This window comes from Leucoraja erinacea, chromosome 5, assembly GCF_028641065.1.
Source record: "Leucoraja erinacea ecotype New England chromosome 5, Leri_hhj_1, whole genome shotgun sequence".
Classification (NCBI taxonomy): domain Eukaryota; kingdom Metazoa; phylum Chordata; class Chondrichthyes; order Rajiformes; family Rajidae; genus Leucoraja; species Leucoraja erinaceus.
The window spans coordinates 14100542-14244720 of NC_073381.1; the positions used below are offsets into that span (position 1 = coordinate 14100542).

At 43.9% G+C, this 144179-nt stretch overlaps 2 protein-coding genes across 2 annotated transcripts; one reads left to right on the forward strand and one right to left on the reverse strand.

Annotated features, from left to right (window-relative positions):
• Positions 1–17198: 17198 nt before the first annotated feature.
• Positions 17199–22310, reverse strand: ptp4a1 (protein tyrosine phosphatase 4A1). The gene is made up of 5 exons (XM_055635048.1): positions 22170–22310; positions 21077–21169; positions 20428–20558; positions 19871–19945; positions 17199–18733 (listed from the first exon to the last, which is right to left on the reverse strand). Exons 1-5 carry the CDS (start codon positions 22278–22280, stop codon positions 18616–18618), a joined length of 528 nt encoding a protein of 175 aa, XP_055491023.1. The 5' UTR covers positions 22281–22310; the 3' UTR covers positions 17199–18615.
• Positions 22311–37359: 15049 nt separating this feature from the next.
• Positions 37360–101833, forward strand: lgsn (lengsin, lens protein with glutamine synthetase domain). Its single transcript, XM_055635047.1, has 4 exons — positions 37360–37429; positions 94509–95247; positions 97958–98130; positions 99758–101833. The coding sequence occupies exons 2-4, from the start codon at positions 94596–94598 to the stop codon at positions 100901–100903; spliced, it is 1971 nt and encodes a 656-aa protein (XP_055491022.1). The 5' UTR covers positions 37360–37429; positions 94509–94595; the 3' UTR covers positions 100904–101833.
• The last annotated feature ends 42346 nt before the right edge of the window (positions 101834–144179 follow it).

A 144179-nucleotide genomic window follows, 5' to 3' on the forward strand; every position in this document is an offset into this window, starting at 1 on the left:
TCAACCACAGCCGACCTGAAGTGTCACCCATACCTTCTCTCCAGAGATGCTGCCTGTCCTGCAGAGTTAAGCCCCTGTCCCACTTAGGAAACCTGAACGGAAACCTCTGGAGACTTTGCGCCCCACCCAATGTTTCCGTGCGGTTCCCGGAGGTTTTTGTCAGTCTCCCTACCTGCTTCCACTAGCTGCAACCACCTGCAACATCCGGGAACCACACGGAAACCTTGGGTGGGGCGCAAAGTCTCCAGAGGTTTCCGTTCAGGTTTCCTAAGTGGGACAGGGACATTACTCCAACCTTTTGTGTCCACATCATCTAGAAAATGCATTGTTATTATTTCTTCAGGATTAACATCCACCACCTCCCAAAAGTGTGACCTTTATCACCAAGAAGGACGAGGAGGGGGGCAGCAGGTACGCAGGAAGACCACCAGCTACAGGCTGCCTTCCGAGTGAGTCACACACCATCCTGATCCGGAAATTATCAATGGTCCTTCACAGTGGCTGGGATTGAATCTTGTCCAACAGCACTGTGGCAGCATCTTCACCAGAAAGGCTGCAGCAATTCAAGAAGGTAGCAAGGCACCACCTTCCCAAGTGCAGTTCGGGATGAGCAGCATCCTTTCTATCTACTAGGTTCTACTAGATACATTTACAAACAAATAGATACATTTACAAACAAACTTTTGACCGTTTAATTGCTCTTGGTCATGAAACATTTAGCAACACATAGGTCAGGCCCATGACCTTGATGGTTGTCTGCTCACAAGTATGTGCCAGAAGGGCTTTTTGCCTCACTGGAGATAGAGGGGAGAGAGATGCACAGTGGCACAGCCGTATAGTTGCTGCCTTACAGTGCAAGAGACTGGGGTTTGATCCTGACTGTGCTTGTCTGTGCGGAGTTTGTACGTTCTCCCCGTGACTGCGTGGGTTTTCTCCGGGTGCTCCGGTTTCCTCCCACATTCCAAAGTTGAATAGGTTTGTATGTAAATTGGCTTTGAGTTGTAAATTATCCCTAGTGTGTGGGTTAGAACTATTGATGGGTGATTGAGGGGGGATCTCATAGAAACTTACAAAATTCTTAAGGGGTTGGACAGGCTAGATGCTGGAAGATTGTTCCCGATGTTGGGGAAGTCCAGGACAAGGGGTCACAGTTTAAGGATAAAGGGGAAATCCTTTAGGACCGAAATGAGAAAAACATTTTTCACACAGAGAGTGGTGAATCCCTGGAACTCTCTGCCACAGAAGGTAGTCGAGGCCAGTTCATTGGCTATATATAAGAGGGAGTTAGATGTGGCCCTTGTGGCTAAAGGGATCAGGGGGTATGGAGAGAAGGCAGGTACAGGATACTGAGTTGGATGATCAGCCATGATCATATTGAATGGCGGTGCAGGCTCGAAGGGCCTAATGACCTACTCCTGCACCTATTTTCTATGTTTCTATGTGATCGCTGGTCAGCGTGGACTCAGTGGATCGAACGGCCTGTTTTCGTGCTTTTTCTCTAAACTAAACTAAATTAAACTAAACTTATCAGCTCCAGACACAGAGCACACTCCTTTCTGATATGCAGGCTAGCTTGAAACTTGTTCAGGATTCAATGGGGCCCTGTTATTGTGTGCAGCTTTAAAAAACAGAAGTCACACTAAGGGCACAAGGGATCGTTATAATGAGCAGAGCATGCAACAGAACATTAGCTAGATGCTTCATTATTCCGAATGAGCATTGATTAATCACCCATTGCAAACCTGGACTTGTTTTAGTGACATCCCACGTAAACCCATTTTGTGCAAAGTCAGGTCAAGAGTTTTTAATTGTCACATGGACTGAAAGTGGAACAATATTTGTTTAACTTGCAGCAGCATAACAAGCCTGTAAACACAGTCAAGTCAAGTGAGTTTATTGTCATGTGTCCCAGATAGGACAATGAAATTCTTGCATTTGCTGCAGCACAACAGGATATTGTAGTCATAAATACAGAACAGATCAGTGTGTGTCCATACACTAAAAAATATACATATACACACATCAGTAAACAGATAAAGTGCAATAGGTTGTTATAGTTCATAGTTTGTTTGAAGTTGTGTTTAATAGTCTGATGGCTGTGGGGAAGAAGCTGTTCCTGAATCTGGATGTTGCAGATTTCAGGCTCCTGTACCTTCTAGATGGCAGTGGAGAGATGAGGGTGTGGCCAGGATGGTGTGGGTCCTTGATGATGCTGGCAGCCTTTTTGAAGCAGCGACTGCGATAGATCCCCTCGATGGTGGGGAGGTCAGAACCGATGATGGACTGGGGCAGTGGTCACAACTTTTTGCAGCCTTTTCTGCTCCTGGACGCTCAGGTTGCCGAACCAAGCCACGATGCAACCGGTCAGCATGCTCTCTACTGCACTCATAGGTGACATTATAAACAAAAAAAAATCGATAAATTAGAAAAAAACAATATTAGTGCAAAAAAAAAAGTCCTCAATGCAATCAAGACAGCCCACAATTCATAGTTTAGTTAATTTTTGGAGCTTTCAAGAGCCTGATTGTTATCGGGATGAAGCTGTTCCTGAAACTGGAAAAGTCACAGCTTTCAGACTTCTTCACGGTGGTAGGAGTGAAACGAAAGTGTAACCAAGATGGTGTGGGTCCTTGTTGATGCTGGACTCATGAAGCATGCAGATTGAACTTATTTTAAACTGATTACACAGATATAAATCAAGAGATCCTTTGTTAATTAATACATGGGGTCCTAGAGTCGCGGGGTTAATTACCAAACACAAGCAGCACTCAATTCCTGGTGTCTTTCTGTCATGTGGGTAATATCTCTTCAAATTAATAATGCCTTGCTAATGTATTTCCATTCAGGGAAGCACTGAGGAAAAGACTGAAACGGAGTTAATCTGATTATGAAAACCCCTAGAAAAGCAGAACTGTTTGGGGAACAAGTTAACTTGAAGAGAAGCGAGACCGAGACATCATTGATCATTGTCAGCTTGTGTCTCGCTACTTTTGAGAGCTTTCAAGTAAACTTTATAAATCTGTTGCCAAATGAAAAGGAACCAAATTACTTTTCCAAAGTCTGTGTGTGACTGCGAAGCTTGCACAAAGACCCTGATTCAGTTAAAGTCACAAACAAATCTTTGTTCCACATTCACCTCCAATTTTCAAAACATGAGGCATGGGAGCACAGACATTATTTCAATCTTTTATCCATTCCCAGGTATTGAAAACCTGCTTAAAAGCAATGATCATCAACAATATTAACTTTAAAGGCAATTCTGTAGGGCAATCACATGTTACACTTTGCATTGATATCATTATCACATAAGTAGCAGTAAAACTCTTCACTGTTCATTTCCTTTTTCTTTTCCTTCCTGTTTCTTACCCTTGCTGCTCTGTTTTGACCACAGTCAATTGCAACTGCACAAACAGCACATTTACAAACAGCTGTCGTATTTAACATTTGCACCTCAACAACTGAAAGATTTGGGGAGATGTGACGGAAATAGTACATGTTGCTTGGCAGAGAAAGATCCTTTGCATGTGTGGCAGTTCCTCTCAGAGTGCCTATGGGTCTACTCAGAATAAACAGTTCGGATGGCACATGGAGAGTCTGTCTTCCCCATCCTGAGGTCTCCATGGTGGCAGACCAGCCTTGACCCGACATATCCTCCAGGCCCGTGCTCCCAGTTATCAGTGGGATCTTTTGACGCTGTGTTGATCCCTATCACCGTGTCGGAGATGGGACCTTCCTCTGAGCACAGGGCAGTTCGTCAGTGGCAATAAGAGTGTAGGTTTTGGCAAATGTGCTTGGGAAATAAGGTTCTGGGGTCCCAGTCAGTAGAAACCCGCTGATGCCCAGTAACATTTGTGTGAGCTGAAGCAAGGTACCCCAATGGTCTCATTGTTAGTGATCCATTGGATCCATGGTGACTACAAGGATTTTTCCAATATGTTGAAGGTGGAAGCTGTTCAATCTCCTCTCCAGCCTGGAGTAAATATCCCAGCTTGGAGTAAATGTCCCAGCTTTAACCGCAATGGACATTTGATGGACACATACAGTGCCTTCCTTATCAGAGATAGCGGATGCTAAGTGTCCAGCGGGTTGTTGTTTGGTACCCAGGTGAGATGTTTTACGGTGACATATGTTTTTCCGTTTTGCATCAGATTGCATCCATCAAGGCTGAGGGGGCTGGGAGGAGCTGAACCAAGAAAGCAGAAGTGAGTGCACAGTGCAGAGCCATGTCGACAGGGAGCGTGTGGAGGTGGGGCTAGAATTGGTACTCAATTACATGGCAAGTGTTTCCTGATGGCTGTGTGTGGTACCTGCCTGTGAAACTTGTTTATTGTCATCTGCAATTCGTGGCTTTTCTGTAAAAGGCGGATCCCGAATAATGAGTTTGGTGATGTGTCTTTTACTCAGAAATCATCTCATGTGTGTGAACTTCAATCATTAAATCGGTAGTTTGGTCCAGAAATTCAAAAATTCCTATTTAAACAATAATCCCATAACTGAGAACTGGAGTATTGCACAGTTTTCAACAGTGTGAATTTTATTGATCTATAATAATTTTTCTCTAACTTACTGTTAAGGTCTATAACTTCAATTTAATTGAATCCAAATGAAGCATAGAATTGTAGGATGGCTCGGTATGAGTCCATTCAGCCCAATACACTCTGTGCTAGCTTTTTGGAATCCATACATGTAAGTGATCCCACTTTCCTAATTCTGTCCCCATAGCCGTGTAATGTTGCAGCTACACGTCGCTACTGAACTGCTTTGAATTCTGTTTTGGGCTGTCCATTCCAGATCACAACCACATACTGTGTAACAAATTGCTTCCTAACATCACCTCTGATTCTATGGCTAATCACCTTAAATCTGTTTCCACCGAATAATAGTCCTGGACGCATTTTCTCCTTATTGAATCAATCATGATTTTGAACACCACTACAAAATCTCCCATCGACTTTCCGGGCTCCCGGGAAAATAGCCCTACAAAACCTGGCCTGGTAACATGCTTGTAAATCTTTTCAGCACCCTTGCCAAGTCTTTAATGTCTAATTACGCCTGAACTGAGGAGGTGATTGATAGTAGATAGACCTGCCCCATATGTGAGTCTGGAGTCATGTATAAAACACACTTGAGAAGGTCAACAGATGTTATTTACTGGAGGATATTAGTGTTTTTTTTATTATAAAAAACTGTCACTTCAGGGTTACTAATTGCAGATTTTATTTAATTCCTTGAATTTCATTCTCATGTTGCCACAGTGTAATTTATACTTGTGTCTATGGGTCAGGCAGACAGAATGCTGGCCATTGGTGGGTTATTGAAACTTGACTCTTTGATGGACTAGCGAGAATTGTACACTGACCATTTAAAAGTGTCTATGAATGTTTATGTGCCATTGGCTAGGGTGCCATATTAGCCTTCAAACTGAATGGTAACTCAAATTTCACTGTACCTTAATTAGGTAAGTGACAATAAATGCAAACTTGAACTTGAACTTGAATTGCACCTGGTTTAAAGCAGTTAAAACAAGTATGAGGGGTCCTTGTTTTTTTTTTCATAGAATGGACCATAAAAGTAAGGACGCTTTGTTTACTTTATATTGAAGAAAAAAACATTTGTTACATCGCTGGTATACTGCACTCAATTCTGTCACCACGTTTCAGGAAGGACATTAAAGACTTGACAAGATTGTCCTACATAATCTTAAGAGATGTGGAGTCAGAGTTGGAGTGGTGGAACAGGCAGTGAGAGAGGCTGCTGTGTCTGTTCTAAAGGTTGGACTGACAAAAGGAATGGGAGTCTCCCCCTTTACTCTATCTTCTACCGTCTCATGTGGCAACAGTGAACAATGATCAGGCAGCATTGGAATGACAGGAGGCCACTCACCTGGAACTAGAAACATTGAAACATAGAAAATAGGTGCAGGAGTAGGCCATTCGGCCCTTCGAGCCTGCACCGCCATTCAATATGATCATGGCTGATTATCCAACTCAGTATCCTGTACCTGCCTTCTCTCCATACCCCCTGATCCCTTTAGCCACAAGGGCCACATCTAACTCCCTCTTGAATATAGCCAATGAACTGGCCTCAACTACCTTCTGTGGCAGAGAATTCCACAGATTTACCACTCTCTGTGAAAAAAGTTTTTCTCATCTCGGTCCTAAAAGATTACCCCCTTATCCTTAAACTGTGACCCCTTGTTCTGGACTTCCCCAACATCGGGAACAATCTGAATATAAGATCCTCCCTCAATCTTCTAAATTCTAGCGAGTACAAGCCATGTCTATCCAATCTTTCTTCATATGAAAGTCCTGACATCCCAGGAATCAGTCTGGTGAGAATGGGGTGAAGTAGTAGAGAACTAGTAGAGAATGGGGTGAAGTAAGATTTTTTTGCAATTCATCCATTCACTGGATATGGGTGATGAAGTTAATATTCAGAACAAAAATCTATCCATGTAATGGAAAAGGTGAGTTTAACCAACATCATGATCCTTGTGGATATCGGGACACACAGGGCAGAATCAATTGGGGAGATTAGTATAGGAACTAAGCTCTCAACACCATGGGATTCCTGGAGAGATAGAGGTACATGGGGGAATTATAGAGAAATTGGAATACAGGGGCTGCATGAAACAAATGGTTGATAGAATGAAGGAAAACGTTCAGATCTTGTGAAAGGGAAGAATAGGCCTGTGTTTAGAGTAGGTCTAAATGGAAGGCTGAGGGTGAACGGAGATGACGTGTGTAAAGATCTCAATCAACTTGTTTGCACTGTCCTCACAGAATGGGCAATGCTATAGATGTCAGTATTAAAAAGGAAGGCATGTAAAGCATAGAAATGATTATTATAGAGATGATTCACAGCGAGGGACCAATGTCTTTAAAAATAGATATATCTCAAGGCTGTGCTAAATCGACAGGCCCTGCCCCTGAATACATGTAACTTTCAAAGCAATGTGGCTGAATTGAGAGTACAAATACAAATAAATGAATATGATCTGGTAGCTATTTGAGAGACAGGCCTGCAGAATGCATTTCGTTGTCTCTGTACTGTACACTGACAATGACAATTAAAATTGAATCTGAATCTGAATAGCATAGATTGCGAACTAAACATCGAGGAGTAGCTCATAGTCAGGAAGGTGATACAACTATGATGGAGAAATAGCAGCTGATTAATGGAGGCAATCTGAATTCAGGAAGCCTGGATGTTTTAGGCTGAGGCAGAGGTGTACCGTCTCCCAAATAGTTGATAGGATTGGTGGGTTAAACTGCATTTATTTCAATACGAGAAACTTAGCAGGCAAGGCAGGCAATGGTGGATTGATTTGGGGGAATGGGATATTATGACCATAACAGAAACAAAGCTGAGAGAAGGGCAGGACTGGCAGCTCAATGTTCCAGTGTGTAGATGCTACAGGATGATAAATATGCAAGTAAGAGAGGAAGAAAGGTTGCATTTTTGATCAGGGAGTACATACATGCTTACAGGGCATGTTCCTCGGAGATTGTCCAGTGAGGAAAAATGAGTAGAACTTAAAAATAAAAGGGGAATGATCCACTTTTTTTTGGGACTGTATTATGGAACTCCCACTGGTCAGAATTAACGTAGCTGATGTGTAGTGAGATTGCAGATAGTTGCAAAAATAATATGGAAGTAAAGTGGGAGTTTTCAATTTCCTTAATATTGACTAAGGCTCCCATAGTGTTAGAGGCACAAAGAGTAAGTATCTCAGCGGGAAATCGCCCACTTTCTAGGAAAAGTAAAGCCAAATCAGATTATTCTAGATGCTGAGAAATTGCAAAGCAGTGAGATGCAAAAGAATCTTGGGCGTCAGAGTGTACGGTTTACATAAGGATGGCGTGCAGGTACAGCAGCACAGGTGTGGACTGTGTGCAGCAAAGGCTGGTGTGCAGGTGCAGCAAGTAGTTAGAAAGCTACCAGAACTGTATTATTTATTATTTGTGCCTGGGGACTCGAATATAAAAGTAGGTGATCATCCTTCATTTATATAGGGCATCGGTGAGACCACATGTGGAGTACTGTCTAACTGAAGAGACAGCGGAGAGGAGTTGGACAAATGGAGACAGACTGACTGCCTTATTAGCTGAAATTAGAGCAATTACATTGAGGGAAATGGGACAATTTAATAGCACAGCCTTCTGCTCCTTTTTTATGTTTGTTTTTAGTTCATTCACATTTAATCAAATTGGATATTTGATTGATGGCAAAGCTATGTGCTTAAATTTCAATCCTAGGGTGTTAGCATTACTGGTGAGGCCCATAATTAAATGGCCCCTGCCTTTCCAGGTCAATTCCAGTTGAAGAGTCAGCCGCAGTGATAAATGAGTCACATATTGGCCCAAGCCAAGTAAAGGAAATCTACTTACCCAAAGGATAAAACATTTTTTATCATCTGTTAGCTTCATGTGACTTGAGCTGATTTATTAAAAATTTGATTTACACTTGCACGATGCTTTAGCGATCCGAGGTCACATTTTCAGTGGTGAGCACAGACAAAATGCAAATAGTTTTGTTATTAAGATTGTAGTGCCCAGATTAATAAAGATTCACACAAAAAGCTGGAGTAACTCAGCGGGGCAGGCAGCTTCACAGGAGAGAAGGAATGGGTGACGTTTTGGGTCGAGACCCTTCTTCTGACTCAAGAAAATTGGAACAGAGGCCTACTTTATGCACAATAAAAATATATGCACATATTGCAACCTAACCAAGCAATATTAAAAAAAGGACGTTGCTCTGAGAGTTATTCCATCAAGACCTTTAGTCAGAATGACTTTTCTTAAAAAATTCAGCTGAAGAGTGCAATATTGGTACTGGGGAAAGTAAGGGCCACAGCACATCATTATGCACTGATATTTTAATTTGCTTTTTATGTTTCTGTTTACTGGTCAGGACATTGCGATTGTTGTGTTGCACATGCCCTGGTAAAAAATGCATGGAATATGAAAGACCATTCAAGTTATCTAGTTTATTCCCTGCAGAACATCATGTACAACTTACTCACTTGCTATTTTATGCATCATCAGGCAAAAGGTACAGAACTCTGAAGTCCCACACCATGGTTTCAGGAACAGCTATTTTCCTACAACCATCAAGTTCTCAAACTGATTCACACAACCCTAATCCTACCTCAGCAACTGAACATAACGGACCACCACTTGCACAACCATGGACTTATTTTCTAATTGTGTTTTGCACTCATATCTTGTTTTTTGTACAGCGTTTATCTTTTCATAGTCGTGTAGAAATGATGTGTGATTTACATATAATTTATGTTTTTGTTTGTTGTTTTAGTCTCGGTGCCTGTGATACTACAGCAAGCAAGATTTTCATTGTACCTGTACCTCACTGTACCTGCGCAAATGATAGTAAACTCAACACGACGACGACTCAAAACAGGAAAAGATAAGCTAATGTAACATAAAACAATGTAATATGATACTTCATTATCAAGTGTTTTAATTCAATCAGTGCAGTGTGCGGTCTTGCAAGCTATGTCAGCATTTGCCCAATGATTGGGGAGCCAGACCATTTCAAAAGGCAACCTGGTTGGAAGGTCTGCAGTTACATGCAGGCCAGATCAAGTAAGGAGGAACATTTCCTCCCCAAAGGGCATTAATGAAATTGGTGACATTTTAAATCCAATTTCATAATTTCAGTGTTAAAAGTCTTGGTGGAACCAGAGGCCTTTTGTAGTCGTAGAGTTATACATCACTGAAACAGGACCTTTGGCCCAACTGCACTTCCTGAGGAAACTAAAACAGGCCCCACTCCCCACAAACATCCTCAGGACTTTCTACAGGGGTACGGTGGAGTCTGTACTCACGTACTGCATAAATACGTGGTACTCCACCTGCAACTGCTCGGACAGGAAGGCTCTGCAGAGGGTAGTGAGGGGAGCAGAGAGGATCATTGGCGTCTCCCTACCCTCGGTACAAGAACTGTTCCAGAGCCGCTGTCTGAAAAAAGCTCAGAGAATTGCTAAGGACAAACTGCACCCCCTCCACATACACCTGGATCTCCTGCCATCAGGCAAGAGATATCGCAGCATCAAAGCCCGGACTACAAGACTGCTAAACAGCTTCCTACCACAGGCTGTGAGGCTGCTAAACAGTCACTCTGTACTCACAGTCACCTGATTCTGCGGCTGGCACGGACACTTTAATAACTGGCACTGGCCACTCAAATCAGCTGTTGTGTAAAAACGTTGTGTTTTACCTGCTTTTAACTGCTTTTAACTATTCATACTGTTCCATCAGGGACTGGATTGTTACATGGTAAATGGTAGGGAATTGAAGAATACAGTTGAACAGAGGGATCTGGGTATTACCGTGCATAGTTCCTTGAAGGTGGAATCTCATATAGATAGGGTGGTAAAGAAAGCTTTTGGTATGCTAGCCTTTATACATCAGAGCATTGAGTATAGAAGCTGGGATGCAATGTTAAAATTGTACAAGGCATTGGTGAGACCAAATCTGGAGTATGGTGTACAATTTTGGTCGCCCAATTATAGGAAGGATGTCAACAAAATAGAGAGAGTACAGAAGAGATTTACTAGAATGTTGCCTGGGTTTCAACAACTAAGTTACAGAGATAGGTTGAATAAGTTAGGTCTTTATTCTCTGGAGCGCAGAAGGTTAAGGGGGGGACTTGATAGAGGTCTTTAAAATGATGAGAGGGATAGACAGAGTTGATGTGGACAAACAAGCTTTTCCCTTTGAGAATAGGGAAGATTCAAACAAAAAGTTTAGGGGTTAATCTGAGGGGGAACTTCTTTACTCAGAGAGTGGTAGCGGTGTCGAATGAGCTTCCAGTGGAAGTGGTGGAGGCAGGTTCATTGGTATCATTTAAAAATAAATTGGATAGGCATATGGATGAGAAGGGAATGGAGGGTTATGGTATGAGTGCAGGCAGGTGGGACTAAGGGAAAAAAAGTTGTTCGGCACGGACTTGTAGGGCCGAGATGGCCTGTTTCCGTGCTGTAATTGTTATTGTTATATGTTTTTAGTGTTATTATGTGTGAAATGTTTTAAATTTCATGTGCGATGCTCCGCTATTCCCTGGGAAACGTCTTTTCATTTTGCACTGTACAACTGTTGCTTGCAAGATGACAATAAAGGTTGATTGCTTGATTGATATCCATGATAACTAAGCTGCCTTCCTCAAGTGGTCCTTATTCCTTGCATTTGGCTTAGTTCCCTCTAATGTGAGAAAGATATTTGGCTAATCGTATTCCTATAAATGAATCCGTCCTAATGTCTTTAAACATTGACTTTAAACATTGTAATTGTACCTTCTGTGGCAGTTTGGTCCACTTACCCACCATCCTACGTATTAAAAAAAAATTGTCTCCAGGTCCTTTAAATCTATGCCCCCCCCCCCCAGTTTTACACTCCTGTGCCCTGGGAAAAACATCCACATCATCCATGCCCCCCCCATCCAAGTTCCACAACTTCCATAATGCCACCCCAAGAGCCTCCCTTGCACCAGGCAAACATCCCCAACCTATCTGGTCTCTTCTTATAGCCTAAGCCCTCAGGTCACACCAATATCCTTGTGAAACATTTATGCACCTTCTCTAGCTTGATCACATTCCTTCTGTAGTAGTATCCAAACCTACGCACAATATTCCAGGTGCCGTCTCACCGACGGCTTGTACGGACGGCTGTAACATGAATCCCAACTCTTGTACTCAGTTCTCCAGTCATGCCTTACACCTTGTGTACACAACGTGTTGTAGTAACTCAGTGGGTCAGGCAGCATTCTGGAGAGAAAGGATAGGCGATGTTTCGAATCGGGCCCCTCAGGTAGGTCAGTCTGCAAGGTTTTTGTCCTATTCTTTTCTCGCCTCTAATTCTTTCCTCACACTCCCACTTTCCATCTGAGAACGGCACCCATTCTCCAGAGATGCTGTCTGACCCGCTGAGTTACTCCAGCATTTTATGTTTATCTATACCATACACCTTCTCCACCATCTCATCTAACTATGAATCTATAACCATCCCAGTTACTTATTTTAATGGAAGATTTAATTTACTGATGGCAAATTCTCCAGCAGCTGTAGTGGGATTTGAACTTGTAACAGCAGGTCACTGGTTAGGCGAATAGATATAAATTCAACAGCTAACCATTCTGCCACTTCTCATAAATTAAATAATATATTAATATACTAATGGAATACACAATCCTAACACCATGCAATTTAACCCATTTAATTACAACATAAATACTTAAACGTACATTTAAACAAGTGATGTTATATTGCCTCATCACAAACAGATCTATTTATGCAATGTAAAATACAATATATTTTAATAAATGTATTAATAAATGTAATAAATGTAAAAGATCTTTCAGATAGAACTGATCCATCACTGTAACCAACATTAAAAAAACCTCATCCATCCCTAAAGGTATTCGTGCAAAAGCTCAAAGCCAAATAAACAATATTATGGTACCCTGTCAGTACTTATTCGGCAGATCAGGGCGAGACTGGATGACATGGTATTTATTCATTCATGATGTTTCAAATGCACAAGCAGTTTTTCAGCCAGTTTTGTGGTACAATCCTGCTGCTGCTATGGAAATTATCAGAAGAAGGGTTTCGGCCAGAAACGTTGCCTTTTTCCTTCGCTCCATAGATGCTGCTGCTGCACCCGCTGAGTTTCTCCAGCTTTTTTGTGTACCATGGAAATTATCATGTTATTTTGATGCAATTTATTTCATGCCAGCTAAATAATTTGGGACATCCAAAGGGCAAAATGCACGCACAAAGCTTTCAAATTAATTATTGTGCATGCTGCTGATTAATTTACCTCTCACTCTTGAGTCTTCTGGATTTGATTGCAAGTTTTTTTAATTTCAGGAATACAACCCATTGATGAGTCAAAAATTGTTACCCATTGATAAGTCAAAAATATTAAATGAGGGAATGCTTAACCGCTGAAACAAAGGACATCACCTAACATGTCCTTATACAGGAAACTTGTTATCAGACGCAGTTTGCTCATTGCAATTGCAAATCGCTTGCACAAGGATGCAGGATGCCAAAGGGTTTGTTTTGACCATGGGGATTCTCAACTCTCACCAACTATAGCATTTTAACAGTCCTGATAACGAATATTACATTAATACACAAACTGTCAACACTAAAATTGTATCACCTTGAAATAGATAATTAAGGGGTTAGGAGTTGATGGTGCATTTAGTGAAAAACTAATTTTAATGCTGGGGGACTTGAGCGAGGCAGACACTCAAAATTAGATAGGCATGCTCAGCAAAGATTATGAGGAAGCACCCTTTGACAGCATTTCACAACTCCCCAGTAGAATAAATAATCATGCACCAAGATAATATTCAAGCATGAAGCATAACATTTGTGCATACTTCAAGATTCAAGAGAGTTTATTGTCATGTGCCCCAGATAGGACAATTAAATTCTTGCTTTGCTTCAGCACAACAGAATATAGAAGGCATAAATACAGAACAGATCAGTTTGTCCATATACCATTGTATAAATATACACACATCAATAAATAAAACAGATAAAGTGCAAATAAACAGATAATGGCTATTAATGTTCAGAGTTTTGTTTGAGTTGAGTTCAATAGCCTGATGGCTGTGGGGAAGAAGCTGTTTCTGAACCTGGACGTTGCAGTCTTCAGGCTCCTGTACCTTCTACGTGAAGGTAGCAGGGAGATGAGTGTGTGGCTAGGATGATGTGGGTCCTTGATGATACTGCCAGCCTTTTTGAGGCAGCGACTGCGATAGATCCCCTCGATGGTAGGGAGGTCAGAGCCGATGATGGACTGGGCAGTGTTTACTACATTTTGTAGTCTTTTTCGCTCCTGGGCACTCAAGTTGCCGAACCAAGCCACGATGCAAACGGTCAGCATGCTCTCCACTGTGCACCTGTAGAAGTTAGAGAGAGTCCTCCCTGACATACCGACCCTCCGTAATCGTCTCGGGAAGTAGAGGCGCTGATGTGCTTTCTTTATAATAGCACATTCTTTATAATAAGTAGAAATAAGGAATTACTAGAGTTTACAAAAGAACATGCTAAATACTAGAGTAACTCATGGTTACCTAGCACTTGGGTAACCCACTAACAAATCTAACTATCTAACCTGCATACCCAATTGCATTGCTATCCCTGAATCCACACCAGCAATTACCTTGTGGATCATCTTTATTTAAACAATAATTTGGACCAGGCATAGATTCTAGCCATAGAGCAGTCAGAATTCAGTAATCGACTTTATTGTCATGTGCGCAATTGCATCCATAAATTATATGTAGACAGTGAAAAGAAAAAGATTTAGTGTAAAAATGCACAATTTGAAAAACCGGCCCACAGCAGTGCGAGAAGTGGTCTGTGGTGTTCTTATGCAGAGGCAGAATTAGGTTGTGCAGGTTAGTTCAAGAACTTGATAATTGTAGGAAAGTAGCTGTTCCTGATCCTGGAGATGTGGGTTTTCTGGCTTCTATACCTCCTGCCTGATATGGGAACACTGTTGGTTACCCTTCAACCCATCTTGAATTGGAAATATAATAAAAGGGAACTGCAGATGCTGGTTTATACCAGATAGACACAAAATGCTGAAGTAACTCAGCAGATCGGGCAGTATCTCTGGAATGTCTCCTAACCCGCTGAGTTACCCCAGCATTTTGTCTACCTTTGAATTGGAAATATCATGAAGATAGAACTTCATTACCATACGTCCAGGCGAAGGAGGCATGGGTAATCAATGCTTCCCTTATCTGCAATGCCATTGTCCTATATGAAAATGGCGTTAATATTAAACATTCTCCTATAGAGTATTTGGTGGCAGGTCAAATCTCTTTACACATCTGAAACTAGAGGTGTTGGCATGTGTAAAATCATGAGGATTAGATTGGGTAAATGCTGTCTTTTGAATGCTGAATCAAAACCAAATGACATAGGTTTAAGGCGAGAGGCGAAAGATTTAAAATGAACCAGAGGGGCAACTTTATTTTACAGAAATAGTGGTAGGTGCATGAAATGGGTTGCCAGAGGAGGTAGTTGAGGCAGATATTGTTCTAACATTTAAAAAACATTTGGGTGGTTACAGGGGATGGGATATGATATAGGCAAAATGGAGGCAGGTGGTACTAGTGTTGATGGGGCATGTTGGTCAGCGTAGGCAAGTTGAGCCAAAGGGCCTGTTTCCCTGCTGTATGGCTAGGGCAGACCTTCTTTGTGATTACATGTAGGTGGTGGGGTCAGAATCCCCATCAAAGGGATCTATAGGAGGTGCTAAAATTCATCAAAGATCTACACAACCCTGGTACGCCCTCATTCCATTCATCAGGAAGGAGTCTGAAAATCAAGACCACCAGATCCAATAGCATTTCCCCCAACCATTAGGCTTCTTGAATATTAAGACAGAACTAATCTCAACTATGAACTGTCTTTGGTTACACTAATTACTTATTGTTGGCATGTTGCTACCAGAATTAACCCCTGTATTGTAAGGTAGAAGTATGCACTCCTGAATGTCTCCAATTCACCATCTCTCCAAACAGAATGAAACAGGCTTTGGATTTCAGCAGAAGGCAATTGATACCTCACTGGTCAATTTGTAGGTGATTGGACACATAACATGCTTTATTTTGACTTTGCGGAGAGGATATTCAAGAAGCACAGGATAGAAACAGAATTGACAGGTATCGAACCACCATTTTAAAAATAATGTTTTTTTCAGGGCGAGGCCAGCATTTATTTCTTATTAATTTTCACTATTGAGAAGCTGATGACAAGCAGTCTTTTTAAACCACTGCTATAACAATATAACTGAAGGACTTCTCAATTTCAGAGGGCATTTAAGAGTCAATCACACTGTCATAGGTATCACATTGAAGACTACATCAGGACAGTAGAATTTCTTTCCTGAAGAATGCTAGCAAACTAGATTACTCGGAGAAGTCATTAATTTTGTGGCTGTCATATGGATGATAGTTCAATGTCATGATGCAGCTTTATAGAACTTCCTGGTTAGGCCACATTAGGAGTATTGGGTGCAGTTCTAGTAACCCCATGACAGGAAGGATGTGGACTATTTGGAGAGGTTGCAAAAGATTAACATCTGCTTGCATTAGCTAAGGGGAGCTTGGACAAATGGTGATAGTTTTCTCTGAAGCATCGAGGGTGAGGGGAGATAAACAGAATATTTCGAGAGACTACCTTGGCAATGCCAACCAAGTTAAATTTTGGCCCATAGCCCCCTAAATCCTTCCTACCATCCAGATATCTGTCCAAATAATTTTTTGTTGTTGTTATTGTTATTGTACCCGCCTCAACTACTTCATATGACAGCTTGTTCCATATATCCACAAACCACTGGAAAAGTTGCTCCTCGGGTTCCTATTAAAACTATTTCTTAGTTTCCCCAACCCTGGGAAAAGGACTGCACCCTATCTATTCTCATGATTTAATCCACCACCATAGGTTCACCCCTCGACCTTCAGGGCTCCGAGCAATAAAGTCACAGCATGCCTAATCACTTTGTACAGCTCAAGCCCTAGTCATGGCATAGTTTCCAGCTTAATGGCATCTTTCATACACCAGTGGCACAACAACCGAATACAATGCTCCAAGTGCAGCTCCAGGTTGAACACTTTTTTTTGCAAATGCAATGTCAGCACAATGGTCGAATGCAATATAGTGCAAAAAAGGACACTGGTATACATTTTTCTACCTGCAGTCAAAACCTTATGCATGGAACCCAATCTTTCTTTATATTGCGACTTAAGTGCAGTTTACCTGCAGTATAGCCTCTGCAAAGTTCAATAAATGCATTGAAATGAATTGATCAGGGAGAGTATCGATATGGCTTACATGTTGATGCTGTTCTCTGGAGGGCCCTCTGACAACTGTGGTAATCTCCTATACACCAAATGGCTTGTGCAACCGTTGCCAAATGAAAACCTAAATATCATGCAAGTTTCCAAATTCAGAACATAATTGATCTCTTCTGAAAGTATCAACATTGTTCAATTTACCAGAACATTGCATGCAAAGAATCTCATACTTCAGACTTTGTCTTTTAACTTCAGCATTTAAACTATTAAAATTTCACCTGCATAATCTTTTTTTTTTGGACATAAAATAAATGGATTTATAAAACTAAAAGTAAAAAAAGCAGCAATCACAAACATTTGCTTTTTTCTCCACTTTATTTCAGATGACAAGCTCTCGCACTAGATTTTAAACAAGCTGGTGAATGCTGGCAAATTATTTCTCCCACAGAACTATACCACACGCTCCCAAGACAGTATAAATATGGTTCATCTAACATTAATACAACATTGCATCAAATTACATAATTAATTGATCGTATCCAAGTATTAACTTATGCAATCAAAAGGCATACAAAATGTTACAGACATCATAGCCTGCAGAAACTCAAAAATTATGCTTCTGACAAGTTGGTAAATTTCCAATATTACATCAAGAAAGATTACAAGTTTCAGAAAGTTACTGTACAATATGAATTTAGCTACAACAAAGCATTTCTACCTTAAAAAAAATTACTCTCCACGTAATGGGCAAACCCCAGTGTAAATTTTCTGCACAAAATGCAACATACTATTAGCCTGACCCCCCCCCCCCTCAAATCTTTGTCTCAGGCTCTCCCTTTAGATCAATTGTGGAGTGACAGTAAGGCCTTATTTTTAAAACTAAACCCGTGTGCTACTATATACGATGAGCAATGCAATGTGCAGTCTAGTGAACCAAAATGCCCTTTGGTACACTGGAGACCAATGTGACAAAAGAAGGGATTGAATCAATGGTATGTCACATGATTCTCAACTAAAATACAATTTAAGCCTTTTTGAAAATACAATATACATTAGAAGAGAGCATTCAAATGTACTTGTCTTGACTTCAGTTAATGATATATATTTTTTAAAGTAACCATGGAATATGTTGTGCATTAACCAGATCTAGTGCGACTGTGGGAGGGCTTGTAAAAACTGTTGAAATGTATAGTGAGCAGCCAACATGGTTAAATCTTTTAACGCTAGTGTGCAAGACACTCAACCAAAGGAGCTGTGCACAAGATTCTTGAGCATTGCCACATTCAGGCAAACTTTCAATGAGATATTAAAAAGCTAACAGTTATTTAGCGATGCATGAAATGACTCAAGAGAGGAAGCAGGGTGGGAAGAGGGGAGATGTTTAAAAGGTTCCAAGTTTTTTTTTTTTACAGACATGTGGAACACAGTAAGTAAAAAAGTGGCAGCAATTTGATGCTTAATTTAGCCATTCTACATCTTTGCATCTGTAAACAGCGATGCACATGCCGTAGTCTAGACGCTCAAACCAATTGTGGCGGAACTTTCTTATTCTAGTTCAGAAACATACAGCAGCAACTTTTTAGCTCAACAAAAGTAGATCTGAAGGCAAGAATCTCAGGGTTGAAAACAAAACACCACCTCATCTCTCAACTCTTAAGGAAGCACCAGTTGACATTACAAAGCACATCTAAACATTTTACGTTCCTCTGCTGAATTAGCCAAACTGGCCATCTCCAATGCCTTCACATGAATTAAGTGATCAATCTTCCGATATTATTGGATGCAGCAATTATTTCGATGACCATTGGAATCCTTGAACCGTAGACGCATCTTGGAACGGTATTTCTCCAAGTACAGGAGCTGCTTACTATTAAAGGCCCCATGTCGTTTTCTATAATATAAAACACAAGGTTTGAATGTACTCCCATGCAAGCTGTATCTTCCCAGTCACCATTCAGTAACTTTCCCAAAGCAGAATCCTTCAAAATCATTTATCTGCATTCCTCACGAATATTAGCCATGTCATTTGGTTACTTCAGTTTTTTTAAATAATCCCATTGGTTAAAAAAAATGTTTTAAACATTGTTGGACAATTCAGCCCAATATTAATTTACTGAAATGGTTAATTGGGAGCATGTGGGGTGCCTGCCAATTCAAAATGTTCAAGGAATAAGGTTCCCGTCAAGATGGAACAGTTGTCTATTGGTCATAATTTTGATGCTAATGCTTAAATCTAGTTAAATATTTGGAAAGGGTATAGGAGAAAAATACATCTAAAGTCAGCATTGAGGCAATGTTTCAGGCCAAGGGAATTGAGGCTTCAAAGAGGTAAAAGGCACCTGCATTTATAACCACAAAAATTAAATACAGAGTCAAAGTAACACTACATTGGTAAGATAAGAGGTAAAATGGGCAAGAAGAGAATGGGGAACTTATGATATTTATGGTTTAACTTATTTGTGCACTGCAAGCAAATAGGAAAATGGTAGATGCCATGACAATCTTCTTTCTCTCAAAGGAAATTTTAGCACAAGCTAGTAATTTTCTAACAAACATCTGAAATTAGTTTAAAAAAAACAGGCTGTTGCACATGTAAAGCAATGTTTATGAAGTCGGATTTCCAATTTACTTTAAGGCATGAAAATGTGTTTTCCAGTATGAGTAAAACTAGGTGTTGGAATAACTCAGCTGGTCAGGCAGTATCTGTGGTGGGAACGGATAGGCGATGCCCCAACCCGAAAAGATGGCTTATCCATTCCCTGCCCGAGTTACTCCAGCACTGAGTTTTGCTCAAGATTCCAGCATCTGCAGTTCCGTGTGAAATAGAGATAAACTAAATACATATGAGATTGCAATTATTTCACCCAAAATAACTGTCAGTTGTGTCTTTTAGCTAACGTTGAGCTCCAAGACATTAAAACTGAATCCAACCAAAACATTTCTTCAATACCTTACTTGAGCAGAAGTAATTTCATATCAGCACATAGTACACCTGATTATTTTGAAGGACAATACAAACTTCACTTACTGTCGAATGAACTGAACTGCATCTTCGTACTTCATTCCACATTCAATAAGCGCCAAGGCCACCAGAACTGGAGCTCTGTTTAAAAAAATTGTTTCATTCACTCCCAGTCACTTCACAAAAGGTAATTGTATCCATCATGTTCCACAATCAATTTTTGGCTGTATGAGGCCTGGAGACATGGTGCCCAAAGGAGTTCTAATTGCAACCACTGACCCTTTTTGATGCTTTATTCACACAGTATATAAAAATACGGATGTTAGAAATCACACATATTATTTGAGCCCCTAGCTAATCCGCAGCAACCCTTAACATGCAGAATTGTAAACATTAATCTTCAACCCCACTAGTGCTGGTTATAAACATTCAAGCTACAACCGCCTCAATTTAATCACATAGAAGATTTCTCGAGAGCAGTTAATTCCTACTAGTACATTCTACATAAATGGAGAATAGAGGGATAACTAGTCTAAATTTAGTTTTTCTATACTAGAGTGCCAATTTTAAAGCCATGATGCAAGGACATGTATTAACGTTGAGAATGTCAGAATAATACGCACCGTCCAAGTCCTGCCACACAATGGACAGCAACACAGCAGCCAGGCTCTTCTCGGAACTTAACTCTCAAAAGACTAAGCCAATCATCCACAATCTGATTGGAAGGTGGAGCACCATCATCAAATGGCCAGTCCTGTTAAAAAGACAATTCCTATTATGTTTTTAATTAGCAAATTTGGTAAGTTTAGATCACAACCATTTTCAATAGAACAGCGTGTGAAATATTTTTTAGTTTAGAGCATTTTTTTGCACTCAGGCATCCATTGAGCGAAAACCAAGGAATATGCACAATAGAGCAATCTTTGTAATAACCCTAGGGATTAAGAGTCCAGTGAGAAGTTTGCAACCAAATTAGGCTAGGTACACAATTTAGCATTCATGTAGAAACAAAGTCATGTCAATACAATCTTAAGCTGCCTTAACTTATATTAGGTAGAATCAAGTGCAACTACGAGACAGTTAGGAAACTTACAAACCATACTGATCGATCACTCAACTTGGGATAGCCACTGCTAGCCAAACAAAACAGGATGCTGTTTGCAGTGCCACATCTGCTAAACAATTTGTGCAACATTCCAGATCAGCATTGCCTATTTGTACTTGATTTATCAGATAGAAATTACAATTTAAGCCAAAATCAATTTTACTCACCAAAAACTGAATGCCTTCTTTTTCAACTGGAGATGTATCATAAGTTGCTTCACATACTCTAACAACTGTGGTAACACTGTATTTCTTCAATTCCTGAAAAATCATTTAGTATGGTAAAAAAACATGACAAGAGTTGAAAGCAGCCAGCACACAATATTATATTTCTTATATCCAAAATGTTATGGTTAAAAAGCATATACTAGATTTTGGTCGATTCAAAGAAATTTACTTTCAGATTTCAATATGTGTTACTTAATGAGCATTTGTTCCTGTGTGCAAAGGCTCCACAACACTAATGCAAAACTAAATGACACACAATATGAAGACTATTTCTTGCATCTTTTTAATTAATCAAGCTCTTGCTTTGAAAAATATACAAAGGCGGTCGTGGGAAGAAAACCTCAACCAAATTTGGAATTTTTAGTACAAATTAGCAAGCCGAATCAGACATGGCCAGCAAAGGCTCGAAGGGCCAGATGGCCTCCTCCTGCACCTATTTTCTATAACTATAGCTCAACTACAGCATAGAAATATATGGATCTGATTTATATCGCTATTAACCACGTGAACCACAATGTATTCTTCCACCAACTTTGCAGCTGTTTCAGTACCAAGCCTCGCAATATAATGCAACCAACCAAAAGCAGTATCCTGTAGGTGAATAAGGATCAACCACCAAGAGAATCATTACATGATCCCGTTACCCCAGAGGAACTCAGTGGGTCAGGCAACATCTAAGGAGGCCAGACAGCCAGTGTTTTGGGTTAGGATCCTTCTTCAGACTCATTACATGATCCTGTTACCCCCATAATTAAAGACTGAATGGTGCAACGAAATCTCTTTAGGTAAAACCCCAAGACCATATTTAATGATCAGATGGTCTCCGCAGATTGTACTTCAAAATTTTATTACATGGCTAAAAGTACATTTCCACATAGGAAATCAAGACATTGCAATATTTCTGAAATAGTTTCCAGTATTGAAGCAGTAGGAAGGGGGCAACTCCAAGGAATTATGACTTCATCTAATTCTGAAAACCATCTGCATACTAAATAAATATTAAATGCACAAATCCTTCAAAATGGACTCTCACCTCTATGAACTTATTTACGGTTGCATTGGTAGGGTTGTGTGTGATCAGGAATCTCATGTTTTTGTAGGTGATTTCCACAGGTGCTGGGCGATTCATTCGAGCCATTTTCATATAAAATTTGCACAAATCTTAAAAAGTGAAAAACTATTGGGCAAAAAAGGTGAAACTAAAAGGTTCAGTTTTGTCAAATTCCACTGTCAATGGAGTGCTTACACTTTCAAAAGCTTTTGATGAAGCTCTTGACAAGCCACAAATCTTCAATCCAGTAATACTGTGACCAACAAAATAAAAACAGCCCACTTGGTTACCCCATCCAGATGCAGTCTCCGAAGAATCTTCCTCTAACTCCCAGCTGCGAGTAATCTGCTCTTGAGGGGGTTTATTAAGTGGAATAGCAGTAGATTTCTACAGTTCACTTGTCTGCATAGACGTCGTGCTGTGCCTGGCAGTAGTCTCCACTGCCCTTCAGAAACTCCATAAATGTGTGACCTAGAACACCACAGAACTGCTGCAAGAGGAACAAAAAAGGCATTAGATAGAACATTTTTCAGAACTTGCACATCTTTCCTATCTTAAATGAAACTTACTCAGCAAAATTATATGCAGCCTTATAAAAAGCCAAATCCTCAAATGTATACACACAACTTGCTGCTAAACCCCCGCCCTCCGAGTTCATAAAGACACAAACTCTGGTGTTGATGAGACACCAAACTGATACGATGCTAACAGAACTAAGTGGTACATCAATAAAATGCAGAAATTATAATTTAATAATCCCATTATAAACGTAGTCAATTCACCCAGTGTATCGCCTATTGGGAAAATCAACATTAACGCTACAGGTTTTTACTTGTTCGCCTACCAGTTTCAAAATTCATTACTGCCAGTAATAGTTCACACTTTGACACAGAGCTTCGCAATTAAATAATTAAAAATGCAAGCCCATGAACTAGTCTACTTAAAACACACAAAAAAACTTTGCTTTTACTGTTCAGGCATATTTTACTATTTAATATGATGATTTGAATTCCATGCAAATGGCCAGTGAGAATGAACAATCATAGGCACATACACACGCATATATACACAATAACAATGTTTGTTCCTTCGGCAACAAGATGTTGGAATGCAGATTAAAAATCAGTAGGCAGGCAGAAATCAATGGAATGCAACTCTGTGCCCAAAGTCCTTTATAATCTTGACGTTAGCATTATGAAGTTCACTTCCAGTCTCATTCCCCTTGTAAAATCTTCAATATGAATTTTTCAAAGTACACACTGCACTGATGCAACAACTGCATCTAGATATCTAGAAATGTTTTCATTCGCCAAACCGTCTGTACAGAAAATTCATTTCACGGCAATAGTTCAAAATTTCTGTAATTCCCTGCTCCATTGATGCAATAGAATAAAGATTAGCACTGAACGCAACAAGAAATATTACTCTAAGTGGATAACAACGTAGTGTTAGATTTCATCACATTGAGTTGCATCTGGTTGCATCACCTCAAGACTGTAGTGCCGTTGAAAATCTTATTGCAATGTACAATGAAACATAGCTTACATGAAATGGAGCACATGGGGTAGTGCAAATTTATAATAGAATATTATCAAACGGAAGTGAAGTGGACAAATCATGCAGAACTCCCAAATGTACTTAACCTTCACTGAATATTGTACAGGTATTTAGATCTAGGCGAGAGATGAACACTCCTTACGCACATTCTAAATAGTCTTGCTTAACACACAAACTGTACGATAAAGGGCCTGTCCCACTCACGACGCCTGCCGGGTTTGCCCTCGACTCATACTTGCAGCATGGTCATCACGTGGTTGTAGCAGGCCGTGATGCTAGACGTGAGTACTCGTGGCATCAAATAGGTCGGGGCGTTTTTCTAGCATGATGAAAAATGTCCACGAGTAAAAATGGCCATGAAAGTGGGGCAGACCCTTTAGGAAAGTTTCTGTTGGATGGCGAGAAAACCATGCATGTTGGTGCGTTAACTGTCCACTGTTAATTGCACGTTGTGTAGGGAGTCAATTGGAATTTAGGAAAAAATAAAATAATTAATGATCAGCACTAGTGGATGCTTAACAGTCTGCATGGTTTCAATGGATCATATGGCCTGCTATCATGTCATGTGAATGTAAATTTAAATATATTTATCACCAAAAAAATGGTGACGAGCGATGAATATTTATGCTTGGGAGTCAGTACAACCACCCTGATCATTGACCCTTGAAGGTGAACACTTTGTTCTTGCCAGAAGATAAAGTTATGCTACTGCCTTAGTCTGGTGAGCAGACCTCTCACCTCACATTGCTGGTTCACATCCCACATTAGACACCAAATAGTGGACACCCTCAGCACCAGTCTGAGTTCCACACTATTGGAGGTCCCATCATTTGTATATGACAGGAAAGGGAGGCGTTCCACACCGTCCTATGGCGATCTGAAGAGTTGGCATCCAGACCAATGCATATCCCCAAATGAAAATAAACAAATAACCAAGTTACTTTTATTGTTTGTAGGAACAAAGTACACATTTACTGCTGTTTTTGTCTGCATTACATTAGCAGGTACAATGCACCTTTCTGCCTACAATGCATTCTGAAACTCTCAAGACTATAAAACTAATTATTCTACCGATACACAATACATATATAATGCAGCAAATCAAATGGGATTAAACATTTACAAGCATAAATCAAAACATTAATTGAAATGTTTAAGAAGGAACTGCAGATGCTGGAAAATTGAAGGTTGACAAAAATGCTGGAGAAATTCAGTGGGTGGCAGCATCTATGGAGCGAAGGAAATAGGCAACGTTTCGGGTCGAGTCCGAAGGGTCTCGACCTGAAACGTTGCCTATTTCCTTCGCTCCATAGATGCTACCTCACCCGCTGCTCCAGCATTTTTGACTACCATTAATTTAAATGTAAAAGCCTAAGTAAGACTGTGTGAAAGGACCAATGGTTGAACATAACTTGATACATGCAAGGAAAGGTGGAAAGGACATTGTCTCCAAGCACAAGTAACAATTTTCATAAAAGTTTAATGATTTATGACCGATTCACAGGACTGAACATTAAGCAGTCCTAAATGGCTCGAAGCTTCTATATTGAATACTTTGAGCATAGATTAGATTTGTGATTTACGTCATTAAGTCAGCTAAAAAGTACCAAAAGATTGAAAACAGGTCTTCTTAAAAATACTGACAATTCTAACAAGAACTGGATCAGGATTATAAACATATTTAGGTCATAAATTTGCCCAAATACAACATTAATCATCATTTACTCAAATTAACATTCCAATAATACTATTTATAAACTTTATCGGAGGGGATTTTGGAGAAAGTCTAAAGTATCTCAAATCTCAATTTTAAGCTTTACCTGTGGGGATTTTAGAACAAATCTGTTATTGGACTAAACAGAATGTTGGACTTCAACAGGAAAAAAATTACAAAGCATCTAGTTTTCAGAAGAGATCTGTTCCAAATCAGAGAATGCCATATGAAATGTAGAATCCTACTATTTAATAAAACGTGCATCTGTTTCACCTTCCTTTAACCCAAGGTGGATACAGCTTGTGCCCATTTATTGCAAAAGGGTTAAAAAAAAATAAATCTCCTTCCCCCCCCCCCCCCCCCCCCCAGGCAGGATATGGAGAAAAATCATCAACATACATAGCAGTTAAATAAAGCCTATCTAACACGTTAAGGTACCTGTTAGTTTATCAGCAATTAAATGTTTAGGCTGTGGTGGCAATCTTTTCCAGCCTGTTAAACAACAGATTGTGTACATCCCAATTACCACAGTGCATCTTTGAGTCGAGCAGCAAACTCTGATCAGTGTTGCAATCTATCCAATGAAAACTCAATGTATAAACCAGAAGCTACCAGAAAATTATGTTGCACAGTGGCACTCTAGTAGAGCCACTCTATCAAAACTACAGTGACGCAGATTGTAAACTCCAGACTGTCCAATAATCAGGATTTCAATCCCCCCGTAACCAGATTCCTCTCACATGAAAAATTTGCAGGGAGAATAAAAATGGGATTAGCATAAATGGGAGCATGTTGGCACTTGAGGGAGGGGGGGGAGTGAGAGTGTGAGAGAGTGAGTGAGAGATATAAGCATGCGTTATTATCCACACAACTTTTTTACTCGTTATTATATTGTTTATAGTGTACTATGTTTACATATTATTTGTGCTGCTGCAAGTAAGAATTTAATTGTTCAATCTGGGGCATACAACAATAAAACACTCCTGACTCTTGTAGACTCACTAGGCCAAATAATTTGTATCTATGCCGTGTGACTCTGACCTCCATGACAAAGTAGTTCATTAATGTCCATGACTACCTCTGTATATTTAATATACTAATGATTAGTTGCATGTCACAATACCAAAAGTTCTATAACCATGTGGAAGTCTTCCACAACAAAAGCATACTTAAATAGAATTAGAGCAAAAGTGTGCTTTTGACAAGATGCCCAAATTACATAAACAAGTCACAGGATTTTAGTGCACTGAAGTAACATCAATGGGATACAAATAGTCAGCTTCATTCAAAAATCAAAATACTAGAGGATAGAAATCCAAAACAAAATCAGAAAATGTTGGAGACATTCAAGTCTGGCATCATCTGCAAAAATTGAATCTCATGTTGAGATCCAAAGCATCAGAATCTTGAATGCTTCCAGCATGTACTGCTTCTATTTCAGCAAGTCAAGCTGTTTGGCAAAAAGCAACTGATGAATAACTACGACTTATCTTTATTGCTTAAAAGAACAATTAGAGGGATGTGGTGGACGATGGGAGCATGGAAAATGTTGGTGTAGAACTGCAGTGCAGGAACAACTAAGTATTCAAACAAAGTGCTGCAAAAGGAAAATAAAACAGCAAATGGCAGCAATGCAGCACATTCTCTGCAGACAGAAGTGGTCAATTATCATGGCTGCAGTCAGAAATGTAGACACTGCATTTAGTTATGAAGGCCTCAATAAGCCTATGTAACTAACCAAACTTTGGCATCAACTACCAAAAGCAAGGATGTTGGACATTGAGGTCTCCGCATTTATGCTTGTACAGCTTCTGGCCCCACAATGTTTTGCTGTTAAAATTCAACTAGGATTTTCACATTCTCCCAATGCTGATCTGATCTAGAACATGCTGAAAGATGCACCTTAATTAAAGTCTCTGAATCTCAACATGCCTTCAGATCTCCAGCTCTACCCAGTTGTAGCAAACTCTTTAAACCTACAACTGACCTAGCTACGGTCATTATCACCCTCGACTTAAGTCTCAAATCTTACTTGAATCTTCCACAATTGTGGGAATTTTAACTACAATCAGTACACAAATACCAACCATGGATTTATGTGACTCAAACGACACAAAACAAAATGCTCACATGGTGGAACAATCATTCCGTCTATGGGGGCAGAATAAAACCTTTATTTATAGAGCCTCTCTCTCACCTGTGTGCCAGAAATGAAAGTCAAGTATGCAATTCAACAAATATGTTAAGCAAATCTGGTGACAGTACAGTTAGCCACTTGTGTTTGAACATGGGCAACTAGATTTAAGTTCTAATTTAAAGTCAACATGAATCAGAACCAATGAATCAATGCCAAGCAGAAGATTTGTGTTAATGTGCTATAAATTTATTATGAAAAAAACAAATTGCTCTTGTAGTGCAAGTTTTTTTCTTCAGAGGGCAATTCCACCTAAATCCTGCTCATATGTGGAAGATCTTTTGTAGAGGCACTCATAAAATCAAGCATGCAAATCCACCTTTTTAAAGTCACGATTAACATCAACTCACTTTGCGTCACTTGTCATTTGAAACCACTGAAGCTCAAACACAACTTTAATGAATAAATATTTCTTGGAAATTGTGCGTCACTGGGGAATTCAAAAGGCAGGTCATGGATCTAATGTACAATCTACACCAGTTTGGCAGAGCAATACCAGATACAATCATCAGCCCTCAATGAAAGCAACCAGGGGTCCCTGATGAGAACTGTGCATAAGATACTTGGAACAATCTTAATTTGGGGTTGCCTCCATTCCATCCAAACCAATCTGTTCCCCAAAAGGATGTGAAATTGAACAAAGGATATCCAGCAATCCATTTCACCAACTTAAAAGCAGTCGGAGTAAACATAAATTGCCAATTTGATAGCTACCACCTATTCACTTAAAAAAAACTTTAGAGACTAAACGTAGATATCGCTGTTGATGTTTGTTTTTTATCATTCTTAACTGGCTCTGAACCAAGGAGTCAATGGTATTGGTTGGTCTGGGACAACACTAGTTTTAGACTGGATGTGGACTTGCTCCCTTATAGGGTATAGGTGAGCAGATTAGCTTTCACAATAATCCAATCACTTCATGGTTACAGTTACTAATACCAGCTCTAATTCCACATTTATTTAATCACTTGGATTCAAATTCACGTCTCTGTGTTGGCGAGCTTCAAACCTGGCCCTGGCACAACTGATATACTCCTGCAGCCATATGCATTCACATCTACTTTATGGATCAGCAGCCTATGTAACAGGCCTCACAGGTACAATGTCTATTCAAGAACAGAATTAATAAAATGAAGAAACATCTATTTCTCATTTATCTGGGAGTTGGAAACTAATTGGAGCACTAGGAAAAACCAAGTAATGGGCTCATGATCATCAAGAAATGTACCTAATTTAGAAAGCACATCTAAAATTTCAGGATTCATTCCTTGCTCTCATCTTCTATCAATCCCTGCAAATTCTGTATGTTTGTACTGTGAATAATGCTAGCACAATATTCAAAACTCTCAAGTCACTCTAGAAATGATAATCTATACATTCTTAGTCCCAATGACTCATTAACACAATTGCTCTCACTAACAGAATAACTGCACATTAATATCAATGTAAAATCACTAATTTCAATTGAGGAGATTGAATTTACTAAATTCTCAATTTGACAAAACTAACAACTTATCCTAGATTTCTTAAAAATGACAACGCACCAGTGCAGTAAATTGCAAATGCTTTTGGACAAGATTAAAAACATCATGTCCACATTGGTGGAGCATTCAATTTTTGATCAGAAAATAATGTTCTGCTGATGCAGGGTTAAAGGAACATTCAATTAAAATTTAAATAGACGACAATTATTGGGGAGTTATAAATTGTCACCCATGGCACTGATTAACCATTACAACACCAAAGATAAATCTACTCAAACAATGCACAATTGTAGAACCCATTGTACGAATATTGTCCGACCCGAAATATTACCTATTCCTTTTCTCCAGAGATGCTGACTGACCTCCAGGGTTTTGTATCTATTTTGTAATTATGCAAATGTTGTTCCATAATTTAGAATTGAATCATAGATTTGTTTTATAGCACATGCAGTAGACAAGTGTAGCTGTCTTCATAAAATTTAGTCCCCAGAAATATCTTAATTAACCCAAAAAATATTTGGATTTTGGATTTTCTTTGCACTGATGCTGGTTGGTTACTCAATCGGTTTTAAAAGATAACCTCAAGGATAATTGGTCTTTCACAATGTCTTCCCATAGGATAGTTCCGGCTCAGAAAATTACAAGGGAACCCCACCGGCTTAAACCAGGATGGCAAGACGGCCAACACAGCACCAAGATTCGAGCGCAACACGTGCATGGACTGAAGGGCACATTTAATAAATTTCACAGAATCAAGAGATGTTAAAATGTCAAATGACATACAGAGCCACAAACATCGACCAGTTGCAGTTCATCAAAAGAAACTGCACTGCGATACTAATCGGGGCATCCATTTTAAGCTGAACTAGTGAATGAGAGGGAGGTTGGTTCATGCTGAAATCTCCACTAAAGCAGGTTAAGGTGTGGAGACTGGTATTAAATGCACGCAGTCTCCTGGCCGCCATGCGATTTTACACGTTGCAGAGACCAAAGCCCGCCGGGCAGCGTTCCTGGGAAGGCTACAAGCCAGATCGCCTGCTCGACCCGCGAAACCTCCGGCTAAACTTTCCAGGCGGCGACAGAGACAAAAAGCAGCTGGAAAGGGACCGGCACGCACCTATCAGGCGTGTTGGCCGTCGGGGACCCGCCGAAAAAGCTCCACAAGCCAGCTAGTGCACCGTGATGCGCCGCCGCCGTGTTGCAGGAAACGTGGCAGCCAAGGCGGGCACGGCAGGATCCCAGCGCTGCGCCGGGAGAGCGGAGCAAGAGAGCAGACAGCTGGCGGGCGGGCGGGCGAGGGGGCAGGAAGGGCGCCGGTCCGTCCGCAGTCACAGTCGATGGGAAACGCTGCACGGCTGGCGCTCGGCGAGACTCCAGAGGCAGGCAGGACGGACAACGAAACGACGCCAACCCGCAGGGGTGGGTTCAGGAGGAGGAGAGGCAGCACCCTGGTCGTGGGATCTTCTTCCGCCCCGCCACCGACAAAGCTGAAGGGGAGGTGTATGTTGAATGCAGAGAACATTTGTTGGGGGGGGGGGGGGGGGGAGAGGGAGAGGAGAATGGGGGGAGGGGGGGGGGGGGGGGGGGAGAGAGACGGGCCAGAGCCCAGAGCCATTCAGCCAAAGATAATCTTTGATTTCAGCGGCGGCCGGGAATGCGGAGACCACCCCATCTCCGGGACTGGCAGCGGCTGGGTGTTGGGGACGGAGAGAGACGGGTCAACCAGCCCATGAGCCTGTCACCCCCACACAGGGCCCGGAGCCCCCGCAACACCTCAACCCGAGGGTAGGAGGAAGGGGTGTTGAAAGTAGGGTCAACCGACCCATAAGCTTTCCACCCCACCTTCCTCCTCCTCGTTGGGGCCAGGAGCCCCTGTAATATCGCATGTTGATGGCAGGAGGAGGGTGGGCTGTTGCTCGCCCCCGTCCCCCGGAGAAGAAAGGAAGGGGTGGGTGTGGGGGAGCTTGGAGGCGAGCAAAGATTGTAGTATCTTTGGTGGCGAGTGTAGGGTCAGCCAGCCCTTGAACCTCCCCCCCACAGGAGGGGAGAGGGAGTGGGAGTGAGGGAGCGGGGCCCCGGGAACATCTCCCGCCGAGGGCCGGAGTTTGACATCTTAGAGGAGGCGACCGTTTAACGGCGCGCGCCCCCTCCTCCCCGCGCGCCCCCTCCTCTCGCCACGGACACAGGAGCGCGCGCGCCCGGCACGGACACGCGCCCCCTACACACACGGACACGCGCCCCTGCTCCCTCTGCCCGGCACGGACACGCGCCCGCTCCCCCCTGCTTGACACGGACACGCGCCCCTGCCCGGCACGGACACGCGCCCGCTCCCCCCGCTCGCCACGGACCCGCGCCCCTGCTGTCCCTGCCCGGCACGGACACGCGCCCGCTCCCCCCCTGCTCGACACGGACACGCGCATCTGCTCCCTGTGCCCGGCACGGACACGCGCCCCTGCTTCCCCTGCCCGGCACGGACACGCGCCCGCTCCCCCTGCTCGACACGGACACGCGCATCTGCTCCCTGTGCCCGGCCCGGCCCGGCCACGCGCCCCTCTCCCTCTCCACCGCCGCCGCCCCTCACTTACAGGGATGTGCTTCCTCATTGAAGTGCGCGTCTCACTCAGGCGCTCTGCTCCGCTCCACGCTGCTGCCCTGTTTGTCTTCTGTGTGATCCGTTGTCAAGCTTCCCCCTCCTATCTTTCCTTCCCTTTTTTTTCCCCCCCTCTCTCACTCTGTTAACCTCCACCCCCTTTTTATATAGAAATAAAATAACTTCTTGTGTTTGTGTGGTGATGAGCGTCGATGCCGATCGGTCGGTCGCTCGGGCTGTGTCTCCGTCTCCGCCCCCGCCCGCCCGCGGACCCGCCTTCTTATAACCTCCCCGGGTCGGCTGACGCACTCACCACGTCACCCGGCCGGGCTCTCCGCCAATCAGAGGGGGTGGGTGCGAGGAGCGCGAGTGAGTGACGCGGGAGGCAGCTGGCGCGAGCCGGTTAGAGCCCGGGCTGGGCCGGGCCGGGCCGGGTCGTCTCTCGGGTGTCCTGGGAGGGAACCCACTCTGTGCATGCAATGCCTTTTTCATTTCTGCATTTTAACGCGTGCACCCGGAAAAAATATATTACAAAGAAAGAACGCCAAAAAAAAACAGATTATGCACGGGAAGAATTTGAAAAAAGGAGAGTGTAAAAACGATTAAATGCAGAAATGCAGTGTTCTTCGGCGCAAAGCCTATATCGGCAAATGTCACTTACATATTTCTGGAGTGGTCACGAGTGCTTCTAATGTTATAAATAAGTGTCCTCATATTTTGGAATTGCAAGATGGAATTGCAAGATGGAAAATACGCCTATGCGTCGTGTCTCCGAGCCACCCCCTCCCATTCCCCATTTCATACGTGAACATGTAAGAGAGTGGAATGATAGATGATGTGTTTCCAAGACAATTAACAGGGAATGCTGTCAGATCACGATTTGCTCGAGCTGCGGGGATTTGTCCTTATGACATAAAGAGCAGTGACAGAGAATAATCAGAAGTCCAGAAGAAAGGTGCAAATTAAGGCTTTGTAAAAATCAAAGTCAGAGAGTTTAAATAATGTTAAGTTCTATTGGAAATCTGTGAACAGATTGAAACAGGTGAGAAATGCATTTTGTTAATGCGCAGGCTGCAAAAATAACAACACCAAATATGCTACTTTTCCGGGGAGCTGAGCAAAAGATTTTTACTAGAAATTAATGTTTGTTAGCATATTCAAAAGGTCAATAATTTCTGAATAATATTGAGATTAAATTAAAGTATAATGCATGAGAGACAGCAGTGGATATGTACTAGTCTCAGTCTAGTGCTGAATTATATATTTCAAACTTAACCCAGCACAATCTCAGAATGGAAACTGTTTCTATTTGAATAATATTGAAAAACTTCGAAAAAGTAACATTTTCAACCACAAGTTATGAGAATACTTTTATTTAAATAGTATGTTAATATTTAGTATTAGTTACAACGTTATATATATTTAAAACATTTGTAACTATAAATAAACATTCTCGTATAACTTTTGAATGAACATTCTAGTTAATAATGCTAAAAGGATCATAATGTAGCTACAAAAGCATATATTGGCCAAAGCTGGAAATCCAAAGTAAATACTAACTGGGCAGAAACTGTTAGAATTGCTCAACAGGTTAAGAAAGTCCTGTAAATGGAGAATTCAATGAAGACATCAAGGTCAAAGACCTTCTGAAGCTTAAAATGTTGACTTTTCTTTGACCTTGTTGGGTGTTTCCAGCACTTTCTGCTCTTAGACAAGGTCTACCTTGTTTATCTCTTTCTGCCCAGTTATGCAATGATAAAGAAATTATAAACTAATCATAACCATCAATTCCGTTCATTTCGGAGACAACAGATCCAGACCATAGGTGAGGAAAACTCCATAGGTAGAGTTTTCAAAACCATCGCCTCAGAGTCACCTGTTGCTCCCAAGCACGCTAGATTTACCACATACAAGTATCACATGTCTCGGAATATCCTCTCGCGTTAAAAATAGCTCATCTATATTAGGTTCTCAAAGAAAACCAGCAAACTGTGTGGGACTTCACATATATAAGAAAACATAATAAATAGGAACAGGAGACCGCTACAAGACCGTTTGAGCCTGCTTTACGACTATCTAGATTTATACTGAATCGATGCATGTATGACTTCTTGTTATTCCTATGTGTAAGTTTATATTTCATGTCTTGTATATGCATATATTGCACTTTTGTAAACTAGTTATCCATTCCCTAACCATAGTATTTCCAAATAAGTAGCAAGCTAATGATCAGCGGGAGGCCAGAACTAACATATTAGCTTCAGGTACAAATTAAGACTATAAAACTTATACAGTATAAAGTATCTATTGGACATTTGTCCTCCAGTCTCCTGAAAAAGGTGAGGAAATACAATGGAAACAAATGCAAAATCATTGTCTGAAAGCACACTGGTTTGTACTGAGGTGCAATTCACTTGTGAGGGAGAGAGAAAAAAAGGTTAGCAAATATACATTCAATTAAGAGGGAGATAAATACAAGCTTGCAAGAATACATACTAGCCTCAAATAAATTCATTAAAGGATACAGGTGAATTTTCTTTACCCCACCAGTGGAAAGCACCAACACATTATATATAGTTGGGATAAATAGCATTGTTGCATAGAACATAGAACACTACAGCACAAGAACAGGCCCTTCTTTCCACAACGTCTATACCAAACATGAGCCGTTAAACTAATCCCCTCTGGCTGCAGGTGACCCGTATCTCTCCATTCCTTACATGCCCTGGTGCCTATCTAAAAGCCTCTTAAATGCCACTATTGTGTTTATCTCCATCAGCAAGCATCTCTGCACATTTCCAGGCACTTACCATTCTCTGTGTATTTACCTCCACCAGCAAGCATCTCTGCACATTTCCTATATATTTTTCCTCTCTCACAAGAAGGGACAGAGCCGGCTGTACTTTTTGGGAAGGCTCCGCTCCTTCAACGTCTGCAGTAAGATGCTGCAGATGTTCTAACAATCGGTGGTAGCCAATGCCATCTTCTTCGTTGTCATGTGCTGGAGCAGCAGGGCAAAGGCCGCTGATGCCAATAGGATTAACAAACTCATCAAGAAGGCTGGCTCCGTCCTGGGGACGGAGTTGGATTGATGGGAGGCGGTCTTGAAGGGGAGGATGCTCCACAAACTACGGAGCATATTGGACAATACAGCTCACTCCTTATAGCTAATGTTGTCTAATCCAGGCAGCATTCTGTTAAACCTAATATAGCTCTTATTCAGCCTTTCCAAAGCCTCCACTTCCTTCAAAGGAACAGCCAGAACTGCATACAACACTTTAAATGCGGCCTAATCAAAGTCCTATAAAGCTGCAACATGACTTCCTGACTCTAATACTCAATGTCCCGACCAAGGAATGCAAGCATTTCTTCCATACCACTTGTCTTTCCACTTTCAGGGACCATTGGACTTGGACCACAAGATCCTTCAGTACATCAATGTTGTTAAGGGTCTTGCCATTAAATGTATATTTTCCTCTTAGATTTGACCTCCCAAAGTACAACACCTCATACAAGCATGGATTAAACTCAATCTGCCATTTCTCCGCCCATTTCTGTAGCAATTTATTTCCCAGCCTTCCTCATTGTCTGCTACTCCACCAATGCAGTTCAGGGAAATCTAAACATGATGAAAAAGAATGAAATGGAAGGATCTGTTTATTGGATGCAAAGAAAGATTATCACATCGACAAAAAGTTAAATTATAAGCCTATGCTAGATTTTCATCATTTACCCTGTTTTATAATGCAAAGATCACAGATCGATCTCACAGATCGATATCATTGCTAAATTGTTCCGTTTCATTTTGGACCATAAATAATAAAAACAAATTCCTGCAAGGCAGACAACATTGTTCCCAGTTCATGAACAGCAGATTCTTTTACAAATCAGAAATAATTTCCCCCAATAAATTATACCTGAGCAACAATGAAGTGAGAGAAGAATCATCAGTGGTGCTGCAGTGAAAATTAGATACACTTAAAAGGCCAGAAATTAAGGACAAAGAAATCTTGAAGAGTCATAGAAATTGAGTAGGGTGCAGTGACAGTGAGCAGGGAAGCTGTGGATGGTTTAAACAGGATATAACAGCACTATAATAAAGCACAGTATTGTATGGGTATAGATTATGCATTGGTCACACTTTCACCTCTGCTTCAATAGCGTTGTGGATTCAAATCTCATTTCAGAGGCTCAGCCCAGGCTGACACTTGAGGGCAGTACTAAGAGAAAGAAAGAAAGATGGATTTACTTAGTTCTTGCAATCACAGGAATGATCGGAACCACCTTACATGATTAGAACTCACATGACTATCTAGATGCCGTATTTGGTGATTTCTGATGGTGTGAGCTTAGTGGTTGTGGAATCAGTTTCTTATTTGCAAGAAATCTCTCTCTCTCTCTCTCTCTCTCTGTCTCTCTCTCTCTCTCTCTCTAAAACTCTGATCTTCTGATCTTCCGGTTTGCGCGGTTTTTCTATTGCCCAAAAACAGTACGTGATAGCGCTCCGATTTTTCGCCTGCTTACTCACCGTTCGCCTGTGCTGCGAGTGCAACAAGTTTGTTCCGATCGATGGTAAATTGTAAAAGTTATTAAGGTTTAAAGATTGTAAAAAACACGCATGCGCAGATTGCTGTCAGTCACCATCACACAGATTGGTCTCCTCTCCTATCAGTCAGGAAAGGGCGTCGCCGAGACAGCCGAGCTGAGGGCCCAAGCCCGGGGCCTGGTCAAGGTGTACCAGCGTCTTGGGGACCACAGGGACACAGCCTCCACTTCCTGCTCTGCCTGCCTGCCACCCTCACCCCGCCCCCAGCTCAGGAAGCCCAGCTCCATCGAGGGCCTGATCCGCGAGTGCTTCGGCAGCCAACAGCCAAGGCCGGGCCGGGCGGAGTGCGAGAACCAGGCCGAGTTCCAAGCTGCTCTACGACCTGGGTAGATACTGGGGCAGGGAATGGGATTGAGGGGAGGAGGATGAGGGAAATGGGGAGGAGGGAGATGGGGTGGTAGAGGGAGATGGGGGGGCAGCGCCGAGCCCTGTTGTCTACCCGCTGGCAAGGGACACCGGGGGAGAGAAGGCGGAGGGAGGGGGGGAGAGAGCGATGAGGGGTGAGTTAGAGGGGAAAGAGTGATGAGGGAGGAATAGTGGAGAGAGGGATGAGGCAGGGAGGGGTGCTGACAATTAAATTGACTCTTGACTCTCTTGACTCTTGAGGGAGGGGAGAGAGGGATGAGGGAGGGAGGGAGTGGGGGAGAGAGAGAGGGAGGGAGTGGGGTAGAGGTGGAGTGCAGGGGAGGTTGGGAGGAGGGTAGAAGTGAGAAGGGGACAGGGAGGGGTGGATTTGATTGGTGAATGTTGTGTTGGGGAACGGGTTGCGTTGGGGGACCAGGCCTCCCGTGTGAGTCTAGTCTAGTCTCGTATCTCCTAGAAACCTAAAAACCACCACCACCACCCCTGGCAGTGCTTTCCATGCACCCACCACCCTCTGGGTAAAATATTTGCCCCCAACTCTCTCTGCTTGAGTTGCCACTTTAAGGGAACCATGGATCCAAAACCAACATCCCACCAACAGATCGAAGACATGATCACCGCATTTCTGTCTATAGTGGCGTTGTGGCAGTTGTGGGTTCTTTCGATTGCAGATCGAAGAGCGTTTCGTTGGCTGTGAGGACGCCAAAGTTATGAAAGTCACTATATAAAGGAAGGTATGTGAACACTAGTTTGTGAAGAGGGATAGGAACATGCGCGGGAACATGTTGGACTTGAATCAATCACAAAGTGATCATGAACAGGTAGTGTGATGTGAATGAGTCACTGCAATATTTTGGATGCGATGTTCTGTTACTGTTGACGTGTTCGGTGCGTGATCCTGAGTCACCGCTTAACTGGCCAGAAACACGATCGCTTGAGTTCAAAAGACGTTGTTCCACTCACCCTGATCGGATGTAATGAGTTCGCCCGTGGCTGGAAGGCTGTGTCTCCCTTGCCGAATGAATGCTGCAGATGCAAAGGGAACAGGATCACACACTGACACGGCCGAGCGCGGTTTGAGGTCAACTTCGGAAGTGTGGCAAATAGCATTTCCTTTAACTTCCAGCCGTAAACCAGAAAGATGATTGATGCCGTCGACTATATTGTTGAACGGATGATGCTGCGATCATTTAATCGCCGGCAGCTCTCTTTGTGAACAGGAACAGGGTGTTTCTCTGAACTTCGAGTTAACCTTGGTGGGGGGAAAGGGAACAATGGGCAAAGGGGGAAAGGAATGCAAGGAATTTGTAATACGAGTCACTGGTCTGTGCTCCATTATCCTTGCCCGGAAAGTCCTGGTCAACTTTAGGGACGGGCCACCCGATGGATGGTGTTAGCACTACCCTGCCACAGTGCTGAAACCACCCTGACCCATTGTTAATCCTCACTCAGCACCAGCGAAAGCCCATTTCCCCGCTCGTTATCACTTTCTTGTTGGTGACTGGTGAGATCTTATTCGGAGCAACTTGCTTTCTTTGTTCCTGATGGTAACGCCAGTCAGACATTTTACTGACCGTATAATGCTTCGGGACGCCATGAGATTGTGAAAGGAATTAAATACACGCAAGCTCTTTCACTCCATCAATCGCGTTTTGTTCCCTTGATTCTTTTCATCCTTCTCCCAATTCAACAATTTCTCATCTGCTCGAACCATTGAATCCCTGCCGGTTTTGAAGTTCTCTGCGAGAATAGCGCACGGCAGACTTCCGTTCACGCTGCACCCATTCTCCAGCAGAAATCAGAGAGATTAGTCAGACAATGACGTGCATATTTCCCCCCCCTAAATTCTCTATGTATGTGTGCCATTGTGAGAACAGGTTTTAGTCAAGTTCCATGTCAAGTTTCATAGGAGCAATTTACTTAATAGATTGACGTTAGAAAACAGGCGAAAGCAAAAACAATAAGTAGACGAAGCTGTAGCTGGGGCTTTGGTTGGCATTGTTTGAAGAGGTGGCAACATCAAGTCATCTACTGACCCCAAGCTGCATGGGCAGGTGACAAGGAGATTGATAAATTTGCAAGTTACCCTGGTAAATTGTAGTAGAATGGGGAACAGATGGGTTAAATTTCTTGCTCATTTTGACCAGATCTGGATATCAATGGCAAGTGTGGCATCTAATGCCCATTTTTAGTTTATCTTGGAAAGATGGCAGGCAGTGAGCTGCCTTCTTGTGCCACATCATTCTTCTGGTTAAGGTTTTCCATGATGCTGCTGGGGAGGAAGTTCAAGGACAGACCCAGTGATGACTAAGGACTGGTGGTATCTCCAAGTCAGGATGGGTGTGTTTGTTGGAGATAAACTGCAATACAAATGGTGATATTTGTAAGCATGAGCTACACTTGGCCATGAATGGTGGTGGAGCTTGAGGGTCTGAGTAATGTTGTTGAAGTAGCCAAGGCAAGTAAGTGCAGTGCTTTTTTTGTAGATAGTCAACACAGCAACTAGTCAAAGTCAAAGTAACTTTATTGTCAATTCAATTATGCAACAGTAGTTACACATAGGATCGAAATTACATTTCTCCAAATGTGCAAGTAATATTAAAAACACAGACAGATAACATATCAATAAAAATAGACAATAGACATACATTATTTAAAATATTAAAATATTCACAGTATGCCAAAATGTAGCAAAACCTTTGAGGTATTTTAAACAGGGTGCAACAATGAAAGGTGCAATATAGAAACAGTGCAAATTCCATACTGGAGACATTGAGCCAAAGTTATTTTCACAGTTTCACAGTACACTACCGTGCACTGGTGCTCGGTATGTGTGTATGTATATGTGTGTATTATATATGGGTGTATATAACCACGCGTGTTGAGAGGACGGGACCCAATGGGTCCCACTTGGTCTAGTATATATATATGTGTGTGTATATATACACACTGAACTTTTTTTTCTCTCGTTTATCATATTGTTTACTGTGTACTATGTTTACATATTCTGTCGTGCTGCAGCAAGTAAGAATTTCATTGTTCTATCTGGGACAAAACACCCTTGACTCACGATAGGGAATGAATATTTGGGGTGGTGGAATAGTGTCATTCAAGTGGACTGTTTTGTGTTGGATGGTGTTGGTCTTCTTGAGGAGTTTTTAGAGCAGTACTCATCCAGCAAACAGAGAGTATCACATCACATTCCTGGCTGGTGTCTTGTAGATAGTGAAAAAACTGGAATGACAGGAGGTGTGTCATTTCCTCAACACCTGTTGACTTGAGTTACCTTGACTTCCTTAAGTCACACTTGTGATGTACATTGATACCAAGGATGAGGATTACCTTGGTTCAATGACTAGTTTGACACAAAGGGCAGTCACTTTCACCTTAGCCAGGCTATGCTGAGGCCTGGAACTGGGTGGTGCTGATGAAATCCAAAGTGGCTATCAATGAGCAGTAACTCATGAGTAAATTCAACCTGGCACCATTGTCAGCATTATCTTCCACCATTTTCACTGTACGGTCCATTCAGGACCAGAATCAGCAGGCCTGCAGACCTTTGATTTAATCTGTTGGTTGTGGGATTTTTTAAAGACGACTATGACTGCTATTGTTGGGAGATGCCCATATGGACTTTGTGTTGCAGCTTCACTGGTTTTCAACTAATTTTTGGCTCTGCCTGCTGATGTTCCTGGCATACCCTTTTACACATCTTATTAAGCCAGGGTTCATTCCATGGCTTGATTTCAATGGCAGAGCAAGGGGTATGTTGAACAATGAGATGATACATTTATTTAGTTGCGCATGTTATGGCGTGGCTACATTTTGAGTTTCCAGATTTGTTCTATCCAATTTCGTACATTTGTGGTGCCTCACAAAGTGCGGGATAGTGGCCTTGCTGAGAAACATAGAAACATAGAAAATAGGTGCAGGAGTAGGCCATTCGGCCCTTTGAGCCTGCACTGCCATTCAATATGATCATGGCTGATCATCCAACTCAGTATCCTGTACCTGCCTTCTCTCCATACCCCCTGATCCCTTTAGCCACAAGGGCCACATCTAACGCCCTCTTAAATATAGCCAATGAACTGGCCTCAACTACCTTCTGTGGCAGAGAATTCCAGAGATTCACCACTCTCTGTGTGAAAAATGTTTTCTTCATCTCAGTCCTAAAAGATTTCCCCCTTATCCTTAAACTGTGACCCCTTGTTCTGGACATCCCCAACATCGGGAACAATCTTCCTACATCTAGCCTGTCCAACCCCTTAAGAATTTTGTAAGTTTCTATAAGATCCCCCCTCAATCTTCTAAATTCTAGCGAGTACAAACCGAGTCTATCCAGTCTTTCTTCATATGAAAGTCCTGACATCCCAGGAATCAGGCTGGTGAATCTTCTCTATACTCCCTCTATGGCAAGAATGTCTTTCCTCAGATTAGGAGACCAAAACTGTACGCAATACTCCAGGTGTGGTCTCACCAAGACCCTGTACAACTGCAGTAGAACATCCCTGCTCCTAGACTCAAATCATTTTGCTATGAATGCTAACATACCATTCGCCTTCTTCACTGCCTGCTGCACCTGCATGCCTACTTTTAATGACTGGTGTACCATGACACCCAGGTCTCGTTGCATCTCCCCTTTTCCTAATCGGCCACCATTCAGATAATAGTCTACTTTCCTGTTTTTGCCACCAAAGTGGATAACCTCACATTTATCCCCATTATACGGTATCTGCCATGCATTTGCCCACTCACCCAGCCTATCCAAGTCATCTTGCAGCCTCCAAGCATCCTCCTCACAGCTAACACTGCCCCCCAGCTTCGTGTCATCCGCAAACTTGGAGATGTTGCATTCAATTCCCTCGTCCAAATCATTAATATATATCGTAAATAGCTGGGGCCCCAGCACTGAGCCTTGCGGTACCCCACCAGTCACTGCCTGCCATTGTGAAAAGGACCCGTTTACTCCTACTATTTGCTTCCTGTCTGCCAGCCAGTTCTTTATCCACATCAATACTGAACCCCCAATACCGTGTGCTTTAAGTTTGTATACTAATCTCTTATGTGGGACCTTGTCGAAAGAAGGCAGAACTTTAGTTTCACAAAGTTAGTGCAGTGATTTCTCCTAAAATATGGTAATGGACAGGTACGTCTGGCACAAGTAGGGCAAGATCAAATGGATGAATCCCTTATGTTGGTTGGCTAATAAGCGAGTTCAGTATTCAGGCTGCGCATGATAGGTCACAAGTGAAAGACAGTCTTTGAATGGTGGTGCTGCATTGTGTGCAGGCCTGCGTTTCGTCCATGGTCGGGGTCGGGGTCGGGCCTGCCTCACCGTCGTTGCAGGTGCTGTTGAGTTGCTGCTGGGCCGTCCCCGTCCCCTCCCCGGTGTCCCGTCCCTGTCCGGAGGTATCCGGGGTGGCCCCAGGCTGGCGGGGAGGCCTTAGACTTGCAGCCGGCGCTGGAGCCGCTCGCTCTAGCTTGTCTCTGCCTGCCCCGCCGTGTTGGCCAGCAGCCCCCCCACCTCCACCTCCCTCCCCTCAGTCCAACACTGAGATCCTGCTGAAGATGGGCAGCCGCCGGCCCTGCTCGAAGACGGGCGACTCGGAGCCACTGCTGCTGGATTTGTCCTGGTCTGAGTGAGAGTCTGTGGACGGGCCGGCCATGGGCAGTCTAGGAGCCGGCTGGAGCTGCTGGTGCTGTTGGTGGTGCTGGCGGCAGCAGCAACCTCCTCCCCCTCACTTGCCCAGCCCCAAGCCCAGAGTCCGGGCCAGCTCCAACTCCAGGTTGGGGCCGAAGACAGCCCGCAGCCTGGCCCAGTCGAGCGCCAGGCCGGAGGGGGCCGAGCCCAGGCTGGAGTCTGATGCAGGTGAGGCCGGGGCCCTCGCTCCTCCTCGGGGTTGTGGGTGAAGTGGCAGCGGGTACCGTAGGGGCAGAAGCCAGTGGTGTGCAAGGTGCGGCATGGCTCCGTCTTGTACCTGGGGTGGCGGCTGAGGAAGCGGAGCTCGGCCGGGCCGTGGGCGAACTGGCATTTTTCGCCGTAGCGGCCCACCTGGAGTTGGAGCGGGGTTGGGCTGGAGTTGTCACTTCTTCTCTGCGATGGCAGTGGTCCTGGTGCCTCTGTTGTCGTTGGTCCGGGCTGTCGGTTGGCCCGGCGGGAGAGGCGGAGGTGAGCTGGGGTTGGCACTTCTCTGCGCTGGCTGGGGGCCTGTGTCCGGCCGCCTCCGGGCGGGGATGGGACACACTGACTGGGGGGGGGGGGGGGGCGGGGACCGGTCCAGTGGCAAGTTGGCAGCGCTGTGGCGCTGGGGACACGGGGTTCGATCCTGGCTGCGGATGAGGCGTGGTGCTGTGGGGGGGGGGGGCAAGCAGTGACAAGGCCCTAATGCATCTTGTTCTTTCAGGTAGTTTGGTTGGGATGTTAGGCGAATCACTGAAGAAGTTTTGAAGTGTTGTTATTTAATGTAGCTTATGACTGCATAGCTAAATCACGGTGCATCAGTTAAACTATCTACCCGATCTGTGCCTCTCATAATTTTATAAACCTCTATGGGGGTAGAGCAAGGAGGTAGAAACAGTATTATTTATATTTTAATGGCATACAAGGCTAGTGACCAAAGGGGTAGGCCATTTACTGAGATGAGGACAAACTTTCTTCACCCAGAAAGTTGTGAATCTGTGGAATTCTCTGCCACAGAGGGCAGTGGAGGCCAATTTGTTTGAAAGTTCTTGGAGTTACACTCACCCAGGCAAGTCTCGTACACTACATTGATTCCTTAGCGAAAAGCAAACCGCTGGCCAAACTCAGCAGCACATGCAGTATCTGTGGAGGCAAAGGGATGGTTGACAATTTTGGTCGAGACCCTGTATCAGGACTGAGACTGTGGAATGAAGATAGCCGGTATGTTGAAGTGAAAGGGAGGGGTGAGACAGATGCTGCTCTGCTCAGTGAGACACTGAGCCAGCCATGGATGTGGAGACATCAGTGGGGAGGGATTGGGGGTGAATGAGCAGGTGGACCTATTTAACAAAAGAGGATGAGGGAGGGGTGTGACAGATGTTGGTGGGTGATGGGAGGAATGAGATAAGGGAGAGATGATGTGCAGATGGCAGAAGGCGGGGAGGGTAAAGGAAAGGCGAACCAAGAGACAAAAAATCCAGGTAAATCAGTCTATGGGTGATGGGCAGATGGGACCAGGTGGGAGAGTATGATAAGTTGGTAATGAGAGACAAAGGGATGGGAATGGTGGAGAAAGGTAAAGATATCCTGGGTGGACTGGTGGGAGTAGGGAAGGTACTCGGGGGAAGTGGGTTACCTGGAATTGGAGATCTGCCCAACGCCCACATACCTATTTACCTGGGTGTTTCCTTCCTTGGTTCACCTTTCCTACTGCCTCCCCCTACGGGTTTTATGCTGCAAACTCCCATTTTGAACATGCATATCATGGACGGTCTGTAGATATCCACTGTGTCAGCCTGGATGTCATCGTGGTTATTAAAGCTCAATATCCACTTTTGTGCTTTTGGAGCTCAAAGCAGCATCGTAGCATTTCTGAAGAACATGGATAGGTGATGGATCGGTCGGGACCCTTTTTCAGACACATCTGAAGGGTCCCATCCTGAAACATCACCTATCCATATTCTCCAGAGATGTTACTTGACCCGCCGAGTTACTCCAACACTTTGTGTCCTTTTGTGTAAACCATCTGCAGTTCCTTGTTTCTCCATGTTTGACTTTTTTAAAATTATTCTGTACCTTGATTTTATTCTTATGAATATTTTGAGAATATTCATTATGTGTTATACATACAACTAAAATCACGCATGAAAACATGTAAAAGTAGAATTTCCACACTACTCTCCTGTACTTGCTGAACTTGCTGAACTCCTGCACCCTAAGTACGGGTGGAGTTGCAATTGACAATGGGTTGAATGCAAGGGGGAGGGGTGAGGGAGTGGTCAAAAGAAACAAGGCATATAGTATTTTCCATAGGAAATTGCCAAATTAGTTAGAAACAACATCTACTTAAAAAGCAAAGGAAACAGAAACAACACCAACTTCTTCCAATAACATTAAGATAATTTTCCACCAGAAAATTCCAGTGAATGGAAGGTAGGATAAATTATATACATAGACAATTTATCCAGCGTGGGGAGTAACCTTTTTTGAGAGAGAATTAGCCAACCATTATCATTCTGCACAGCTACCTATTAGTCATACAACATGGAAACAGGCTCTTCAGCCTAGCTTGTCCATGCCAACCAAGATGCCTTATAGTTGTTACTATATGTAGCCATCCGATATTTGTTAGACTGATGACAAGCATTACGTGACAGATCCAATTCCAGCAAATTCTACACAACATATAATTATGTTCTCCATACAGCTGTCATTTTGTAAACAGTCACAATTTTTTTGCTCCATATGTAGAAATATTTGGACAATTTATTCTATAATTCTAACAGAGCTGTGTCTTGTTTAACAAAATCAATGTAATGAGACCAGGAAACTGGCAGCCAAAGGGCAATTAATGCAAATTGCAAAGATCAATTTTTCAAAGTAAGATATAAAGTTATTATATAAAAATATGTACAAAACATGAAAAAACACAAATTTCACAAAGTATTTCTTTTCATTTCTGTCTAAAAAGCTTAGCCTAAATTTTGGTATGATAGGGGTGATATTTTAAAGCATAATACCACAATATAATTTGTTTTCAATACATTTTGTGAACTTGCCACCATTCGAAGACAGGATAGTTCTCCCTAATATGCTGGGCAATACATATCATTCCATCAAACCCATTGGAAAAGACATTTTGCTGACTCAGTCATTTAATTACTGTTAATGGGGCATTGCCTCATTTTAATTAGATTCTTTATTTCCTATATTACAATAATGACTACTCTTTAAAATTAAATTAATTGTTTCTGAAGCACTTAATATCCAATGGGTATAAAATGAGCAAGTTAAAGATACTTTCTCGAGGCATTCCAATCTATATACTCAACAGCAACATGCAGACACTCAGGACAACCTCCAGCAGTTTTTTTAAAACTCGAGATTCCACTATCTGCAGTCTCTTGAGTCTGCCCTTATATTTAATTGTATTTATATAATGCGGTTAGTGGAGTAAAACAGTTGAAAATGCATCACTGAAGCATTGTCAGATGAAACTTGACTTGTGGGGAAATAGATCAGGCGATCAAATGCTTGGTGAAAAGAGGTTGGTTTAAAGGAACTTATGAAAAGGAAAGAATGAGATGGAGGTCAGGTTTGGAGAGGACATTTCCTAACTAATAGGTTATCAGCTGAAGGCAAGGCTGCCAATGAAAGAACAATGAAAATTAGGGATATTCATGATAATTCGACAAGTGCAGAAATTGTGAAAGGTTCCAGCGCTGGAGGAGGAATGGTGATAAGGAGGAACAGGGGCATTAAGAAATTTGAAGATTTAAAAATGCAAGAACTGCATCACCAAGAGTCACTCTTAGATAGTGAGGTAGCCTTCCTAAATAGCAACTGTTTCAGTTTGTTCCTTCCATCAGCATAGGCATCTACTGCACTGTAATCAATGCCACTTAAGAGTTAAACTGGGTGCTAATTAAACCATTTAAGACTGACTATAACAATTTTATTGGTGTTTTGGAAAATCAAATTGGGTGATTTTTGTCACACTTTCTGTAGAACCCAGAAATATGTATTTGTGGAAACATTGTTTAGACCTTACAATGTCACTCTTAGTTAAAAACACATTGATATCACAGCTTCAATACCTAACTTCAAGGAATAAAATGTATTTTTAATTAGATCATTTAACAGGTTAACAGATGAAAATTGTAGCTTCTCATTTTGTAATTTCAGATGGGATTACTTACATAAAATGTACAACCTGATTATTTGGGAAGATTAGTAATTTACGTAAAGCAGTTCATTCTGTTTCACCTCTGGGTTTTGTTTGGATAATTCACTTCTAATCTATTTTTCTCACTTAACACGCATTGCACATGTTTAAACTGTTGCATTCTGTCCTTGAAATTGTGCCACGGGATATCGCATGCACGGCCTTTATCTGGAACTTACTCAATCTACTTATTTCATGGTTACATTTTTAAATAAACAGGTATGTCCGGCAGCTGTTAAATGGAAAGTCTGGTTTCCAGCAAATTGGGTGTGTATCTGATCGGATCTGAAGAGGGTTGCATAATAAAGGATTAAAAACTAGGCTTCTCAGTAATCTCCAGCACGAAAGCTCCTGTGGGATCTCAGCTATATCATGAGCCCAATTTTAATCCTCTCTCTATTGGTGACAGAGCCTTCAGCTACCAGGTGCCGAATCTATATAATTTTTTTCCCCAAATCTTTTTAACTCTCTTCACCACTTTTAGATGCTCCTTGAAACTTTTTTTAAACAAAACTCTTGGTTACTCAGCCTAAACTTGAGGAACAGATTTTGACTAATAGGCTTGTTGAGGTGCACCCTGGGACTATGCTAAAGGTACTGCATAACTAATATATTGTTGTATCCTTATATTGATGCCTACCCTTTTTTGATCTGCAATACTTGCCAATTTTATTGAAACAGATTTAACAACAACAAAATTAACAGGTATCCATGGCCTCTTTGAGGTGGTAAAACATCCCTACCTAAATATAAGAACTAGGGAAAGGTTGGGCAGACGAGGACTTTATTCCTTAGAGCAGAGGAGGCTGAGGGGTGATTAAAAAGAATGTTATAAAATCATGAGGGGATTAGACAGGGTTAATGGACTTTTATCCAGGGTAGCGGAATCATAACCAAAGGACATAGGTTTAAGGAGAGAGGGGCAAGATTTAAATGGAAGTCGAAAAGCATTAAAATGATTTGGAGTATTGTGTGGAGTTCTGATTGCCCCGTTACTGGAAGGATGTGAATGTTATGGAGAGGGTGCAGAAGACATTGTGGTAAGATGCTGACTGATAATACTAATGGGTATTAGCTGTAAGGAGAGTTTGGCCACACTTGGATTGTTTTCATGGGAGCTCGGGAGGCTGTGGGAGACTTGATAGAAGGTTATACAATCATGGGAGGTATAGAATGGGGTAGAGATTCAGAACCTTTTTTTTTCCCAGGTTGGAAATGTCAAAGACAACAGGGCATAGCGTTAAGGCCAGAGGGGGCGAGTTTAAATGTGATTTGCAGGGCAAGATTTTACAGAGACTGGTAGGTACCTCAGGCTGCTATCGGGAGTGGTCATAAAGTCAGTGAACCAAACCCTCCAGCCCAAGTGGTCCATGCCGACCAAGACGGCCATCTATACTTGAGGAAATTGGCTTAATTTATCTAAAGCAGGGCACGGTGCTGATCCCATAGATGCTGGATCCATCCACAAGTTTGTTTTTTGTTCAGGATTCCAGTTTTTTCAGTCTCTTGTGCTCCAAAGTGGTGATTATTTTGCACTGGTGATACAAGATATAAGATACATTTATTTATCACATGTACCAATTGGTACAGTGAAATGTGGGGTCACCATACAGCCATACGAATAATAATGCCAGGTTGCACAGAACTGAACCTTTGTTAGCACAGCTTCCCCAGCCAATAATGGACTATCACGAATTACACCCTTCCTGAGGTAATCTGTTGTCGGGTCCTATTTTAATCTGGTCTTTTCTCGTCTCCGGTCATGCCTCCCCTCCCCCCACCCCCTCTATCTTTCAGCCTGAAGAACGGTTCAGACCAGAAACATCATCTATTATTTTTATCCAGAGATATTGCCTGACCTGCCGAGTTACTTCAGCATTTTGTGTCTATCTTCAGTGTAAACCGGTATCTGTAGCTCCTTCTTACATACCGCGTCCACTGCGGAGCCAATTTCAGGACAGTCACTGGCATTAACACCCATTGAACTTGGTGCCGGCAGGGAAGGTTACGATAGCTCAGCAGCCCGGCCCACTCCTCCTGCCACCCTCCTCAGCATGCTCAGTCTGGCTCAGCTCAGATTAGTTCCACTCACTAGAACCACACCGTCACTCACCCAGTTGAGGGCCTGACCCACTTTCACTTTTCAGCTTGGCATTGCTAGGGTGGTGGAGGAAGCAGATATAGCAGTGCCGTTTAAAAGCCTTTTTGATAGACACATGAAAATGCAGGGAATATGGTTTATTTGCAGGCTGATTGAGATTAGTTTAATTTAGCGTAATATTCGGCACAGACACTAAAGAGCAAAGGGCCTGTTCCTTTACTGCACTGTTCTTTACACTTTAGACATACAGCGTGGAAACAGGCCCTTCGACCCATCCGGTGCGCGCCGACCAGCAGCAATCACCTCGTGCACTAACACTATCCTGCACACTAGCGACAATTAACCGACAAACCTGTACGTCTTTGGAGTGTGGGTGGAAACCGGAGCACCCGTAAAAAACCATCGCAGTCACAGGGAGAACGTACAAACTCCGTGCAGGCAGCACCTGTGGTCAGGATCAAACCCATGTCGTAGCTCTACCGCTGCGCCATTGTCCCACTGTTCTATCTTCTATTACATAGCAACCTGCTTGTTTGGCATCCACATCCACCAATTTGGCTGCACTGTGGAACATACAACATTTTACTCTCTTGTGCAACCATTGTCATTCTCAGTGAAGTCACACGAGTGTTTTATCACAGACACTTACTTGTTCCTCATCCTGCATGTGACAAGCTGGTCAGCAGACTATGGGCCAACAACACATTCACATGTTTGGCTGTCTCTAAATTATTCGTGTGAATATGGCATTAAAACACCAGGTTTCAAGCAAATCCTGCTGTTTACTACAAATTTTCTGGGGAGCACGCCACTGGGCAAGAAGGGGATTGGATTGCTTATTAAAGGGTTTTGAGACAGGAATCAGTGATGAAGATGCTTAGATCAAGCCAGATGGGGGTTGGTGATTCTTAAGTCCCTTCACCAAGAGAATGTGGAAACAGGTGTTAGTCGGTAAAGTGGCCACTCAGGTCTTTCCCTTTGTGGAGCAATTGATCTTTCCCTTTGTGGAGCAATTGATGCAGAAAATAGTGTCATGAGGGAATAAAAAATGTGAGGATTAGAGGTAGGAGCAGGGTCATTCAACCCTTCCTGCTTGCACCACCATGCAGTAAGATCATGGCTGAACTTTGATCTCACCACTACTTTCTTGCACCAGCCCCTTAGTATCTGAAAATCTATTTATATTCACCCAGAATATTATTTATTGAGCCTTGACCATCCTCTTGGGTAGATAATTCCAAACTACTTTCAACTGTCAACAATGCACTCCAGTAACATTGAAATTTATTTGACAATACCTTCCAAATGTGTAACATCTCCCATCTAGATGAACATCGGTATCCGGTTCAAATTCCCCTCACAGCACCTGGTTGAGGGATACATGTTTTTTTTTTACAGGATATTGGATATTGGACATTGGACAAGTTTGACTATTCATCCTCAAAATAATAAAAGCATGGAAAAAATAGACGCAGGGACAAAGATTCACTGCTGGTCTTTTATCTCAATATCATATTCCCCTTCTCTCCCCTTAACCCATTATGACTTTCTGTTGAGAAATCTATCTCCTTAGGTTTATGGTTTATTCAGTGACTATGATGTCTTAAGTGTAGGGAAGAACTGCAAATGCTGGTTTACACTGAAGATAGACACAAGATGCTAGAGTAACTCAGCAGGACAGGCAGTGGCGTAGGGTGGGTTTTGAGCGCCTGGGGCAGTTTAAAGTTTAGCGCCTCCTCATTAGCGGGGGGGGGGGGGGGGGGAAGAGAGGGGGAGAAGGGAAGGGAAGGGAAAGGGGACGGGGAAGGGAAGGGGAAGGGAAAGGGAAGGGGAAGGGGAAGGGGAAGGAACACGTTTTTGGTCTCTTCCTTCGGGGGATGCGACTTCTTTTGTCGTATCCCCCGTCTCCGCCTGCGCCGAGGCCTAATGGCGGAGCTGGCGGCCTCGGGGCTGGGACAGCGACAGCGGCGCGGCCAGAACATCAGAGCTGGGACGGTGGCGGCGGCGGCGGCTGGGACGGCGGCCACGGAGCAGGGCGGCGACCCTGGCCTCGGAGCTGGGGGGACAGCGACAGCGGCGGACTGGCCCGCGCTGTTTTTATACTCACAGCTCCAAGTAACTCCCTCCTCGCTCCAGCAGCTCCCGGGGCCTCTGTAGAAGCAAGCCCCGCGCTGTTTTTATACTCACAGCTCCAAGTAACCCCTCCTCGCTCCAGCGGCTCCCCGGGCCTCTTAATTTTATTTCAAAAATGTATCCAACAATTTTTTTGCGCCCCTAAAAATTTAGCAATCCCCCCTCTGCCCCCCCCCCCCCCCCCCCCCACGCTACGCCACTGGGGACAGGTAACATTTCTAGAGAGAAGGAATGGTTGAAGTTTCAGGCTGAGACACTTCTTCGGATGTAGCATATTTCATAGGCTCACCATCCTGTGAGTGAGGACACCTCTCATCTCAGTCTTACCCCATGTCCTGAAGGTCTACACCGCTCCCACTGATGCTGGAGGACATCCAGCCTGTCAAGCCCTGTCAGCATTTTGTACATGTCAATGAGATCTACTCTCTTTCTCATAACTGTCGTTAATATACACACAATCCTTTCTTTTACAATGGTCCTGGCATTTCAGGAATCAGTCTGGTGTAACTGTTAGCTCGCGGATCCCCGGTGGGAGGCTGCTTTGCGGGCATCGGCAGCGACGACTTCTCCCGCCCGAATTGCGGGGTTGAGAGTGACCTGGAGGGGGGCCCTACAACGGCCTTAATTTGCCGCGGACTAGCGCCCGCCGGGGGCTTTGACCTCGACTTCGGGAGGGAAATGGAGTGCAGGGGAGAGACAAGAACTTTGCCTTCCATCACAGTGAGGAGGAGAGCCACTGTGATGGATGTTTATGTGAATAGTGTTGGTGTGTGTTTTGGTTCTTTTATTGTATTGTATGGCTGCAGAAACTACATTTCGTTTGAACCTCATGTGAGGTTCAAATGACAAATAAAGGTATTGTATTGTATTGTATTGTAATGTGTTAGAGTGGGCCATATTTCAGCAAATCAGTAGCATTTATGATGGTGCAGGCCAGACTTTGTGTTCAATGGCTCATGAATTAATGATCTTCTGAATTTGGCTATACCAAAAATTCCAATTCAAAGGAAGCTTTTAAAGAACATTGAAACTTTTAAAGATAACAGACTGTAAGAACAGACCTTAATGACTGGATCCCTTAACTTAAGGATAATAATTATTTCATAGATGGATTCATCTCTGAAACTGAAAGAAGAGCTTTGATCCACTGTTTGATCTGGTCTCTTTGGATAAGCTACCAATCAGTGCATCCCTTTACAAATAATTCCCTTTCAAGTATTTATCCACAATTTTTTTACCAGAATATTTAATACTAATTAACCAACTTTCAAAAACAAATCAAAAATTCTATTGAATGCACTGCATGTTTTTAATTCCATCTTTTTGCACCTTCCTTATGATGCTCAAAAAGGTATGATAAAATAAAACTTTGATCATTATATTTTTCAGAATTCATCACACTCATAGATGATGTCCTCCAGAATATCATCCAACTCAGAGAGGATTGATCATCTAAATGATAAACTAACATCACAATACATTAAGATGACTACATTTTGAAAACATTTCCAAGGAAGTCAAAAATTCCAGAGCACAGAATCTGAATAGATAATTTAAAAAAAAGAAATGATTCACTACATTTAATCATCTTGTAGTATCACAATGGACAGCTCTCTGGCCCCTGAGTCTGGAGCTTGAAACAACTTATGTCCAGTGCAATATCAAGAGAAAACACCGTTGCTGGCAGAGGTGTCTTGCCTCCAGACCTCCAGGTTCAGGAATAGTTACTTCCCATCAACCTTAAGTCTCAACAATAGTTAGGTCCCATCAGTCCAGGGCTGTCGGTTAACCCAGCGAGGCAGGCAGAGTTGAGCTGGAGTTAGCGCTTCTTCTCCACACTGGCTGTAACACTGGGCCGCCACTCCCGTCTGACTCCCATCAGTCCAGGGTCACCCCGAACATCTCCGGACACCCCCGGACAGAGATGGGACACTCAGGAGGGTACGGGGACGGTCCTGTAGCAATTCAACAGCGCTTGCATTGTTTCGATCGTGACTATGGATGAAACGCAGGTCTGTATTCATGCAGCAGCACGGCTGTCGAGAATGTTTATCGCGACTGACCTATGACCCGGGCATGCGCAGTCAGAATACCGAACTTGCTTATTGAGTCATTGGAAAATAGGTGATACAATTTCAAGATTTGACTCGGTGGGAGACAGGAAAAGGCAACTGGAAAAGGAAACAGAAATCAGTGAAAATAATGGTTTATGCAGAGGTGGTGACCCTGAGGAATGCTTATCACAGACCTTTGACCTAAGAATGATAAATATTTGTACCATTTAGTTATCTGGGAGTCACATTGTCAAGCTAGTGGCAAGGAAGTAAATTTCCTAATGTTTTTGGGAGTGGCTTTTGTTTAGTTTAGTTTTAAGGCTAGTCCCGAGATACAGTGTGTTAACAGGTCCTTTGGCCCACCGAGTCCACGTCAACCATCGATCACCCATACACTATGTTATCCCACTTCCTCATTCTACATTCTAGGGGCAGTTTACAGAAACCAATTAACCTACAAACCTGTACGTCCATGGAATGTTGGAGGAAACCGGAGCACCCGTAGAAAACCCACCTGGTCTCAGGGAGCACATACAAACTCTGAACAGACAGCATCAGTGGTAAGGATCGACCCAGATTTCTGACTCTATGAGGCAACAGTTCTACCTCTGCGCATTGTGCCAAAGAAATGTCAGATTGGTAAAATCTTTGGAAATACAACTGCCTTTGGTAGTAATAAATGCAGTGTAGTTATGTAACCATGTTGTAAATTGCCTCAAAATTAATTCCTGGTAGCTCTGAATTTTGGAACCAGAGAAGAATGGGTTGATGCAACTACAAGGCACACTTGGTGTTACTGACTGGGAATGACTTTCTATACAGCTGATTTGTTTTCCTCATTCCATCCTCTTGCAGAGGCAGTATACTCCTATCAATTATATCAATTTAGAAGAAAAATAGTTCTTAACTAAACATTTACTGAAGTACATTTCAGTACTACAAAATAGAAACTGCAACAGACCCGCATAGCCTCTTGAGCCTGCTCCCTCATTGAATCAGATCATGGCTGATCTGCACTTTAATTTATTTCTCTCTACCCTTGTTCCGTGACATGTAATATAAGTTGCTTAATGAAGTTCCATCAATCTTGGCTTTGAAATTTTCAGTTGACCCTTATTTTCAGCAGCATTTTAATGGCGAGAAAATTGGCCCAGTACTCTCCAACTTTCAGTCAAAATACCTATTAGCAGATGAGAAGACTGCGTGTTATGTGGAAGTGCACGAGACCTTTGTATGGAGCTGGTAATATTTGAAGGATTGAAAGTAAACCAGTCCTGTCATGAACTTAACCTGTTGCAGATTTCCAAAGGTGTTGTTTGTTTTTTTCACTGTTGCTATTCATTATGGTTCAACCCCTTAGACAAAAGGCATTTTATTCCGGCTATGGAATCTCTTGTTATATCAGTAATTTGTGGAAGCAGCAAAGTGGTTTTATGCAAAAAAAAAACAACACAAAACGCAGAGAGAAATGGTGCAACTTTTAATTAAAATGTGTTCAATTCCTTCTACTGGGATTGCTCCTTTTCTTAAATATCATCCTTTTCAACACCCAACGGGTAGTATGGTTCAGCAGATTCAAAAGTGGGTGATTGTGTCGTTATGTCACAGCACCAGCAACAAGGATAATTTCTGATCTTGGATGCTGTATGTGTGCAGTTGACAATACACGACCAAATGGGTTTCCTCCAGATGCTCCAGTCTTCTCCTGAATTTCAAAATCATGCAGGCCGTTTGATTATTTGGCCTCCTACCTAGTGTGTAGATAAGTGGCAGAATCTGGCATCAAATGATGGGAATATGTGGATTAGTGTAGGAATAGTTTAAATAGAAGCTTTGTGATTGGGGTAGACTCAATGCCCTGAAGGGACTATTCCATGTTGTATGATCCTCTGTAAATTATGATGGGCAGTTGACAAGAGACATGGAGCATGCAAAAACCTTCCAATCTTTCACAGTGGTAGGCATGAGCCTACCTTCAGCTGGGAAGAGGTTGGCTCCTGCTTCGATGGTACATCATTGTCTCATTTACCTGGATACAGTGAAATTCTTTATTTTGTACAATTCAGTAAAATCATACTACCGTATTTCCCGGCGACAAAGACGCACCTGCGTTGAAGACACACCTCCATTTTGAGTTGTTAAATTTTGAACAAAATGCTGGCGGGACAGGATCAGGGGTTTGGTTTAGGTCAATAGAAAGAAAGATGTGAAACTCCTTCAAGGAGGCAATGAGGACTGGGGAGCCTCCATCTTCGCCTGTCCCACAATGCACTGTGCGGTTCAGGTCTGAGGGACGGGGACTTCCTGGCTCAGGGAGATCACATAAATAGGAGGGAGAGAGAGAGAGAGAGAGAGAGAGCCCGAGGGAGTAGTTACCTGCCAACCATCACCTCCACCGGTTGTGCCTGTGTCGAAGGACACCGTGGCTGGCTGCGGGGAAATACGGTACACATAAGCACAATAGTAAACAAGTGCAAGAGTGCATTGATTATAGTGTAAGTATAGTGATCCTAGCAGATCCAGCCACAGGGCAGAAGGATAGCTTTCAATGTGGAGACCATCTATGTCTCAGTGCAATAATAGAAACTGAGAACAGTGCCATTGATTCACTGTTTGCCACAAGCCACAGGTGACTGTCATCATAATGTCAGAGGCATTATGAAGAATCTGATCACTCCCACAAATTCATCTCCATTTGGCATCCTGCAGACCACAGGACTGCAGAGGGTGGATAAATTTCCCAACGTCACCGGAGACCATCCCCTCCATGAGTCTGTCCAAAGCAAGCGCTGTCAATAATCAGCAAAGGACTGCTCTCACCCCACAGTGCCATTGATTCCGGGAGGCGCTGTTTCCGTTGCCACAGCAGCCACAGGTGACTGTCATCATGATGTCAGAGGCATTATGAAGAATCTGATCACTCCCACAAATTCATCTCCATTTGGCATCTGCTGCAGACTGCATACAAGATGTCTGAGATTTAACCCCTGCCAATGAGTTCAAAGCAGATTCCTTTCCAGTACAAACTTATCCCAACATACTTCTCAACCTTTCATGTTGCACATCATCTCAAGTGTGCTTCCTGTTAGGAGTGAAATCTGCAGTGAAAATGGGAAACTGTTTAACCAATTTCATCTTCATCCAGAACATCGGGAATATAAGATTATAGTTATTGAGATGCAATGTGTAGTCAATGCCATGTGAGGTCATTTGTGACCAAGCTCATAGACATTTTTGAATCATTCAATGATATAACCAAATAGGCTTCACACTGTGGAAAGTACATGCATTTAGTTAAGGTCTTAGGAGTCCCTCAAGGTATCTGGAACATCCTGGAAATGAACCTCACTGATGGATAGTTGGATGGGAATGGGTAGAAATGTAGTGTCATTACTCTGATATTCGCAACCTTCCATTTCTTGCTGCAGATCCATTCACTCACATTGTATCTTCAATATGGCTGACCCACTGAGTTCCTCCAGCACCTTTGTGTTTTACTGAAGCCTTTTTTCCAACATTTAAAGTTCTTTGTGTTTCCATTTTCCTGTTTATGTATTCGATTCCTCTTGCAATCAGCAATAACATTTGGTTAGCCTTGCTGTATCTGTATTTTTGTGAATCAGACACTAGTTACCCAGGTCTCTCTGTATCTCACAGCTCTGCAGCCGAGTTCCATCCTAGAGAGGGATTCCATTGAGAGGGAGAAGGTTTAAATCAGAAGTGTCAGTGTTGCAGTTGAACAAAGGGGACTATGAAGGCATGAGAGAGCAGCTGGCCAAGGCCGACTGGAAAAGGATCCCAGCAGGAATGACGGTGAAACAGCAATGGCAGGAATTTCTTGGCATAATCCAGAAGATGCAGCATCATTTCATTCCAAAGAAGAAGAAAGATTCCAAGGGGAGTGAAAGGTAACCGTGGCTGACAAGGGAAATTGGGGATGGAATAAAACTAAAAGAAAAGGTATATAATATAGCCTAGAGCAGCAGGAAGCCAGAGGTTTGGAAAACTTTCAAAGGACAACAGAAGGTAACAAAAAGGACAATATGGGGTGAAACGATGAAGTACGAGGATAAACAGGCCAAGAATATAAAGAAGGATAGTAAAAGCTTATTTAGGTATGTTAAAAGAAAAAGAGAAGTAAAGAAAAATGTGGGTCCCTTAAAGGCAGAAACAGGTGAAATGATTAGGTAGAAAAAGAGAAGAGGTCCTGAAAGGAGAGTTTAGGGAGTTAGGAGGAGAGTTAAAGAGAAGGACCGCAAAAGTAGCAATCTCGGGAATACTGCCTGTGCCACGCGACAGTGAGAGTAGGAACGGTGCGAGGTGGAGGATAAATGCGTGGCTGAAGGACTGGTGCAGAGGGCAGGGATTCAAGTTTCTGGATCTTTGGGACCTCTTTTGTGGAAGGTGCGACCTGTACAAAAAGGATGGGCTGCACTTGAACCCGAGGGGGACCAATATCCTGGCGGGGAGATTTGCAAAGGCTACTGCGGAGACTTTAAACTAGAACGGTTGGGGGGAGGAACTCAAATAGGGAAAGCTAGTAGTCAGTGCGTGAGGCAGGAGGCAGAGAAGGGTAGCACTCAGGCACAAAATGTAGGGGAGAAAGAAGAAAAAGATAATAAACAGAGAATAAGAGAGGGTGGGTTTCTTAAATGTGTATATTTTAATGCTAGGAGCATTGTAAGAAAGGTGGATGAACTTAGAGCCTGGATTGACACCTGGAAGTATGATGTTGTGGCGATCAGTTGCAGGAGGGCTGTGATTGGAAACTAAAAATTCCAGGATTTCGTTGCTTCAGGTGTGATAGAATTGGAGGGGTAAGAGGTGGAGGTGTTGCATTGCTTGTCAGGGAAGATATTACAGCAGTGCTTTGGCAGGATAGATTAGAGGGCTCGTCTAGGGAGGCTATTTGGGTGGAACTGAGAAATAGGAAAGGTGTAGCAACACTTATAGGGGTGTATTATAGACCGCCAAATGGGGAGCGAGTATTGGAAGAGCAAATATGTAAGGAGATCGCAGATATTAGTAGTAAGCACAAAGTAGTGATTGTGGGAGATTTCAATTTTCTACACATAGACTGGGAAACACATTCTGTAAATGAGTTGGATGGTTTGGAGTTTGTAAAATGTGTGCAGGATAGTTTTTGCAGCAATACATAGTGCAGTGCTGGACCTCCTGTTAGGAAATGAGATGGGTCAGGTGGCAGAGGTATGTGTTGGGGAACATTTCGGGTCCAGTGATCACAATACCATTATTTTCAATATAATTATGGAGAGGGTCAGAACTGGACCTCGGGTTGAGATTTTTGATTAGAGAAAGGCTAACTTTGAGGAGATGCGAAAGGATTTAAAAGGATTGAATTGGGACATTTTGTTTGATGGGAAGGATGTGGAGGAGAAATGGAGGACATTTAAAGATGAAATTTTAAGAGTACCGAATCTTTATGTCCCTGTTCGGTTGAAAGGAAATAGTAAAAATTGCAAAGAGCCATGGTTTTCAAGGGAAATTGGACACGGTTCGGAAAAAGAGAGATCTACAATAATTGTAGGCAGCATGGAGTAAATGAGGTGCTTGAAGAGTATAAAGAATGTAAAAAGAATCTTAAGAAATAAATTAGAAAAGCTAAAAGATATGAGGTTGCTTTGGCAAGTAAGGTGAAAGTAAATCCAAAGGGTTTCTACAGCTATATTAATAGCAAAAGGATAACGAGGGATAAAATTGGTCCATTAGAGAGTCAGAGTGGATAGCTATCTGCAGAGGCAAAAGAGATGGGGGAGATATTGAACAATTTATTTTCTTCGGTATTCACCAAGGAGAAGGATATTGAATTATGTGAGGTAAGGGAAACAAGTAGAGTAGCTATGGAAACTATTAGATTCAAAGAAGAGGAAGTACTGACACTTTTGAAAAATATATAAAAGGATAAGTCTCCAGGTTCTGACAGGATATTCCCTAGGACATTGAGGGAAGTTTGTGTAGAAATAGCAGGGGCTATGACAGAAATATTTCAATTGTCATTAGAAACGGTAGTAGTGCCAGAGGATTGGCGTACTGCGCATGTTGTTCCATTGTTTAAAAAGGGGTCTAAGAGTAAACCTAGCAATTATAGACCTGTTAGTTTGACGTCAGTGGTGGGCAAATTAATGGAAAGGATACTTAGAGATAATATATATAAGCATCTGGATAAACTGGGTTTGATTAGGAACAGTCAACATGGATTTGTGCCTGGAAGGTCATGTTTGACTAATCTTCTTGAATTTTTTGAAGAGGTTACTCGGGAAATAGATGAGGGTAAAGCAGTGGATGTTGTCTATATGGACTTCACTAAGGCCTTTGACAAGGTTCCTCATGGAAGGTTGGTTAAGAAGGTTCAATTGTTGGGTATTAATGGTGGAGTAGCAAGATGGATTCAACCGTGGCTGAATGGGAGATGCCAGAGAGTAATGGTGGATGGTTGTTTGTCAGGTTGGAGGCCGGTGACTAGTGGGGTGCCACAGGGACCTGAGTTGGGTCCACTGTTGTTTGTCAAGTACATCAATGACCTGGATGATGGTGTGGTAAATTGGATTAGTAAGTATGCAGATGATACTAAGATAGGTGGTGTTGTGGATAATGAAGTAGATTTTCAGTCTACAGAGAGATTTAGGCCATTTGGAAGAGTGGGCTGAAAGATGGCAGATGGAGTTTAATGCTGATAAGTGTGAGGTGCTACATCTTGGCAGGACAAATCAAAATAGGACGTACATGGTAAATGGTAGTGAATTGAGGAATGCAGTTGAACAAAGGAATCTAGGAATAACTGTGCACAGTTCCCTGAAGGTGGAATCTCATGTAGATAGGGTGGTAAAGAAAGCTTTTGGTGTGCTGGCCTTTATAAATCAGAGCATTGAGTATAGAAGTTGGGATGTAATGTTAAAATTGTACAAGGCATTGGTGAGGCCAATTCTGGAGTATGGTGTACAATTATGGTCGCCTAATTATAGGAAGGATGTCAACAAAATATAGAGAGTACAGAGGAGATTTACTAGAATGTTGCCTGGGTTTCAGCAACTAAGTTACAGAGAAAGGTTGAACAAGTTAGGTCTTTATTCTTTGGAGCGCAGAAGGTTAAGGGGGGACTTGATAGAGGTCTTTAAAATGATGAGAGGGATAGAGAGTTGACGTGGATAAGCTTTTCCCATTGAGAGTAGGGAAGATTCAAACAAGAGGACATGACTTGAGAATGAAGGGACAGAAGGTTTGGGGTAACATGAGGGGGAACTTCTTTACTCAGAGAGTGGTAGCTGTGTGGAATGAGCTTCCAGTGGAAGTGGTGGAGGCAGGTTCGATTTTATCATTTAAAAATAAATTGGATAGTTATATGGATGGGAAAGGAATGGAGGGTTATGGTCTGAGTGCAGGTAGATGGGACTAGGGGAGAAGAACTAGTGTTCGGCACGGACTAGAAGGGCCGAGTTGGCCTGTTTTCATGCTGTAATTGTTATATGGTTATATGATTATGGGGAACAAGGAAATGGCAGAAGAGTTGAACAGGTACTTTGGTTCTGTCTTCACTTAGGAAGACAGTGTGTCTTAATGTTTGTTTTTAATGTCTCTCTGTGTGTCTTGTGTGGAGGGTAAGGGGGAAACTGCTTTGGTCGCCTCCTCCACGGAGAGGCGACTTTTTCCATGTCGCCTCCCCCATGGCCTAACATCGAGGATCGGTGTGGTCTTTCCCGGAGACGCGCCCAGGGCTTCAGCAGTGGGAGCAGCGTGGATGCTTTCGTCGCGGAGTGGGCGAACCCTCACCGGGGGAGGCCAGTGGATAGTGCTCCATTTGCTGGCCCGCCGCAGCCTGAAGCCACGGTCTGCGGAGCTCCAGCTGATCTCGTTGGGGACCCCGGAGGGGAAGAGCTCCGACCACCGGCCCGCAGCCTACTTAAACCGCGGGGCGCGGCGGGGTCTTACCATCCAGAGCGGGGTCCCTCACCGGGGATCCCTGGAGAAGAGCTCTGACCGCCGGCCCTGCGGTGCTTCTTGCTGCGGCACGGCGGGTACTTTAGATCTTCGACCGCCGGCCTGCGGCCTCCACCACCTTGAAGCCGTGGTCTCCGGTGGGGAAGCAGCGATTCAGGACTTACGTGGACTTACCTTGTATGAACATCTGGACGCCCGCAGCGGCGACTGCGGAGGGTTGAGGTCCTGACCACGGGGGAAAATGGAGGAGGACTACACAATTTTTGTGCCTTCCATCACAGTGATGAATGCTTTGGTGGATGTTTGTGTTAAATTTTTATTGTGTATTGTGTGTTCTTTTTTTTAAATTGTACCGCTGCTGGCAAATTGAATTTCCCTGAGGGGATTAATAAAGTATCTATCTATCTATCTATCTATCTATCTCTATCTATCTATCTATCTATCTATCTATCTATCTATCTATCTATCTATCTATCTATCTATCTATCTATCTATCTATCTATCTATCTATCTATCTATCTATCTACCATCTATCTATCCCTATCTATCTATCTATCTATCTATCTATCTATCTATCTATCTATCTATCTATCTATCTATCTATCTATCTATCTATCTATCTATCTATCTATCTATCTATCTATCTATCTATCTATCTAAGCATCTATCTATCTATCTATCTATCTATCTATGCATCTATCTATGCATCTATCTATGCATCTATGTATGCATCTATCTAAGAATCTATCTAAGCATCTATCTAAGCATCTATCTAAGCATCTATCTATCTAATCATCTATCTATCTATCTATCTATATATCTATCTATCTATCTATCCTATCTATCAATCTCCCAGATGTACTAGAGGTCAGAGGATCTAGGGAGACAGAGGAACTGAAAGAAATTTGCATTATACGAGAAATAGTATTGGGTAGACTGATGAGACTGGAGGCTGATAAATCCCCAGGGCCTGATGGTCTGCATCCCAGGGTACTCAAGGAGGTGGCTCTTGAAATCGTGCACGCATTGGTGATCATTTTCAAATGTTCTATAGATTGAGGATCAGTTTCTGTGGATAGGAGGGTAGCTAATGTTACCCCACTTTTCAAGAAAGGAGCGAGAGAGATAAGGAGGAATTATAGACCAGTTTAGCCTGATGGTGGTGAGGAAGATGCTGGAGTGAATTTTTAATGAAGTAATAACGGCGCATTTGGATATCAGTAAAAGGATTGGTCCAAGTCAGCATGGATTTATGAAGGGGAAATCCTGCTTGACTAATCTTCTGGAATTTTTTGAGGATTTGACAAATAAAATGGATGTAGTGTATCTGGACTTTCCGAAAGCCTTTGATAAGGTCCCACACAGGAGATTAGTGGGCAAATTTAGAGCACATCGTATTGGGGGTCGGGTATTGACATCAGGCAATGCCTACTCTGACTAAAATTATAAAAAGATAATTATTAGATATAAATAGTATAGATTTCCAATTCATTTACTAAATTCAGTATTTATCATTAAATGGTTATTATTTTAACAATGGATCTTAGGTAGGCATAATTCTCCCGTGCATTTCATCCGCAGTGCGCGTAATACACGTAACTATGTTCAACTCGCGTGCTGTGGACGCTGCTTCAAGCCTTCACTTACAAGGGGCAATTAAGGCAGCTGAAATTGTGCCTTTGCACCGTGGATTGTGCGCTGTGCATGCGCGGTTTTTAAGATTTTGAAAAGTCAACTGACTGCCTACAGGACGGATCTGCGCATGCACGGGTTTTACGCTTTTCTGCACATGTGCGGATTTGACGATTTTTTTTTTAGTCGACTGACTGTCTAGTGCCTACCCTGAGTAATTACTCACGGCACGTGCCTGATTGACATGGATAGAGAATTGGTTGGCAGACAGGAAACAAAGAGTAGGAATAAACGGTTCCCTATCAGAATGGCAGGCTGTGGTGAATGGAGTGGTGTAAGGCTCGGTGTTGGGGCTGCAACTATTTACAATATATATTTGTACTCGCTTGTACTCGCTAGAATTTAGGAGATTGAGGGGAGATCTTATAGGGGTTGGACAGGCTAGATGCAGGAAGATTGTTCCCGATGTTGGGGAAGTCCAGGACAAGGGGTCACAGCTTAAGGATAGAGGGGAAATCCTTTAGGACCGAGATGAGAAAAACATTTTTCACACAGAGAGTGGTGAATCTCTGGAACTCTCTGCCACGGAAGGTAGTTGAGGCCAGTTCATTGGCTATATTTAAGAGGGATATTTAAGTATATATGGCCCTTTTGGCTAAAGGGATCAGGGGGTATGGAGAGAAGGCAGGTACGGGATACTGAGATGGATGATCAGCCATGATCATATTGAACGGCGGTGCAGGCTCGAAGGGGTGAATGGCCTACTCTTGCACCTATATTCTATGTTTCTATGTTTCTATATTATTGATTTAGATGATGGAATTAAAAGTACCACTAGCAAATTTGCAGTACACAAGGTACACAAAAAAGCTGGAGAAACTTTGCAGCAGCATCTATGGACAAGGAAGGCAACGTTTCGGGCCAAAACCCTGACCCGAAACGTTGCCTATTTCTGCTCCATAGATGATGCTGGACCCGCTGAGTTTTTGCAGCTTTTTTGTGTAACCTTCGATTCTCCAGCATCTGCAGTTCCCTCTTAAACACTGCAGATAACACAAAGCTGGGTGGCATTGTGAACTGCGAAGAGATGCTAGGAGGTTGCAGGGTGACTTGGACAGGTTGAGTTAGTGGGCAGATGCATGGCAGATGCAGTATAATGTAAATAAATGTGAGGTTATCCACTTTGGCGGCAAGAACAAGGAGGCAGATTATTATCTCAATAGTGTCAGATTATGAAAAAGGGAAGTGCAACGAGACCTGAATGTCCTTGTACACCAGTCACTGAAAGTAAGCATGCAGGTACAACAGGCAGTGAAGAAAGCTAATGGCATGTTCAGAATGAGAATCAGAATCACACTTTATTCGCCAAATATGTTTTGCAACATACGAGGAATTCTCTGCCTCAGAGTGCGGTGGAGGCAGGTTCTCTGGATGCTTTCAAGAGAGAACTAGATAGGGCTCTTAAAAATAGCGGAGTCAGGGGATATGGGAAGAAGGCAGGAAAGGGGTACTGATTGGGGATGATCAGCCATGATCACATTGAATGACGGTGCAGGCTCGAAGGTCCAAATGGCCTACTCCTGCACCTATTGTCTATTTTCTACTGTCTATTGTCTATTTCATTGGCCAGGTCAGTCATACAATTAAAAGCAACAAATCACTCAAAAACACATTTTAACATGGACATCCACCACAGTGACTCTTACTCATTCCTCACTGTGATGGAAGGCTGTGATGGAAGGCGAACGGGACCATAAAGTTACAGCATGTCCTTCCCCTTCTAGTCCGTGCTTCTCCCCTAGTCCCATATACGGGGGACCTAACCCTCCATTCCTCCGTCCATGACGGGATAAAAACGAACCTGCTAACCTTCACTGTCCCACACAGCGGTAAAGAAGTTCCGCCTCATGTGGGAGTCGTCATGTCCCCTTGGAATCACTCTCAGGGGAAAAGCTTTTTCCACGTCAACTGTCTATCCCTCTCATCATCCGCACCCCCCTTAACCTTCTGCGATAAAGGTTCAACCTTTCTCTGCAACTCAAAGTCTAGTCCCTCTGTAGTTGAACAAAAGGCGACCAAATACACCATACTCCAGAATTGAAATGCTTAACAAAACACTAAAATACTCAATTCTAGTAAAGTCCACGGTGGCCGCAGTAACAATCATCCAAGTCATAGGGCTCAAAAACAAATAAATAAATAAGAAACGTAACAAAAATAAGAACAGTATTGAGTAACAATAGCCAACACCAATATAAAAATCTATCTGATTCTTTTGCAAAGAAAATCAGCCATCCTGAACCCAGTCTGGGCCTATATGAGATTACAACCCCATGGGAAGGGCTGACTATTAATTGCCTTGAGTCCAGGGGTAATGTGCAAACATTGTTAATAATATCTATATCCCATGATCTAGCAAATAAAAAATCTCTGTGGCCCAATTAGTCTATCTCCTGCAGCTTATTTCTCCTTCATATTTATCCAGCCTTCCTATAATAAATTTATGCTTTTCACACCAAGTAATGAAGTTCCACACTCAAAACTGTTGTCATTTGTGTGAATCACATGGTGTTATTTCTATTACACTGCAGTCTCTAAAATGATAATTCACTTTGGTACTGTTGTTTTGGGAGTGTTATGTAATTTGGAATAATGGTTTGTATGAGTCAGGAATACTTTGTTCCAAAAAACAATTTTAGTTTGTGTAACGCTGTTTGAGTGCATGATAACACGCAAGTAATAGCTAAATATCTTTTGAAATCTGTGAAAAGTTCCCATAACAACAGTAAAGTGCACATCAGAAGAGACAGGTTCTATCATTTGGCTCATTTGCCAGGCAAGTTATTGCAGTTTCAGCATTAACTGGTTCATACTTGGGGAAAACACACGGGAAGAATGTTGTAGTCGTACGGCATGGAAACAGGCCATTCGGCCCAACTTGTTCATGTCGACCAACCTGCTCACCTCAGATAGTCCCATTTGTCTGCATTTGGCCCATAGCCCCCTGAACCTTTCCTATCCATGTGCCTGTCTAAATGTCCGTATAATGTTGTATTTGAACCCGCCTCTACTACTTCCTCTGACAGCTTGTCCCATATGCCCACCATTCATTGTCTGAAAAAGTAGCCTCTCAGGTCTGCTTTAATTATTTTTGCTCTCAACCTAAACATATGCCCGCTGGTTTTTGATGCTGCAACATTAGGAAAATGACTGTGACCATTCACTCTATCTATTCCCCCTATGATTTTAAATACCTCTCTAAGGCCATCCTTCTGCCTCTTATGCTCCAGGGATAAATGCCCCAGCCTATCCCTACAGTCTTCCGGTATTTCACCTTTGGCAAACAATGGTACAAATATCTCTGACAGGGTCCTAACCATTTCTTCTCTGGCTTCCCACAGTGTCCTAGGATAGATACAGTTGGTCAGGCCATAGAGATTTATCTACCTTTAAATGCTTTAAGACTGCCAGTACTTCCTCTTGAGTAATATTTCAAGACATCATTATTCTTGTAAAAGGACACAAATGCTGAGTAACTCAGCGGCTCAGGCAGCATGTCTGGTGCACATGGATAGGTGACGTTTTGGGTCGGGATCGTTCAGTCTGAAGAAGGGTTCTGACCCGAAACGGCATCTATCCATATTCTTTAGAAATCCTGTCACGAGTCTGCAGTTCCTTGTGTCTCCATCAATGCTTGCTTTCCCAGCTGACACAACTTTTTCCGTGGAAAATACAAATGAGAAAAGATCTCTCCCATCTCCGCAGCCTTCACACATTGACAAGATCATTGACCCTTAGTGAGGCCCAGTCTCTCCCTTGTCATCCTTTCGCTCTTTTCATTCGGGCCATTTTCTTTCCACGCAACAAAACACGTGACAATAATAAATTAATGTGCCAAAGATATCTCATGCCCTCTTCTGGCTTTCCTGACTTCCCTCTTGTAATCCGCATGGGATTTGCCTGAAAGCAGGTGCCTATACCTGATATGTGCCTCCACTTTTTATCCTGACAAGATCCTCAATATCCTTGCCAACAAGGAATCCCTAATCATGCCCTTCACTCGAATGGGAACATGCTGGCCCTGAACTTTCTCTATCTCACTCTTAAAAGCCTCCCACTTGCCGGAAGTCCCTTTATCTGCAAACAGTCTCTCTCAATCAAGCTTTGCATGTTCTAGCTAATGCCATCAAAATGAACCTTACTCCAATTTAGCTTCTTAAATTGTGGACTATGAAATTTTTTCTTAACTGTTTTAATGCTAATAAACTTATAGTCATCGGTCCCAAATGTCCTCACTCACACTTCACTCACTTGTTTTCCCGCATTTCCCTATAGGAGGTTGTGCGTTAAGGGCCTGTCCCACTATGGCAACCTAACTTGTGAGTTTAGACGAGTTTGCACTCACCACAAGCTCACAGCATGGTCGACATGTGGTCCTAGGAGGTCACATGCTGAAAAGTTTTCCGCGAGTAAAAATTGGTCGGTATAGTTCTTTTGAACTTGTAGTGCAGTGGTAGTGGGGTCGCCATGTAGTTATAGGCAGTCGAGGTAGTCGTAGGCAATCTCCTTTGCTGACCTGACATTTTAATTGGCTCATTGGAGTTTTCAGAACCAAGGAAAACCGACCGATAATGTTAAATGCCCGTTAAACTTTATTAAAAGTTGTCTAGCTTCTTAAAAGTGTCTCCACTCCTTCTCCCCCCTTCTCTCCGCTTTTCTCCCCTTCTCTCCCATTCTCCCCCCCTCCCCGCTCTCTAAAGGACTTACCGTACACTGTGCCAGCCGTCTTTTACCTTCCTGTTCATCGCAATGTGTTTGCGTGTGTGTGTGTGTGTGTGCGGTCGGTCGATCCAGCACACGGTTTCATCGCTGATGGTCGATCCAGCTCGAGGTTTTTCAGGCGAGTGCCCTCGAGCTTGAAGGTCGAAGACAGTTGCTGAAAAGTTGCGTAAGTAGGACAGGCCCTTTAGAGTCATAGAGTGATACAGTGTGGAAACATGCCCTTCAGCCCAACTTGCCCACTCTGGCCAACAAAGTCCCAGGTACACTAGTCCCACTTGCCTGCGCTTGGTCCATATCCTGCCAAACCTGTCCTATCCATGTAGTTGTCCAACTGTCTCTTGAACAATGGGATAGTCCCAGTCTCAACTCCCTCTTCTGGCAGCTTGTTCCATACACCCACCACCCTTTGTGTGAAAAGTTTACCCCTTGGATTCCTATTAAATCTTTTCCCCTTCACCTTGAACCTATGTCCTCTGGTCCTCGATTCTGCCACAGAAGGTAGTTGAGGCCAGTTCATTGGCTATATTTAAGAGGGAGTTAGATGTGGCCATTGTGGCTAAAGGGATCAGGGGGTATGGAGAGAAGGCAGGTACAGGATACTGAGTTGGATGATCAGCCATGATCATATTGAATGGCGGTGCAGGCTCGAAGAGCCGAATGGCCTACTCCTGCACCTATTTTCTATGTTTCTATATTTCTATTCCCCTACTTTGGGCAAGAGACTCTGTGCATCTACCCGATCTATTCCTCTCATGATTTTTTACACCACTATAAGATTCCCCCTCATCCTCCTGCGCTCCATGGAATAGAGACCCAGCCTACCCAACCTCTTCCTATAGCCCACACCCTCTAGTCCTGGCAACATCCTCATAAATATTTTCTGAACCCTTTCAAGTTTGACAATATCTTTCCTATAACATGGTGCCCTGAACTGAACACAATATTCTAAATGCGGTCTCACCATCGTCCCATACAACTGCAACATGACCTCCCAACTTCTATACTCAATGATGAAGGCCAAATTTCCAAAAGCCTTTTTGACTACCTTATCTACCTGCGACTCAACCTTCAAGGAACCATGCACCTGTACTCCTAGATATGTATCCCTCCTGCTCTACAAGATCCTGCTGCAGAGGCACAACCATTTCACTATGTGTACGGTATCATAACAAACTGATCTCCTTCCCTGTATGTTCTCAGAAATCATGGATGTAGGTGACACATTAGCTTTGCTGAAAATAGGTTCTAGAACAGGCTCCAGTAAAAAGCAATCGTGTTCTCTGTCACTTCCATGGAGCCAATTTGCTGGGGCTATTCAAAAACAAGGTTTGTAGCCTACCATGAAAGAACCTTGTCAAATGCCATTGCTGAAGTCCATGCAGGTGACAGCTCTGCCCTCATCGCTTTTTGTTTTTCAAAAATTTCAGAGCCAACCTATGACGTACAAAACCGTGCTAGGACTAGCCCTGATTGCCCATCCAAATACCTTTAACCTATTCCTGAATACTCTCTGGACAACTCAGATGAAGCTCACAGCCTATATTGAAGCATTAGTCCTGCAGCCCTCTTGAAAAGAGCTGCTATAGATTCACTTCTAGGCTGATGGCATTGGTGAGCAATAGCTTGTATATATTATAGGCTAATATGCAATTTTTAATGTATTACTAGGTAGGTGTACTCTACAATCCATTAAACTGTATGGCCCCTGCACTGTTTCTCATCTGCATTTTCTCTGTAGCTGTAACACTGTAAAGCTGCAACACTATTTTCTGGACTCTGGTTATGTTTCTCTTAACACTAACTGTTGTAGTTGTGTATGGCCCGACTGTACTCATGTATGGTGTGATTTGACTAGGTAGCATGCACATAAGGTTTTTTCAGGTATCTTGTGATGATACCCAATACCTATACTTCATTTTCTAATTAACTCGTCAAATTGCAATCCACAATCTGACAGGAATATTTCTCTGCAGCCAGGTAAATATCCAACAACATTCCCAATAAGTTTCGACTGAGGTAGTTGCAAATCTCTAGTAGAAAAATGAGGAGGTTGTGATAGGGGATCTTGAAAATAGTTTAAAACACTTACAAAAACCTGGGCTTTTCACAGGGGTTTGCTAAAGGTTCTAGATGCTAGGAAAAGCAACATGTGTTCCACCATGTCCTGGGGCTTTCAAAACAAGGGGTTGAAAGGCATCCATCGTAAGGCAGGTGACACTCTCTGCTTGAGTTTTAATTAAAAGCCAACCTATGAGGCACTCATAGGAAGAAGTTTTATTTTTTGGACAAGTCACACAGAGAGTGGTGAATCTCTGGAACTCTCTGCCACAGAGGGATAGTTGAGGCAATAGTTCATTGGCTATATTTTTTAATGAGGGCTTAGCTGCATGATGTTATATGCCCTTGTGTCTGAAATAAGGGGATCAGGGGGTTTATGGAGTCGAAAACCTTGAGGTTACGGCCTTGTGCCACAATTGAGTTGGATTACCAATACTTGATTCATATTTAATGGTCAAATGCACTCCACTGCTGGGCAGAATTTGGCCAGGTCCACTCCGTGCACCTTCCCCAATTTCTGTTTCTGATGTTTTGCATCAGGGATTTGTCTTGTGGGGAGCAATGCTATTGAACAAAATCCTGGTGGGTTAATTCACTCTCCAAACAGGGGAGAGAGAAAGTTTTTCATAACACCTGATGCAGCCTCAGTATGTTTCTGAATTGTTAATAGACAAAGACATACTTCCTGTCACTGCTGGGCGGCAGGAATTGAGCAGTCAATTTATGCACAGCAAGATTGTTGATTAAAAATGGGATAAATGATTGGACACAGCAAGATTGTATGGGATTAAAAAGCAGGATGGAGATAAATGTCCCTTCAATGGACAATCTGTCCAATTGGGACAGTGACGTTGAAAACATGGGAATTGAAGGATTGTACTGGGAGACTTGGGTTGGGAAACCTTGTCTGTGTGCCTTACTACAAACACAGCAGCCCTAAATGATGGGGCCCAGTGAAGCTGAACCTATGCATGGCAGAAGCCTTTTCAATTGCCAGTGCTGCTTGCAACTTCATTGGTGAATGTTGGAGCTTGTTTATTTGTAACCATGAACTTGGGATGTGCCACCGATCTTTGTACCATCTGCCAACTTGGTCAAAGAAATTGCTTCCATGCTGTATCTTTAAACCAAACTAAGGTCACAGGTTCAATGTGCAAATATACTATTGTGACAAAAGAGTGCAAAGGGTCAAATAATCTAGTGTCATCCATTTTAAGAATAGACTTTATCCATTTTGTCTGGAAGAACAGTAGTCAAAGAAAGACTAGCCTTTAGAGAGATTACACTCGGATATGGTCTAGAATCACAGCCAAAGCCTGAGATCTCTGGGTATTGAACGTTAGATGAAGCAGAGGAATCTTCTTCTTGCGTATGGCGTGCATAGCCTAAAGTTGTAGGACAACTTGTTCTATTTGATCTTATTTGACTGTGCACACCGGGTTGATTGCATTAGTCAAAACAGGGCGGACCACATGAAGGTTGCAATCTTCCACCCCAGCAGAGGAATGGGGACCTGTGACACAAGCCAAGCGAGATTTTCTCTCCCTTTCTTCACATCCTTCACAATTGCTGGTGACCAGCAAAATGTATCTAACAGAAACAACTGCTATACTTTTTTAACTCTTATCCATGAGCCCTGACCTTAATATTTCTCTCCCAACATTTTTCAGTATCTCTCATCTTGTGACCATGCACTGAAATCGATAATTTCAGTAAGCAGACTTTGGTTTGCATCAGAGCTGCCAGTTCTCCTAAAACATTCATTCCTTCTCCATAGATGCTGCCTTACCAGTGGAGCATCTCCAGCATTTTTTGTATTTAATTAAGATTTTTGGCATCTATGGCACTTTGCTTTTCTACCATGCATCTTATAATTACAGAATTATTTTACTTAGGTTTTTAAATGTATCTTCCTCTTTATCTTCATACTCAGATCAGTTACAATGAACAAACTTTCACCACTCTTGCCCAGTTGGAACCCCCACTACTGTGTCATTTAATCTCTCTTGACTTCCACCGTAATGTAGGCATTATCGCTGTTCTCTTCCCCCCTTTCTCCTCTCTGCAATCCTGCTTGAGTTCTATGGTTTGCTCAGTTCTGATGGAAAGTTATTTCAAAGGTGAGATACAAGGAACTGTAGATATTGGTTAGCAAAAAAAGACACAAAGTGCTGGAGTAACTCAATGACCTGTTGATCTATCTTTGGTGAACATGGATGGTTGACATTTCATATTAATTGTGGTGTGGAGCGTGGGGGAAAGCTGGAAGAAAGGAGGGGCAGGGCAGTGATATGTGGATACATGTGGCAAGTGATATGTGGATACATGTCAGGGGGTATTCAGTAGGCAGATGGTTGGACAAAGGCTGGAGATGAAAAGACGAAAAATGCATGATCAGGATGGAAGAAGTGTGAATTGTGAAACTAGTAAAAGGAATATGGATGGGTAGAAATAGTAGTAAGTCCAAGTGGGGCAGAGGGGAGAGAAATAACTTACAAACAAATCCTCCCCTTCTCTCCCCATCAAATCCAGACCAGCTCTAAAATCAATCCCATTACTCCACCTACTTTCCTGTAATCTAGTCTAGCTCACATTTAGTTTAATTTAGTTTAGAGATACAGTGTGGAACAGGCCCTTCGGCCCTACCGAGTCCGTGTTGATCAGAGATGGCGTACATTAGTTCTATCATACACTAGGGGCAATTTACAGAATCCAATTAGCCTACAAACTGTGGGAGGAAACCGGAGCACCCGGATAAAAGCCACGTGGTCACAATGAGAATGTACTAACTCCGTACAGACAGCACTCGTGGCCAGGATCAAACCCGGGTCTCTGTAAGGCAGCAACTCTACTGCTGTGCCGCTGTTCCGCCCTGTCCATCAACTCCACCCTTGTTCTCCTTCCACCAACCTACGCATAAACAACTTCCAATGACAGCAAATATCTGTGATCTGGGCCAAAACCACAGCACTGTGTGATCATCCGGGAGGATGTACACACCCAGCGACAAACAGCAGCGGAGGTCAGGAATGCTGCGTCATTTTGTTGCTTCTCACCTTCCTGGTTCTTCAGTTAGCCTGCTGCTAATATCCTATCATGCCACCCAACTCTCATTTTGTGACCTCACCGAGCCTCACTAATTCCTGTCATGAATAAGTCAAGTCAAGACAAGTCAAGAGATTCTTATTGTCATGTGTCCCAGATATACAATGAAATTCTTGCTTGCTGCAGCACAACAGGATATTGTAAGCATAATAATACAGACCAGGAGATAAAAGTTCAGTGTGTCTATATATCATAGACCATATATATATACACATAAATAAACAGATAAAGTGCAAGAGGCTGTTACAGTTCAAAGTTTGTTTGATGTCGTGTTTAATAGCCTGATGGCTGTGGGGAAGAAGCTGTTCCTGAACCTGGATGTTCTAGATTTCAAGCTCCTGTACCTTCTTCCTGATGGCAACGGAGAGATGAGTGTGTGGCCAGGGTGGTGTGGGTCTTTGATGATGTTGGCAGCCTTTTTGAGGCAGCGACTGCGATAGATCCCTTCTATGGTGGGAAGGTCAGAGCCGATGATGGACTGGGCAGTGGTCACAACTTTCTGCCCATACGCTTGTGCATACCCCTTCTAGCCTTCTCGGCAAGAGTAAGAGAAGTGAGTTGATGGATATTCCCATCCTGCTGCACCCACAGCAACACTCCATTACCTGTGCAACATCCTGGGATGTCCTGTGTTTGTGAAAGGTAGCAAATGAATAATGCTCATTGCCTCAACTTCACCCACGATGCAAAGTAAACGCTACCTATATTTTGTACAATTATGATGATACATAACTAGGGCTTCACAACACAGGGAGAAAATATAAATAGACTGGAGAATATGTGGCTTAATAGCGCTGCATAAGAGCAACATACAATGTCGACCTTCATTATGTTTAACAGCAAAGCACAAAGTACATATTCCAGATTACTGTGCTGGTGACTCACTTCAATATGACTTAAAATGGCAGCATCTTAAGCGTGTTGCGGACCTCTGTTTATCCAACCAATCTCTAAATATTTCTAGAGTTGGCATCATACACAGATGTTGTGTCAGCGATCTCCAGCGTGAATCACTGTTGACACATCCATCTTTTGCCCTGTCCACCAGTCTGCGTGTGGGACATTTGCTTCTGATGCAGGAGGCAGTTTCACATTTCACTTCAGAAACTCGAGCACCAAAGCCAGGCTGACAGTTTCCGTGGCTGGTGTGGCACAATGCCCCATTTGCTGAAGTTCCTCACAGCCAGAGAGTATATTAAACTGATCTTGAAGGGCAGGAACATAGTTCCTTGAAAGTGGCGTCACAGGGAGATCGGGTGGTCAAAAAGGCTTTTGGCACTCTGGCCCTTCATCAGTCAGGGTACTGAGTATAGAAGATAGACACAAAATGCTGGAGTAACTTGGCAGATCAGGCAGCATATCCGGAAAAAAGGAATAGGTGGATACATGTGAGGGGGTTGAATTGAATTGAATTGAATTTCCTTTATTGTCATTCAAACAATATTTTGAACGAAATTGCATACCTTGCAGTCATGACAGAAAAAAAGCAACAAAACACACAATGAAGAAACTCAGCGGGTGAGGCAGCATCTATGGAGCCGAAATAGGCAACGTTTCAGGTCGAGACCCTTCTTCAGACTGATGTGAGAGGGGAGGGGGGGGGGCAGGAAGAAGAAAGGAAGTGGCGGAGACAGTGGGCTGATGGAGAGCTGAGAAGGGAAGGAGAAAGTAAGGACTACCTGAAATTAGAGGTCAATGTTCATACCGCTGGGGTGCAAACTACCCAAGCGAAATATGAGGTGCTGCTCCTCCAATTTACGGTGGTCCTCACTCTGGCCACGGAGGAGGCCCAGGACAGAAAGGTCGGATTCGGAATGGGAGGGGGAGTTGAAGCGCTGAGCCACCAGGAGATCAGGTTGGTTATTGCGAATCGAGGGGAGGTGTTCGGCGAAGCGATCGCCAAGCCTACGCTTGGTCTCACCGATGCAGAGCAGCTGCCATCTAGAGCAGCGGCTTCAATAGATGAGGTTGGAGGAGGTGCAGGTGAACCTCTGTTGCACCTGGAAAGTCTGCTTGGGTCCTTGAATGGAGTCAAAGGGGGAGGTAAAGCGACAAGTGTAGCATTTTTTGCGGTTGCAAGGGAAAGTGCCCTGAGAGGGGGTGGTTGGGGTGGGAAGGGACCAGGGAGTTACAGAGGGAGCGGTCCCTGCGGAAAGCAGGCAGGGAAGAGATGGGAAGACGTGGCAAGCGAAAATGTCGGAGGATTATTTGTTGTATGTGACGGCTGGTAGGGTGGAAGGTGAGGACAAGGGGGACTCTGCCCTTGTTACAAGTGGGGGTATGGGGAGTGAGAGTAGAGTCGCGGGGTTTAGAAGAGACCCCTGTGAGAGCCTCATCTATAGTAGGGGAGGGGAACCTCTGTTCCCTGAAGAATGAGGACATCTCCAATGCAATGGTGTGGAACACCTCATTCTGGTTGCAGATACGGCGTAGATGGAGGAATTGGGAGTAGGGAATGGAGTGCTTACAGGAAGAAGTGTAGTCCAGATAGCCATGGGAGTCAGTGGGTTTGTAATGGATGTCGGTCATTTGGGGATTTTGGGGAGACGGTAAAATCGGGCCTTGCGGGGCTGGGGAACGATGAAGTTGGAGGCTTGTGGGGGGGGGGGGGGGGGGGGGGGAATGGGGGTTAGCGGGGCAGGGTGCCGGGTGCCGGAGTGGATGAAGTCAGTGATGGTGCTACAGATAGTGGCCTGATGCTCGTCTGTGGGGTCATGGTCCAAGGATAGTAGGAGGAGGTGTCTGAGAGTTGCCGCTTGGCCTCAGCCTTGTAGAGATCAGCGCGCAAGAACACCACGGCACCTCCCTTGTCAGCAGGTTTGATCACCCAGTCTGGGTTGTTGCAGAGTGAGTGGAGGGCTGTACGTTCAGGGGGGGGAGAGGTTAGAGAGACAGGGGAGTGGAGAAGTTGAGGCGGTTGATGTCCCGCCAGCAGATTAAAATAAAAAGGTCTAAAGCCAGAAGATGGCCATGAGGAGAAGTCCAAGAGGAAGGGGTCAACACACAATGAACACAGTTTAACACAAACATCCATCATAGTGAATCTCCAGGCACCTCCTCACAGTGATGGAAAGCAAAAAGTCTTATGTCTTCCTTGCTTGTTCTCCCGCTGCATCAAGGCAATCAAGGCTCTCGATGTTGGGTGATGGTAAGTCCAGCGGCCGATACCAAGCTCCGCGAACGGGCCGATTCAAACTCCGCGATCCGGGGCGGACGAAGCTGCCACCCTCCAGTCCAGTGGACGAAGCTGTTGTTGCGGGAGACCCCGAGAATCGGTCACCAACCTGGGACCTGCGAGCTCCCGATGTTACCGTCCACAATGCCCGTAGCCGAAGCCTCCGAAGCTCCGAAGTTGGGTCGCAGCCATAGCGCCACCACAACCTCCGAGTAAGTCCACAGGCTCTGCTGCCGGAGCCCCCAGGTCGATTCCAGTTGGAGGCCGCCAGCTCCACGATATTAGGCTTCAGCGCAGACGGAGACGGAGATATGACAAGGAAAATGTCGCATCCCCGTTGAAGGAAGAGGTTTAAAAAAAGTTTCCCCAAACCCCCCCCATATACACAAACAAACTAAAACATACATCTAACAAGACAAAAGAAAACAAAAAAAAAGGAAAAGACAGAGGGACTGCAGGCGAGCCGCAGCTGCTTGGCGGTTGGTTGGACAAAGTACACAGATGAAAAGTCGAAAAATGCCTGATCAGGATAGAAGAAGTGCGAATTGTGAAACCAGTGAATATAGATGGAAGGGCATCTTATAGGGGTGATCTTATATTGTCAATCCTACAACGTTTCAGGCCAGAACCTTTCTCTAGACTGGAGTATATTCAGACTGTATAGAAATTGGGAAGTCATGTTACAGTATAAGACGTTGATAAGGTCACAGTTAGAGTATTGTGTTCAGTTTTGGTCACCATAGAAACATAGAAATTAGGTGCAGGAGTAGGCCATTCGGCCCTTTGAGCCTGCACCGCCATTCAATATGATCATGGCTGATCATCCAACTCAGTATCCCGTACCTGCCTTCCCTGATCCCCTTAGCCACAAGGGCCACATCTAACTCCCTCTTAAATATAGCCAATGAACTGGCCTCAACTACCCTCTGTGGCAGAGAGTTCCAGAGATTCACCACTCTCTGTGTGAAAAAAGTTCTTCTCATCTCGGTTGTAGGAAAGATATTGTCAAGCTGGAAAGGGTGCGGAGAAGATTTACGAGGATGTTGCCAGGACTTGAGGGCCTGGACCCTAGGGAGGGGTTGAGAGGCTAGGGCTTTATTCCTTGGAGTGCAAGAGGATGAGGGATGATCTTATAGAGGTACAGGTGCACAACCTTTTATCCGAAAGCCTTGGGACCAGACACTTGTCGGATTTCGGACATTTTCGGATTTCAGAATGGAAGATTTTTAGCGTAGATTAGGTAGGTAGCGCGGGCGGCTTGAAAAGTCTGGAGCAGCTGCCTCCTCCCCGGAGACCGGGAGAATCATTGCATAAATGTTAGTCAGCTAGTTTGGAGGGATTTTATGTGGTGGTGGTGGTGTAGGGGTGAAGGGGGAAACTTTAATTCTTAGTCCCCTACCTACCTGGTCGGCGACTCCCAACCTCGCGGAGCTGGGGGCTCCGTCCGGCCGCGGGCGGCGCCGGTTGTAGCTCCGACCCCGGCAACTCTACCCCTGGCTGCGAGGCGCTCCAAATCCAGCGCGGCCCGCGGCCGGACGTCCCAGCTCCGAGAATGTCGGGAGTCGGCGGCGTCGCAGCGCTGGGATACCAGCGGGGAGCGAGCAATGCCTTACCGGGTCGCCGTGCGGCAAGCTCCGGAGCGCTGTGGCCACCTTCTTCCAACATTCGCGGAGCGTCGCTGGATTTGGAGCCGCGGAGCTGGGTGCTCCGTCCGGCCGCGGGCGGCGCCGGTTGGAGCTCCGACCCCGGCAACTCTACCCCTGGCTGCGCGGCTCCATATCCAGCGACGCTCCGCGATGTTGTGTGTCGGCGGCCACAGCGCTCCGGAGCTTGCCGCACGGCGACCCGGTAAGGCATTGCCCGCACCCCGCTGGTATCCCAGCGCTGCGACGCCGCCGACTCCCGACATTCGCGGAGCTGGGGTGTCCGGCCGCGGGCCGCGCTGGATTTGGAGCGCCTCGCAGCCAGGGGTAGAGTTGCCGGGGTCGGAGCTACAACCGGCGCCGCCCGCGGCCCCACCGGCCACAGCGCTGCGGAGCTTACTGCACAGCGACCCGGTAAGGCATTGACCGCTCCCCGCCTCTCCGACCAGGTAGGGGACTAAGAATTAAAGTTTACCCCTTCACCCCCCTTCACATAAAAGCCCTCCAAACTAACTGACTAACATTTAAGCAATGATTTACAGATGTTTAAGCGTCTCCCGGTCTCCAGGGAGGAGGCAGCCGCTACAGTAGTACAGACCTGGGTTGACCGTGGGTCGTTTTGGGTCAGGTTTGGCGCCAAACGCGAGCTTTGGTGCGCAGACGACATCTGGAAAAAATGGCTGGTTTTCGGAGCTTTTCGGTTTCTGGAACACCGGATAAAAGGTTGTGCACCTGTATACAAATTCACGAAAGGAATAGAATATGCAGCCTTTTGCCTAGAGTTGGGGAATCGAGAACCACAGGACATAAGTTTAAGGTGAGGGGGGAAAGATTGAACATGAGGGGTAACTTTTGTTTACACAAAGGGTGGTAGGTGTATGGAACAAGCTGCCAGAGGAGGTAGCTGAGGCTGGTACTAATGAAACATTTAAGAAACATTTAGACAGGTACGTGGTTAGGAAAGGTTTAGAGAAATATGAGCCAAACGTGGTAGTGTAGATGGGGCATGTTGGTCAGTCAGAGCAAGTTGGGCTGAAGAGCCTGTCTCCATGCTATATGACTGTGATTAAACCGAAGGCCTGTCTACTTGCGCTGCCTGCTGTTACAGATCATGTACTGCAGATTTGAAGAAGATTACAGGTGTCCCCTCCTTCTCTTTGCTATTATTTATCCCTGAGCTAATGCCACTTAAACAGGTCATCCACTCATTATCACAGTTTTTACTGTGGGATCTTCCTATGTTTGAGTTATTGGTGCATTTCACCGAGGTTTGCACAACAGAAACTGGCTCTTTGGCCTACCAAGTCGACACCGACCATCAAGCATCTATTTACACTAATTCCATTTTATTCCTCCCACATTCCTTCCACTATAATAGTGGCTTCAAATCAAAATTAATTAACTAAATAAAGCAACTTGGACATCCAAAGTTTGTGAAAGGCATGGCATGAATGCATTTTTCTTTCTTTCATTGTGAGGATTGCAATGACATCAGCAGATTGATCCAGATGCCTAACATTGCAAAACTATTGTAAACAGTTGCCATGGGGTCCCAGTCAACTCGCCTGTCGATCAAATGCATTCAGAGCAACTTTTCAGTGGCTGCTGGGGAAGCAAAGCTGAAAGCCGTCCTTGCTCGGAGAGCTGCAGAACAGCACCCTCTGCTGGATACTGTGCTCAGCCACAGCAGAGCGAGTCCCTCTTACACACATGGCAGAATTAATTGTGCTCAAGATGCATCACAAGTGGAAAGAACATTTTTTTTTTCATATTTTGGGTAGTGTTGAACCAGTGAACCACTGCTAAAGTAGAATTTCTTTAGCCAGTGGGTGATGAATCTGTGAAATTCATTGCCACAAACAGCAGTAGAGGCCGTAATTGGGTATTTTTTTTAAAGGGAGATTGATAAGTTCTTAATTAGGAAGGTCATCAAGGGTAATGAGGAGGGCAAGAAAATGGGATTGAGAAGGAAAGATTCATCAGCCATGTTCTAATTAACTCAAGTGACCATCTCACTTAGCCTGTCCTATGGAGTAGTAATAACTTTATGGTACAACAGACATTACTGCCACACCACCTATTCAAGTGACTTGAGAAAATACCAGGTAAAAAAACAAGCAAATTAGACAAAAAAGCAAAATAAGTGTTGGAATTAATTAAGGAGACAATGCTGGCCTTGATTAATGTTACCAGTTAAAGATGTGTCCATTCCAACTGGAACAAGATGTGACTCTTACTTGTAGGAATGCCGTAAATCAGCATCCTGTGCATCAGACAGCACCCTGTTCTCACAATCCACTGTTCTCCGAATTAACTAACTCATCACATTTAACCTGTTTTTTTTTTTGCTTTGGGTAACATATCAGAGTGATCTTTGCTCCTAATTTTGACTGAATGTCGAAACAATTGGTCTGCACAAACACAAGCATTGCAGTCTCTTTGTTATTATCTTATAAAACCTTGATCAAATCAGGTCTGATTCTAGTTTTTTTTGTAGGTTTTGATACACTGATTTCTTGTGTCTATCATTACCTTAACTGTGAGCAAACAGTGAATATGGAGAAACACACACATGCACACGCGCACACACGCACACACACAACTGGTGGAATATGTGCAACTCATTAATTCAACTTGGAATGGAATGGAATGGAATACTATATTGTCACATGTGACTAGGCACAGTGAGATTCTTTGCTGCATACCCAATGTATAAAAAAAGCCGCCACCTACAGCACTGACAGTTACAAAGTACACCGGCTCCTCGTTTTGTTCTACCCCCCACAGAGGTTCCCCCATGCCAGGTTCCCATTGTCCTTTGTTCTCCCCCCTTCCCTAATTGTCCATTGTTTCCCCACCTCCCCCCCACCCCGGGTCCTCCATTGTTCTCCCCCTGCCCCCTCATGGTGGTCCTCCACGCTCTCATTGTCCGTCGCCGCGGGTCGACCCGCCAGGCATCACCGCCGCTGTGAGACTTCACTTCAGTAACTTGCTAAGTACTCTGGGCATGTATATCATAGTTATAGGTGAACCACCACACAACTTTCCGTTTCCACAGTATTCTCCTAAAGTACAATATATATTGAGAGTATTTACAGATTTAACCTTTTCACAGGTTTTCTAAGCATCATTGATCTTATCAGAATAGCTAGTGTTTGTGTACCCATTTCTTGACTTGAAAAGACTGAAGGTTCTACTGAACATTAATCTTCCACACTCTCCTTTGGACCAGTGTATCATTCTACATTTCCTTGAATCATCGTCTGCTTTGATCTGTCATTTTCACACCATATCCAACCAAATCCCTAGTTTCCCCTTCTCCTGATTCTTAGTCTGAAGAAGGCTCTCGACCCGAAACATCAGCTATTCCTTCTTTGCAGAGATGCTGCCTGTCCCGCTGAGTTACTCCAGCATTTTGTGTCTATCTTTAGTGTAAACCAGCACTCTGTTATGTTGTTTCATCTGTTTCTCTTACTTGTGAAGGGGAAATGATTTAATAGAAATCTAAGGGGTAACTTTTTGATATAAAGTGTGGTGGGTGTATGGAACAAGCTACCAGAAGAGGTAGTTGAGGTAGGGACTACCCCAACCTTTAAGAAATAGTTAAAGACAGGTACAAGGATAGGACAGGTCCGGAGGGATATGGACAAAACACGGGGAGGTGGGACTAGTAAAGCTGGGACATGTTGGCTGGTGTGGGCAAGTTGGGCCGAAGGGCCTGTTTCCACACTGTATAACTCTATGTCTCCATGTTGCAGAAGGTGACATTATTTGGCGGTAAAGCAAGCAGCTTAATAACAGATGCCTTGCTTCTGCACTCAACGACCTTTGTTACACTTGTATTTTCAGTGCTTCCTTGAAAAATCTCACCAACCTTTATTCCACAGCATTTGATGCTGAATAATGCAAAATTAGTGTGTAGTATGTCCAATTTGGTTTGATACATTGTTCAAATGGAAATTAATGAAACTGAAGAACACGTTCCAAGACTAGTTTTACAGGCATGTCAAAACAAGAAAATGGATTACAGTTGAATAACAGGACCCAACCTGTTTTACCTTGATTTAGTTTGACCCATTACGAGTACTAAGATACTTTGAGTTCCCTTCTCACAATAATTAATGTGCACTTTTTGGAAAGGAATTGTTGAATATTCCCAACTCTGTACAGCAGCGTTTCTCAACCGGGGTTCCCCGGGACGCTAGGGTTCCTCGAGAGGTCGCTAGGGGTTGCGAGAGAAATAGTGATAAATAGGCTAATCATATGAAATGCATTTTTGTGTCATTATTGTGTTTAATTTCATATTCGTCATTTTATTATACACGTACGGCATATTTAGTGACGTCTATTTAGCATATTTAGCAATGTCATATTTAGCAATGTCTATATGGCGCCAGTGTGAAACAGCCTTTAGTGGTCAGTGGACAGGACATGCACGTGATGGATTGGTGTATCATCAAGTGACTCACTCGAGTACAGACGCATGCACGGTATCCATCAATCCTGTCTGTGCTTCCTGGCATGCAGGTACAGTCCTTCATTCACCCACGTTATTTAGTAATTTTTACCCATCATTTAGGGATGTTATATGAATTTAAAAAAATTAAGTGTGTTTATGTTTATTTCTGTTAGTTTATGAAAAGTTTATGTATGTTTTTGTTAATTTATGAAAAGTTTGTGTGTTGTTTTCTCTCTCTCTCTCCTCCAAAGTTAGTTCTTCTGTTTGCCTTTATTTGCTTCAGTTTTGAACAAGCAATTTGATTTCTGTTTTTTTTTTTGCATTGTCAATAAACCTGAGGAAAACGTAAGTTGTTTTTTGCTTAAACCAGTTGTCAGAAAAATATATTATGTTTGCCTTATGAACTTTAAGTTTAAGAAAGAGATTAATATAATCATTTTTATGTAGGGGTTCCCTGAGGCATGAAAATTATTTCAAGTGTGTCCGCAAGGGTAACAAGGTTGAAAAACGCTGCTGTAGAGGTATTTCACTTGAATCTTATTTCTCCCACATTGAACTTTGAGGGACATATTCAATTCTTTGAAGGTGTGCCTCGAAGGTCAGTGTCAGAGAAAAAGGTTTGAATTCATGGGCACTAGAACCAGTGATGATCAAGAGAGTTGTTCTTTTATCAGCCTGAATCAGCCTGGGATTGGTCTGAAACAAATAATGGGTGTGGTCAATAAGGCCATAAACAAAATATTTCTTTTGGAGGTGGGTAGGAGGGGCAAAGCGGGCAAAGGCTGAGATCTGGTAAGGCAACACTTAGGTTAAGGTGAAGGAATGAGACTCTTAATGCAGAGTAATGAAATGCAAGATCTGCCAGGAAGAGACAAGGTTTCAAGGTCAGTTTATTGTCACATGTACCAATTCAGGTACAGTGAAATTCGAATTACCATAGAGCTATACTAAAAAACAACAAGCCACACAACTACATAAAAGTTAACATAAACATCCACCACAGTGGATTCCCCACATTCCTCACTGTGATGGAAGGCAATAAGGTCCAATCTCCTACCTCTTTATTCTCCCGCGGTTGGGGCAGTTGAACCATCCGCAGTCGGGGGGCGGTTGAAGCTCCCATGTAACAGTGGTCGAAACTCCCGCGTTGGGGCGATCGACGCCGCAGCTCCCACGGTTGGAGCCCCAGAGATGACCCCCCGACAGGGATTGCGAACTCCGTGATAGTAAGTCCGCATGCTCTCGCGATGGAGCTCCCAGTCGATCTCCAGCAAAGGCCGCCAACTCCATGATGTTAGGCCGCAGTGGGGACGGAGATACGATACGGAAAATATCGCATCTCCGTCGAGGAAAGAGATTAGAAAACGATCCCCCCAACTCCCCCCCCCCACATAAAATAAGCTAAAGAATACTAAAAAAAACATTCATTTAACATATACAAAACAGACACAAAGAAGGAAAGGACAGTAACAATGATGGTGAGGCAGCCATTGCTGGCACCACACAAATGACTGATCGAGATTCAGAGAAGGGAAAGCTGGTAATAAGCAAAACTGAAAGCTCTTTATCTGAACACATGCAGCATGTATAACAAAATGGATGAAATGTTCCAGAATATTTACTTTTAGAAGAGATCTGTGAAAGGAAAAAAGGAGGAAAGTTAGCCGTAGTTATAAAGGGCAAGATAAAGGATCTCAGTTTGGAAAATCTGTTGGGCTGGAGCTAAGAAACAATGAGGGGCAGTTAATATTGGTGGAAGTTGTCTATAAAATCCCAAATAGCAGTATACCATAGGTCATAGCATAACTTAGGGAAGTAGAGCACAGATCATAAGACCTACTGTAAATATAGACAAATCAAATTGGTGCAATTGTATAGAAGATCCCATGAAGATCCCAGATCAGAAAGCCCAGACAATTAAGGAACAGCCCTTTGCACCTGTTTAGTGGAGGTTCATTCTCTGAGCATATTCAGGGTATGATGAATCAAGGGAAATTAGGTTAGATCTGGAAAATGAACAGTACTAAAATATCATAATTTTAATAATGCCAGAGGGTCAAAGTGATTTTCACCTATGTCTATTTATTATGTTAGGTCACACAGTTACAGAGCTACCTTTGCCCCTTTGGCCCAACTGGTCCATGCCGCCCAGAATGCCTAACCAATTTATTTCCACTTGCCTGCGCTTGACCCGTATCCCTCCAAACTTTCCCTAGGTATGTACCTGTCCAAGAGTTATTTAAATGTTCTAATTGGACCGGCTTCTAACACTTACTCTGCCAGCTCGGTCCATGTAAAAAACCCACCTCGCTGTGAAAAAGTTTAAATCTATAGCCTCTACGTTTAGTCTCCCCTCCCCTAACTTATCTATGTCCCTCATACTATTATAAACCACTATAAAACCAGTGTCCAATGCTCCTGGGGAAAAAAAACCCCAGCCTATCCAACCTCTCCTTGTAACTCAAACCTTGCACTAGACCCTTGTAAATCTTTTTTGTAGCCTTACCATTTTAATGACATCCTTCCTATGGCCATGTGACCAGAATTGTACACAGTGCACCAGACGTGGTCTTACCAACAACACCTTATACAACTATAACATGACATCCCAACTGCTGTACTCAATACACTGATTGATGAAGACAGGCGTGTCAATCCTGTCCATCAGTGTCACCACTTTCATGGAACTACTTGTTAGACAGCTTGATCGGCATGGGGGTATTGGGACGAAGAAGCTACTGCTCCTCTCCTTCCCTTCTCCAGCAGGACACCCCTTCTCCTTTGCTAGCATGTTCTCCCCTCCCCCTCATTAGCTGCTCTCCCCTCACCTTCACCAGCACCACTTCCCCTCCCTCTTGCCAGCACCCTGAACCCCCCCCCCTTGCCTTGCCGACAGCCTCTCCCCATCGCGTGGGCAGGTTCTCCTTTCTCAGCCCATCTCTGCTACCTCTCCCATCAAAAGGGTCTTTAAACCCTCCATTTCTTCCTCGACCGCAGAACCAACCAATCCCTGTCTACCAATACTCTCCTCCACATATCGGAGCTGGTCCTTAACCTCAACAACTTTTCCTTTGACTCCTCCCATTTCCACCAAATCCAAGGCGTAGCTATGGGCATGTGCATGGGCCCCAGCTATGCCTACCTCTTTGTTCAAGAAGGAACTGCAGATGCTGGAGGATCGAAGGTAGACAAAATTGCTGGAGAAACTCAGCGGGTGCGGCAGCATCTATGGAGCGAAGTAAATAGGCAACGTTTCAGGCCAAAACCCGAAACGGGTCTGAAGAAGGGTTTTGGCCCAAAACGTTGCCTATTTCCTCCAGCAATTTTGTATGCCTACCTCTTTGTAGGGTACGTCGAACAATCCTTGTTTGAGACGTACCGTGACCCTATCCCTGAACTCTACCTCCGCTACATTGGCGACTGTATTTGTACTATCTCCTGCACCCATGCAGAACACACTGACTTCATCCATTTCACCACTAACTTCCATCAGGCACTCAAATTTACCTGGACCATTTCCGACATCTCCCTACCGTTTCTTGACCTCACTATCTCCATCGGAGGTAACAGACTACTGATCGACATCTACTACAAACCCACTGACTCCCATGGCTATCTGGACTACACTTCTTCCCACCCTGCTTGAGCATAGAAGCTGGGATGTAATGTTAAAATTGTACAAGGCAATGGTGAGGCCAATTCTGGAGTATGGTGTACAATTTTGGTCGCCTAATTATAGGAAGGATGTCAACAAAATAGAGAGAGTACAGAGGAGATTTACTAGAATGTTGCCTGGGTTTCAGCAACTAAGTTACAGAGAAAGGTTGAACAAGTTAGGGCTTTATTCTTTGGAGCGCAGAAGGTTAAGGGGGGACTTGATAGAGGTTTTTAAAATGATGAGAGGGATAGACAGAGTTGACGTGGAAAAGCTTTTCCCACTGAGAGTAGGGAAGATTCAAACAAGGGGACATGACTTGAGAATTAAGGGACTGAAGTTTAGGGGTAACATGAGGGGGAACTTCTTTACTCAGAGAGTGGTAGCTGTGTGGAATGAGCGTCCAGTGAAGGTGGTGGAGGCAGGTTCGTTTTTATCATTTAAAAATAAATTGGATAGTTATATGGATGGGAAGGGAATGGAGGGTTATGGTCTGAGTGCAGGTATATGGGACTAGGGGAGATTATGTGTTCGGCACAGACTAGAAGGGTCGAGATGGCCTGTTTCCGTGCTGTAATTGTTATATGGTTATTATATTATATGCTTCCTGTAAGGACTCCCCTACTCCCAATTCCTCCGTCTACGCCGCATCTGCATCCAGGATGAGGTGTTCCAAACCAGGGCATCGGAGATGTCCTCATTCTTTAGGGAACAGGGGTTCCCCTCTTCTACTATAGATGAGGCTCTCACCAAGGTCACTTCCATGTCCCGTAGCTCCGCTCTCACTCCCCATCCCCCCACTCGTAACAAGGACAGAGTCCCCCTTGTCCTCACCTTCCACCCTACCAGACGTCGCATACAACATATAATCCTCCAACATCTCCAACGGGATCTCACCACTGGCCACATCTTCCCATCTCCTCCCCTTTTGGCTTTCCGCAGAGACCGCTCCCTCCGTAACTCCCTGGTCAATTCGTCCCTTCCCACCCAAACCATCCCCGGCCCTGGTACTTTCCCTTGAAACCGCAGGAAATGCTACACTTGTCACTTTACCTCCCCCCTCAACTCCATCCAAGGACCCAAACAGTCTTTCCAGGTGCGGCAGAGGTTCACCTGCACCTCCTCCAACCTCATCTATTGCATCCGCTGCTCTAGGTGTCAACTGCTCTACATCGGTGAGACCAAGCGCAGGCTTGGCAATTGCTTCGCCCAACACCTCCGCTCAGTCCGCATTAACCAACCCGATCTCCCGGTGGCTCAGCACTTCAACTCCCCCTCCCACTCGGTATCCGGCCTTTCTGTCCTGGCCAGAATGAGTCCCACTGCAAATTGGAGGAGTGGCACCTCATATTCCAGGACAAGGGGTCACAGCTTAAGGATAAGGGGGAAATCCTTTAAAACTGAGATGAGAAGAATTTTTTTCACACAGAGAGTGGTGAATCTCTGGAACTCTCTGCCACAAAGGGTAGTTGAGGCCAGTTCATTGGCTATATTTAAGAGGGAGTTAGATGTGGCCCTTGTGGCTAAGGGGATCAGAGGGTATGGAGGGAAGGCAGGTACGGGATACTGAGTTGGATGATCAGCCATGATCATATTGAATGGCGGTGCAGGCTTGAAGGGCTGAATGGCCTACTCCTGCACCTAATTTCTATGTTTCTATATTTCGCTTGGGTAGTTTACACCCCAGCGGTATGAACATTGACTTCTCCAATTTCAGGTAGTCCTTGTTTTCTCCTTCCTTGCCCTCCCCTTCCCAGACCTCTGACAGCCCACTGTCTCCACGTCTTCCTTTGTTCTTCCCCCTGCCCCCACCCCCACATCAGTCTGAAGAAGGGTCTCGACCCGAAATGTCACCTATTCCTTCGCTCCATAGATGCTGCCTCACCCGCTGATTTTCTCCAGCATTTTTGCCTACCTACCAAATATTTAAGATATGTTTCCAGCTTAATGTTACATGATCTTTTTGATTCCTCGTGAAGCCCATCCCTCCTTTTACTACCTGCTTAAGATTTATATGCCATAAACATAGAGACATAAAAATTAGGTGCAGGAGTAGGCCATTCGGCCCTTCGAGTCTGCACCGCCATTCAATACGATCATAAAAAACCTTTGGGATTCCTTTCTGTTAGTTATCAACGAGAGATGATAATGCAGCTTTGATGTTGGCCTATTTAGAGAGGGGAACATTTCATCTGTGGTTACATTTCCTGCTGTGGCTGACAAGGCCTAAGCTTGACAGACAGACCCAGCTTCCACAGGTGAAGTCTCTGTTCGTTGGATTGGGGACTGTGTTGTTGTTGCTGCTGATCTGTATGTGGCGTTGGCACCTGGCCTCCAGGTTCCTGAACCGTATGCTGCCATATTGCTTCAAACCCACCTGGAGGTCCTTTCTTCACCTCCCCTGATCTTTATCAGCCGCTTCCCATTTGTCAGTCTCAATGTTAATGTTTGTCATATCTCTTTTAATCATATCCTTGCCGCGAAGCTTCGGATTTTCTTCTTGGCCTCCGTGCATTGGTGACCCCCCCATAGCACATTTTTGGGGATGTGTCCACTTTCCATGCTGTGTGCATGTGCATGTGCAAGCCAGCGGAGAAGCTTCTGCTTGAGGATCACAGGGATCATAGGCATGTTGATCAGGGATAGGACAGATTAATTGGTGATTTTGTCCTGCCAAGAAACTCCCAGGATGTGATGAAGACATCCAAAATAAAAATTATTCAGATTTCCGTTGTTGATGTGGGTAAGTCATCCAAGCTTCTCTACTGTACAGCAATGTGCTCAAGACACGCACTTTGTAGACAGTTATCTTGGTCTTGATTGTGAGTTTCCTGTTCTTCCATGTCCGCTTGATTTGCCTCCCAAAGTTGGTTACTGCCTTTCCTAAATATGCAAGTTGATTTCCTCATCCAGAGAGGCTATTAGTCACTGTAGATCCTAGGTAGGTGAATTTGTTGCCAGTTTCCAGCGACATTTAGGGTGATTTCAGGGGGGAATGGAGTGATCTGACCCATGACAACAATCTTCTTAATGCTAATTGTTAGTCGCAAGCATGAGGCAGTCTAGCCATCAGCCCCTGAAGTCCTTCTTTCATTGGGGCGATGAGTTAACTTTTTATGTTAACTATTAACTTATTTTGATACCTTCTTATTTTCTCTCTGAACTTTTATTGTAGGGGTTTGGTTTCCCTTTACTCCACTTCGGGCCCAACTGCCCGAGTTATTCTCTCCCTTGTCGGAGGGTCAAACGGCCACCACTCCACTCGAGCGGTTCCCAAGAGAGAGAATACAACAAAAGGGATTCCCCTGGGTTCTAGACCTCGGAATTATGGTGGGATATGATAAAAGGTTGACTCGACCAGAGTGTGCTGATGAGAGAAAACAGAAACCAAGATGGACTCAAAGCAAGTCTAAAATTTACAGGCTTTATTAAACAATGAGAAATCGAATCTCACCAACACTACAAAATACGTGGCTAAACTTATGCTTTAAACTAAGACTATGGAAGGAAAACTATCGGGCACGTCGTAAAACTTATTTTACACAATTTTACTTGCAAGTACACTCCTTTCCCCTTCTTCTCAACCTCTATCCTATTTCAGGAACTTCACCGGGTCACTGGGGTACTTACAGCTAGATTGATGCAGGGTCACGAGCCGTCCAGCAGAGCAGAAAGAGAGACAGTTCTGGCTTGACTCCTGCTTTTTATACCCGAGTTTCTCCCTTGAAACCCCCCAGGTGGTCCTCTGGACAAAAGGGTCTTTTGATGATTCCCAGTTTCGATCTGGCATGAACAATAGGCTTCCGATGATAAGGGGTTTGCTGATGTCATGATCTCTCAGCCTGATCGTTATCCCATCGCCTAGATGGGCTCCCATTGTCCCGATGGATGGGTCATCCATGATGGTGATGGTGCTTGTTGCTGGCCTGTTTACGACCGTCTGCTGAGGCTTGGTACCTTCCTTTGTGTTTCCAAGATAATCTTGTTATCTCCGTCTCAGCTTTTCCTGCTCATACCATTCGCATATGCCCAGGCCCACAGACAGGTTCGAAACTGGTTCTTCCTTTGTGGATTGGGGTTTTTTCCCGTTGCAGCCAGCAAATCTGGTTTAAAAATGTCCATGTCCTTATCTGAGTTCTTCCATAATTTTGGAGGATTTGCCCCAATAACTTACATTATATTCAGCCATGTTCTCACGTATCATTAGCATGACGTGAATCATACATCCAGTTTTTTTTGCATTACGTTACTCTCTATCTCTTTGTTTATTCAGGAATCTCTAGCATTGATTACACTACCACATAAAAAAAATCCTTGACTACTTTATTTCCTGATAAACCATGTTCATTTTAAAGCTGCCAATGGCGGGTATATGAAGGAAACCATAATGGAACAAGACTAAGTAGTTAGCTCTTAGAAAGACACATATCGGATAGGCAAAACGAACTTCAGTACTGCTGGACTTGGTTGTGAGCCACTCATTAAAGGAGAAAGAGGTAGACAAAAGTGCTGGAGAAACTCAGCGGTTGAGGCAGCATCTATGGAGCGAAGGAAATAGACAACGTTTCGGGCCGAAACCCTTCTTCAGCAAGGAGAAGGAGAGCAAGCAATGAAAAGAAGGGGTGGATCTCAACCGTGGAAAACATATGTCCGATGTGGGAAACTACGTAAGCGTTTTTTTTTAAGATTAAACCTTAACTGATTTGTTGTTGAGGGAACAGAGGTTATTCAGTTTGAAATAAACACAAAGCAACTTGACTCTTCAACCAGTTATATTTTCCGTGCTCACAATTGAACCAACATGTGAGCTTGTATTGTGGGGCTGTGGTGAAAGGGACAGGGATTCAGGCAGTTTCCACTCTGGCTTCCAGGACTAGTCAGCTGGATTAGCTGCTGCATTTGTTGTAAAGGCAGCGGATACTTTGGGAGGAACCAATCATCACACTGCCAACCAGACAAACAAAAAGTCACTGATAAAACAAATCACAGAATTTTCTCTCTGCTCACCATTGTCCAGCTGACTATAAATATGCACCTGATGACAGCTATTTGTTCAATATTTTGCTCAATTAAGATTATGTTGCATGGTCACTTGAATGGAGAAGCTGCAAGATACATATGAAGAGGCTCTCACTGTGACAGTAAGCCCAAGAGCGATTAGCCTTATTGCATCAATGCTATCCTAGTTGAAGCAAAGGGTTGGAGGGGATGAGGGAGTAGTTTTCTAAGGTTTTGACGTCTGTGATGTATGTTGTATTCATTGGGTTTAAACTGAGTTGGGGAGGTTGGAATCTGCCTCTAGATCTTACCCCCCCCTTTATTTAAAGTGATAATTGTCTAAGAGTCCGTTCGCACTATTCCTGTGTTATCCCACTTTCTCATTCATTACCCAACACACCGGGTGCAATTTACAGAGGCCAATTAACTTACAAACCCACATGATTTTGAGATGTGGGAGGAAACTCACGTGGTCTCAAGGAGAAAGAACAAACTCCACACAAGGCCAGAATCGAACCTGGGTCTCTGTTGCTGAGACAACAGCTATACCAGCTGTGGCACTGTGCCACTCTTGAGAGAAAGCTCGAAAAAGAAGGAGAGTTAGAAGGGAAGACTGATAGAATGTAACGATGTTATTGGGAGTGGGTCAGATGGAGCATAAAAACCTGCATCCATCAGTTGGACCAAAAAGCAATTTGTCCGCTGATCGCTTGAATGTAATTGATTTAATGTTGATCTTTTGTTCCAGTTGAGAATTTGAATTTTGTTTTGGATCAACTCGATTTTCCTTCTGCTTACTGAGATTGTGTTTCAGGTCAAGAAGAACATGAAGCATTCACATTCCAAAATCCAGGCACTTCTTAATGACAGACTTAATAGGAATTCTCTGGAATGAAAATTGAAGTCCTGGAGAGTGCAGTAACAAACAGAGTACTTTTTAATAATCAATCATAGAGCTATTTTTATTCTCCAGCTTTGTGACTCCTCAAGACTGCGAGTGAGAAAAGAAATCTAAATTGTTTTCAAATTGATAGCCTTGTTGGTAACCATTGGTAACCTGCACCCTTTCTTTGTGTGTAATGAATGGAACTGCACTGCAATGTTTTTGCCATTTGGCATCTCGAGTTTAAGCTTCTCATCCCACATCTCCACAACTATCTCTTCTACCTTCACAATCATGACTATACCTGTCAGAACCCCTGCCTTATCCAATCTGTTGCTGAAAACCATCTCCATACAATTACTACCTCTAGCCTCTACTTTTCCATAGCACTCACGACAGCCTTGTACCCTATATAAACTGGATGTTATCCAAATAATTGCTGTCTATATTCGGCTAGTGTAGCTGGGGCAGAGTAGTGGAGCTGGGATATGTTGGCCGAAGTGGGCGCGTTGTTTCCACTTGTAGCACTTTAATTATTCCACCTTGTTTTGAATCATAATGCCTGCAACTCCGTGATCTATTTGCAGTGGCGTAGGGTGGGTTTTGAGCGCCCGGGGCAGTTTAAAGTTTTGCGCCTCCTCATTAGCGGGGGGGGGGGGGGGGGGGGGGGGGGGGGGGGGGGGGGGGGGGGGGGGGGGGTTTTTGGTCTCTTCCTTCGGGGGATGCGACTTCTTTTTGTGCGACTATCCCCCCGTCTCAGCCTGCGCTGAGGCCTAATGGCGTAGCTGGCGGCCTCGGGCTGGGACAGCGGCAGCGGCGCGACCAGAACTCGGAGCGGGGACAGCGGCAGCGGCCGCCCGGCATCAGAGCTGGGACGGCGGCAGTGGCTGGGGGCGGCGGCAGCGGCTGGGACGGCATATAACGGCGGCGGCGGCGGCGGCTGGGACGGCGGCAGCAGCAGCGACAGCAGCGGCCTGGCCACGGAGCTGGGACAGCGGCAGCGGCCGCCCCGGCATCAGAGCTGGGACGGCGGCTGGGGCGGCGGCAGCGGCAGTTTTTGGGCGGCGGCAGCGGCTGGGGAGAGCGGCCTGGCCACGGAGCTGGGGCGGCGACAGCGGCGGCCCGGCCCGCGCTGTTTTTTATACTCACAGCTCCAGGTAACCCCTCCTCGCTCCAACGGCTCCCCGGGCCTCTTAATTTTATTTAAAAAAATTATCCAACAATTTTTTTGCGCCCCCTAAAAATTTAGCGCCCGGGGCAACCGCCCCACTGGCCCCCCCCCACGCTACGCCACTGTCTATTTGCAAGGAGGAAAGAAGGATTAATTTATATTCCTTTTCTCCAGAGATGCTACCTGACCTGCTCATTCCAGCCTTTTGTGACCCTATATCATCGTCTATATCTCCTGTTTCCCTTTCCCCTGACTCTCAGTCTGAAGAAGGGTCTCGACCCTAAACGGCACCCATTCCTTCTATCCAGAAATGTCGCTGGACCCATCGAGTTGCTCCAGATTTTTGGGTCTATCTTTGATTTAAACCAGCATCTGCAGTCCCCTCCGACACGTTACTCATATAATCCTTTTCATGACCTCAGATTGTGTCAACTAGCTTTAAAAACAATGAAGCTTTAAAAATCAATGAATTAGTGAAGCACGAGATGTAGCAGTGAATTGCGCGCACCTAACTCCAGAAAGCAACACTGATAATGCCCAGATGGTGTCAGTTGAGGAATAAGTAACATGCAGGACTATTGGTTTGCCTTCAAACCATACACTTAAGTAATAGTTACATGTGGAATCCTGGATTGTGGCAACGATTAGATATAAACTGACTCCTGAGCCTCGGGCTAAATGAGAAATAAATATTATCCAACGATACCTTTACACAACCTACTGTTTGCACATGACAGGCTGTGGCCCATTATGTTGTTAAATATGTCATTATTTATTGGATTATTTATAATAAACCTCCAGCATACTCAAAAATGGAACTGTACTTTCCAGTAATCACTTTAGAATCTTATTTGTGACTGTTGTACTGGGATTGTAAAATTACAACCACAGAGAAATATTGCAAAAAAAAACATTCAGTCAAAGATAAATCCCAGAGTCTTGTCAAAACTTTAAGATGCTGAAAACACTCAACATGTCAGGCAACATCTGTGGAGAGAGAAACAGAATCAACATTTAAAATCAAGGGCAACTGGAAAAATTAGAAAACTATTGTTTTAAGTTGCAGAGGGGGAAAACTAGGACAATGAGTTCTGCCAGAATGAGATGGTGGAGGGAACAAAGAGAATGTCAGTGATGGACAGAGAGCAAGTCTGGGTAATTCAAAACACAAAGTGCTGGACAAACTCAGCAGGTCAGGCAGCATGTCAGGAGTCAAGAGTGGGGAATTATCAGTGAAGCAATGGATAACGGAACAATTAATTTCTTACTTACAGCAGCATATCAGACCTGTAAACACTAGACATCTATTAGAAACCAACTGACTCCCATAGCCAAAAACACAAACACAAACATCGCAAAATAAACCCCACAAACCACCTCATCCACTTTATCCGCTGTTCCAGGTATGGACCAAGCGCAGGCTCGGCGATCGTTTCCGCTGAACACCTATGTTCAGTCCTCCTAAACCTACCTGATCTTCAGATTGCTCAACACTTTTAATTCCCCCTTCCATTCCCACACTGACCTTTCTGTCCTGGGCCTCCTCCATTGTCAGAGTGAGGCCCAGCCCAAATTGGAGGAACAGCACCTCATATTTCACTTTGGTATCTTACACCCCAGAGTATGAACATTGACTTCTCTAACTTCAAGTAACCATTGCTACCAGCTCCAGTAACTTCTCCGACCAACTCAAGCACCTTGACATAGATTGATTGAGATTGCAGTTCATGGTTTTATAAGCAAGTAAAAGTGATAAAGCTCTACAGAACACAATGCAGAATCAGACTTTTCATCCATCGGGTATCTGTAAACATCCTGTCAAATTAGTCTCAATCCTCTGCCTCTTCCCAACAGACCTTTTCACAATTGCCATTGAAATATATTTCTCAGACAAAGCATAACGTATTGGTATGTTATATTGTAAAATCAGGAAAAGTCTTGGTATTCTGACTTATCACAGATTGGTTTCAAAATCATTTCAGATAAACAAATCATTCAATTTATGCTTTGAATTGTTGCACCTCTCTGCTCAGTAAAAACATTTTAATTGCATGTCCGTCTCAGTTCACCTATTGATAACCAACTGTATTGTCTTACTGATAGGTAGCAACTGATGTTACAGATGAAGTTGATGGCAGTGGGATATCCTACACTGGGCGGAGGAGGGGAGTTAGGGTCAGTGGGAAATATATGCCGCCACTTGACTGGGAGAGAGTAGTAACAAAACATACCGCAAGCTCTTCAGGACATTCCTACCTTCACAGGCCAGGCCTCTCAATTGTCACAGCGGCGTCCCCTGCCACGCCAGCCCAGCCCATGCTGGCTCAGGAGCAAGTGGGAGATAGAAAGCAGGAAGGAAGCTGTCAAAAGGAAGAAGAAAAGTCCGAAGAAGAATGGGAAACAGGCAGTGCAAACGAGGAGGCAAAGAGTCACCGCATTATTGTTTCAAAGACAGGAATTTCAAAAGACACAATAGAAGAACTGAAAGCCCTTCTGAAGGAGAGTCCTTTAGTTACCAGTCGGCAGAAAGCAAACGATAAATTGAATTCGCCCCAGAGGTTAGCAACGAAGGACTGGGATGGGAAATCCAGAGAGGCAGCTGGTAAACTATCCACTAACTCAAAAGCATATCCTGGCATCCCTGAAGCGCCGAGTGCTCCGAGACCAAGTGAGCTGTCCATCAAAGACAAGCCATCAAATCATGCTGTGGAAACTCCACAGATCCAGACACAAGAGAAAGCCAACATCAAACCCTCAGCCTTGATATCATCAGCTTTACATGGTCGCACTGATAGCGGACCGGCATCAAGACATGACCCAGCCTCGAGTTCAAATGTTTTTGGTTAGTACTTCATTGGCTGACAATCCAATAACCATGTACGAGTACAATGCACATTGTAGATGGAGGGGCAATTGATTGAACAATTCATTTGAATGGGATCATTAACAGAGTGAAATGGTTCAAGGGCCCTTCACTGGAGTATCATCAAACAATAGAAACAAAGAACTGCAGATGCAGGTTTATACCAAAGATAGACTCAAAGCACTGGAGTAACTGGAGTAAACCATACACTTAACATAGAAACATAGAAAATAGGTGCAGGAGTAGGCCCTTTGGCCCTTCGAGCCTGCACCGCCATTCAATATGATCATGGCTGATCATTAGTAATAGTTACATGTGGAATCCTGGATCGTGGCAAAGATTTAGATATCAGAGACTGTTCTTTGGGAGTGGTGACCAAACGTGACAGGTTTTACAGAAGCACCTTAAAGGAGGAAGAGAGATGGTTAGGAATTTCAGGCATAGGACCTTGGCAACTGAAGCGCTATGAAATATTGTTGGATTTATGTAATTCATTAGAATTAGAGATCTCAGAGTTGGAGAGGGAATGTCATAGAGGTTGGAAAGAGAGAGTCCATAGGGGGCATAGGTGCTAAAAATCATTGGCCCTAGTCTGCATTTACAGGCGATGACAAATTACTTTGAGCTAAAGTATTCAATCTCGGGAAATGCACCTGAAGCAGGGTTACTTAAAAAAGACAAGTAATGAGGAAATTACCTACTTAGGCTTCTTAATGTTTAGTCATTTTGAGCCCATACTTGAATGTTGTCTAATTCTCGCTACATACAAATGAAGACTGTTTCATATGTCGGAGAGTTCCAAATGAAATTGAATAATGAGCAGTCATTAGCTGATGATGGAAGGTAGGTTATTGATAAACAGCTGAAGATAGTTGGGCTTGAGACTTGCCCTGAGGACCTCCTGTTCTGTGGCGAAAGTGATTAATCAACAAAATAGGACCCCCAACCTTAAATAGGTGATCTTTTATTTTTTAATTATGACCTCTTGTTTTAGATTTTCCCACAAAAGATACTCTCCATATCCACCCTGTCAAGACCCTTCCGCGTTTCAACTAAGCCATGTCTCACCCTTCTAACTTCCAGACAAGGAGCCTGTTGGACATTTCCTCAAGAGACAAACTGTCCATCACCGCTGAACTGCTTTAATTGCACTGATATCCTTACTTAAACAAGGAGACAATTTCTGTCCTCATATGTGGTCTTACCAATATCTATACATAACTAAAACTTTGATCTTGTTATCTTCCGGTTTGGCGGTCTTTCTATTTCCACAAAAATAGTATGCGATAACACTATGATTATTGGCCAGTTCACTCACCGTTCTCCTGTGCTGCAAGTCTACCAAGTTTAGTTCTGATCAGTTGAATGTCGTAAAAGTTAGCGGGTTTTAAAAATCTTAAATAACGTGCTTGCACAGATCGATCTCTTCTCCTGCCAGTCAGCGGCGCGCGGATTAGTCTCTTCCTGTCACTCCTTGACATGGTCCGCCCTTTCCTGTGCCATCGCGTCTTTAGTGCAGCTGAGGATGGCTGGCGGAGGTTTCCATCCGGACTTTCGGAAGGACCCGAAGCAGCCCAGCCCCAAGCAGCAGCCCAGCCCCAAGCAGCAGCCCAGCGTCAAGCAGCCCAATGTCGGAGACGTTGCCCAGCCCAGTGTAGGAGACCCAGCCCAGCCCGGAGACGGAGACCCAGCCCAGCCTGGAGTCGGAGATGTCGCCAAGCGGAAAGCGGACGAGATGTCACCCGCTGTGAGTCCCCATCGCACCGCCAATTCCAGCCACTACCCCTCTGGCCCACCTCGTTGGCTTCTCTTCCCCGTCTTTTCTCCAAGCTCACTCTCCCCCACAACTCCTCGTCTCCCCCCACAACCCCCCGCCCACACACCCTCCCTCCACAAGCCCAACCTCCCACACACATCTCGCCCACACACCCCGCCGCCCACAACCCCCTGCCCCCACAACCCTCCCGCTCTCACACCCACCCCCCACACACACCCCTCGTCCCAACAACGGGCGAGTGGTGGAATATGGGTTGCGTTGGGGGACCAGGCCTCCCGTGTGACTGAGACGCAACGGGTTCCACTTAGTCTAGTGTTATATAACAAGAGAATATCTTTCCATGTCTTCCATTCAATAAGTAGTAGCTTTGTTAGCTTTCCTAATCACTGACTGTGCCTGCATACTAGCCTTTTGTGAATCACACAATGAGACCCTCAGATCCTTTTGTCTCCTAGTGATCTGCAATCCCATACTATTTAGATACCTACTTCTAGATAGACACAAAAAGCTGGAGTAACTCAGCAGGACAGGCAGCATCTCTGGAGAGAAGGAATCGCCCATTCCTTCTCTCCTCCATTCCTTCTGTCCCACTGAGTTACTCCAGCTTTTTGTGTCCATCTTCGGTTTAAACCAGCATCTGCAGTTCCTTCTTACACAGATACCTGTTTCAGTTTTGCTTCTCGTGCCAGCATGGGCTGTAAAGCAAATTATGTTATGCTGAAAACAGACTATGTTATGCTGAGGCTATTAGAAGCATTACACAAAGTTCTTTAAATGTCTATTATTTCATATTGAAAAGTCAGGGCCTGTAAAGAGTGATGTCCCCTTAAGTACTGCAATGCATCACGAATGCCCAAAGGATCTTCACATTACCCAAGTATGGATATCATTTGGATTTTTATCCTTTTTCAGGAAGCATCGAAGAAAGTGTTCTGACCACCAGTTCAACTCCTTCACAGATAGGCTTTACGATTGAGCAAGTGAAACAGCGGATCACAAGAGAAGATATACGGTTCATTCGCTTTGAAGCAAGTGATCTTAATGGAATTTCAAGATCAAAGACAATACCAGCTCGATTTTTTCAGGTACGATGTTTTATTTGCCATTGAATGGATTTTAGGGTAGCACGGTGGTGCAGTTGGAGAGTTGCTGCATTACAGCACAAGAAACCCAGGTTCGGTCCTGACTATGGGTGCTATCATTGTGAGCAATTTTGGGCACCAGATCTGAGGAAGGATGAGTTGGCTCTGGAGAGAAGTTTACAAGAAGGATCCCAGGAATGAGTGAGTTAACATATGATGAGCGTTTGATGGCACTAGGCCTGTACTTGGTGGAGTTTAGATGAATGAGGGGGGACCTTCTTCTTCTTTCGTGTGGCGTGCACAGCCTAAAGTTGTAGGACAACTTGTTCTATTTGATCTTCTGTTTGTGCACGTCGAGTTGATTGCATTAGTCGAAACAGGGCGGACCATGTGAAGGTTGCAATCTTCCACCCCGGGGGGACCTCATTGAAACGTACTGAATAGTGAAAGGCTTGGTCAGAGTGGATGTGGAGAGGATTTTCCCACTAGTGGGAGAGTCTAGGACTAGTTATAGCCTCAGAATTAAAGGATGTTCCTTTAGGAAGGAGATGAGGAGGAATTTCTTTAGTCGCAGGGTGGTGAATCTGTGGAATTCTTTGCCACAGAAGGTTGTGGAGACCTAGTCAATGGATATTTTTAAAGTTGAGATAGATAGATTCTTGATTAGTACGGGTGTCAGGGGTTATGGGGAGAAGGCAGGAGCATGGGGTTAGGAGGGAGATGATTGAATGGCGGAGCAGACTTGATGGGCCGAATGGCCTAATTCTGCTCCTATCACAGAGACAAGAAAGCTGTGAAAAAGTTACAATTAATTGATTCAACAATGGGTTTGTTCGGTGTTGTAAATGCAATGGAAAAATCAAAGATTAATTTCACATGGCGTTTGAAACATTTGTTCAGAAGGGCTTCTGAGGGCTTTAATGGGTTTTCCGCTGATCACGTGGGCAACTGATGGCTGGAATATGGGACCAAGAAGTACAATAAAAATGGCAGTGCAGGTTCGAAGGGCCGAATGGCCTACTCCTGCATCTATTTTCTATGCTTTCTATCACATGACCTATAAGTAGAGTTTGTACATTCTCCTTGTGACCTCGTGGGTTTTCTCCGGGTGCTCTGGTTTACTCCCAGTCCAAAGACATATAGGAACAACAGTTAATTGGCTTCTGTAATTGGCTTCTGTAAATTGTCCCTAGTGTACATGTGACAATAAACTAAACTGAACTGCGATAGTGCTCGTGTAAGTGTTGATCACTGCTTGGCACGGACTCGGTGGGATGAAGGGCCTGTTTCCACGCTGTATCTCTAAAGTAAAATTTAAAGATTCTAGTTTAATAAAGATTCTATCTATCTATCTAAAGACATTGAAATACTGAATGAAGAAATCAACTCTCAGTCAAATATGAGCTAAAACTGCTGTGTCATTTTCATATTACACTGATGGAATGCTCCTATTTAAGTGACAAGTGTAAACGGTGGTTTAACTTTGTGTTGGATCAACACAATTAACAATTTAACTTTGTGCTAAACTGGCAACATAAAGACACATACTGATTACAAACGTTAAATGTTTTGGAATTATGAATGAGAATCATGAAGATTAACATAGTCAAACTCTGTGCTTCGTCCGCAGGAGAAAGTGCTCCATGGGGTACCCATGCCCAGAAGTTACCTGGAGCTGATTTTGAGCCCAAAGGAAGATGCAGCAGATCATCCCGGTTGCAATGGTGAAGACATCCTCTTGATGCCCGACATTTCTACCTTCAGGGTGCTCCCGTGGGTGGAGAAGACTGCGAGTGTGATTTGCGATTGGTGCTCGGCCACAGGTTGTCCCCTGCCCACTTCCCCCAGGCAGGTGGCCAAGGTGCAGCTGCGCCATCTTAGCGCCCTTGGCCTCGCCTTGCGTTCCTCCTTCACCTACCAGTTCTGCCTCGACAACTTCGCCCAGGCGTTGAATCCTCCGGCAGCTCTCCCGGCCGCCACCCTCCTCAACAACCACCACCAGAGTTTCGCGCAGGAGTTGATGGAGGGGATGTACGGCGCTGGGGTGGACGTGGAGAGCTTCTCCTCATCGCGGTGGCCTGGGCAAATGGAGGTGGCGCTGCGGGCCGAGTCGGGGCTGGGCGCGGCGGACAACGCCTTCGCCTTCAGGACGGGGCTGAAGGAGCTGGCAAGGAAACACCAGCACAACGCCAGCTTCTTCTCACCCCTGAGCTACGGCAACCTGGGCACTCTCTCCCACAGCCTGTGGGAGGCGGGCGGCAGGTGCAACCTCTTCGGCCGGGCCGGGGAAGATGGCGATGGCGAGGGGCTGTCGGGCAAGGCCAGGGCATGGCAGGCCGGCCTGTTGCTCCACGCCGCCGCCCTCAGCTGCCTGGCGGTGCTGGGCGACGCCTGCCACCAGCGGTACAGCCCGGGGAAAGGACAAGGGACCACCCGCGGCTCCGACCACACCAGCTGGGCCTTCAACGGAGATGGAAGAAGAGGAGCCCGCCTGGAGAACCGGCTGGGCTCGGCGGCCGCCAACCCCTACCTTGTGCTCGCCGCCACCGTGGCGGCCGGGTTGGACGGGTTGACCGAGGACGGAGCACAGGCGGCGAAGGTCTGCACCATCCCAGAGCGGCTGGAGGATGCTCTCGATGCACTGGAGAGCGACCGCTGCATCCAGAGGGCACTGGGGGAAGCCTTCACCCAACACTTCATAGCTGTCAAACGCCACGAACTGGCGACACAGGCACCAGATGGTGAGGCCGACAAGTACTTGGAGTATTTCATCTAGCAAAACATTTACAAACGGCAGAGATTATTCATTCCATGTGCAACAGACCATTTACAGGATGTGTCATATAATGTGAAACACATTGTATCACATCCAGATTGCAGGCTGCATATAAATATTTCAAAGGTCAGTAAGCCCTCATTTTTCACGGATCTCTATAGAAACATAGAAAATAGGTGCAGGGGTAGGCTATTCGGCCCTTCGGGCCAGCGCAGACATTCAATATGATTATGGATCATCCAAAATCAGTACCCTGTTCCTGCTTTCTCCCCATATAGCACCCAAATTTAATATGATCATGGCTGATCATTCAAAATCATTTCCCTGTTCCTGCGTTCTCCCCATATCCCTTGATTCTGATACCCCTAAGTGCTATATTTAACTCTCCCTTGAATACATCTTTATAACAGATCTTGGTTATAATGGACTGATCTACCTTCAATGCCAGGCTGGGCTGCCGACGCCACCCTGGGCCCGTGTCACCTATCCGGCCGCAACTGCCATCGTGCCTTTTCGGTCACCCTGGCCACGTCTGCTGCCACCGCCACTCAGGTTGCACCTGCCACATGCACCCCTTGCCTGAACTCTGGCCGTGACCGATGACTCCGCTGATCCGCGTCTCTCCCCAAGTTGCCAGAAGGTTGGGGCTGGCAACTCAACTGGATTCCAGGCAGAAAGTCTGAAGAAAGGTCTCGACCCAACTCTTCTATCTTCTATCAGAAGTTAAGTCCTCGTATTCTCAGTTGGCATACTGATTAAGTAAATGTGATGTACAAATAATTTCATGCGATATCTGAGAACTTGGCTTACTTGAGAAATAAATCTTTCTTCTGATTCTGTGTATGGGTAATTTGACATGATGCAATCTTTTAATGAAAATTGATGTTAAAGAAATTGGGAGGGGAACATTATCTATTATAATATAAAACTCTGATCTTGGATGTTTCCGTATTTATTTATTTGTTTACTTGTTTGTTAGTTTGCTTGTCTCTTTTTCTTTGATTCACATCTCCTCAAAACCAGACGCGTAAACGGTGAATTTTTTACATATTCCGGTAGAGATTTACCTCATGATCTCGTAAATCATCTCATCTGAAAAATTGATTAATTATTTCCCGAGCTTTTTCCAAAAATTGTTCACCAATCTGAGATATTTTTTGCCGTTAATGAGCTGAAGCGAGTTGATGACGTCACAATGGCTCTGCTCCTCGCAGCCACCAGCGCAGAGTTTTCAACGCACAGCCTGCTGGCCACTATTTTCCACGAGCTGCGAGTTACATAACCCCCCTCCCCAACTCGCAGTAGACCGTCCTCAGATTGATCCCTCGAGTCTCTGCCGCCCGCTCGCCGTTGGCCCCGCAGCCCGCTCGCCATGAGTCCAGCAGCCCGTTCCCATGTGGGTCCAGCAGCCCGCTTGCCGTGGGCCCAGCACCCCACTCCTCGCACTCGGCCGGCTGACACGCGGGTGGGTCGGCTTCCCCCGAGCGGCCAGCCCTACGCTGCTTTTGACCGTCCTCAGATCGCGCCCACCCGTGGCCTCCCTCAGATCTCCCCTGCCCGCTCGCTCCGCCTCGCCAGCCCGGCTCCCCTCCTCCTCCCCCCCCTCCTCCTCTCCCCCTCCTCCTCTCCCCCTCCTCCTCTCTCCCCTCCCCCCCCCCCTTTCCCCCTCTCCCCCCCTCCTCCTCTCCCCCTCTCCTCTCCCCCCCCCTCCTCCCCCCCTTCCTCTCTCCCCCTCCTCATCTCCCCCCCTCCTCTCCCCCCTCCTCTCCCTTCCCTCTCTCTCCCCTCCCTCTCTCCCCCCCTCCTCTCCCTTCTCTCTCTCCCCTCTCTTTCTCTCTCTCCCCCCCCCTCTCTCTCCCCCTCCTCCTCTCTCTCTCTCTCTCTCTCTCTCCCTCCCTCCTCTCTCTCTCCCTCTCTCTCTGTCTCCTCGCTCTCGTTCTCTCTCTCTGCCTCTCGCTCCCTCCACTTCAGAGCCAATTTACATGAAAGAAAACTAATATTTCTTAACCCCTCTCTCTCCCTCCACCCCCCCCCACCCCCTCCCCCCCCCCCCTCCCCCCTCTCCCCACCTCTCTCCCCCCCCCCCCCTCTCCCCCCCCTACCCCCCCACCCCCTCCCCCCCCTCCCTTTCCCCCTCTCTCCCCCCCCCCCTCCCTCTCCCCCCCCCCCCCCCCCCCCTGTGTGTGGGGGGGGGTTAGTGTGTATGTGACACCGCAGGCCGCCCCCGCAGGGGGACATGACCCAATGGGTTACCCTTGGTCTAGTTTTCTTTAGAAATATGCACTATCTGATATTTATTTCTGTTTGAAATAACTAAAGATTTATTCTTGTGCTTTTACTTCAATAGATACTGGGTCACACTTAATTCTGAAAACGATAGTTTTTGAGTGTGAATAAAAACACACAAAGCAGTGATGTGTTTCTCATATGACATAGACTTGGAGTCATCTTATCTGTAAGCCAGTTAAGTGATGTTGTGGTCTGTTCAGAGCACCTCCTCAAGCACGTCTATAAACTTGCTTAGGAAGATGGATTATGTCTCAAGGACTCAAAAAGTGAGTCCTTGAGACAGCATTAGGCCAGTGAAGGGCAAATGATCTGAACCCTAGTGTTAGCATATTTATGAAATATGAGATAAGGATGGCATAGTAAGGGAACCTTGAATAATCAGAGAGTTTTCCTAAGACCAGTGCCATGAGGATAGCTACCTTTAGGGAGCTGGGCCAAAGATGAGGATGTAGCTGGAGCCACCTGGTGAAGGAGTGTTAACACAAAGTCAATATCCCATACTTCCGTGTACTTGGGCCTGGGAGAACTTGTGTTAAAGATATCATTTATAAACTGGATATCAGTCCGGAAGTGGCGGTGCTGTGAAACGGCTGCGGCTCGCCTGCAGTCTGTCTGTTTTTACTTTTTTTGTGTTGTTTTTTTTGTCTAGTTCAGTTAAACTTTTGGTTATTAGGTGGTGTTATGTGTGGTGGGGGGGGGGCTGAAACAGTGCTTTCTGTCTCTCCCTTCGGGGGAATGCGACTGTTTTGTCGTATCCCCCTTCTCTTCCCCCGCCTGAGCTGAGGCCTAATGGTGGAGCTGGCGGCCTCCAACCTGCGACCAACCTCGAGGCTCCGGAGGTAGAGCCAGCCAGGACTTACCAACGCGAGGCTGGCCGTCTTAGAGCTGCGGCGACGTTCGGGCATTGGCACGACTCGGCGCTCCGGTGAGGGCGGACGGCGCGGGGCTGAGACACTCCTGTGTGGGCGGCCCGGCTACCGGCTGGAAGGTGCTCCCGTGTGGGCGGCCCGTTGCGGGGCTGGGACGCTCTCGTGTGGACGGCCCGGTGCGGGGCAGAGACGGTGCTCCGGTGACTGAGGTGGCGTTCTGGCGGCGGCGACCTGAAACCGGGGCTCGGCCGCGGGCCAGTGTACGACATCATCGGGAGCTCGCGGGTCACAAGCTGGTGCCTGTTTTCCGGAGCTCCCGTGGCAACAGCTGCGTCCGCTGGACTGGAGGGCGGCAGCTTCAACCACCCCCGGGCCACAGAGCTTGAACCGCAGGATTGATTTACCATCGCCCGGTGGGGTATCGCCTCAGCGTAGAGGGAGAAGAGGAGGGAAGAGACAGTAACTCTAAGACTTTTGCATCCATCACAGTGAGGAGGTGCTTGGTGAACTCACTGTGGTGGATGTTAATTTATGTTTATTGTGTGTTATTATTATATGTATGGCTGCAGGCAACAACATTTTGTTCAGACCGAAAGGTCTGAATGACAAATAAAGGATTCAATTCAATTCAATATCAGTTGGTGAGACCCGACAGAGTGGGTCCCGCTCGCTGCAGCAAATATGATGAGAAGGCACATTTGGCACAGTAAATGGCATTATAACTTATTTTATTGTCAAAGACCCATTTGAAAATGAACTCCAAGATGTCAGTTGTCTGTGCCGTATTATATGTAATATTAGCATTTAAACAAAAAGCTTCACATCTCCTGAAAAGGAAATGTACTGCTTTTCTGGTGCTATCCCTGCACTCTGCAGTGAGCACATACATGGATCGGTCTGACAACCCTAGCCGCAGGAGCAGTCTACTCAAAATCTGCAAGTCAATAATTTGATTTTATCATGCAGAGGCAGGTTTTCCGAGCCACAGGCTGAACCTGCAAAGTTTTATGTTTAGAATAACCATATTAGGTTGTATTATTATTCCCGACAAATGCGGGAACCATGGCTGCATAGGCCAGTCAGACAGTTCGAAAACCTGAAGCTGGATTTTGCTGACTTTATTGCAAGATCCGACTGATGAGGCAAAAATGGAGGAAAAACATAAAAGAACATTCCTCCTCCGTGTAACGAGAATGAATCTCTAGCCACTGTATGCCCCATATTTTTGCAACCGGTGAATGAGCCTGGATGCAAACATCGATATTTGGTGTTCCATCGAGCCATAATTTCATAAAATACTTTGTGATCCAACACCCATTCTGTGTTGTCATTGATTTTATGTGATGATGCACCAGCGCCAAATGAGACAAGGTAAATTATTACAGGATACTATGACTTGATTGCACCCATGTGACTAGCATATGCCACCACCATAGTGCATCAACTTGGAGTTGAGCATGCAGATTATGCATAATCGCACAATAACCCTTTAACCCATAGCATGCACCTAGTGTCTATAGGTAGTTGATACCAATAACTGAAGAATTGGTTACTCATGCAAATCTCATTTACCTCCGAACTAGAGATGGCATTCGTAATTTTCCATCTTTAAGCACTAATATCAGTTTGTGATATGACTGAAAATTTACTAACCAAAACTACTGGAGCAATGCTGAATACTGTTCGTCCACCATTGTGACTTTGGTAGCTTCAGCTGGTAATAGCATATGTCTGTTAACAATGACCTACATGGCACTTGAGAGGTTTCTAGTTTGCACGATGTAAGTTCTGATCATGCAAAAGCCCCACTTGCACAGCTGAATCACAGCCACTATAATGCCAATTACACTTGATGAATAGAAAGCTGCTTTATAACAACAAGGTTGTTACAGGCTTCTATTAATTCCTATCTCTTGCCCCAGGGTGGAGTCACAGGCAAATTAATAGTTAATCGTAAATCCCAATAATCAATAAGTCTAGTTGGTATCATCTTAAATTTAACTGGATGGATGAGGAACCCCAATTTCTCAAATATAGTTTGAGGCTGAAACAGTTTAGCAAAATACAGCGTTAAAATATCATCCAGACAAGTCACAACAAGTGTTTTGAGCTTCGAGCAGTCCAAGCACCGATTTTAGTAATTTGGTAAATAACTTGGGAGCTGAAGTTAGCCCATTTTGCAATGCTTTAACTGATATCATTGCCCCATCCAGATAAATGTCAAATGTCTCCAGTGATCCCTGTGAATGGGAACTGAATAGAATGTGTCTTTGAGATCGAAGCATGCCATAAAGATCCTATGGAAATCAGTTGTTAGTCACTAACGAAGTTTCCTATTCTGAAAAGTTTATACTGCACATGCGAGTTAAACAACATTCTCCATCTTTCACAATGAACAGGCCACACCTGCCATAATTACGTGCCACGGACATACCTTAGAATTTGAAGTCAGTTACACACTGACCACTCGCACTCCCCTCCACAGAGAGGGAGATTCTGAAACAGGTGCTGCCGCAGGCCCCTCAGGATACCTGCACTGATATGGCCCGTCCTACAGACCTATACCAGGATGGAACATCACATTTGTGGGATAAACGCCCGAGGGCGCTATCCATACTTCATTTTTTCCCGTTGCTCATGAGTCAGAAAACTGACCCTGAATGCTCCCCTCCTCAGAGAGGGAGACATTGTGCAGCCCTGTAACAGGTGCCACTGCCGCGGGCTCCCGAGGAGACCCGGGCCGATAGCTCTCTCCTTTGGAGCATATCATTGTGGCGCAACCTCTCCATCAGGTGCTCCATGTGGGTTAGACGTCCGAAGACACTACCCATTAAAGGAGGGGTATCCTCCTGGCCTGACTCGCCCGAGTCCAAAGGCCTGACTGACTTATAGTTGGTTTCACCCGTTTTCATGGGCACCACAGCGGTCTGGATGCCACTGACCGCACTGTCAGCGACTCTGGTGGCGATACTGACATCTCCTGGATTTACCCCCTCCATGGGAACTACAGCGGTCTGGGAGCCGCAGACCGTATGTCAGCGACTGGGCTAGCGAACTTGACGGCCGCCGGATACACGCGCTTCCGCAGTCCGGGCTGGGGTCTCCCCACGGCCCATAACCGGTTTCCCCCCGTCCTGTCCGGACTTTCCCCGCAAAAATATCCATCAGGAAACCTCTGTAAAAAGAGGTTCCTGCAAGAAAAAACAGAACCTGGTAAGAAACACAAATTTTACCTGCAGGGTTAATCTTGCTCTGCTCTTCTGTAAAAACCTGCGCCTCCATAAAAATGAACATTGAATTCTCCCAATTTTGTTAGTCCTTGCTGTCTCCTCCTCTTCCTCAGCCCTCCTGCTGTCTCCTCCCATCCCCCAGCCTTCGGGCTCCTCCTCCTTTTCCCTTCCTTCTCCCCACCCCCCGATCAGTCTGAAGAAGGGTTTCAGCCCGAAACGTTGCCTATTTCCTTCGCTCCATAGATGCTGCTGCACCCGCTGAGTTTCTCCAGCTTTTTTTGTGTACCTAGGGTTAAACTTAACGTTGGCAGGAGCGACGCGCCTGCCAGTCAGTCGTTGCGCAATGCATCTGCGTAATGACGCGCATGTGTTCTGACGGCCTTCTTCACGTGGTCACTCACGTGACTCCGAAGTAAAATATAATTGTTTTTCACACATCCAATACTTCCTATACAATTTCTTGAATGATGTTGGTTCCCATCCTACTTTACATTCTGCCCAAAAGTTAATGACACCCTGACTGTCCATGCCACCCCTGAAATGTTGCCCCTGGGCTGTCAGACTCCTTGTACAATAGGAAGTCATGTGTGCAAATCTGATTAGTCAGACAATGGGATTGATGTAACTGCAAGCTCTATACCCGCACCACCATCCCTGCCCATTGCCTCGGGCTGAACCAGACTGGTTGCAGCCTCAAAACAAAATGTTGGAAGAACTCAACTGGTCAAGGAGCATCAGTGGAAAGTGAAACAGTCAACTATCCGGTTCTGTGAACCTGCGTCTGAACTAGGAAAGAGGTAGATACAAGTAGGTTTTCAGTGAGAGGGAAGGTGTTGGAGGAATGTGGAACAAATGGAGTGGTTTAAGTTTATTAATGTCATGTGTACCGAGTTACAATGAAAAGCTTTTTTGTTGCATGCTATCCAGTCAGTGAAAATGCTACACATGATTACAATCAAGCCGTCCGCAGTATGCAGATAAGGTATAACGTTTAGTGCAAGATAATGTATAGTAACGTGCGATAAAATATAGTTTGAGTGTCTCCAATAAGGAAGATGGGAGGTCAGGACTGTTGTCTAGATGGTGAGAGGGTGGTTCAGTTGCCTGAGCTGGGAAGTAACTTCCCAAATCTGGAGGTATGCATTTTTAAACTTCTGTACCTCATGCCCAAGGGGAGAGGGGAGAAGAAGGAGTGACCAGAGTGAAACTGGTCCTTTATTATGCTGGTGGCCTTCTCGAGGCAACGTGAAGTGTCTATGGAGTCCATGAAAGGGTAGCAATGTTACAACATTTTGAGATTTTAAAAATCAAGTCTTTAATTTATCCCATCAGATAAAGCATAAAAAGAGGTTTAATTTGACACCTAATTCACTTTCATATCTTCAGTATTAAAAAGGTTATGGCCATTTTCATACTCGCAAATTGGCATCTTGTTCCCTATTGCTTTTTCATTGACTTCATAACCATATAACAATACAGCACGGAAACAGCCATGTGACAAGTCGTACCGAACATTTTTTTTTCCTTCGTCCCACCTGCCGATAACCCTTTCTTTCTCATCTAAAATTTAAAATGAGAACTGAACTTCCACTGAAATTCATTCCACACCGTTATTATAGATTGAAAATTCTGAAACCCCTAAATATGAAACAATTCTGACTCTAGATTTGAATCTTAAAGCAAATACATCAACTCTGTCCATCCCTCTTACCACAAAGCTGTGATCGAGAAACATTTACAAAATGCAATTTTCTTACTAGATCTAAAGAAATTTTCAGTCTATAGATTGAAGCATTCTGAAACAAATATGAAACAATCTTATTTAGATGACTTGAAATTAAAGCATATAATTAGTTAGTTACGTAATTGTAACTAATTACAAAATTCAATTACTAGATCTAGACATCTATCCATTTCTTAAGAATAGATTAACATTTTTAAATAGCCTAAGTGTCCATATAACATTCACACAAGAATTCAGAATATAACATAATTTTTAAATCTTATTGTCATGGGTTTATAGGCCAAATGGAAGGAATTTAATGTTTAATACCTGTAAATTAATGGCCATTTAAATCAGCTTGCGAGTGGGTTTTACTGGAACGGAACCATTTAGAACGTTGAGGGTGCGGTGAATTTATACCCCCATATCTGCAGCAAAAACAGTGCCGGTTCTTTGGGGGGAAAAATCACCGTTTTGCAACTTAAAATGTGAATCTTAATCTTAATACATCTTAAGAAACACTTTTATACCTAAAAATAATCTACTTTCTTTTACCTGGTCCTCCATAAAATCCGTCCCCTGTTATCGCCATTCACGGCTTCAGAAGCTGGTTTTAAAATCATTCCAGCGATTAACTTGTCGGATTAATTTTTTTTTAAAACACACAGAACAGCCATAGGAACGATTCTTTAGCAACATCTTGCACTCCAACAAATATAATTCAGGACCAGGTCGGGAAAAAACCCCGTTTTAACCCCCCCCTCAAACACGCCAACATCGCGCACACGGCCAGTGGCAGAATTACAGCGCCGCTGAAGGTAAGTATTGTAACATATCTAGAAAGGGAGGTTAGTTTCCGTGATGGTCTGGGCTATGGTCACAACTCTGCAATTTCTTGAGATCTTGGATAGAGCTGTTCCCAAACCATGCTGTGATGGATCCAAGGATTTATTTCTCCTTTCCCTCCAAGGATTAGAGTCATACAACAGAAAACACACACTTCAGCCCATCTTGTCCAAGCTGACCAAGATGCCCCATCTAAGCTAGTCCCATTTGCCCATGTTTGGCCCATACCCCTCTAAACCTTTCCTATCCAAGTACCTGTCAAGGTGTCTTTATATGCTTTTACTGTACCTGCCACAAATACCTCTCCTGGCTGCTCATTCTATATACCCATCACCCTCTGAGTGACAAAGTTGCCCCACAGGTTCCTATTGAATCTCACACCTTTCACCTTAAACCTATGTCCTCTGGTTCTTGATTTTCCTGACCTGGGTAAAAGATTCAGTGCATTCACTCCGTCTTTAATGCTCATCATTTTATACGCAAAATGGAACTAGCTTATTTGAGGCATCATGGTTGGCAAGGGCGAGTTGGGCCGAAGGGCCAGTTTTTGTGCAGTATGACTCTATGAGAGGTAATCTCATTGAAATGTATAACATACATATGGAGCTAGACAGAGTTAAGGTGAGGATAATGTTTTCCCTGGCTGGGTTGTCCGGAACCAAGGATCACAGTAACAAAATAATGGAGTGGTCACTCAGGAGTGAAATGAGAAGAAATGTCTTGGAAGTCAGTGAAACTTTGGAACTGCACAGAGAGCTGTGGAGACTCTGCTGCAGAGTACAGAGATCAAAGGATTAGTGCGACTAAACTAAAAGATCAACTATTGAATAGTGGAACAAGCACAAAGGGCCATATGCCTCCACATGCTCCTATTTCTCGTATCTTTGTTTTCTTATGTTTGTAGTTCTAGTGGATGGATTATAGGTTTGACAGAAGCTTTGAAGCAAGTTTAAAGTAACATCTCACCTTTTTGATTAAATTCCACTAGAAACTAACTGTTTAAAAGTTTTATATCCTAGGGCAGGGGTCGGCAACCTTGTTCTGCATCGGGGCCAGGACCCATGTCTGTGAGCAGTTTGCGGGCCACATCTATCACGTGTACACATGGATCCCGCCCCGGATGGCAGGCATCAAATCACGTGTTCACATGGATCCCGCCCTTTCGAGGACGCCACCCAGAGCACTGGTCTCTAGCTACGGGCGCTCACGAACATGGCGTACCTACGGACCATTGTCTTGGCTCTGTCCTGAAGGCAGTGGCTCAAATACTCACACTCACTCGTCCCCGGCCTATTGTCAACCCCGATCCCGACAGTGAAGCCCAGACACAGAAGGTGCGCGGCCGTGCCGGCGGCTTTGTGCAGGATGCGGTACAGCCAGAGCTCAGCGCTGCTTGGTGCCGCTCGGCACTTGGCACTCGGTGCTGCTCGGCGCCCAACAACTCCGCCATTGCGGCCGCCAGCGCAGGCCTCCTTGTGTCCTTACATCACCGTGCCTGGGCGCCGTGGCCTCGGATCCGGGAGGTACCGGAGATGACGGAAGTCTGCGGGCCGGATAATTACGGGAAAAAAAATACGTCTGTGGGCTGGATGATTTCGGGTTACGGGCCGCATTCGGCCCGGGGGCCGTAGGTTGCCGACCCCTGTCCTAAGGTAAGCCAGTGGGAACTGACTTTAAGGAGAACCTTAAACAGATCCAATTAACCAATCCGACTAAATAGGAGTCATCGAGTGAATGGCCTTGAAGATGAAACATTAAATCAAGACATATCTGCTGTCCCATCACATCTGAAAAATAATATTTAATTCTTGCAAATGTCGACTCCTCCAGTAGAGTTAATCTGCTAATTTTCTCATCAAACCTGAGCACACTTGCAGTGTGCAGATTAACTGATGGGTTTCCCTTCCCCAGTAGTGACATTGGCTGTGAAGTACATCAAGACTTCATGTGTCTGTGAAAGGCTTTATTTAATTTCTAGTCTTTCAAACAATTTCCTTTTCAGTGCGGCTGTGATAATCTGTAAAATGTATCCAGTCACAGTAGAGTCTTTCCTTCTTTTCTCCTATAACTGTTTTCTTCCTACTTTATATCTTCTAACGCTTATGTACATCACACAGATAAAGGGCAGCCATTGAAGAAACCTGTGACCATTTGATTACCAAATGGAGCAGGTTGAAGTCAGCAATAAAAAAATGGAACAAATTACAAATAGGTGCACAGATTCTGAATATAATCATATTTATTTGATAGGTGCACATATGCAATCTTGTCTAACACAAACCACTCCTAAAAGTAAGTAAGTAAGTAAGTTTTATTTATATAGCACGTTTTAAGTCAACTCGCATTGACACCAAAGTGTTTTACATAAAATAGGTAATAAGTTTCCATACAAACCATAGAAAAGGGTTAAAAAGATAAAGAAAATGGACACAACACATTATAGCGTTCAACACAAACGTCCCCCCACAGCAGGATCAAACATTTCCACTGTGGGGAAAGGCACCAGAAAGTTAAGTCCTCTTCCTCTGTGAAACATCCGAGGTCGGGGCCCATTTGTGGCCTTTCAGCCAGTCCGATAATTTTCAGGGCCCTCTTGCCGTGAAGATGGAACTTCGGCGTTGGGTAAAACATTCCTCAGCGGATTGGAAAGTCTGGAGCGGGGCACTCGTAGTCCTCAGGCCGCGCCGGTCGGAGCTCCAACCCCCGCAAACTCGATCCCAGGCTCCGCGGCGCTCCAAATCTAGTGGCGCCCGCGGCCGGATGCCCGCAGCCACAGCTCCGCGATGTTGGGAGTCGGCAGCCACAGCGCTCCGGAGCTTACCGCACGGCGACCCGGTAAGGCATCGCCGTTCCGTGTTGGTATCCCAGCGATGTGCCACCCCCTGTAACTGTAGTCCCAACCGGTCCCGGTTCTGACAGGAAACGCCGCTCCATTCTCAGGCAGCATCTCGATGGTAGGCCGCAAGGACGGGGCGAAGAAGCAGCTCGGAGGGATGCTGCCTCTTCGATCAGGTAGGGGACTAAGAAATAACGTTTCCCCCTTCCCCACCCCCACCCACCACATAAAAGACCTCCAACTAACATTTTACTAAGAGGACAGGACAGGACTTAAAATAAAAAAATGGTGAAGAGACATACTGTGGGCAGGCTGCCATACACAGGCGGCGCCCACTCCTGCACATCCGCCATCTTTAGGCCATATAAAATGAACTACAATATGTCCACAATGGAATGGCATGTGACTTCGAAGGGAACTGGCAGGTGTTGGGGAAACATTGCACTTTCCAGGCAGATGTTGTAGGTTTAGAGATGGTACAATTGGCCTATTGAGTAGCATATGTGTCAGACAACATGTTCCGTTCCTACTGTTAGAATATTGCAAATGCAGATCTCGGCCTCGCTTTTAAGGAATTTTGCACAACGGGTAATAAATTGGGCCATCGTTCAGTTGTGGTAAGGGAATACCTGGAATCTGTTGATCTTTGAAATGGAAGACTGCACTGTTGAGACACCTATTGCTGGGTTGGAGCTGACTCCTGTTTCTGAAGAAGAAAACCATTATTCAGTACTCACTAAAAACTTCAGAAAGCTGTAATTTAATGTTCCGATAGGTCAACTATAACACACAAGGTGACAGATTAAATCTACAGCCAACAGCTCCAGAGAGGCATATAAAATGTTCAAGCTTTCCTAGTTAATAAATAATAATCTTTCAAATTATGATATTGATTTTTATGGAGCCTGATCTCCACACAATGATTTTACTCTTTGTGTTGGAAGGAACTGCAGATGCTGCTTTATACCGAGGATAGGCACTAAATGCTGGAGTAACTCAGCAGGTCAGGCAGCATCTCTGGAGAAAAATAATAGATGATATTTTGCATCGGAACCCCCCATTTCCTCATTAAATTGCCTTCCTTCCCCTATCTCTCTCTCATCCCTGTAACCCATCCATTCTTCTTCCCCTGATGTTCATCTACTTTTTCCTTCTTTGCATCCATGCTATTTGCCTCAGTCGCTCTTTGTGTTTTGTGATTTACACATTCTCACCATTCTCGAACCAAAGAAGATTTTCTCCTGTATTTCCCATTGCATTCATTGATGAAATGCCTCAACATCTCGGAGGAGAAGACAAGTTAGACATGGAGAGGTTGTTTCTATTAAATGGGAATTTACAAGTCGGGGTGATGGTCAAGGATAAGAGCTCGGTCACGAGGACTGGAGAGGATTTCCTTCAGTCCGAGAGTTGTGAATCTTTGACATCACGTCTGTAGAAGGTTATCTGCCAATGACTTTATTTAATCTATGATTAGTAAATCTTGTGGAATCTTATGGAATTTTGAAGAATATCAAAATTAAGTTAATTTCCATCAGCTATTGTTAAGGTTCATTTCTTAAAACAGACAACTCACAATAGGTTAGATAAACCAACACAAGCTGATCATTTAGCCGGCGAGAGTGGCAGGGGATGCAAAGTCAAGTATGGAACACATACTTAACCCCCTTCTGAGCCATCACTCTAGTGAATGAAGACATACAGCATCTTTTATAGTGTTTTGGAAACAAAGTCACATGTTTATACAGCAATGACGTCTAACACAAATAAATCACAGGCTCTACCCATTCAAAGTATTCTTATTACTGATACAATACTATTGCCATCCTGTGGTTCTATCAATCATAAACTGTTGATCACAAATATTGAAAACAGGAACTTAGTCAAGAAGCACAACATTTATAATTCCGTCTTAACAATGTAAACTTTGATTGTCAGCTATCAACCAGAAGGCTTCTGTTTACAGTAACTTCTAACTCAGAAAGCACGTCCTCTCTCAAGGCTTCTGTTTACAGAAGGTAGCATCTTCTCAGGAAATGCATTCCCTGTCACCATTGTGGATGGTATTCTACTTGGCACATAACAGGAAGCAGCTTGAATGCAGTTTGAATGCTGGCCTCCAATTTCCTGATTACCCAGCCCATCTACAGCACAGAATCACAAAACCCAGTTTACTCAAAACCCAAAGAAGTCAAATTAATCTTTACTTAATAAAATACAATAAATATTTCATTATTAACTAGGATATTCTCACCATGATTTATTTCAAAACGCAGGCCTGGCGTTGTCTTTTGATTAATTTTTGTTATTGTCTCTTGATTAATTCATACTTGGGAACATTTCCAATGAGCTAACTCTGCAACATCCAAGAACACACTTATTTATTTGCTGCCCTTATGTGGGTGCCTTCAGTAGCAATGTTACAACATTTTGATATTTAAAAAATCAAGTCTTTAATTTATCCCATCAGATAAAAAGAAGTTTAATTTGACACCTAATTCACTTTCATATCTTCAGTATTAAAAAAGTTATGGCCATTTTCATACTCGGAAATTAGCATCTTGTTCCCTATTGCTTTTCCATTGACAACACAAAAGCTGTGATTGAGGACAGTCAAAAGCCCATAACTTTCTTAAAAATTAAGAGAACTGAAAGAAAGTTATTTTAGATTGAATCATTCTGAAACAAATATGAAACAATCTTACTTGGATGACCTGAAATTAAAGCATATACTTAGTTAGTTACCTAATTGTAGCTAATTACAAAATTCAATTACTAGATCTAAACATCTATCCATTTCTTAAGAAAAGATTAACATTTGTAAATAGCCTAAGTGTCCAAATACCATTCACACAAGAATTCACAATATAACATAATTTTTAAATCTCATTGTCATGAATTTATAGGCCAAATGGAAGGAGTTTAATGTTTAACTCCCGTAAATTAATGACCATTTTAATCATCTTTCAAGTGGGATTTTGTGGAACGTGATCAATTGGAATGTTGCGGTTTGCGGTGAATTTGAACTCCATATTGACAGGAAAAATACTGCTTGTTCGTATATTTACATAATCACATTTTCGCCAATGAAATTTTGATTAAAGTCATCCTAAGAAGCAAGTTTATTTATTTTTTTATTTTTTTATTTTATTTTTATTAGAAGTACGGTAAATTACAATTCTACACAACACATATATCTTAATACATTTTTAGTACCGCTTCATTTTTTTTTGAGCTTTAAGAAAAAGGTAGAAGTAAGGAAAGTAAAGAAAGTGCAAGAGAGTCGTGCAGTGCAAGAGTGTAAGGAAAAGAAAGCCCCTTAGGAAAGAAGTTAGAGAAGGAAGTAAAGTGAGAAAATAGACCCTAGAAAAGAGAGAAAGAGAAAATAGAAACAATCGCTCTATTATAACATTAAACTCCGCAGAAAGGGGACTACCAACCAAGTCTGTTTTTGTTATTTTACCTCCCGTTACCAGGTCCTGATTCCGCTTATTTATATATTTGTTTTTTTTAGATTACTATTGCACCTCATACTTGTAATAGGTCCAGAAACATAGACCACGTCTTTTGGAATTGGTCTGCTTTACCTGCTAGGAGGAATCTCATCTCTTCCAGATGTAATGTTTCAAACATATTTGATATCCACATTTTTATTGTTGGTGTCGGCGCATTTTTCCAGAACTAAGAAGCAAGTTTATATGTAAAATAAACGACTTACCTTATGTTTGTCCTCTACGTGAGATCCGTCCCGTTGTTGGCATTGACGGCATTAGAAGCAGCTTTTTTATTTTACTCCAGCGATTAAATTGTCCCGCGATTTAAAAAAAAAACTTCAGAGAACGCAAGTCGGAACAATTTTTCAGCATCAGCCTGCTGCCCACGAAAATATATCTTGGTCAAGCAGGAGAAAACGGCATTTTAATCCCGCACCCCCCCCCCCCACCCTCAAAGGCGCCAAAGTCACGCACACGGCCAGTGGCAGAACTGCAGCGCCGCTGACGGTAAATATTGTAACATACCTACCTTCAGACAAAGTTAGCATATGGCTTCCTGCCTGAAAGGCTAGAGTTTGGGTGCAGATCTCAAATCTGGGTTAAATTCACAGCCACCTGGTGTGGCTGATATTCATGGACAATCTTTGTTTGAGGCACCCTGAATAACAAATGGGAATCTGGACAGAGAGAATGCAACCACATGGAACCCAGTAAAGAGTAAATCTTTGCCATGAAATGTGGACTATTGTGTTCAATGGAGACGAGTGCTGAGAGTGTGATGAACCCAAACTCTGTGATGGGTTGGTGAAATTTCCAATGCTGAAAGGATTGCAACAGTGCGGCACAGTGGTAGAGATGGTGTCCTACATCGCCAGAGACCAGTGTCCGATCCTGAATTTGGGTGCTGTCAATACGGTGTTTGTACGTTTTCACTATGACTACATGGATTTTCTCTGGGTGCTCCAGGTTCCTCCCACATTCCAAAGACTTGCAGCTTTGTAGTTTAATTGGCTTCTGTAAATTGCTCCTAGTGCGTAGGATAGAACTAGATCGTTGGTCAATGCGGTCTCGGTGGGCCGAAGCCCTGGTTTCATGCTGTATCTCTAAACTATCTAAACTAAACTAAAAACTAAACTAAATTATAAGGGTGTGTTAATAATGGAGGGATATGGACAAAGCGCAGGCAGGTGGGACTAGTGTAGCTGGGGCATGTTGGCCGGTGGGGGCAAGTTAACCGTATAACCATATAACAATTACAGCATGGAAACAGGCCATCTCGGCCCTACAAGTCCGTGCCGAACAATTATTTTCCCTTAGTTCCACCTGCCTGCACTCATACCATAACCCTCCATTCTCTTCTCATCCATATGCCTATCCAATTTATTTTTAAATGATACCAACGAACCTGCCTCCACCACTTCCACTGGAAGCTCATTCCACACCGCTACCACTCTCTGAGCAAAGAAGTTCCCCGTCATGTTACCTCTAAACTTCTGTCCCTTAATTCTGAAGTCATGTCCTCTTGTTTGAAGTTGGTCCAAACGGTTTGTTTCCAAACGTGTCACTCAGTCTATGACTATATTGGACAAACAAATGATGGAGAAGGGAAGAGAGATCTATGCTGAGAGTTTTAGGTGAAGACTGTTGACAATTAATCTTCAGATTAAAAAATCTTTTCCACGGGAGGTCTAAGTGAAATTCGCATAACTAGTGTCAACTCTGCATTTATTTGATTTAACCCAGATAAAGACTCGTTGTCAGCCCCAAATGACACAAATTAACAAGCTCAGTCAAATAGGTCCTCTTGGAAGTTGACGTATCAAGATCTCACATGTAGTTAGTGGAGATGTGGATTTCAAAGGTCAAACGTCAAAACATTTATTTGCCATTTGTGCTTACACACATAGGAACTCTTGTGCGGTTGTTCAGAGAGTCAAGTCAAGTCAAGTTAAAAAGACACACAGAAGACACATAATCTATAAAAACATATACTTCTCTAGAACTAAAAAAGAAAGAAAATGCCTAAAACCCTATATAAAGGGGAAAGTGAGAGCATTGTAAATTACACAAACCCTATATAAAAAGTGTCGATTGCATTGTAAATTGCACAGGCCCAGGAGACAATATAATATAATATAATATGATGTGCTATGAGGTAGGTCAGGACATCAGTTCATGTTTCCAACAGGTAGGCTGAGACCTTGCATCTAAACTGGACATCCAACTGCCCAGTTAAATTATACTGAAAACAGAAAACGTTGGAATCAGCAGGTCAGATAGCACCTGTGGAAAGAGGAGCAGAGTCTATATTACAAATCGATGATCCTTCATCAGAATTGGTGAAATGAGAAACCAAACGATTTTTAGGTGGCCTATCCCCTTGCCTCCTCATTGCTTTGTGGGATTGAATCTTGCAAGTGTGGTCACTGGTTGAAGTGGATTCTAACTCAACAAGTAAATAAAGTGTTAACCTACTGGATCCCAATGCCTCCTTTAACTGTTCTTTGGATTATTGCCTGTTTGCTGTATGCATTGTTGCCAATCAAGGGAATCTTGAGCAGATTCTCCTGGAGAATTAAGCATTGATCAACTGTAACACATCATTATCCGGGGCTTATGTGGGACTAATGTGGCTGTGAAGGCAGAGCTCCATGGATATCAGCTGACCAGTGACAGGATCATGGATGAAGCTCCATCCTCTTCTCAGATTCCCTGATAACCTTGATTCTAACAGCCTAACTCACACCACTTCAACACAGAACATGGAAAAGTGTAGGACAGTAACAACCCCTTTGATCCACAATGTATGTGCCAAACTTGATGCCAAATTGAACCAATCTCATCTGCCTTCACATGATCAATTTTCCTCCATTCTCTGCATATCCATGTGCCTACTTTAACGCCTCTTAATGGAACACCACTAGGTTACCACTTTTTTAAATCATTTTTTTTTAATTAATTTATTTATTTACTTAAAAAAAAATTATTAGAAGCATTGAACATACATCTTAATCATGATATGCAACATAATACATTTTGTGTACAACTTATCTTTTTTTTTCTTTTAAAAACTTTAACCTATAATAGAAAAAAAGAAAAGAGAAAGAAGAGATTTTTTTCTAATCTACATTGCAACCCCTCATACACTCATCAACCTGAACATTGCTTTTACTATGACATTGGAAAGTCTAAATCAGTTGCAAGTCCTTTACGATAGACAGTACATACAGAATAAGTGCTTAGCAGACCAGCGGGATGGATCGAGATGGATTTGGTGGTTGTTGCAGGCATCCTCTGCCACGTGTGAATGGGGCATTTCTACGCACCTACTCATCCTCCTGCCCCACTGAGCTGCAACATCCAGGGGCTGGGTCTAGTTGAGCAGAGCTGGAATGCTGCACAGACTTGCTCACTCAATAAGTCAGTGAGGCTGGCTGGCTACCACAGCACCTGCACCTACTCGCTCTCCTATCTGATGTTCTAATCCCGACGGAGCAGGAATTTTAGTATTTGCATTGATACAGCCTTTGAAGAGTGCAAAGGATTCAGTGTTTGCGACAAGTTGAAAGAAACAGCTTTAGCACTCCCTCAATAGTAATTAAGATCCTGCAATGCCTTTCAACCAGACCATCATTTGAAATCGCATCTGACTTGGGATCAGGCTCAGGCCAAATTAAGGAGAATTTGTGTTCTTTGAAGCTTTCCTCTCCCTGTTTGTACTTGACCTGGATTTGATTAAATCTTGATCTCCAGCTGACTCTGCCTCACAGGAAAAGGCCTGGACAGAATTAAACTCTAAAACTTGAACTTATCAATGTAATCCAATAATTCTGCCAATGACACCCATAATCTTATCTTCCTTATACGCTGTAAGATCATTTTTTAATTATCTTTCGTCAATAAGCAGAGATTTTAAAAAAAAACTCCGCTGTTTGCACGGTACCTTTGAATGTAAGACTCACAGAATGGGAGATACACACAAACTGCTGGAGTAACTCAGTATCTCTGGAGTAAAAGGCTTGGTGACGTTTCGGGTTAGGACCTTTCTTCAGACATTCATGGATGTGCACAATGTCCTCATGAAGAAATGCATCCATGTATGGATTACTGAGAATGCCTGGTCCATTACTGCTACATGTGTGAAAGGACCATTTGGAATGGTATTGAGATTTTTGAGGACATGTATCAAAGTCCCGTGTAAGCGATAGTCATGGGCCATTGCACAAACTGCCAACTCACATCCACACCCCATCAGCTACCTATTGCCTCATCTACAATGCCCTCCATAATGTTTGGGATAATGACCCATCATTTATTTATTTGTCTCTGTACTCCACAATTAAAGATTTGTAATAGAGAAAATCACATGTGGTTGAAGTGCACATTGTCAAATTTTACTAAAGGCCATTTTTATACATTTTGGTTTCACTATGTAGAAATTACAGCTGTGTTTATACATAGTCCCCCAATTTCAGGGCACCATAATGTTTGGGACACATGACTTCACAGGCGTTTGTAATTGCTCAGGTGTGTTTAATTGCCTCCTTAATGCAGGTATAAGAGAGCTCTCAGCACCTAGGCTTTCCTCCAGTCTTTCCATCACCTTTGGAAACTTTTATTGCTGTTTATCAACACGAGGACCAAAGTTGTGCCAATGAAAATCAAAGAAGCCATTATGAGACTGAGAAACAAGAATAAAACTGTTATGGCCCTGCCTCATGGTGCGAGTCCACCCACGAGTGATCCCGAGTTTATAACAAATCAAACTTGTGGTAATCACGTAGAATTAATGTAGCGGGAACGTCTGAACTCGTAACGCTAACGGCAGATACTCGGGAAACTTGTTAACTCGTGAAAATCTTTCGACATGATGAAAGATTTCCACGAGTCAAATTTACTCTTGAAGTAAAAATTTAAAACTTTTAAACTCGTTGTAAGAACATAGTAGCCTGTGAGTTTGGCGGAGTGACGTGAGTCTACCGTGGGCAATCTTTAACTCAGCGGGACAGACAACATCTCTGGAGAGAAGGAATGGGTGACGGGATGACGTTTCCAAAATTCTGTTGCGTCTTTGTGTTACTCCAGCACTGTGTGTTCACTTTTTGTCAACCAGCATTTGCCCTTTCTTGTGTATGACATTATTTGTATCAGTTACAGTTACAGTTTGCCAAGAAGTACATAAAAGAGCAACCACAGTTCTGGAAAAAGGTCTTGTGGACAGATGAGATGAAGATTAACTTATATCAGAGTGATGGCAAGAGCAAAGTATGGAGGAGAAAAGGAACTGCCCAAGATCCAAAGCATACCACCTCATCTGTGAAACACGGTGGTGGGGGTGTTATGGCCTGGGCATGTATGGCTGCTGAAGGTACTGGCTCACTTATCTTCATTGATGATACAACTGCTGATGGTAGTAGCATAGTGAATTTTGAAGTGTATAGACACATCCTATCTGCTCAAGTTCAAACAAATGCTTCAAAGTTCATTGGCCGGTAGTTTATTCTACAGCAAGACAATGATCCAAAACATACTGCTAAAGCAACAAAGGAGTTTTTCAAAGCTAAAAAATGGTCAATTCTTGAGTGGCCAAGTCAATCACCCGATCTGAACCCAATTGAGCATGCCTTTTATGTGCTGAAGAGAAAACTGAATGGGGACTGGCCCCCAAAACAAGCATAAGCTAAAGATGGCTGCAATACAGCATCACCATAGAAGACACCCAGCAACTGCTGATGTCCATGAATCGCAGACTTCAAGCAGTCATTGCATGCAAAGGATATGCAACAAAATATTAAACGTGACTACTTTCATTTACATGACACTGCTGTGTCCCAAACATTATGGTGCCACGAAATGGGGGGACTATGTATAAATACTGCTGTAATCCCTACATGATGAAACCAAAATGTATAAAAATGACCTTTATTAAAATCTGATAATGTGCACTTTAACCACATGTGATCTTTTCTATTCCAAATCTCAAATTGTTGAATACTGAGGCAAATAAAAAAACAATGGGTTTTTGTCCCAAACATTATGGAGGGCACTGTATGGAAGATTTAGTGAGTTCCATTTTAGTGACCTCAGAACCTGCAAAACCAGAAAGGATGCAAGGCATCCTTGATCCCAAGGGATTGTCTGAAAAGGAAGCATTTTGTGTCTGAGTCTGTATGCCTGTAATGATGCTGCAAGCAAGATTTTCATTGTACCTGTACCTTACCGTACATGTGCATATGGTAATAAACTCAACCTGACGTGAAAAAATGTTAGCATGGTGGGAGACATCATTTTCTTTCAAATGAACATATTGTGATGAGCATGTTAACTTGTAAGTGCATTAAGTCAGCTTAGTATTCCGGATTCCTCGCCCTGCCTGTTCTGCTAGCAGTAATAAGGCAAGCCTTTGGTTGTGGCAGCAGAAGAGTTTTGCCTAGCTTGTGAACTTACAACTGGGCGCCGATCAGTTTGCAATTAAACCATTGCAGAAAAAGAACTGATCTTTCACATTCTCAGGATGTAATGAATCATTTTATAACTAATTAAGTACTTCCTTGAAGCACACTAAATGATTTAGTGTAGGAAATGCACCAGTCAGCATTCGCACAGGAATATCTTGCGTACGGCAGAGTTATAATGGCCAGATCTCCACCTACTGCATGTCGGTCAATAAGTGGAGTTATCAAGGGGTTATCTGGAAGAACTCCCTTACATTTATTAGTAACAGTGCCTTGGGATGTCTTATATCAAACTCATAGGGGAAACAAAGTTTAAAAATCCAGAACAATAAGAATTTAGAAACAAATAAAATTATCTTTAAAATTAAGAAATTTATCATTGTTAATGCCAATAGCGAATAACCCTTTATTTAAACCATCTCTTATTGATAAAACATATAACCAATGGGAAAGTCTCGGAATTTGAAGGATCGGGGATATGTACGAAATGGGAAACCTACTATCATTCCAACAATTACAATTAAAAATTTAAACTGAAAAACAACCAATATTTTAAATATCTTCAGATTTGCGATTTCATGAAAAAATATATACAAGGGTATCAAAAAATCTCCTGAATTATTGGAAGAAGTAATGAATCTTGAAGCTGACTCACAAAAATTAATATCATATTTATATAATAATATTCTAAATATAGACCTGCCATCCACAGAGGTACTTAGAGAAGAGTGGGAACGGGAACTAATGATAAAAATTACGAAGGTTACATGGGAAAAGTATTTGATATATATTCACAAATGTTCGATTAATGTAAGACATAATCTAATTCAATTTAAAATTTTACATATATTATATTATTCAAAAACAAGATTGAACAAATTTTATCCAAATATATCCCCCATTTGTGATAAATGTCTATCCCAAAACGCAACTAAAACACACTCCTTAGTTTCCTGCATTAAACTTTATAGATTTTGGAGTGATATTTTCGAAATATTTACAAAATTATTCAAGATAAGAATGGAACCTAATACTGAAATGATTATATTTGGAATAATGGAAGGTGGGAATAAATTGAACACATCTCAAAATTTATTTTTTAACTATGGTTTAATAATAGCAAAAAAATTAATACATAAATTTTGGAAAAATACATCAATACCAACGCTTAAAATGTGGATTGCAAGTATGTTGGACACCGCACATCTTGAGGAAATGCGATTCCTCCTAATGAATAAATCAGACCAATTCATAACAAGTTGGTCTCCATTCGTCGTGTTTTTGGAATCATATGGTGCAACACAATTGTAAAAAATAACTGTTTCAGGACTGGACGAGGGTTGGTCAAGATTATAAATAATGATCTCCTTACACTATTTAATTTTTTTAAATTTTTTTTTCTTCATGTCTTATTCTCTTTTTTTCTATTTTCTTTTTCTCAACTTTCTTCACTCATTCGTCTTTCTTCTTTTTCTTCGCACACTATACATCTCACGCTTTTCTATCCTTTACTATCTAATTTCTTTTTCTTATTCTAATCTTTCTTTAAAATAACAAAAAAAAATAAGAAGCTGTACATAAAATGTATTATGAAAATATATATTAAGCACTTTGGTGCCATATGATTGTTCTTACTTCTAATAAAATAAAATATAAAAAAAAATAAAAATCCAGAACTAAATACCTCTTGTCAGTACAGCTTTCCCTCAGTACTGCAATGGGAATTAAATCAAGCTGGTGACTCAGACCAGGAGATGGGGATCAGAAGCTGATCTCAGAGGCAAAGTGTTGCTCACTGAACCCCAGTGGTTACTTGTTCTGAAAGTATTAGAACATTTATAGATTTGTTCTACCTGCTGTTTGAATATTACATGGCTTCCTACACCGTTTAGTTTAGCAACACAGCATGAAATAAGTCCTTCGATCCACCGAGTCCACACCGGCTATTGATCACCCTTTCACACGAGTTCTACTGTAAGTTACCACTTTCATATCAACTCCCTTCACATTAGGGGCAATTTTACAGAGGCCAATATGATGGCACAACTGGTAGAGCTGCTGCCTCACAGCACCAGAGACCCAGGTTCGATCCTGGCCTCAGGTGCTCTCTATGTGGAGTTTGCATGTTTTTTCGGTGACTGCGTGGATTTCCTCTCAGTGCTCTGGTTTCCTCTCGCCTCTTTAGAATGTGTGGGGTTGTCGATTAATTTGTCTCTGTAAATTGCCCTTAGTGTGCAGTGAGTGAATATAAAAGTGGGATAACTTAGAACTGGCGTGAACGAATGATTGATCGGCATGGATTCGGTTGGTTCAAGGGCCTGTTTCCATGCTATATCTTTCAATCAAACGTATGTGGCAAGTACTCTAGCAACACATAAAAAGATATATGGATAGGAAAGTTTAGAGGGATATGGACCGGTGGCCGGTGGGACTAGATAAGGCATCTTGGTCAATGTGGGCAAGCTGAAGGGCTTGTTTCCATGCTGTATGTCTCAATGACTCTCATATACATAGAAACATAGAAAATAGGTGCAGAAGGTGGCCATTCGGCCCTTCGAGCCAGCACCGCCATTCATTGTGATCATGGTTGATCGTCCCCTATCAATAACCCGCGCCTGCCTACTCCCCAAATCCCTTGAATCCACTAGCCCCTAGAGCTCCATCTAACTCTCTCTTAAATCCATATAATAATATAATACAATTGAAATAAAGAAAAATTCTGACAATATGTTTCTTAAATACTCACAAAACTGCCTGGCTGAGTTTGTTTTACATCTTGTGGTGAATCTCTGGAACTCTCTGCCACAGAGGGTAGTTGAGGCCAGTTCATTGGCTATATTTAAGAGGGAGTTAGATGTGGCCCTTGTGGCTAAGGGGATCAGGAGGTATGGAGAGAAGGCAGGTACGGGATACTGAGTTGGATGATCAGCCATGATCATATTGAATGGCGGTGCAGGCTCGAAGGGCCGAATGGCCTACTCCTGCACCTAATTTCTATGTTTCTATGTTTGTATCTGGTAGATTTTCTTACTAAATTGATTTAATTTAATTTTAAGGTAAAGTTGCTTCATTCCAGGTTTGACCACTTGGTGTCAGTGTTAGACTTGCTTCAATCCAGTTAAATTGCAGGTTCCACCTTTCCAATCTTAATAACAACCAGGAAGTCACCGCAAGGCTTTTTAATTTCCCCACTTTTACATCAAAGCTGAAATTATAGATCCGATCTCATGTATATTTCACAGTCAGCCTTGGATTGAATAGAACTGCAACAAAAGGCCCAGAGAGGTGGTCAGTGTCAGAACTCAGCCTTTGAGCAGTGAGAGATGGCAGCACTTGGCATAATCCAGGCCAACAAGAAAGATTTTCATGCTGTGATTGGGACTATAAAGAAATACATGGGCATAAATAAAACATGTCCTTGCTAAAAGAAAGATGCTGTTGTGCACAGTATCGTAAATCACAGTATGTTGATTTAAAACTAGACTGTGTATAACCATTTCCTACCTGATTCTGAGCTGAACCCCCCCCACCCAACCTTTCTCCCTAAAACATTTCTCTTTTCACAAGTCTATTTTCCTCTGTCCTAATATCTTCTTTGGTAACTTGGTGTCAGTATACACTTGGTGACATTGGTGTGTAATGCCTTGGGAAGATTAGCTTCATTAAAGGTGCTATAATAATGCATGGTGCTAATAAACACACAATAACCTACTTAAAGCAATAATAACACTTTCCCAAGGTGAAACACAGAGTGCAAAGCGATTCCCAAGCGAAAACGACAACCTTTACATGCTAATCCATGTTTTGCATTTGTTACATATACAAATGGTGTTTGTCAAACAGTTGAATAATTTACCAGGGAAATAATGGTAAAATTAAAATGATAATTTCCTCATGCATTTTTCATTTTCATAACATTGATTTCATCTTGTACTTGCACAGTTCTTCTCATGACAAATGACTGAAAACATTACGCACAAGTTACTTTTAATTACCACCCAATGTCACACGTAAAACTATAATTTCCTGACCTTCGTTTGGTCTGTTCCTGGTAAACAGCCAAAAAATTGTACAAAGTCAGTGGATTAATTGCTTATATTTTTCTCCAGCTTTTCGGTCTAAAGTTCTCCAGAAACACTGTGAAATAAATCTGAGAATGCAATGGAAAATGGTAGTGTCAAGAAATATTTTCTCTGCCCCAATCTGCATACCTTGGTCAGCACTCGTTGTGGAACAGAATTTATTCAGTACTGTATCATGAACAATTCAGAACTTCCTGGAGGGGAACAAAAATCCCAGTTATTATGGATTTTATTAATCTTTGAGTGATCTCAGTGTGAGTACCTTACACTCTCTCTCTCCCATGATGTATAATGGACAGGAAACAGTTACGTTTTCTCCAGAGCCAGAGTAATTGATGTTCTCCCAATTTAATTGAAGCTATTTCACTCTGCATTCCTTTTAACCCGGTGGGGGAATGAATTTCCATTACAAGGCTTTGTTTTTTTTTTACTAAGAATGAGGCCTGCAGTATATAATTTTTATCATTACATGAACAACAGCTGTCATTTTCATTGCAGTTAACCAATGGAAGAGTGCTGTGGATTCAGCTGCAAGCATCCTGACCTAATTCTGTACCTGAAATAAAAATCAGAAAAAGGCTGGAAATGCTCAGCAGGTCTGATGGCATCTGTGGTGAGGGAATCAGAGCTGCTAGTTCAGGTCGAAGACCATCAGAAGAAGGCAGGAGAATAGGCGTGTAGAACGTATCTGCAGATGCTGGTTTAAACCGAAGATAGACACAAAGAGCTGGGGTAACTCAGCGTGACAGGCAGCATCTCTGGTGAATAGGAATAGATGAGGTTTCGGGTCGAGACCCTTCTTCAGACAAAATCGGATTGAGAGGGAAAGATAGATCAGCCGGTGGTAAATGCCACAGTAGACTTGATGGACCAAATAGCCTAATTCTGCTCATAGATTTTATGAACTAGGAAGAGAGAAAGACAAGTTAGTTTTGGGGGGTTGGGGGGGGGAAACCGAATGATTAAAGTATCACTTGTGACCCAAGTTCGTCACCAATATTAAAGGTTTGATATTATAATATCATTGGAGAGAAGGCAGCTAAGTGTTTCAGACAGCTTCTCTGCAGAACAAAGGTAAAGATGCATTCTTACTTTATTTTTAGTTCATCTCTGCCTGGCACCAGACTTATAGTACAATTAAATACATACACTACATGCATGCCCAGCCAAGAGTTGAATACAAATATTAGCAGATGGTTTAACCTTCTTATTGACTGGGTCATCCCATGATGTTTACATTATGTCCTTGAGCCTCAACAATGGCCAGTATTCCATATCCTCCTGATCTCAGCTGGTGCAGTCTAATGTCAGAGGCCCTGCTGGATGAATGTAGTCACTCCCATGGTAGCTCACACCCAGTTAGTTCTTCATTTTGTAACATAGTTCTCCATTTCCATATACTTGCTTGTGTATTTCATACCCACTTATACAATGCTGTTTTTGCACTGGACATCTAGAGTCATAGAGTCTTACGGTCCATTCGGCCCAACTTGCCCTCGCCAACCAGCATGTCCCATCTACACTAGTTCCACTTGCCTATGTTTCTCCCATACCACTCTACATCTGTCCTATCCATGAACCTGTCTAAATGTTTCTTAAATGTCGCGATAGTACCTGCCTCAATGATCTCCTCCGGCAGTTCGTTCCACACACCCACCACCCTTTGTGTGAAAAAAATACCTCTCAGGTTCCTATTAAATCTTTCCCCCTCACCTTAAGCCTTTGTCCTCTGGTTCTCGATTCCCCTACTCTGGGTAAGAGACTCTGTGCATCTACCTGATCTATTCCTCTAATATCTCCAATAAATTTAAATTGCAAAGAAGGTGGGAGGGGTGGGGAGGGAGAGTGCGGGTGGAGGGGTGGTTGTGGTGGTGGGGAGGGGGTGTGGAAGGATCTTTGATGAAATATTAACTGTGTTTCTCTTGCTACCGATATTGTATGACTTGCTGAGCATTTCCACCATTTTCCGTTTGTATTTTAGATTTTTGATGATTTTGATTTCCAAATCTTTAACTGGTTGGATCAAGGTCTGCTGCACAAGCAACCGACAAGTTTAAGTTCAAGTTCAAGTGAGTTTATTGTCATGTGTCCCTGATAGGACAATGAAATTCTTGCTTTGCTTCAGCACACAGGACATAATAGGCATTTACTACAAAACAGATTAATGTGTCCATATACTATAATATAAATATATACACACATGAATAAATAAAATGATAAAGTGCAAATAACAGATAATTGGTTATTAATAATCAAAGTTTTGTCCGTGCCAGGTTTAATAGCCTAATGGCTAATGGGGAAGTAGCTATTCCTGAACCTGGTTGTTGCAGTCTTCAGGCTCCTGTACCATCTACCTGAAGGTAACAGGGAGATGAGTGTGTGGCCAGGATGGTGTGGATCGTTGATGATACTGCCAGCCTTTTTGAGGCAGCAACTGCGATAAATCCCCTCGATGGAAGGAAGGTCAGAGCCGATGATGGACTGGGCAGTGTTTACTACTTTTTGTAGTCTTTTCCTCTCCAGGGCGCTCAAATTGCCGAACCAAGCCACGATGCAACCGGTCAGCATGCTCTCTACTGTGCATCTGTAGAAGTTAGAGAGAGTCCTCCTTAACAAACCGACTCGCCGTAATCTTCTCAGGAAGTAGAGGCGTTGATGAGCTTTCTTGGTGATTGCATTAGTGTTCTCGGACCTTGCCTTCAATACAATAAAACCTCCCATTATCAGGTTTTTAAAAATTGATGGCAACCAAGGAAGTTAATAGAATGTGTGGAATTAATGTAATAGAAATGAGGTGAGTTTGACACCTTAAGCAAAAGGTGCTCAAGCTGAAAGAATGTCGTCAAGTCATGTTTATTTGTCACATACACATACGAGATGTGCAGTGAAATGAAAGTGGCAATGCTCGTGGACTTTTGTGCAAAAAGACAAATAACCAAACAACCAAACAAACTATAAACACAATCATAACACACATATATACCTTTACATAATAAATAATGGAAGGAAAAACGTTCAGTAGAATTAGTCCCTGGTGAGATAGGCGTTTACAGTCCGAATGGCCTCTGGGAAGAAACTCCTTCTCAACCTCTCTGTTCTCACCGCATGGCAACGGAGGCGTTTGCCTGATCGTAGCAGCTGGAACAGTCCGTTGCAGGGGTGGAAGGGGTCTCTCATGATATTGTTGGCTCTGGAGTTGCACCTCCTGATGTATAGTTCCTGCAGGGGGGCAAGTGAAGTTCCCATAGTGCGTTCGGCTGAACGCACTACTCTCTGCAGAGCCTTCTTGTCCTTGGCAGAGCAATTCCCAAACCAGATGGTAATGTTCCCGGACAAGATGCTTTCCACCGCTGCTGCGTAGAAGCACTGGAAGATCCTCGGAGACACTCTGAATTTCCTCAATTGCCTGAGGTGGTAAAGGCGCTGCCTTGCCTTACTCATGAGTGCTGAGGCGTGTGATGCCCATGTCATATTCTCGGAGATGTGGACTCCCAGATATTTAAAACAGTTCACCCTATCCACAGGATCCCCATTTATCCTCAATGGAGTGTACGTCCTCGGATGATGTGCCCTCCTAAAGTCCATGATCAGCTCCTTCATTTGTTTGATGTTCAAGAGGAGGCTGTTATCCTGTCAACAGAGTGCTAGACCAGCCACCTCCTCCCGGTAGGCCTTCTCATTGTTGTCTGAGATCAGGCCCACCACCACAGTGTCATCAGCAAACTTAATTATTGAGTTGGAGCTATTGAGTATAGAAGCTGGGATGTAATGTTAAAAGTGTACAAGGCATTGGTGAGACCAAATCTGGAGTATGGTGTACAATTTTGGTCGCCCAATTATAGGAAGGATATCAACAAAATAGAGAGAGTACAGAGGAGATTTACTAGAATGCTGCCTGGGTTTCAACAACTAAGTTACAGAGGTAGGTTGAATAAGTTAGGTCTTTATTCTCTGGAGCGCAGAAGGTTAAGGGGGGACCTGATAGAGGTCTTTAAAATGATGAGAGGGATAGACAGAGTTGATGTGGACAAGCTTTTCCCTTTGAGAATAGGGAAGATTCAAACAAGAGGACATGACTTCAGAATTAAGGGACACACGTTTAGGGGTAATATGAGGGGGAACTTCTTTACTCAGAGAGTGGTAGCGGTGTGGAATGAGCTTCCAGTGGAAGTGGTGGAGGCAGGTTCATTGGTATAATTTAAAAATAAATTGGATAGGCATATGGATGAGAAGGGAATGGAGGGTTATGGTATGAGTGCAGGCAGGTGGGACTAAGGGGAAAAAAAATTTGTTCGGCACGGACTTGTAGGGCCGAGATGGCCTGTTTCCGTGCTGTAATTGTTATATGGTTATATGGTTATATGGAACCTAGCCACACAGTCATGTGTGTACAGGGAGTACAATAGGGGGCTGAAGACACAACCCTGGGGCGATCCTGTGCTCAGGGTGAGGGACTTCGATGTATTCCCTCCCATCTTGACTACCTGGGGCCTGGTGGTGAGAAAGTCCAGGACCCAGGCACACAGGGAGGTGTTGAACCCCAATTCCATTAGCTTCCCGGCCAGTCTGGTGGGGACTATCGTGTTGAAGGCTGAACTGTAGTCTATGAACAACATCTTCACGTAGCCTCCCTTCTGGCTGTCCAGATGGGAGAGAGTGGTGTGCAAGACCTGGGAGACCCCATCGTCCGTGGATCTGTTAGGACGGTATGTGAACTGCAACGGGTCCATGTTTTCCGGGGGCGGAAGACGCAGATGTGTTTCTTCACCAGCCTCTCAAAGCATTTCATGACTACCGAGGTAAGGGCCACCGGACGGTAATCATTCAGCCAGGCAGGGGAGGCATGCAATGTGATGGCACTATTACCAAAATTCTGCAAACCTGGGAATGGATGCCATCGGTCACGCCTGCATTTATTAGCCATTCTAAACTTTCCCTGGTACGACTGGCTGGGTATTTCTGGAGGGAACTTTGTTCCCAATGGAATGGATGGATTTCAAGTCACAGACCAGAAGAATCCTGGTCAGAATGATTTTGCAAACTGGTACCAGCCAATACTGGTACCAGCTTTTTATTCTAAATGTTTTATTTAATTACTTGATGCCCAAGCTGCATGGGGGCAATTCAAATTAATGCATCGGAATCAATAGTCTAGACCATGGCTTGCCAACAGCTTAACCACTATGTGTTTACCTCATGATTACATGTTTTCCATATTTAATTATGGCATGCAAGCATTACCATTGTGCCCATCATGTTTCTGCTAACTCGCAAAGCTATTCCACTTGCTTCTTATTTATCTGCAACCTATTCTATCTGCGTCCCCTTCAACATCCCCTCCGCCCGCCACATCCTACCACTTATGGAAATAGTGGGAGCAATTTATTTGGCCTGTTAGCCGACCAATGTACATCTCCTTGCAATGAGGGAGGTAACCAGGGCTCCCAGAGGAAACCTATGTGGTCATAGGGAGAATGTGCAAGTTGCCATGGGCATTGATGGAGGTCAGCAACAAGCCCGGGCCACTGGTACTGTTAGAAATGCCCCTGTCCCACTTAGGAAACCTGAACAGAAACCTCTGGAGACTTTGATCCCCACCCAAGGTTTCCGTGCGGTTCCCGGAGGTTGCAGGTGGTTGCCGGAGGTTGCAGGTAGTGGACGCAGGTAGGGAGACTGACAAAAAACCTGCGGGAATTGCACGGAAACCTTGGGTGGGGCGCAAAGTCTCCAGAGGTTTCCATTCAGGTTTCCTAAGTGGGACAGGGGCATAAGTGTACCACTGCCCTGTGTTGATTACGGGATAAATAATGGATTTGGCAATGATGGAGAAATTCTTTGAACTTCCATAAAATAATGTTTTAGGGTGGTTTCATCTCATAACTATATCTCTCCTAGAACCTGATCGACTGACCCCTTCTAGCTCCACCTACCATCCACCTCTGTATTCCAACTCCACTCCTGACCTCCCCACCTGACTCCATTTGCCCGTCATCTATTAACCCTTCTCAGTCGACCTATCATCTACTGGTCCATGCCATATCTCACATCCTCTCTTTTGCTTTGCTCTCAGTCCCGAGGCAGGGTCTTGACCTGAGATGTTGACAATTTTACTTCGGAGTCACGTGAGTGACTACGTGAAGAACCCACCCAGCGCGCAGGCGCGGCACTACGTCAGCAGTGCAACAGCGGCAGCAGCTGGAGTCAGGCTCTCCAGCTGCAGCATAAAGACAAGACCTCAGGTAAGTGCCTTTTTTGTATTACAGAGTCGCTCCAGGGAGAATTATGGCCTCTCGAAAGCGACCAGCCAGGAGGACTGCCTGCCCAACTCCACCCGAGGAGGGGTCCATAGCGGGACGGCAGCCTCTCGCAGCGGAGGAGCCTTTTCAACGCTCCCGCTCACCCGACACCGAGCCGCCCCCAGTGCTGCAGATATCGACGCCCCGCACAGGGAGGAAAGCCACTCATAAGACCGACCGGCCGGTGTCCTCCGATTCGGAGGAACGGGAACACTCTCCACCACCGAAAAGGGGAGACGCTCGGATCAGCTGCATGAGGCAGCTCCTAGAGCGCATGATTGATGAGGAGATGCAGGCTAGGCATCTCCCAGGAGGACGGGCTTTGGCCTCCTCCTCTCCACACCCTTCTGTACCCTCTATGTTCGAGGGCAGTAAGGGAGGCCAGGACTGGGCTGGCCTATCCCAAGGGCAGGCGGAGGATACCATCAGCATGCCGGGCGTGCTAGAAGAAGAGCTACTGGGTGTAGTGGGCCGATACGCAGCGCCCCCAACGACTGGGATGGTATTGCCACCCACAATGGCGGCCAGCATAAACAGGCTGTCCAACAACCCGCTGCAGGACAAGGCCGTCCAGCAGGCCCTTGACACGTACACAGCGCCAGAGAATTGCGAGGCGCTGAGGGTCAAAACGGTCAATGGGCAGATATGGAACCAGCTGGGGCAGCAGATCAGGGCTCACGAAGTCAAGATGCAGCGAGTCCTGAAGCTCCACTCAGCAGCCATCACCGCCTTTGCTCGGTCCGTTGGGAATGAAGACCTAACCATACCCCAGCAGGATGCTCTCGCACTGATGTGCAGCACCACCTATGAGCTCAATAGCCTACGGAGGGACAACATCAGGCCTGCCCTCAACCCAACATACGCAGGCCTCTGCAAAGCTCCAGCGCCCGAACAAGCGGCGCTGTTATTTGGTGCAGATCTGGCCAAAAGACTGAAGGAGTTGGAAGAGGCGGCCAAACCAGTAGGCCTCATGAGAGCAGGGCCAGGACCGAGCAGGGTGAAGACACCCAGTTGGCAGCACGCCTCGGCAGCCACCAGCAGGTACCGAGCTGGTGACCGCCTCCCACTACCCCCAGAGCTCTTTTTTAGAGCGGGGCCCAGGGCGGAGCCGTGGGAAGATGCGCTGCCCCACCGCAGCACCAACACGGACAACCTTGGGCCAAACCTACCGAAAACGGCCCCACAAATAAACATGGAGGTAGGTGGGTCTGGTTCCTGTCAACATACACAGACAAAGGGTGTTGTATTAACAGGAGGACGTTTGAGGTTCTTCAAGCATGTTTGGTGCTCCCTTACTAACAATAAGTTTATACTCAACAGTATTAGTGGATACAAAATTGAATTCAAACCAGGCATAGAACCGCCAGTTCAGCACATGCCCCAAAGGGTATTCCTTCCCTCAGCAGTTGAGAAGGTAGAAGGACAAGCTGAACTTGATCGGCTCGTGGCTAAAGGCATCATAGAAATGACCACACACGAGCCGCAAGAATTTGTATCAAATATTTTTCTCAAATCCAAAAAAGATGGTGGATGTCGCATTATTATTGATCTGACGTCACTTAATCAGTCTGTTGAGTATCAACATTTCAAAATGGAGACATTTGTCACTGCCAGACAACTGATCTCCAAGGGATACTACATGGCAAGCATAGATATCAAAGATGCTTACTATTTGGTACCCATTCATAAAGATTATTATAAATATCTGAAATTTATCTGGATGGGCCAGCTATGGCAGTACCGAGCCTTGCCCAATGGTTTAACGACAGCTCCCAGACTATTTACAAAAATTCTCAAAGTGGCCATGAAAAAATTGAGAGAACTAAAACATTTAGTCGTGGCCTATCTGGACGATGTTCTCATATTAGGGAGAACAAGGGAACAAGCTGTCGCAGGAGTTTTAGCCACTAAACAACTCCTTGAAACTTTGGGATTCATCCTTCACCCAGATAAATCAATATTGGAGCCTACTACTAACATGGATTACCTAGGCTTCACTATTGACACTATTCACATGACTGTCACTCTGCCCAGAGACAAAAAAGTTTCACTCATCGAAGCTTGTAACCATTTAATTGCTACACCGCAACCTAGGATACGGCATGTAGCCAGAGTTATTGGCTCTATAGTAGCAGCATTCCCGGCTGCCCAACATGGGCCCTTGCATTATCAAAATTTACAAAGAGCAAGGACTCATGCATTACGCCTTAATAGGGGGCATTATGACCGCAAAATGGAATTACCCACTGAAGCCAAATCAGAACTTCAGTGGTGGGTTGATAATATTTGGCACAGTCACAGTCCTATCACCGTAACCAATCCTAACATAACCATTGCAACGGATGCCAGTGCTTTAGGCTGGGGAGCTACTAACTCCATAGACAGCACAGGTGGCAGATGGACTAACTCAGAGGCATCGCTACTACAATCACTGGGCATTAACTTCTTGGAAATGCTCGCCGCCTTTTATGGGCTAAAAGCATATGCATCTGATATGCGGCACGTGCATGTTAGGATTATGATCGACAACACTACGGCGGTATCTTATATCCAGCACATGGGTGGCATAAAATCAGTATCATGCGACAAATTAACTGCTATAATCTGGCAATGGTGTGTCGAGAGACATATTTGGCTATCAGCTGCCTATTTACCAGGCAAGCTAAATTTAGTGGCGGACACCAGGTCACGAAAATTCAACGACAACATCGAATGGATGTTGGACCCAAAATTATTTGCTAAAATTGTCAAGCAATATGGTACGCCAGATATAGATTTGTTTGCGTCTAGGTTAAATCACCAACTACCCATGTATGTGGCTTGGGAACCAGACCCAGAGGCAGCAGCGGTAGATGCCTTCACGCTGGATTGGGGAAATTTCTTTTTCTATGCTTTCCCTCCCTTCTGCCTCATCAGTCGGGTACTCCAGAAAATTCAGGCAGACTCAGCCTCTGGCATTCTGGTCGTGCCCGACTGGCCTACCCAACCATGGTTCCCAATGTTCCACGACATGGTGGTAGAGACACCTATGGTCCTTCATAACCACCCCCAATTATTGACTCACCCGGTAACTGGCATTAGCCATCCATGCCACCAAAATTGAACCTCCTGGTTTCCAGATTTTGAACAGACCTTACCGGGGATTGAGGTTATCAGAGAGAACAATCACCACCATGTCGGCATCCCTGCGAGTTTCCACCAAAAAACAGTACCTGACCTACATCAGGAAATGGGAACAGTACTGTCTGGGAGCAGGGACATCCTACAAGACGGCTTCGATCTCGGATGTGCTGGAGTTCCTGGCCCACCTGCACCATGACCTCAAGATGAGCTACAGTGCCATCAATACAGCTCGGAGCGCACTGTCCGCATACCTCATGCCGATAGGACAGCATAGTGTGGGATCCCACCCTCTGGTCATCAAACTCCTTAAGGGGATCTTTAACACCAAACCCCCTACACCTAGATACACCCACATGTGGGATGTGAGTGTAGTTCTGACACACCTTCGAGGTTGGCCTCCGGTGGGATCCCTGAGCCTGGAACAGTCCACTTATAAGACCCTTATGCTCATGGCGCTTGTCTCAGCTCAGAGGGTTCAGTCGCTCCATCAGCTAAATCTGAACTACATGGTGACCACCCCAGATACCATTACTTTCACCATGCCGGGGTTGGTAAAACAAAGCAGACCAGGTACATCCAACTCCCCGTTGATCTTCCGGGCATACCCTCCAGAACCCAGGCTGTGTGTGGTGACCCACCTTCATCATTATTTAGACACTACCCAAACTCTTAGAGGGAGAGAAAAAGCCTTATGGGTTAGCCACAAAAAGCCTTTTGGACGGGTTACCAGCCAGACTTTATCCAGATGGTTGAAACAGGTCCTTAACATGGCAGGGATTAACACAGATGTTTTTAAATCCCATTCAACCAGGGCAGCGTCCACCTCAGCGGCGGATAGGATGCAGGTTCCCCTAGACCACATCCTCAGAGCAGCGGGATGGTCTAGGGAATCGACTTTTCAAAAATTCTACAGGAAACCGCTGATGGAACAGGACGTCTTTGCGGAAAGCATTTTAGAAACCGCAAAGTTATGATTTAAAAGCCCAGGGGAGCTATTTTTGTTGTAGTTAATAAACATTTCTTTTATAACTAAACAAACTTGTTGGTCTTTAGATACCACTTCCTCCCTCGATGATCTTTCGGCAGTGAGTGATATAACTGTTACACGGTTTGAAATCACAGACCTTTGAAGTCTTCACGTAGTCACTCACGTGACTCCGAAGTAAAATAGTAAGATTAAACGAGTACTTACCAGTACGAAGTTTGATCTGTATTTTATGAGGAGTTACGATGAGGGATTACGTGCCCTCCGCTCCCACCCTCATTATATAGATCAAATTCGGACTGATGTCTCGTTCGTCTTTACTATCTTTACTTCAACTAGTGTCTATCTGTGATTCCACACCGCTGCTTGGAAGTATGCCGCGCCTGCGCGCTGGGTGGGTTCTTCACGTAATCCCTCATCGTAACTCCTCATAAAATACAGATCAAACTTCGTACTGGTAAGTACTCGTTTAATCTTACTATTAAACCCCACGGATGCTACTTAACCTGTTGCATTCCTCCAGCAGATTGTTTCTTGCTCTTGTTGATCATCTTCCACTTAATAGTTGCAAAACCGGGCAAGCAGCAAAGCTCGATGTTGCTCTGACATCAGCAACTCACTTTGATGGAGTTGGTCAGGCATTAATGTTTGGGAAAGGAAAGAGAGTTAAGGAGAATGTAGAATGGCAAGATGTGGCTACTTAAATAATAAATAATTGGAAAGAAATTGGAAATTAGCACGGAGCTCATTTTCCCCACGCTCTGGAATCTCAGATAGATGTGCCTTTATGGAGAGTGTGAACTCGCGGCATCTCTTCTTGATGGATACAGAATTCTTGTGTTTGTAGACAATTCTTGTGTTTGTCATGAAATATCAAGGATGTGGGAATGTAAAGTTTAAAAAAAAGACTGCAAAAACCTTAAATTAAGACTTTAGAACAAACATAGAACAGCACTGTGCCGGAACAGGTCATTCAGCCCACCATGTTTATGCCAACCATGAGGCCAATCTAAACTAATCCCACCTGTCCACACATTGTTTGTATTCTCTACTTGTTCATACGTCTGTCCAAATGCCTCTTAACATGTTGCTTTTGTATCTACTCCTAACACCTCTCCTGGCAGCTCCTACTCTCTGTCTTTTAAAAATATGCCTCGTAAACCACCTTTAAACCTTCCCCCTCTGACCTTAAACCTATTCCTTTTAATAATTGATTATTCTACCTGGGAAAAATACTCTATTTACCCTATCATTGCCTCCCTTAATTTTATATGCTTACTAGACCAAGGTCAGACCTATTGGGTCTGCTCCCCAACGTAACCGTTCCCTACCCGTAGTCCCCACGGGAGACGTGGTCCTCCAACTCAAACCGTTCCCACACCAAATCCTGGCATCACATCACTCCAGTCCTCAACCAACTTCACTGGTTTCCCATCTCCCACCGGATCACGTACAAAATCCTGATCCTCACCTACAAAGCCCTCCACCATCTGGCCCCCACATATCTCACTGACCTCATCTCCCCCTACCAACCCTCACGGTCCCTCAGATCCACTTCTGCCGGTCTCCTCTCCATTCACAAATCCAACCTCCGCAGTTTTGGGGACAGAGCCTTCTCCAGGGCAGATCCCAGGCTCTGGAACTCCCTCCCCCAACTGATCCGCAATTCCGTGTCTCTCACCATCTTCCAGTCCCGCCTCAAGACCCATCTCTTCACCTCTGCCTATTCTTAGCCCCACGTCCCCCTCCCTTTTCATCTGTGCATTAATTGCCTTATTATTGTGTTTTGTATTGAATTCTGTCTTTACTTTGTGTACTAGTCATGTCTCTACCATTTATTTCATTCCCCTTACATGTTTTTCCTCTACCTGCTAAATTTTTGTAAGGTGTCCTTGAGACGCTTGAAAGGCGCCCATAAATAAAATTTATTATTATTATTATTATTATGTTCCCGAACATAAGATTCCAGCACTCAGCAGTGCGGCTGTTTTTAAATGGCGTCTTTGAAGCGAGAGGCGGGTTGCCAGCAGCCGTTATGGTCACTGGCCAGCTGGAGGCGACAAAATGAGTGAGTGTGGGGGGGGGAGGATAGATAGATAGATAGATAGATAGATAGATAGATAGATAGATAGATAGATAGATAGATAGATAGATAGATAGATAGATAGATAGATAGATAGATAGATAGATAGATAGATAGATAGATAGATAGATACTTAGAGTTAATGCACTCCAATTCTGGTGAATCTCTTCTGGACCGTTTCCTCGTGTAGTGTGGTAACCACAACTTCACCCAATGAGTTCAAGATGGCTAGGTGCGAATGAAGTTATTAAAAAAATGTGATTCCTGCTATACTGCAGGAAGTAAGGACAATCTGCCAGGGAAAAATGTCCATCACATTTATTATGGTGATGTTGGTTGATTGGCCAAGATATCATGCTCTTCGAAGTTGTTACATTGAATGTTTCACATCCCACCTGAACATACACAAGGGTTCAAAAAAACAAATTACTGGAAAAAAGTGCCAAAGACCCGGGTTCGATCCTGACTATGGGTGTTGTCTGTAAGGAGTTTGTACGTTTTCCCCATGACCGCGTGGGGTTTCCCTGCGTGCTCTGGTTTCCTCCCACACTCCAAAGAGAGTTTGCAGGTTTGTAGGATAATTCGCTTCAGTAAATTTGTAAATTGTACTTAGTGTGTAGGATAGTGCTGGTGTACGGGCATCGCTGGGCAGCAGGGCCTTGGTGGGCCGAAGGGCCTGTTTCAGTACTGTATCTCTAATTAAATCTAATCTAATCTACATTTAGCGGGTCAGAAGGGAATAGACAGACAATGTTTTAGGTCACGTCTGAAGAAGGGTCTATCCGTTTCCTTCCTCAGATGTTGCCTGACCTGCCGAGATCCTCCAGTAGTTTGTGTTTTGCTCTTGATTAAAGCATCTGCAATCAACAGAAATAGGTTCCTGGTTGTGCTCTTCACGCAGGCCACAGAACATTTGATGGTACAACACTCTCTTGAAATTGCAGCAAAGTACCAGCCTTGCTCTCGTGAACCAAGTCCACCCGCATGGGATTAGAACCTGTGCTTTCTCATTGAATGCTGTCATTCAACCACAGCTTTTGCAGCCCCTTGAATATCTTTTATGTCGATGACCTCTGGATCTTGCCTATTAGCCCTTTCCGTTAAGAAGTGGGTTATTCAAATATTTTCATTGTTGTCATCTTTTTGATGAGTCTTTCTGGAATCCCTTGCTTATCACTCAGTGATTTCTGTGCCATATAACATTGCGTCATTCTCTCTCCCACTCTCCTTGCCTCCATTGAATTGCTTCTGCTTGTGTTTGGCTCTCCTATATCACAGCGCTTTCCATTCACTATCTATCCACTTAGCTTAAGCATCAATTCTGTAACTTTGTGTTCCTCTGGCTGCAGTTCAATCACTTCTTATCTGCCTCCATAATTCTTACCTATAGGTGACCAATACATCGACAAGAGGAACTGGTTGCTTTGCATTATAAATGAGGTCTCGTAGACAGTTTGTGCGTGGTTTGGCAACACAGAATGAACTGTGCTTTCACAATTGGGAAAGGTGTGTTGGAAATAGGAGATTTCTAATTTGAAAGTAAATAAATGGAACTGCTTTAATTAGGCCAGGTAAATTCCCACACTGAAAGGAAATATCACTACAATGCCATGCATCTATGTAGCACCCTTCACTGAAGTAAGGCTTCCTAGTGCACTACATGCGAGTCTGGTCTGGCAAACTGTGACACCATACCACTGAGATATAAGTTCATTGCCACAGACCAAGGTACGATCCTTTTATAGGTGCCGTCTTTACAAAGTTTGCACATTCTGCCTCTGACTGTGGGTTTTCTCTGAGTGTTCCAGGTTTCCCCCACATTCTAAAGGCAAGCAGGCTTGTAGGTTAAGTGTCTTCTGTAAATTGTCCCTGGTGTGTAGGATAGAACTAGTGTACGGGGAATCATTGGCCAAGGGGCCTGTTTCCACGCTGTTACTGTAAACTAAACTAAACTAAACTGAGTTACTCCGGCTTTTTGTGTCTATCTTTGGTTTAATCTAAACTAAATGTATTTAATAGTTTGATCGATTAAGCAGGTTTATGGAATTTTCTAAAAAAGGGAAGTGAAGTATGGACAGACCTGGAATTGCAATTACAGAGTGTCCCTCAAGTCCGCTGACAGACTCGAGTGCATTACAGCCAATGAACCAGCTTTAAAATGTGATCAGGGATGTGTATATGGGGAAAATAGAGCAGCACAGCAAAAGAACAGGCCCTTCAGCCCATGATGTCTGTGCTGAGCACAAGGTCAATTTAAGCAGCATATCTGCCTGCACGTGGTCTATATCCTTCCATCTGCTTGTTCATGTGAGTGTCTAAATGTTGCTTAAATGTTGGCATCATATCTGCTTCCACTATCTCCTCTGGCAACACGTTCCAGGCACCGCCCACAGTTCCGATCTGCCCACTGTCCCTTTCGTATCCAGTTAAGATTCCATAATCTGCAGCCCTTTGTTAACTCAGCACATACCAGCTCCACATTTTTGTAGTCCGCTGATTTAAAGCAGCAGTTTATTATTTTCTCAATTATCTCCTCTCTTGTCTCTGTCTCATTTGTCTTGCAGTTGGATTGGTATCTAGGATGAATTAGCAATGGTTCACCAGTCCTGCACATTGCAATATAGACCCAGTCCTCCAAACCTCTTTCGAAAATTATATTTTTAAATACCAAGATTATCCTCTTTGAAGAAACACTCTGGTGCTTCTCAACCTTATTGCCTCTTGATTTAAGCTCAGACCACTATCCAAAGCTTCCAACTAAAACGGGATTTCATAAGAATCATGTCCAAAATTAGTTCTTTCCATAGTGACATGGATGAGCATGTGGAGGAGTGATACCTGTTGTTCCAGCAACATTGAAAAATAAAGTTTACGTTTCTTCCAAGCTTTTACTCGATATGATTCGAAACAATTTGCAAAAGTCTCACTGAAATGAAAGAACCACGGTGCAACCAGTGTATTGGTAGCACGGGATTTTTCGTAACATTGTCTTAGAAATGTTGCTTTTTAAAATAAATTTAAGATAGCTCATTAAGCCAGAATAATGTGTGACAGAATCTGAATGTTTTCAGAGCAGTTCTATGAATAATTAAAGAGCTGAATAGAATGGAGTATGTTTGCAGCAAGGATAATATGGATAAGTGTAAAGGGACTATTTGATGTTCAGAATAAAAGAAATGTTGTGTTTTTCACAAGGTGAGGCTGCCTGTGAGCAGTTTTCATCCTATGAGGTACTGTATGTTTGAAGTTTATTCACTGATCTAAAGAGGAAAAAGTTGCAATCAGTTTTCAGAGAGCATGGCCCAACATATAGCAATGATAATTCTCAACTATCATAATTGTTGACCAGGTCACAAAGGAGGGTTTTACTCTGAGTAATGAACTGGTGTGTCCCATCTGTGAGGATGGATGGTGTCGTATTTTAGCATCTGGGTTCGGAGTAGGAATAGCAAAGAGGAGGGAGTCGGCGATGGTGGTCGAGAGGAGGAAGGCCGATCACCTCTTCACGGCAGAAGGTTGCTCCCGGTGTGCCCCGGGCTATGTCTGACACCAGGCCCGACTCTCTCCCCCCTCCAGAGAGGAGGGAGTCAGATGGATGGCTGGTAGTAGATCAGCTGCGGGAGGCAGTGCAGTGCCTTGACGGTGGAATGGGGCGCTGGAAGACCTGGGGCTGTTCGGCATGGACTTGTAGGGCCGAGATGGCCTGTTTCCGTGCTGTAATTGTTATATGGTTATATGGTTATATGGGGCTCGGCTGGATTAGATGCAGCTACAAGAGGCTGAGCACATGTGAACTACAGCAGTGGAGGACACCAACAGCCACGCTTGACGAGGCCAAACTTGCAACGCCGCCAGGACACGGGCCTTCATGGTCAGGTCAGCCTTGCACTCACAACTGGGACTTGAAAATGGCACCAAAAACTGGCGACTCCGTATAATGTCTGAGATGCTTATCTAACAAGTTAGGGCTTTATTCTTTGGAGCGCAGAAGGTTAAGGGGGAACTTGATAGAGGTCTTTAAAATGATGAGAGGGATAGACAGAGTTGACGTGGAAAAGCTTTTCCCACTGAGAGTAGGGAAGATTCAAACAAGGGGACATGACATGAGAATTAAGGGACTGAAGTTTAGGGGTAACATGAGGGGGAACTTCTTTACTCAGAGAGTGGTAGCTGTGTGGAATGAGCTTCCAGTGAAGGTGGTGGAGGCAGGTTCGGTTTTATCATTTAAAAATAAATTGGATAGTTATATGGACGGGAAACGAATGGAGGGTTATGGTCTGAGCGCAGGTATATGGGACTAGGGGAGATTATGTGTTCGGCACGGACTAGAAGGGTCGAGATGGCCTGTTTCCGTGCTGTAATTGTTATATGGTTATATGTTATATGGTTATATGTATCTAAGTCCTTATGTACAGTAATACTTGTACTGACCCGAATACAAAAATATATTTCACTGTAGCTCAATACATATGACAATAACGTACCATTGAACCATTTATTGTACTGTGCGTGATTGGGCTACAGTCAGGCTGTGATAGGCATGTAATTAGTGTTAGGGAGAGAATGGCATGCTTTAGACTGAGTTTGCAGTGCAGTGCAGAGCACTACAGAGCACAGACCCTTACCTTACTACAGAGGTTTGGACGCATGTTATAACCAAACCTGGATACTATCTAGTTCCAAACCTCTTTCACAAATATTATTCAAATAGCGAGTCTGCCGTGATGTCAAGCTCTTCTGTCACCTCTGCCTATATTTAATTTTGGTTAGAGATACTGGGTGGAAACAGGCCCTTCGGCCCACTGAGTCTGTGCCGACCAGCGATCCCCACACACCAACACTATCCTACACACAAGGGGCAATTTACAATTGTACCAAGCCAATTAACTTACAAACCTGTATGTCTTTGGAGTGTGGGAGGAAACCGGAGCACCCATAGAAAACCCATGCAGGTCTCGGGGAGAA

What these genes read in the sequence shown, in the direction of transcription:
- ptp4a1 (XM_055635048.1), bottom strand. Translation starts at nt 22,280, where the DNA reads ATGAAAATGGCTCGAATGAATCGCCCAGCACCTGTGGAAATCACCTAC. An exon ending in TGTGTGGCAGGACTTGGACG is followed by an intron (nt 19,946 to 20,427) that starts GTGCGTATTATT and finishes TTTTTTAAACAG; the next exon opens with AGCTCCAGTTCTGGTGGCCT. An exon ending in GCAGTTCAGTTCATTCGACA is followed by an intron (nt 18,734 to 19,870) that starts GTAAGTGAAGTT and finishes TTTATATTATAG; the next exon opens with AAAACGACATGGGGCCTTTA.
- lgsn (XM_055635047.1), top strand. Translation starts at nt 94,596, where the DNA reads ATGCCGCCACTTGACTGGGAGAGAGTAGTAACAAAACATACCGCAAGC. An exon ending in CTCGAGTTCAAATGTTTTTG is followed by an intron (nt 95,248 to 97,957) that starts GTTAGTACTTCA and finishes ATCCTTTTTCAG; the next exon opens with GAAGCATCGAAGAAAGTGTT. An exon ending in TACCAGCTCGATTTTTTCAG is followed by an intron (nt 98,131 to 99,757) that starts GTACGATGTTTT and finishes CTTCGTCCGCAG; the next exon opens with GAGAAAGTGCTCCATGGGGT.